Genomic DNA, 121,896 nt, shown 5'->3' with positions numbered 1-121,896 from the left:
TTGACTGACAACATTCCTTTACACACAGTGGGGCTGTCACTGTAGTCAGGATAGTTCTAAACTTCTGTTGGCTGAATTCTAAGTGACTTTGACCTCAAGCATTCTTCCACTGCACCTCAGATCCTCAGCCCCAGGGCTCTCAGAGCAGACCTCTGGGCGGGCTGTTCTCAAGAGAAAACCTTTTTGGTAAGCCCACTTACATCATAATCAAGCATAAACCCACTGTTTTGAAGAAGTCCTCAAGATTGGTAAATAATCAAAATGCAGATGTGCTTTGTTCAGACAATTTTTAAGTCTCAATAAAGAACTATTGGATGTATAATTGCTAGTATTTATTAAGCATTTGTTATTACTAAGAAATCTGCATCAGGTAAGAAGCACTTCCCAATTTACAGGTAAGGAAACTTTAAAGTTTTAGAGAAAAATCACTTGCTTAAAATCAGTATTGTAGGTTTTTGAGCCAGGATTCAACAGGCTGGGCTGGATGGGTGTGTTCTTAATAGCCCTACTACATTGTCTTGGCCGTGAACATACTTAGTTCTACAAGAAACAAGGGCCTAGTCAATCCTCAAAAAATATACTGACTAGTCAAGGCAGTTAGGCCACACAACTAAAATGCAAGATAGATATATCAGTAAATACAATCTGCAAGCAACTAAGTGTTATTACAGTCTAACTATTTAGAGATCAAGAGATTCCTTCCTTCCTTCTAGCTGGGGGCTTAAAAGCAAATATTTAAGATGTGGACTTTAAATTTGGTCTTAAAGTTTAAAGGATGGGTAAAATTTAAACAATTACTTTAAAAAGCATAAATAACATTCCTAATGATAAATCAAGGCATTATCACTAATAAAAACAGCGAAGCAGGAATGGATACAACTTGTTCACAAGACAGTGGCTTCATCTGACTAACTACCTTGAAAGAAAGTTAAGGGAGAAGAACAGCATCTGGACTATCTGTAGAATATTTGTGTGTGTGTGTGTGTGTGTGTGTGTGTACCTGCACATGCACAGGGTACTGGGGGTTTAACCCAGGATCTCTATAACTTGAGCTACACAGCAGCCCTTTTTCATTCTTAGAGACAGGGTCTTGCAAAGTTGCCAAGGCTGGACTCAAATATGTGATCCTCCTGCTTCAAGTCTCTGAGGCCATGGGATTATAGGCATGTACCACTCTATCTATTTTACAGGAAGTCTTATTTGATTTCTGAGCAATTTAGCAGTAGGGTAGAAGGACTAGCAGAGAAGAAAGAAACTATAAAGAACAGTATTGCATAGGAGACTTAAGCTAGTTCTGGTAAACGGTTACAATATCTTTACACAGGGAGAGAAAGACAGATATTACAGAAACAGAATGTACTCAAATTGGTCTTGGTAAAATTTATCACACCTAAACAACATAACTCTGAAAATGTATATCTCAGTTGCAAGTGAATTGGAAACATTTTAACCGAAATTTAGAAGCATAAGTCTATTGTCATATATGCACACATGCAAATGTATACCCATGAACACATTCTGTTGACATGGAATGAGAACATTTGAAATAAAGATCTAGAAAATAAAATCTGAGTTAAAATCAAGATACCTGAGACTTGACTATGGAAACAACAAAAAGGTAATTTATTGTTTAGTTTTGCTAAATGTTATCTGAATTTAGTTTAAAAGTTGCAGATATATGAATTTAAAATAGAACTTTTCTTCTCAAGTGCTGCATTTGAACAGTTTATCCCATTAACTAGTCTCAATTTAAAAAATATATTTTTCTGTGTTAACAAGTGGGTAGCTTCACCTTGATAGGATTTTTACAAAGTTTCCATTTCACCCAGTTAAGAAAAATATTGAAAGTACTCAATCTTCAGAGAACGTTTTAAAAGTAGATGATAGGAAGAGAAAGGAAGATGAACATTTATTAAATTTGCTTATGTGCATTAAAAAATTAGACAACAAATCAAAATCTTTTCTTTGCAATTTCTGAAGCAACAGTTTGAAGCAATAGGTTCTTTGTGTCCTAAAAGACTTCCTAGAATTCTACATGTTAGAACAGGAATCTTGAAAAAAAGCTTATCATATATCAAGGAAGCATGTTCATACATGGTAACTGAAGAGAAAAAATAATTTGAATCATGATTTAAGCCCTAGATCTGCTTGCTTAATCTGTGAAATGAGGAGACTGAACTAGACTGTGTAAGAGTTTCCCTCCAGCAATACAGTGCTATAATTAATTCTTAGTAGATAACCCAATATACATTCCTTGAATAACTATGCTACAAAGTCTTAAACCTAACTTGTACATGACTTGAAACACCCTGGAATCCTTTACTCAGGATTCAGGATGGAAACAAACCAGTTGTTGGACATACTCTCCTATTTTTATAGGCATTGTCTAAACTTATGCTGTCCAATATTGTTATAGCCATGTGATAGCTGATCACTAAATGGGGCCAGATTGGAGATATGATAAAAGTGTAAAGCACATAAGAGACACTGAAGTCACAAAAGACAATATAAAATATCTCAATGACATTTAATATGTTGCATTACAGGTAAAATAATATTTTGAAGCTGCTGGGTTAAATAATAAAATTAATTGTTCCTTTAAAAAAACTTTGTCTATAAAAAAGCAATTATATGCAATTTGTTTATCTAAATTCTAAGGACCACATTCACAGATTACTGTAACTTTCCTTCAGGACTCTGATCACAAAGGTAGGTTAATTAATAACTACATATCTTCTGTAATCTTTTCTTCATGCTGTTTCCATGTTCAGGCAATTATCTACCTTATCACTTAAAACCATATCATTCAGTATAAGGGTTAGGAATAATTTTATACTGAATAAAGGTATTAGTATTTTTAAAAAATATTGTGAAGATGGTCATACAGATAGCATATAGATTTCTTCACTAGAGAATATGATATGAAAGTGTCTCCAAAGTTCCTAAGCCAGTGATTAGATTTTCCTTTCGGAGTATTATTTCTCTCACCAGTGACCCTCTTCCTTTGAAATAGGGTGACCTTGCTTAACCTGTCTGTAGTTAATGTTACCAAGTATCTGCTATCTCCCCTATTAATCAATGATTGCTTGCACAGGCAACCAGGTCAAAAACAAAACAATTAAAAAACAAACAAACAAACAAACAAAAAAAAACCTTGAAGTCTCCATTTAGCTTACTCACATTCTATGTATTTAAATCAGAAATATAGAAGTTTTCATAATTCCTTTAGATATTAAGTTTAATAAGTCTTTAGAGGAATATAAATTTCCTGCTCATCTGACTTACTTCCTTTTAAGTAAGCTGATTAGAGACAGACTTATTATACATTTAAAAACCATTTATGAAACACTTCAAATAACCTGTGAAACTACAAGATCCAGAAATAAAGAAAAAAAAGTTTAGAAAAAAAGTTTAAGGAATAGCAACAATGAAACAGGTACTTTGATTAATATAAATATATATAAATTAAGCTGAACAGTTGAAAATAATTCACTAAAAATGAAATCAAGAAAACATACTCTTAAATGTTAGAAATTGTATTTTCACATACATTTTATTCTGATTTTACCTTATAGAAAGTGATCTTTGATTAGAATTTTTTTTCTAATAGAATATTTATATTTAAGTGTGGTATTTTACTTTCTTTTTGGTGTTGCTGAGGCCTGAACCCAGGGCTTCCTATATGCTAGGCAAGTACTCTGCCACTGAACCACCTCCCCAGGTTGAAGTTTGATTTTTTTTTGGGGGGGGTGGGTGGGGGGTGGGCAGTACTGGGGATGGAATCCAGGGCCTGTGCATGCTGGTACTCTACTGCTTATACCCCAGCCCCTGAAGTTTGATATTTTAAACAGAATATTTAGAAAGGCACTAGAAGGAACAAGAATTTAATGCAATTGTTTTATATAAATAAGAGGTTTAAATGATATGCCCAAAGACATATTATTAAGTGACAGAAGAAACAAAATACCTATTGACCCCAGGTTCAGTTTGTTATGATATGCTGGTATAGTCCTTCTTTAACTTTCCATCTGACAAAGGGGTACTTTACCATGAATTACATTCCAGCCTTTATTTTTTAAACTTTGAGATGGGGGTCTCAGTAAGATGCCCAGGTTGGCCTTGAACTTGCAATCCTTCAGCCTCAGTGTGCCAAACTGGGATTACATGCATACACCTCTTCATCTAACACCCCCAAAAGAACATTTCAAGCCTATATATTTATCTGGAATGAAAGCATTTTAGCAATATGAACAGGAGGCATGAAGACTGATGGGTGAAGTGCTAAAACAATTAAATCATGCTAAAATGTTGGTAGGTATCATTCAGAAGGTCACATAATTTACTTGAAATTTCTGACACACTCTTTTAGTTAATGTGGGTCAGAGGAATGAAGTCTGGATCTGTTACTTTCTTCAAACTCAGCTTTCACCAAGACTAAAACTATTTACTATTTTATTTGGCGATATTAAATATTCTAATTAATGTGCCACAGCTGAATGAAAGATTTTTGGCTTGAATAACTAAGTTATTTAACATGCATAAAATATATTGTTGGAAGTAACATAACCATGGATATAATACTAGAAATATAATTATATGGATACAATTCCAGTGAAACTGTTCCTCAAAAGTCTATTTTCTACTCAATATTAATGAGGCAATGAGATAGTATCTGATATATACTACTATGAATTACCCAAAGGTATTTGTTTCCAGTAGAAGCAACAATAGAAAACTATACTGTTTCTGCTTCCATTTATTAAAAGAGTAAACATTATTTTGCATCTTCTGGGATTTTTTTTTCATGTTAAATTCATCAAGCCTTTATTATTAACTATGTGTCAGGTATTCTCTTGGGTTCTAAGAATATAAATGTAAATAACTATAGCTTTCTAATATTTCAAATAAAACACACACTGAGGATACCATGATTCATTAATTATATCCAATAAACTACTTAAAGGAATTAAGTCCACATATTTTATTTCTGTGGAAGAGAGATGTGGTCAGTGAATTTAAAAAGGGGTGTTTTTAAAAATGATTTTCAAAAATGGAAATAACTGATCCTAGTCAGAACGTAAAATTTCCATCAGCATTAAGGATTGGAGAATAGTCATTTAAGTAGGATACAACAAGGACATGAAGCGTGCCAAAGACAAAGCAATATTTCGTTTTACTTCAAATTTCTTTATGGTATCCTTGGTTATTCATCATATCATTCTGTATTTAAACATGATACCATTCTTTGTCATTGTAACCAAAACCGAATTACTTTAAAATGCAAGAAAATGCAAAGAAAAAAAAAATCTTAAATTCTGAAGATAATAGAAGAGGAGCAAAATCCATGGGACTTGTATCAGAAGCTCATAAACACTTTTCCTAATTCTTAAATTGGGCACCTTAAGACAGGGATGGTTAAAATAAGCAAAGACAATTATTCTCTTTACCTAAAACAACTAAGAGATCATTGTTCTTTGATTTGTGATGATCTCATAAGAAAATTTATAAGCTTCATTTAATCATTTAATAATAAAAGAGTTCAGCTTTTTCTGTCAATTAAAATATTTAAGGTATCACAGCATCAACTATACATATTTAGAAGAAAATACTTGTTTCTATCCAAAAGATCCCTAATATATTTACAAACCCAAATAATTTGTTACTAATACTTCACAAGGAATATCATTTTATTACTGTAATCACAAAATCATAATTTCTGTACAAGAATGTATAAGTGAACAATAACCAATGCATTGATAATTCACTCCATAAAGAGGGTAAGGTACTACAGAACATATTATAAAGAAAAAAATATTGTAAAATCTTCTGGCCTTGCAGTGCACTTTTTAGTGCAAGTATTTAAGACACAATAGTGTTCAATTCAGCAAAATATTGCAGAATGTCATGCCACAGTCCACTTAATTCAAAGAGGGTCAGGACATGCAGCTTGTAATAAAATGTCAGAGTGTATTTATATATATATGTGTGTGTGTGTGTATGTCTGTATACACACACACATATATATACATATATGTGTATATATGTAAAAAAACCACATGTAATTCATAAAATATATAGTGGTTTATTTAGATGGTTTTAAATGATTTCACTGTGGAATTCAGCATGACTGGAACAAACATCCAATGTCTTCTTAACAGGAATAATCTTATTGCTAGGCAATGGCTTTGGCTTCAGGTAGGAATGCTTCCCAGTATTTGATCAGCTGTGGATGATAATACAAGATAATCTCATTATCTCATCATTTTTATGCATACATCCAGTATAGCATTTAAAAAAATCTACATAAGTAACTAATAACATTTACAATGTCTGCCCCCCACCCCCTTATTTTTTTTGTGGTGCTGGGGATTGAACGGACGCAGGGCCTTATGCATGCAAGGCAAGCATTCTACCAACTGAGCTATATTCCCAGTCCCAAGATGTTTTTTTTTTTAAGTTGTCGATGGACCTTTACTTTATTTATGTATATGTGATGCTGATAACAGAATCCAGTGCCTCACACATACTAGTCAAGCACTCTACCACTGAGCCACAACCCCAGCCCTGTCTGGTTCCTTTTTAAAAACTGACACATAATTGTACATATTTGGGCTGGAGAAGCAACTTCAGTGGCAGAGTGCTTCCCTAGCATGTGCAAGGTCTTGGGTTCAATCCCTAGTATCACAAAAAGAAGGTGGGGTGGGGGGGACTCGGAAAACAGAAAACCACGTTGTGGGGAATGTCTGGTTTCTTTAAAGGATTAATTTCTTTACCTAAAGTCCATTAAAATAATTCATATATAAATTATTTAAAACATTAATAACTCCTAATTTCAGTTTAAAATTATATAAACAATGTAACTTTAAAAAATGTAGTACCTTAGAGTTTGATTTATGCAAAATGTATATAAAAATATATATTGTATATAAAAACATTTATATTGTATATAAAAATATATTGGTACAATATACTTAAAAATACTACCCTTAAATAATAAAATTATAATGACCTTTTCCAACAGAAAAGCAGTAACATCTCCTAATTCACTGGATATTTACATTTTTATATTATTGTTAACTAAAAGAGATAGGATAAAAGGATGAAGAAAATATTGAGCAATAAAGATTTAAAAAAAAAGAGGACTAAAGTTATAAGTTTAAAACAAACCCTTTAAAAACAAGCTTGAGCTTACTTTCCTATTTTAAAAAATCTAAATGTAAGAACTTTTTAAAAACGTAAATATAATTTGAAGACATTTCACTGATTTAAAAAATATAATTATTATGTTTTATATAGATAAATTTCTAGATCCACATATTACTACTAGGGCTGGACATGGTAGTGCACACCTGTAATTCTAGTGACTTCGGATGTTGAGATAGAAGGATCACAAGTTCAAGGCCAGCCTCACCAATTTAGCAAGGCCTTTGGCAACTTAGTGAGACCCTGTCTCAAAAATAAAAAGGGCTAGGGATTTAGCTCAGTGGCAAAGCACTCTTGGGTAATTTCTGATAACAAAACAGAAAACAGAAAAACTACTGGAGAAAGAAATTCTTCTGTGTTTTTTTTTTATATATATATATTTTTAGTTGTAGGTGAGCACAATACCTTTATCTTATTTTTATGTGATGCTGAAGATTGAATCACGCATGCTAGGCAAGCGCTCCACCACTGAGCCACAACCCAGCCCTCAGAAATTCTTCTGTTTGACATTAACTTATGTTAAAATAAAATACACCAGACAATCTGCTATTTTACTTAATCCAACAACCCCAAACAAAATTAAAAAAACAAAACAATAAAAATTAAAACAAAAACCCTAAAAAATTAATTAGCTTTGGTTTCTATTATAGAAAAGAACAATTTACTATGAGCATTTACTCACAACAGGTCTGATCAATAAAGAAATCGAACTAGGAAGACAGAGAAAGGGAAAGTTGTCCCTGAAGTTTCTTATGGCCTAATATTGGGAAGTTTAGCTCTCTCTGTCTATTGTTTAGTAAAGGCAAACAGGACCTGAGATACTTACAATTACTTTAGCATTTTTTCCTTTTATTGTCACTGACTTTCTATTTCTTATAACTTTTTGAGCTTAAAAGCCTATTTCATTAATTGTCATCTTGAAAATGAAAAATATAATGAAAACAAATTATAGAAGTTATTTTTTAAAAAACGCTTACCTGTTGCTGTGTTTGCACTAAGGATTCTAAGTACTTGATGATAACAGTTTTAAAATCTTTCACTCGTTCTTTCTGTTAAATAAAGTACATTGCATGGAAAAAAAGTCCATTAGTAGAAAATTAAATTTAACCTTTCCATAAAACACAGCAAAATGTGACCATGTTCATAAACCATTATACATACCTCAAATCTTCCTACTTCTTTTCGAATTGTTTTAGAGATCTGTTCAAAATCTCTTTCCCCTTGTTGTACTTTTGCCTCCCACTAATAAAAACAAGCAAAGGAAAAAAAAATAAAAACAAAAGAATATTTCATTTTTTGCCTGGAAAAAAACTCACAGAATTAACTACAATTTTGATGATTATCATTCACTGGAACTTTTAAAAAACATAATGTCTAAAAATTACACCGAGAAAGCTCAATATTGGCAAAAATCAATTTAGCATCAAAGTTGTATCTCACTTTCTAGTGGCAGAAACACGTGTCAATTATTTTCATTAACATTTCCCTGCTAAATTTATTCAAGAGTAGAATATTGCAATACGTAATGAACTATAATGTCCACAGCTTAGTAAGATATGAATTCAGGAAAGATTTTGAGTATAAAATTCACTACCAAATAAATTAGCAATGTTACAGTGTAATTTTCTCATTTTTTCCATCAATTATTTCAGAATATACTGACAATATATATTTCAAGAATACATGTTCATCACAATTTATATGCCATGAAAATACTTTTAAAATAGGAAAATCATGTAACATTTAAAAAACACTTTGTAATGGTAAAATGACTGGATTAAAATAAAAAAGTGGAATTATGGTCTACTAAAGACCCATTAATAAACATTAAATTCAGATGAAAACAACAGAATGTTGTGATTTGTGACCAATGGAACACATAAAATAAAGTAACTAAAAATTTAAGCAATGAAATGATATTTTCCCCACTATGTAACCAAAACACTGGTACATACTCTTCAAAAGAGCAGGTTCATTTATTTTTAGTAATATAAAGATTGTCCTACCTCTTCAATTTCCTTATTGAAGCATGGCAAAAAAAGTGTATAAATTATAATAAACTTATACAAATTTATTAAAATACCATATATAATACATATATATGGGGGATAATGTTGCCTGTACAGCTAACTGTGGGATAGATCTATTTCTAAAGTCATTTTTGGACACAAAATAATCATCTGAAAGTTAATATTAACCATTTAAAAATATATATATAATTATTAATGCAAAGGTCAATTTCAAATTGTTTCTTTATATGCTTCTTTATTTCATAATCATGTGTAGGTAACAGAAGGGCTCTGGAGATTTTAATGATGATCACAATGTTAAAGTAATTCTAACACAGTTTATAAAAGTATGGAGAGATAGTTAAGTGCTGAATGGGTCAGAAAAAAATTTATGAAAAATTATGCATATATGAATGACATGAAAACTCTGAGTAAAGAAATAAGGCATTTAGCAATCACCTCTCGTATTTCATTTTTAGCTTGCTGTATTTTATCTGGTTTGTTAGCAACCATCATTTTTGCTTCAGTTTCACGTTTTTTGAGCAAAGTAATCTGAGCATCTTCCCATTTTTGCCAGCACTTCATTCGATGGTCAAATACACCCTATAAGCAAATGATACAATGGTATTAAGTAACACAGTAAAGTACTACCTTCATTACACTATAAGTACTATAATATTGAAAGCAATAAAGTCAAATATTTAGATACTATTCTAAAATACTTAGTGAAAATAAGCATGCTGATATCAAAGAATACTTTTCCTTATTCATTTGTTTTAAACAAAAAATTCACTGAATGAAAAATAAGGGCTCAGAATAAAAAAGCAAAACACAAAATCAATTTTACTAGCCTTCAAGGTTTTAAAGGTGATTTATAATAAAATTTCTTTTCTTATCTAACAGAATTTTATAAATTGAAAAAAAATGTCTTTAGTAGGAAAATGCTGGTGTTATATCTACACTTGTAGTTTTCCTACTAAATATTATAAAACATAAATTTAAGCTGGGCACGGTGCTATACACCTGTAATCCTAGCAGCTTGGCAGGCTGAGGCAGGAGGACTGCAAGTTCAAAGCCAGCCTCAGCAACTCAGTGAGGCCCTAAGCAACTCAGCAAGACCCTGTCTCTAAATAAAATACAAAAAAGGGCTGAGGATGTGGCTCAGTGGTTAAGTGCCCATGAGTTCAATCCCTGGTACCAAAAAACAAAACAAAACAAAACAAAACAGGTCAGAAATTTAAAAAATGAGAAAAACTCAGGAACAGGAAACTTAAGTAAAACAGGAAACTAAGTAAAAATATAGTAGAGGAGAATCCAGTAGCAACAAATACAAATGGATTAAAAGTAAGGTTTAGCCAGGTACATTAGCAAATGCCTGTAATCCCTTGAGAGGGTAAGGCAGTCCAAGTTTGAGGCTAGTCTGGGAAACTTAGTGAGATACCATGTTAAAAAAAAAAAAGAGTACAAAATAGGGTTGGGGGTATAGTTAGGTGGTTAAGTATCCCTGGGGTTCAAAATCTAGTATTGCAATGAATGAATGAACAACAGGGCTGGCAATGTAGCTCAGAGGCAAGCACCCTGATTCCAATTCCCAATACCTCAAAAGAAAAAAAAAAGTTTAACAAAATTAAGTGGGGTCAGTAATATGCAACATGAAAAAGCCAAAATCATACATTTGTCTATATATTTGGTCTGCAGAACTGAATGAAGTTGACAAAGAAACTCTTTAAGAGTCAACCAAATCTATTGACTTGTTTCAAGGTATCTGGGAGAGCAAGAACAAGTGAATGGAGGAAATGAAGGAATAAGAGTAGTTAGAAATCTTATGAAAAAACTGATGGTGGGGTTGGGGATATAGTTCGGTGGCAGAGCACTTGCCTAGCCTGTACAAGGCTTTGGGTTTGATCCCCATCATGGGGGGGGGGGGCAATCAATAGGATGGGATCTACTAAGAATTTATTTTCTAGCTTGATGTTGAAGGTATATTATTTTAGTATTTTCTAATTGAACAAATGAAATAAACATCAGTAAATTAGGTGAAACAAAAGTTACTTTGATTATTAACAGTGAAAGAAACCTTTTTGTATGAAGAAACAGTAAAGTACCTTATTTACAAGTACTTAAGACCATTAAGAATTAACTTCATGGGGCTGGAGCTGTAGATCGGTGGTAGAGTGCTTGCTTACCACCTGTGAGGCCCTGGGTTTGAGCCTCAGCACTACATAAAAATAAAAATAAAATAAAGGCATTGTGTCCATCTACAACAAAAATTATTTGAAAAAAAAAAATTTAACTTCGCTTTGGGCCAAACTTAATTTGAGAGAGCAAGAACAAGTGAATGGAGGAAACGAAGGAATAAGAGTAATATATCGAACATAAATAGTTTTTTAAAAGTTAATTTAAAAGAAATAATCCCTGCCTTTCATTTCTTACAGAGATACATACACAAACACATGAACAATAAAAAAGTAATACTAAGATTTTAGGCCCAACTCTTATCTAGGGGAACAGAAACATATAAGCTCTTCATTTTATCTATCTATCTATCTATCTATCTATCTATCTATCTATCTATCTAAGACATCTATCTAATTTACGTAGGTAGGTTGGTAGGTAGGTGCGTATGTACATACGTACAGGGGATTGAACTCAACCACTGAGCCACATCCCCAGCCCTATTCTGTATTTTATTAGAGACAGGCTCTCACTGAGTTGCTTAGCACCTTGCTTTTGCTGAGGCTGGCTTTGAACTTGTGATCCTCCTGCCTCAGCATCCCGAGTTGCTGGGACTACAGGCATGTACCACCACGCCCAGCCATAAACTCTCCATTTATAAACTTCTCTGTTCAGTAATAATTTGATTACTTAAAATATATACCAGTCTAGGCCAGGTGTGGCACAAATCCCAGTAACTCAGGAGACTGAGGCAGGAGGATCATAAGATTTAGACTAACCTCATAAACTTATCGAGACTCAGTCTCAAAATAAAAAATAAAAAGGGCTAGAAAATGTACCTCAGTGGTAAAGCATCCCTGGGTTCAATCCTTAGCACCAGAGGGAAAAAATATATACAACCCAATATAGAGAAAAAGATTATTTTTTTAAAAGTTCTTTAATTTTATCATTTGTTTTCAGGATATACATACTAGTTTCTTCACTGATACTAAATTTAAACTAATTTGGTCCCTGCCCAGTTTATTATCTCAAAATGCTTCAGAGCCATCAGATGTTTATTGTAGTACAAATGCATGCACTTAATACTAAAGTCAGGTTATTTCAGGAAGGAAATGAAAAAATAATCCTAATGATACAAAATAACTTTTTCTTCATTTTTCTACTCTTATTTTTAAAAGGACAGACAATAAAAAAGAATCAGAAAATAAAAAGGGATGAGGATGTAACTCAGTGGCAGAGCACTTGTCTAGCAGGTGCAACCCCTGGTTTCAATCCCCAGTTCTGCAAAAAGAAAATAAAAAAGAAGAAAAAAAAGTAAAAGGATCGTTGTATGTTAAAGATGCTTTACATTTACACTAACTAGAGAAATTACAACTTTTACCAAAAAAACCCTTCATCATTGGGTAGAAGAAAAAGGAACACATATGTTGATGGTAGTTTGAAATCAATAACATTTTTCTCTTTGGTTAGGCCTCAGTTTCTTATGTCCTTGGCAATATACTCTAACCCCCAAAGTACTCCTAGTTTCAAAATTATGAGAGTAAAATACTTTTTTTCTGTATCATGGATTGAACCCAGACACTAAGCCACATCCACAGCCCTTTTTAATTTTTTTTAATTTTGAGTTTTGAGACAGTGCCTTCCTAAAATTGCTGAGGCTGGCCTTGAACTTGAGATTCTCACAAGTTCTAGCAATGCTATCTTAAATCAATTAAATCATAACTTAATGTTTCCTTTTGTATGTAAGGATACTAACCCATCCAAAAAAAAAAAAAAGATATTAACCCACTCCAGTAGCAATAACCTTTTCCATAAAAGTGGTAAGATTTATATCATTCATTTTGGGCCTCCATCGTGTGCCAATTTATGGAATATTTTTGTTTGCAAGCTAGTCTAGGTCAATCAAGGTTGTAGCTGTGACACAGTATTCTGAACACACCAAGAAATTTGTTGCTGCGATTTTAATTATTATAATATTTCAATTCAGTGACTTTGAATGTATGCTATCCTGTTTCTTAGGGTTCTAAAAGGTTGCAGAGTATTTATAGTCAAACAATAAATCTTTTAAATTTCTTGGGAAACAATTAATAGCGTGTTTGTGTATTTATATACACTATTAAAAATATTTACATATTTTGTAACTTAGGATCTCCCATAAAAACTAAGACATGTTCTCATGCTAAAAGCATTGAAAACCATTGTCTGAGATCTCTGGCCATACTCTAATGGCTCTCAGAAGTCCAATACTGCTGGGAGCCATTAGCCAAGTAGGTATGACAATTTCCTTGCCAGCGTACCCCATGTTGCTTAGTGGAAGGACTCGTGGAAATGGGACATTTTGCAGTGACATTGCATGTAGGTGACCTTGCTCAAGGACCAGGGCGGATCCGGGTTTAGGGTGTTCTCAGTTTAGGATAATCCGGGTTTAAGGTTATTCCTGCTGGGAATAGGGCGTATCCTGCTGCCTGAGTTCCCCTTGAGTTCTCAAGGGATTCAGACAGTATTTTTTGGGAGACAGAAGCCCAGTGGGGGTGGATTTCCCCAGAACATGATTGTAGACGGCTGGTGTGAGTTCGGGAATAAAGAGTTGCTGTTTGAATCTACAAGCTGTGTGGTGGCTCGTGGTTGTGTGCCCAGCCAGACTGCGGCATTTGGCGTCCCGTGCGGGGAACTTCTGAAGCTTGGAGGTAAGTGAAATTGCTTGTCCCTGAGGAAGAGCAAAAGAATGGGTGACCATTTCAAAAAAAAAAACCAGTGCGTTCTTGTTTTGATTTATCTTGTTTTTGTTTCAAACTGCCTATCCCTAGAAATTTCTCAGGCAAACTGGAAAAAATGGTTGACTAAAGGTTTGAAGTTTGTCGGCCCTGAGGAAGAGAAAATTGATACAACGATTTTTTATTCCGTTTTTGTTTCATTCAGTTTCGGTTTTGTTTTGTGTTATCTTATTGGGTTGCGTTATCTTTATAGTAGATTAGAAATTAGTAAAAAACAAACCGAAAAGATGTTAAGTAAATTGTTAGAGGTTCAGACCATGGAGAAAGACATTTTAGATCAAGCAAAAGAGAAGGTCTCTTGAGCTAGTCAGACAGAGGAAGAAAATTTAAAGGAAAAGGGGTTGTTAGGAAAAAGGCCACAACAGGAGGATGTTACTAACTCCGTTTTATCACAAGAGGGCGTAATTCAACCAACAGCCCCACCAATGGAGACAGCTGAGTGGCCCTCAAACCCCGTAGTTGATAAATGGGATCCTGAGACAGGACCTCAAAGATTAGCATGCCCTGTACTTGAACATGTAGGAGGGCAGCAAATTCACCGCGCTTTAGATTTTAAAACAGTGAAGCAGTTAAAGGAGGCTGTAACAACCTATGGTCCCCAAGCTCCCTTCACGGTAAGCATGGTTGAGTCCATTACTAACTTGGACATGACGCCAGCAGATTGGGCTAGCATGTGTAAATCTGTACTAAATGGAGGACAATATTTGTTATGGAAGGTTGCCAATGAGGAATTTTGCGCAGAGACAGCTAGGCGAAATGCAGCAGCCGGTTACCCTCAAAGAAATCTAGATATGTTGTTAGGAAAAGGACCTTATGAGGGTCAACGGCAACAAATTGAATATGATCCTGCTATATATGCACAAATTGCTGCAGATGCAGTCAGGGCATAGAAGACTTTACGAGGACATGGAGATTTACAAGGTCAGCTATCTAAGGTAATACAGAGAGCTAATGAACCTTATGCTGACTTTGTAGATAGGCTAATTCAAACGGCTGCCAAAATTTTTGGGGATACAGAACAAGCAATGCCATTAATAAAACAACTGGCTTATGACCAAGCAAATTGTTGCTGCAGAGAGGTTATTAGACCATGGAGACATGAAGATTTAAACACATATATTAAATTATGTAGAGATATTAATGAACAAGGGCAAGTCTTGGCAGCTGCAGTACAACAGGCTTTAGATGCCAGGCCAAAAACATGCTATGATTGTGAACAAACAGGACATTTTAAAAGGAATTGCCCCATAGGAGGAGGGTTTAACAAAAGTAGGTATCAAAGGAATAGAATACCGGGTATTTGCCCACGATGCCGTAGAGGGAGACATTGGGCTAATGAATGCCGTTCTCAAACCACCATAGAGGGTACTCCCTTATCAAAAAACGGACAAAGACCAGGTATTTATCCACGATATCGTGGAGAAAGGCATCAGGCTCCATTACCAAAAAACGGACAGGGGGTCCCAATGCTCCGGGGCCCACAACCACAAATCTACCGGGCAGTGGAGGAACCCAGCAACACCATCAGGGTAGTGCCCAGGACACATTGTCCATTAAATCCCTCATCAGACAAACCTGAAGGAGCTCAGGGTTGGACATCTGCGCCTCTGCCAGAGCAGTATTAACTCCAGAGATGGGAGTTCAAATCATTCCCACAGGAGTAAAAGGACCTCTTCCCCAAGGAACAGTAGGCTTATTATTGGGATGTAGTTCATCTACATTAAAAGGACTTATGATAAGTCCTGGGGTAATTGATCCCGATTATGTAGGTGCAATAAAAATTATAGCTAGTTCTCCAAGAGGTATATCAGTAATTTCACCTGGAGATAGAATAGCACAGTTGTTAATAATACCCAGCCTACATAATAAATTTCCTAGTCGTAGTGTAGAAAGAGGTTCCAGGGGATTAGGCTCCACAGGTGTAGATTGGGCTATGTTGTCTTTAAATTTAGATTCTCCCCCAATGCTAAAACTAAATATTCAAGGTCATGAGTTTAATGGGCTACTGGACACAGGAGCTGACCTTAGCATCATATCTCGTCAAGAATGGCCAAAACATTGGCCATTACAACAAGCCACTCAAACGCTTCGAGGCCTAGGAGTGGCGACTAATCCCCATAGAAGTTCTATGATATTAGATTGGAAGGATCCTGAAGGATGTGAAGGAACTATACAGCCATATGTATTGGATCATCTTCCTATAAATTTATGGGGACGAGATGTCCTAGATCAATTAGGTTTGACGTTAACAAATAACATCAATCCTAATGCGCCCACTACTAGGGCTAGACAAGGCTTTAGGAAAGAAAAAAGATTAGGAAAACAAGGGCAAGGTATAGCAGCACCAATACAAATAGATCAAGGAACAGACAGACATGGGTTGGATTTTCAGAAAGGGCCACTGAGACAATCAAAATTACTTGGAAATCAGAAAGACCAGTGTGGGTTCCTCAGTGGCCCCTGACTAAAGAAAAGATACAAGTAGCCCATGATCTGGTCAAACAACAATTAGCGGAAGGACATATACAACCTTCCATATCTCCCCATAATACTCCCATTTTTGTCATCAAAAAGAAATCTGGTAAATGGAGATTATTGCAAGATTTAAGAGCCATTAATAATGAGATGGTTATTATGGGACCTGCTCAATCAGGGATCCCTCAATTGTCTGCTTTGCCAAAAACCTGGCATGTTTTAGCTATAGATATTAAAGATTGTTTTTTTTTTCAATTCCAATTCATCCCGAGGATAGTCCACGTTTTGCATTTACCATCCCTGCATTAAATCATGAAGGTCCTGATCAGAGATATGAATGGAAAGTACTCCCTCAAGGGATGGCTAACAGTCCAACTATGTGTCAAATATATGTTAACAAAGCAATCCAGCCACTCAGAAATCAAAATCCTGAACTACAAATATTTCACTATATGGATGATGTATTATTGGCACATAAAGATAAAAACATATTGCTGGAATGTTATGCCACACTTACAAACTTATTAAAAATTATAATCTAGAGATAGCAATAGATAAAGTACAATTAAATTTTCCAATTAATTATTTAGGAGTTCTATTATCCTCAACCATGGTCCGTCCACCAAAAATTCAAATACGAGAGATCAACTCAAATCACTTAACGACTTTCAAAAGTTATTGGGAGACATAAATTGGATAAGGCCTTATCTAGGTATACCAACAGGAGAGTTGGGACCTTTATTTGATATTCTAAAAGGTCCATCAGATCCAAATTCACCCCGCATGTTAACTCCTAAAGCAAGAAAGGCATTAAAAATTATTGAAACATATATGGAAAATATACATTTGGATAGAATTGATATAAGTTTGCCTTTATTATTTATTGTACTACCAACAAAAAATATTCCTACAGGAGTATTTTGGCAAGAAGGTCCATTATTGTGGATACATTTATCTTATTCTCCTAACACTATTCTTACTAGGTATCCTGAGGCTGTAGGACAATTAATACTCAAAGGAATAAAAGCAGCGAAGGGAGTGTTTGGAATTTCTCCCAATAAAATTATTACTCCATATACTATGGATCAAATTGATGAGTTAGCTAATGAGTTAAATACTTGGGCAATAACCATGTGTAAATCTAATGTTTCATTTGATAATCATTTACCATCTAATCCTTTGTTGTCTTTTTGGTCTAAGCATCCTGTAGTTTTTCCAAAAAATGACAAGAAAAACACCTATCATGAATGCTCCAAATATATTCACTGATGGGTCAAATAATGGTACAGCAGCAGTAGTTACCCCTGATCAAACTTTTACATTTTTAGTACCCAAACAATCAGCTCAAAAGGTAGAGCTTAATGCAGTTTTACAAGCTTTTTTGATGTTTAAAGATTCTGTATTTAATTTATTTTCTGATAGTCAGTATGTAGTTAATGCTATAGTATCTCTTGAAGATGCTGGTAGGATTTCCCCTTCTTCTACTGTTTTCTCTTTGTTTTCCACTATACAAAGTCTAATCTGGGACAGAAAAGATCCATTCTTCATAGGACATATTAGGGCACATACAGGATTGCCTGGAGCCCTTAGTTTAGGCAATGATTTAGCAGATAAAACTACACATGACATACATATTTTCTCTACATTTGAAGAAGCTACAAATTTTCATAAAAGGTTTCATGTTAATGCTAATACTTTACAAAAGCGTTTTAAAATAACTAAGGAACAAGCCAGACATATAATAAAACAATGTCAAAATTGTGTGACATTTTTACCACAAGTTAATCTTGGAGTCAATCCTAGAGGACTGATACCTAACCATATTTGGCAGATGGACGTCACACACTTGCCAGAATTTGGAAAATTAAAATATTTACATGTTACAGTCGATACTTCTTCCGGATTTTTGATGGGCTCCCTTCATGCCGGAGAAAAAACTAAAGATGTTATAGCTCATTGCTTACAAAATTTTGCCACTGTGGGCGTTCCTAAACAGTTAAAAACCGATAATGGTCCTGGCTATACCTCTACCTCTTTTAAACAATTTTGCTCATCATTTGGTATTACTCATATAACAGGAATCCCATACAATCCACAGGGACAAGGCATAGTTGAAAGAGCTCATCAAACTATTAAAACGTACTTATTAAAGCAAAAAGAGGGAATTGGAAGGGGGTATATATCCCCCAAAGATAAACTTAAAATAACGCTTTTTACTCTAAACTTTTTAAATTTGGATTCATCAGGACTTAGTGCTGCGGAAAGACATATGTATCCAAAAAATGTACATAAGCCTAAAGTACTTTGGACAGATATTCTAACAGGACAATGGAAAGGTCCTGACCCAGTGATTGTCTGGAGTCGGGGGTCTGTTTGTGTGTTTCCACAGGGAGAACAGCAGCCGATTTGGATTCCAGAGAGATTAACTAAAGCAATTTCTACAGTCCAAAAAGAAGATGATTTGACTCAAATCCATAACAGCTGATATCCAGAACTCCAGCTTGGCCATTCTTACATCTGCGACAGTGATTAACCAGGATGCTTTTTTCAATAGCTATTTTATTATTGCATTTTTCCACATCATAAGGTTCTATTTTTGTTTTTTGAGCTCATACAAACCTAGGTTAATGTTTTTCTGATCAGTTTTATTTTTTGAGGGTGGAGTTTTTAAACATTGCAATGGAGATTTCACCCAGGTAAAGCTACAAGGCCTTTACTATTTTCTTATGTGTTGTACGTTTGTGTGCACTCTTGTGTTTTGTGTTGTATGTATGTGCATATGTCCATATTTCTTATATGAGGAGCGCTCATGAAAAAATGGATCCGAATTATTATTATTTTTTTTTATTCACATGATTTAAATGGTTTAATTTAAATTAGGTAAATAGCTGTTAAGGATTGTTTTTAAAGGTGGTTAACAGATCTGTTTGTTTACTAATTTAAATTAGGTAAACAGCTGTTAAGGATTGTTTTTAAAGTAGGTTAACAGATCTGTTTGTTTACTTTCACCTTTCCTTTTCATTATATTTAATAATTCTTTTCAGGATAATGTCTCTTTAGCATCATTGCCAGAATTCCTATCTTCATCCCAGTGCCGGTGAAGACAAAGATAAAACCAAACTACAGCTTCTATGATAGCTATCACAGTAAACTGTATAAACTGATGCATCAATGAATATAACTCAACAAGTAATGCTCAATCAAGGAGTCAACTTACTTTGGGAGGAAACGGATTTTGGGAGGAAATGGACATACTGATAGATTCATCCGCTTTGAACTGCTTGCAGAACTTGCCTGGACTATGTAACTATCGTTTGGTGCAGCGAATTGTGGTAATGCTGGCATATCTTTGCTGATGGTGTCACCAGTGATGCAATTTTTCCCAAGGAGCCGTCAATTGGCTTGGTGTCGTGGCATTTCTGTATCCTCCTCCCTTCTGCTAGTGATGGTCTAAAATTTTGGGGCCAATGGCTGTATGCTGGACCGGTAGTCAGTGACGGGTATGATCCAATTGCAGTGGTATCAACCTAAGACAGGCGGCTGACGCCTAAAGGTCAGTTTTCCGATGACGGGTAAGAACCATATGTTGAACTGGACAACCTACCAGGCACGGTCCTTAAGCCACATTAACCTCACTCCCCCACTGGCACCAAGGCCAAATTTGGGGGCCAACAGAGGTGAGGCAAAGAACCTCACCCCCCCACTGGTGCATAGACCTATCCACAAGTATGGCTGTATGCTGGACCGGTAGTCAGTGACGGGTATGATCCAATTGCAGTGGTATCAACCTAAGACAGGAGGCTGACGCCTAAAGGTCAGTTTTCCAATGACGGGTAAGAACCATATGTTGAATTGGACAACCTACCAGGCACGGTCCTTAAGCCACATTGCTTGTTGTTTAATTAATCAGAAGGGGGGAGATGCTGGGAGCCATTAGCCAAGTAGGTATGACAATTTCCTTGCCAGCGTACCCCATGTTGCTTAGTGGAAGGACTCGTGGAAATGGGACATTTTGCAGTGACATTGCATGCAGGTGACCTTGCTCAAGGACCAGGGCGGATCCAGGTTTAGGGTGTTCCCGGTTTAGGATAATCCGGGTTTAAGGTTATTCCTGCTGGGAATAGGGCGTATCCTGCTGCCTGAGTTCTCCTTGAGTTCTTAAGGGATTCAGACAGTATTTTTTGGGAGACAGAAGCCCAGTGGGGGTGGATTTGGGCAGAGAACGTGGATTTCCCCAGAACGTGATTGTAGACGGCTGGTGTGAGTTCGGGAATAAAGAGTTGCTGTTTGAATCTACAAGCTATGTGGTGGCTCGTGATTGTGTGCCCAGCCAGACTGCAGCACAATACCCAACAAAGCTTGCAATAATAGTAACTAAAATATGTAATCCTAAATAGCAGAAGCCATGTACTTGCAAAAGAGGAGCTTTCTGAATTTTTTTTTTTGGGGGGGGGGGGGGGACTGGGGATTGAACTCAGCAGTACTTGACCACTGAGCCACATCCCCAGCCCTATTTTGTATTTTATTAGAGACAGGGTCTCACTGAGTTACTTAGCACCTTACCATTGCTAAGGCTGACTTTGAACTTGTGATCCTCCTGCCTCAGCCTCCCAAGCCACTGGGTTTACAAGCGTGCACCACCATGCCTGGATTTTTTTTTTTTTTTTTTAAAGGCAGTGTCTCACTAAGATGTTGAGGAGCTAACTAAGTTGTGAGGCTGGCCTCAAATCAGTGATCCTCCTACCTCAGCTTCCTGACTGAACGGGATCATGGGTATATATGACAACATCTGGCAGAAAAACACTTCTAGTTCATATTAATTTAAAAGCCTCTGGATCAAACAATTGAATAACTTATTTTCTTTTCCTTACTAGATAGTTCTGAACCTTTTATATATACTCTAAATCTCCTTAGCAGGGATGCTACTGTTTTCCAAACTTAGCTGACTGCAGTACTTCTTTTGGTGCCAGTGCTCTGTAAAATTTTGAAAACCACGAATATAATTAATTTTAAGAAATGTAACATACGACTTACATAGTATGCTGAAAGCTATTTGAGAAAACAAAACAGGCAGGCCATCCCTGCCAAGGGTCTTTTCCCAGATTACCTCTTATCAGGTATTCCTCACAGACTGCCCTTTTTTTTTTTTTGACCCATAGATTTTTTTGACCTACATACTCTTTTACAATCATTCTTCATGCTACTGGGAGGTGAGAGTTAGGGGTTCAGGAATGAGTGATCATCTGTAAACTGACTTGTATATCAAAAGTTGTCTACATATACAAGCAAAATTGCTAATTTATTCAAATCTAAGCAATCACCATTCTGATCTAAGAGCCTTCTAGTAGTAACTGTCAATGTTATCTTGAAAACAAAATCCTCAATGAGTTGGCAATGTATCAATATTCTTATTGTAGATAAATTATTATTTAATCACAGACTTTAGCTGAACAAAATTTGCATTAAAAAACAAAGAACAAGCTGGGTGCGGTGGCACACACCTATAATCCCAATGGCTCAGGAGGCTGAGGCAGGAGGATTGAGAATTCAAAGCCATCCTCAGCAAAAGTGAAGCACTAAGCAACTTAGTGAGACCCTGTCTCTAAATAAAATACAAAATAGGGCTGGGGATGTGGCTCAGTGGTTGAGTACCTTGAGTTCCATCTCCAGTTACCATCCTACCCCCCCCCCCAAAATAACAAAGAACAAGGTCTTTGTACTTTTTTAGAATGTTTGCATTCAAGGTAAAAGGTAAATACCTAGATCCCCCTGCCCCACACCCCAGCCCATGATACCATAACATTATTATGAAACATTATTTGCAATAAAATGAAAGACTGAATAATGTTCAATTTAAGTATCCAAATACTGAAGATATGTATACAATAGTACTTTGTTAAACTGGATTACTTTCCCAACTATTCATAAAGTTTATTATTCATATTTAAACATTATCATTAGGTAACATAATCTATGATCTAATGTAGACCCATCTCATCTATAGATACATGGTGACTACACATTTGAATAAACAGAAAGTCTGACTGCAATTTGAACCATGCTAAAAACCCCACGAAATATATTCACTTATTATATACTTTAATTTACTAATGATAATAGAGTCTAGTAGGTAGTTTTAGTTACTGCAGAATGATCAAGCAAATGCTAATAGTTAGTTGCAAACTTGTAAATATGAATATACAATAAATATATATAATTCTTTCTCTTATCTGACTTTCCTTAGATCTCTTAAAAATATTAACTCTGTTAAAAAAACTAAGTTACAAGAATACAAACAAAAATAAGTATTGGTGAGGATGTGGGGAAAAAGACACACTTATACATTGCTGGTGGGACTGCAAGTTGGTGCAACCAGTATGGAGATTCCTTGGAAAACTTGTAATGGAACCACCATCTGACCCAGCTATCCAACTCCTCGGTTTTTACACAAAGGACTTAAAAACAGCATACTACAGTGACGAAGCCACATCAGTGTTTAGAGCAGCACAATTCACAATACTAAATTGTGGGACCAACCTAGATGTCCTTTAGTAGATGAATGGATAAAGAAACTGTGGTACATATACACAATGGAATATTACTCAGCAATAAAAGACAATAAAATCATGGCATTTGCAGGTAAATGGATGGATTTGGAGAATATTAGGCTAAGTGAAGTAAGCCAATCCCAAAAAACCAGATGCCAAATGTTTTCTCTGATATGAGGATACTGATCCATAATGGGGGGGGGGGCACCGGGGCATTGGAGGAATGGAGGAACTTTAGATAGGGCAAAGGGGAGGGAGGGTAAGGGAGTGGGCATGGGGGTAAGAAACACAGTGGAATGAGATGGACATCATTACCCAAAGTACATATATGAAGACATGAATGGTGTGACTTTATTTTGTGTACAAGCAGAGACATGAAAAATTGTCCTCTATATGTATACTATGAATTGAAATGTATTTTGTCATGTATAACAAATTAGAATAAATAAAATAAATAAACTGAGTTACAAAACAGTTTAAAGTATTTTTCTATATAGTATTATTTAGAATTTACATACTTACATACATGCCTAATTGGAAACCACGTTCTTTTTAAAGCAAACTATACTGAAGCAAATGCAAGAAAGATTGCAAAACAGGGCTTACTTTCACTGCAGCAATAAGACGAATGTAGTCGCTAAGTAGTTCCGAAAACATGTAAAAGTCAGCAAAAGCTTGTTCTTGATGTAACTGGTCTATCTTCTCCTCAACCTCTGCAAGCTGAGAAAGAGCTCTAGATAAAGCAGTATGATCCTCAGAATTACCTAACATGGCAGCACTTTTAGCAAAGGCAGCTGTGTTGGCTGAAAGTTCTGAAATAAAAAAAGGGCTTACTTTAAGCATTTGTCAGTAAAATTATAAAATATTGTATTGATTTTCTACATTCTCTCCAAATTTTATGTATTGATGAACTGGCTGAATAATATTTTAAATTAATTAACAGAAATAGTTACTAAAATGCCTTAAGCAATAGTGTAAAATGCTCACAAAGCTACTGAAAATTAATAATCACTGCTGGCGCTGGGAATGTAGCTAAGTGTTAGAGTGCTTGCTTAATATGTACAAGGCCATGGATTTGATTCCCAGTACTGCAAAAAAGAAAAAGAAACAAAGAAAACAAAAGAAGAATTATTGCTTATGTTTTCAGGTTATATACTATATTTAAATAAATAAAACATAACAATCTTTCTTCCTTTTCTCCCCCAAACACTCATTCTTTGTCCATTCCTAAAAAACATAAGAAATGCATTTTTAATAAGTGAAGCATTAAGGTTATGATTGATTTATACTACATTCTTTGGCCTTTAAACATTTGTCACTGAAAATAATGTCTGCAATTTTTAATGAGAATATTATTTAGCTAACCAAAGAAAAATAAGGTAGAATTGTAGATACAATTCATGTCCACCTTAGTCTTTTTTTCTTTCTTGTGCAATAATTTTCCGTAAAATAGAATTTCTAAAAAAGATTTTTCGCATGACCATTTTTTGGATATTTCAATTAAAAAAATTTACAGGATGGATGCTACCAACAACTAGCAATTACATTGCCTGAAAATTGTTGTTACTCTACATTGTACAGAATCTAAAAGAACCTTCATAAGCCCATTCCCTAAAACATGTGTAATACAAATGACAAAGTTGTGACAAAATACTTTCAATAATAAATGTATTAGTAGGTTTCTGTTAATTATCTTAACAAAATGTATTACTAGTAATGTCACATACTAAATTACTTATTAAATATTTTGGAAAACTGATAAAGCCTCGATGTCTTTAAAATTAACATATCCCCATACCACCAAAAAAACCTACTTCATTGTGGATTAAAAACTTACAACTCAAAATTTATGGGAAGTTTTATGCCCCATGCCAGCCAAAGAAACAAAAACAAAAACAAAAACCTCATATTTTTAAATACTTTAGTTTGAAAACGAAGAAAATACTTCAAAATGTTTTCCAGAAAATAGAGGCAGAAAATAAATACTTTCATGAGAATTTTCAAATACCAATTTTGGAATCTCTCATGTTTTAAATATAATTAAAGTTACCAATGAGACAACTTCATCTGTTAAACTGTAAATACATCAACAAGGAATTAATAAAATGAATAATAGTTTTCATCCAAAATTCAAATACACTTTTATATAAGCTTCTATACCTAAACCAGAAGTTAGATAAAAATAAAACAAAATTTTTAGTAATGAAATTAAAACAGAAGGCACTCTTAAACTATTATTTCTCTCTTCCTTAATAACTTCAGAATATGCATTTTTAGTAAAATTTAAATAAAATATTTTCATTAGTTTTATGATGGTAAACATACAAGCAACAAAGTAAACAAACCTTTTCTATGACAGACCAAGGCTTCCACACTGGCATGAAGTTTCCTAAGTTGCTGGTCTAGATTCTCAAATTGCTGTTGCTTTTCTTCAAACCACTAAGAAAAAAAATGAAAAATGGGGTTAATTTAGGAAGAACAAACCACTGTAAATTAGGTTACCAATACCAAGCTACATTCCTTGTTTTAAAGCAACAAATTAACCATGTATAACCATGGTGGTCATCTGATGTGGCTGAGAACTAAACTCAATAAACAAATTAATATCCTATTTTCTACTTGTACAGCTTTAAAATGCAATTGTTGGGCTCATTAATTCATCTCATTATTCAAGTCGAAAAATCAGCTCTTACTGCATCCGATTCATTCATCTTGATTGTCATTTTGTTGACAGCGTCGGCAGCCTTGTTCACCATCCTCAATATTCCTGCTCCACTCAGAGCCTGAGTATTAACTGCTCTAGGCAGCTGGAATTGAATGACAAATAAGGGCAAACAAACCGGTTAAAAGCCTAGAGGTTTAACTGGGCACAAAAGGGATCCCTCCCTTCCTAAAATAAAAAAGAAAAGAAAAAAAAGAGGCTGTATTTTCTTCACTCTCATACATTTAAATAGTGAGATCTAATTTCTCAAATACACTACTTGTACATTCTCAAAGGAAAACTTAAAAAATAGACTTTCCATTTGCTTTTCTTCTGTACGTTTACATTTAGATGGAACAAACACCATTTGTCAAAATATATTAAGAAATTGCCAAGTATCCTAACACTGGCCACCTGTTTGCTAGCAGAAATAAACTGTTTATAAGAAAAGAAGAAAGTCTTGAGAAAAATCTCCTTATGTTCAGTTAGGATCATGTGGTTTTGAGTTTTTAAAAAATTCTGAGACAATTCCTTAAAAAAAAAACCTCAAGCACTAACAATTAGAATTCTTAACTGTTATTAAAAGCCCAAAATGTACCAAACATCTCAAAATATAAAGAGTAGCATGGTTATAGTTCAGGCTTTTTCAAACTACATATTTGCATTTTGAAACCTTAATAAAGATATTAGAATGCAGACACATATTCAACTTTGTCTAAAAATGAAGTCTGAATAAATTTATTTCAACAAGATACCTAACTAACAACTTAGGGCATTTGAAGTTAGTTTATAAATCATTTTGTTCAACTTGGTTTTAAATTTTCAAGAAAGGGACTGATCATCCTATAAATATCAACTTTAAAGAAACTATTTTGCTAGTAATTTAGTTAAGTAATTAATTCATTAGGTGAAAAAAACCCACTGCCTTATTTCATCTATTAATCCAATTATATACTGATTATTATTATATAAATTATAATGATAAATACAAATGAGAAACTTCATATACAAAAATTTAAAGTAGAAAAAAATACCTCTGAACTTTCCAAGAACTGCCTTAAATCAGGATCCTGTAGTAAAGTTGGATGTTTTACTGTTCTTTGAAGATACCTAGATTTAAGAATAAAATTTCTCCCTTTATTAGTATTTTAAATTGTATTTCAACAAAATAAAAATTTTTAAATGCAGTAAAAAGGTGTCCTCAGTCTGCCCCTTATTAGTCTACTCTCACTATAATTAATTAGAATTTTATAACATTCTACTAATTAAAAAGCTTTTTGTTAATCTTTTAAAAATTGATATAATACCTTTTTCATAATTAAGTAAGAAATGGCAGAGGGTAAGGATAAAAGTGGGAAGTGGTTAAATCATTTATCAAACTTCTTACTATAAAGTATTAGAATTTAAAGGGTTATATGAGTTTAATAATTTCATATTTAGATATAGTTAATATTGTTTCCAGTTACAATTTTAGAGTCCTAAGATACATATTTCTATATTTTACATATATGAGACACACACACATTTTTTTTAAAACTTAACAAGAGTAATTGCTATCATTACCAAAATTCAAAACATTCTACCAATGTTTTGCTTGTTAACAGATTTAAATTACACAATCAACTCTGGCACACAACTAAAGTTTCTTCAATAATTGTATTTTTAAGTTTTTGATACTTCTGTAAATATGATATATAAATTAGAAGTGAAAAAGCAATAGAGAAACATTATTATCAAAATCACTGTTAGCTCTGGGTGCAGTAACACATACCTATAATTCTTGTTTAGTCTCTTTCTCCACAGCCAAACTCTATACAATAATCGTAACTATTTTATCAATGTTTAAATGTTAATCTGTCTTTACACATTTATGTAAATCATATACTATATTAAGCTTCATTATAAATTAGTAGTTCACAGAAGAAGTTATTATGCTAGAAACAGATCATTTAGTAGATATGTGGTTTAAAAAGTTTTATTGCTTATATAATAGAGCCAAAAGAAAAATGCAGTGAGAACATTAACTTTAAAGTTTAAAATAAGTTGGTATAATCCCACTAGAATTTGATTTATAATTTTAATAATAAAATTCCCCCAACTCTATTAAAGAAATTATTGTAATTGTTTGTACTATGTATTACCTAAAGGCAGTTTGCATAAGTTGTTCAGTTTAGTGCTGGCAAATAACAGGCAATAACATATTTGTAAAATGAACAAGCAGAAAGGAAGACAAAACATCTGATAATTAATCTTTAAGAACACTTCAACATTTCACCCTAAATGAAAATATCTAATACTACCTATATTCTGAAACAGTTTTCCAAAGTGATTACTAGTCCCATGAAATACTCCATCAAAAAGATTAATTCTAAAAATGTTTGAAATATAATACATACATACACCTTTCTTTAAGATTCATATTGACTGGTATCAAGTTGGTGCTATAAGTCCAATAGGAAATAAACCTGGTATAACTGTTAAATCCTGTGTTAATAAAACTCTATTGACTATAGATCCCATTTTTCATCCTACCACTTATTAGCTTTCTGAGGAATCAGTTTTGGAAAATTATATTCTAGAAAATAACAGTAAATTTTTTCCTTCTTTTTTAAGGAAAGAGCAACTAACTAAAAATATATGTATAGCTTATATCATGTTATAATTGAGAACAGAAGTGTAAACTGGATTTTAAAACAATGAGCATTCATACATATACACCAATTCAGAAATAATATCAGAGAAAGCTATAAATATAAAAATATAAAAAAAGGATGAAGAGAAGCCTTGAGTTCAATCCCTAGCATTCCCCTCCCCAAAACCAAAACCAAAAAACAGAATGAAAAGAAAAGAAAAAAAAAAAAAAGAAGAAGAGAAGTGCTAATGATGAAAATAGAAAGGCAGAAAGAGTTTGGGTCTTGAATGACATTCATTTGTTCATTCGACAAATATTTACAGAGCACTTACTATATGTTAGGTATTGTTCTGGGTACCTGCAATACATCATTCAACAAGACACACTGAGATGTTTTCCCCAGTGGAGCTTAAGAGTTTAGAAAAAGACAAACTATAAATATAACAAACATAAATTATGTAGGATTTGAAAAGGTAGCAAGTGCTATAAAAAAGAAAGGGTAAAACAGGGTACACAGAACCAAAGGTGTAAGACATGGTGGTTGCAATTTAAATAGGTCAGAATGAAGCTGAAGATCAGAACAGACTTCAAGGAGACATTTACAACTGAAGAAGGGATGGGAGTCAGCATGCAGATGCCTAAAGAACAAAAGCATTCTAGGCAGAGTGAGTACAAAGACTTGAAGTAGGAAAATCCCTGGAGTGCAAAAAGATCAGTGTGGCCCAGAGCATAGTGAGTGATCAAGGAAAATATGAGCTCAAATAGATAACAGAGTGGGAAATACAGGTCAGGAAAACTTGGGAGTCTGTTATAAGGACTTTGACTTATATTGATTGAAATCAGATATTAATATGATCTGATTTATGTTGTTAAAGGATTATGCTAGCTGCTATATTTGAAAAAAAAAGAAAAGAAAAAAAAAGTAGAACTGCCAAAGATGAAAGTGACGAGACCAATTAGGAAACTACTGTATTTAATTAAGACCTTTGGACCAGCAGTCACTAGACTGATGAGAAATGGTTATGTTCCAGATATCAGATAGAAGAACTAGCATTCCCTGATGAATTAGATAATTCTGAACAGCTTCCTATCTCCAAATTTCTTAATATGAAAGAGTGGATTAATTAATCTATACTAACTTCTTAGACCTTGCCAATTGAGTTTTTAGGTTCTTGAGACAAACACAATTCTGATTCATTTACACTTTAAAGTTAAGAAAGGTTATATTTAAGTAACTTGCCCAAGATCACAGAGTGTAGGACAGTATAGACTTGAATTACAAAATGAATTATAAATCTTGTATGCTATTATTATGCTCCTCCAAATTTCTAAGCATATATTTGCCAAAGTGTATTCTTACCTAAAAATAAATTCACTATATGTTAAGATAAGGTACAAAGTACTCTTAAGAAAATCAAGCAAGCTATCTTAGGTATACTTTTAATAAAATAGTCTCTGCTTACTTTATTGAATATGGCATAGAGTGGTACTTGGCTATTTCACTCTTCCTAACTTGTAATACCAGATGTTTACTTTTTCATTAAAAATAGTCATCTGGATTCTCTAAATTAAATAAATAAAGTGAAACACAAAAAAATACTTCCCTGATTACTAGAGGCCTGCTCTAATGTTTAAAAAATTTTAAATGTCACATGAAAATCACTTTTATAAGTCAGATATATAAAAGGGTAAAAAAATGCAGTTTTAAAATCTTGTACACATTATAACGCTGTGTTCAAGAAGTGAATAAAACTGGTTATGACAGAAGAAATGGGATTAGGGTAAAGCTAAAGAAATGAATTCCTTTGCTTCTGTATGTTTATGCTTATATTTTCTGTAGTCATTTTTTTCTAGAGGAACAACTTTTCCTTATATGTTATACTAAGTGTTTTATACTACATGGAGTATATACATGGAATGTTTTATACTACATAGAGGTATGCTAAGTACTATATAATGCCATCAAGTTAGAAGAAAGTAGAATGTAGAAATAAATTATATGTCCTTGGTACAATAAATCTTCATTAAGTTTCTTATCAAGCATGCCATCTGAAATATTTCAAATTTACTCATAGAAAAATAAGACCTGAAAGGTTTCTCAAAGGGTCATGGTTACACTTTCAGGAAGGACTAAGTGAAATCAAGGCAGAACATTATGTACCTTTATTCTTAAAAATATTCTGTCTGTATCCCCTACCTACAATACAATCAATTCTAATGGCCAACCTAAACTTATGCAATTTCAATTTTCAGGGGAATTGCTGATTTCATAAATACAATTCTACTTTCTAGTATTCTCTAGCATAAGATTTTAAAATTGCATATTCTTTAGTTTTTCTTACTGCATGCTGTTTAAACCTGACTTTTCTGTGGCATTTTTTAAAAATGTGAACAATTTATTACTAAACACCAGAAATAAGTTGCCTTGAAAATAGTTTAAAAAAATAATTTGTACCCTGGGGTGGGGGGTGGGGGTTGTGGTGTATGTGTGTGTATCCTTAAAGCCTGTCCTACCTACCCCAATACTGATTTTAAGCTAAAAGGGAAGTAATTACCATGATAGGTTCTGAAAAGTCAAGGATAGTTTCAAATTTGTTTTCTCATTTTTAGCATAGCATGGAAGGAAAAAAATACACAAAAGTAAGGGGAACACATTGCAATTTTCATTGTTCTGAATAATGTTCATTCCATATATGGTATAACTTCCTAAGAATCTAAATACCAAAGTGGGATTATTTTTACCCAAACATTTTTTTTTTTTCCTGTAGTGTTGTGGATTTAAACCAGGGCCTCACCCATGCTAGGCAAGAACTCTATTACTGAGTTACATCCTCAGCCCTATCCAAACATTTTATCAACTCTTTATCCCCAATCACAACTACCATGTTTTCCTTTAAAAGTCTAGAAGTTTCTTAGTGCCTTGGTATCTACATCTATGATATAATTCTATCCTTTTTTTTTCTTATTAATACAGTATTTATTTGTCTTCCCTCTGTCAAACCCTGAGCCAACCACTTTCCCCATATTGCCTGAGGTAGTATAGGAAAAGGGACATACAGGGCAGACAAGACATGGGAGAAAGAATTCGAGGAGGAGACTGCTCCTTCACATGGCGAAGAGGATGAGAAAGGCCACCATCAGACAAAAGAGCCCCATGGCCTCTGAGAGGGCAAAGCCCAGAATGGCGTAGGAGAAGAGCTGTTGCTTCAGAGAAGGGTTCCTGGCATAACCAATGATAAGGCTTCCAAATACAGTCCCAATCCCAGCCCCAGAGCCAGCCACCCCAACTGTGGAAGCCCCAGCCCCAATGAACTTGGCTGCTGTGTCAATGTCCCTTGAAATGGTGCTGGTTTGGAAGCGGCGGTGAGGGATAAGTGAGGTCAGGGGACAAAGGACTGCCAAGCTGCTGAAGCTCTCATATGTCAGTGTATCTGGTTGGTTCAGAACCATTGCAGACAGTGGTCGGCTCAGCAGATGAGAGGTGCTCCTGACCAAGGAGTGGGTGGAGAGGAACCTGGAGCAGGCATACATTTTCAGGGGGTGAGGGGCCGTGGCAAGAAAGCTGCTCCCAGTGCAGAGAAGACAGAGAGGGGCTAATTCTATCCTCATTTAATTCATATATTTATATTCCTGCTTATAGCATATGAAGCAAAACAGATGTTATTTTGTTAGACTATTCATGAGGATTAATAGAATCACAACAAATATATTATTGTATCATAAGTAATAAATTAGACTTATGAGAGTAATAAAGTATTACTATCTAGAATTACCTTTCAAGAGCTGCTCTCCGTTTTTCTACGAACTCTGTAGATGATGAATCTTCTTTACCTACTTTAACCTTGGTCATACCTTTGAAGAAGTTGAGAGTTGAGATGATTTTATTGTGAAAAAGTCTTTTATGACCATTTATTCACAATTTAAAATATACTTTGAATTTGAACTTAACAAAAAAAGCTTCTAAGTTGGTAACTGCTATGTTACTTAAAAAGCAAAACATTTTGAAAAATTAAATCTCATGATATGCTAACATTTCTACTTGGTAAATAAATAATTAGGACACGAGAGAACAGATAAAACAGAAAATGAGCTATTTGTAGTTTCTTGACCCGTACTGATTATTTATACAAAAACTTACTTCAAAAAATTCTTTATCTGCAATATTTTACACTCCTGGTAAATTCGAAAGTTTTTACATTATAATGTGCATTATGGAATCTTTAAGGCAGTTAATTATGAGCAATAAATAAGGCTCTTACTTTCAGGATGACGTAAATAAAGATAAACATAACCCATGAATTTACTAAATTTTCTCCTGATTCAGATTCAAAGAGCATGTTCTTGTTTATTTATCAAAACTTTGTTTTTAGGCAGGGTCTCACTGATATTGCTCAGGCTGACCTTGGACTCCTAAAGCTCAAGTGATTCTCCTACCTTAGCCTCTCAAATAGCTGGGACTATAGGCATATGCCATCACAACCAGCACATAACAGGTTTCCTAACAGTTGAAAGAATAAGCACATTCACAGAGACATTTAGAACACATCAAATTTTGAAAATAAAAATCAGGTTAATTGGTCTTGGGGTGTAGCTAACTGGCAGAGCATGTACTTAGCATGTGGAGGCTGGGTTCAATTCCCAGCACCAAAAGAAAACAAAAAAACCAAAAATGTTAATTATTTCTATATTGTCAACTTTAATGTTAATATATTAGGCTGCAGATCCCCCACCATTCTTTTTCCTTTCAAACATGTTTTCTGAAGAAATGAAGTAATGATACAAGCTGTAACATGGAAGAATCATGAAAAAACAATAGTAAATAGATGAAGCCCATCACCAAGAACCATATATTGCATGATTCCCTTTATATAAAAAATCCTGAACAGGCAAATCCGCAGAGAAGGACAGTACATTAGCATCTTTAAAAACATTATAAAAAACTATGCAATTCTTATTCAGGTTGATATATTTGGTGAATAATTAACATATACCACCATTAATATTTTGTTTCTAAAAATCTCATTAAAATATAAAGGTTTGAAAAAGAAAACTCAGACAACTGAAATTATGGACCTTGTCTACTGCATATGGGATGTTAATTATTTCAGATATTTTATTTACTCATAAAAAAAATCCCACAACTATGTAATTCTTTGCTTCTTTTTTTCTTCATTTATCCACTCATCCCTAAAGGCAACCATTATGGCACATTGTGGGAAAATAAAACAACAATTTATCTTAATTGGTTCACTCTTAAAATTTTCAACTTGTTTTTCTAATAGTTTATATAGAATAGTATTTTTTAGTCAAATGAGGTCCTATTAAGTGGCAATGGTTATGTGCAATGACTTAGCAAAAAGTAACCACTCTTATTCCACTATTTAATACTTGAAAAACACTGTTTATGTAATTAAAACCGTCTTTTAATTTTTCTTAGACAATATATTCATTTTTATTTAAAAGTTAATAAATAACAAGACATTTATAAAATGACTATATACTGTGCTGGCTGGCTGCCAGAAAGTTCAAAGATTAATTTGTCACCTATCTTTAATGAACTGTTCAAGATTTTAGGAAAAAATTGTTTTACTTGGATTCATCCTACATTTCTTGACTATATTTTCCCTGCTAATTTCTTTATTGATATACATTTTCACTATTACATGTAGTTGCTTCAATCCTTTTCTTGAATGAAGTAGTATACAAATAATTTTTAAGCAATTTAAATCTACTTTAAATGTCTTTTAGACAATTCTACAATAATATAGCATTAAAAGTTATATAGCTCAGTTGATAGAGTGCTTGCTCAAGGTCCTGGGTTTAATCCCCAGCACCACGGGGGGGGAAAAAAAAAGTTATATTTAAAAAACAGAAAGATGGGGCTAGGAATATTGCTTAGTGGTAGAGTGCATGCCTAGCATGTACAAGGTCCTGGGTTCAATCTCTTGCCACAAACAAAATAATACATAAAAGTTTTCTTTTTTAGGTAAAGAACAAAAACAAAATTAAAAAATTAAAAAGCAAGAAATAACCAAATCATTATCCTATTGAAATAATCAAATTGAAAGTAGGAGGCAAAATAGAATTGTGGTTAAGAGTATAAGTTGAAAAATAAGAAGAAAATTCAGCTCTGCCATGTTATATGACTTTTGGCATGTAGGATAACCTTGATTAATCTTAGTTTCCTAAGTTCCTTAGTTCAGAATATCTGGAGGGTTTTAGAGACTACAAAGTCCCTACAATAATATTAAACTGCTTGTCTTTTGTTGTTCTTTAATGAGTGTCCAGAATGGAATTTTATAAAGGTTAGCTAATGTGTTATATCACAATAAATGAGTATAGAAGCACAGAAGAACAAAGCTATTTTTCTATTAAGGTAGAAATTAGAATTTACAAAAAGTTTTTAAATTTTTCGTCTTATTAAATGTTTTTGTCATAAAATTTCTTTCACGAATTTTGTGTAACATAAAGTAAGTTTATTACTTTTAAATAAATAAGATTAAATAATTTTTTCAAATACAGTAAGTGTCAACAGATGTAGCCCACATAAGCAAACACTCTCTTAAGACTCTTTAATAAATTTTAAGAATGTAGGGCCCTAGGAATGCAGCTCAGTAATAAAGTGCTTGCTTAATATACACAAGGCCCTGGGTTCAATCCCCAGCACTGAAGAGAGAAAGGAAGAGAAAAGAAGAGAAGAGAAAGGAAAGAAAGCAAGCAAACAAGCAAGAAAGAAAGAAAAAGGAAATAAAGGGTTCTTGAGACCAAAAAGTTGAAGAACTACTCAACTAGGTTTACGAATTTTAAGAGAGAGAAAATATATTACAAACTCATCAGGTTTCAAATGAATGATATCAATAAAACTGCTTTCAGGGCTGGGGCTGTGGCTCAGAGGCAGAGTGCTTGCCTCGCATGCATGAGGTCCCGGGTTCGGTCCCCAGCACCACATAAAAATAAACAAATAAAAATAAAGATGTGTCCATCTACAACTAAAAAATAGTAATAACCTTTTTTTAAAAAAACATGCTTTTCAAATCAAATGTTTAAAAAAGTAAAAACCAATAATTTAAAAATCAGTAAAATTCATTTCAAATATTTTTCAGAGTAATCATCTCAGGTATAAAGAAAAGTTGAAGTAAGAAAAAAAACAAGGACTGAAAAAAGACTGGATAATACTTAAAAAATATTCTTTTAATATTTTTTTAATTGTCAATGGACCTTTATTTTATTTATTTATATGCAGTGCTGAGAATCAAACCCAGAGTCTCACACATATTATACAAGCACTGCACCACTGAGCCACAACCCCAGTCCAATACTAAAAAATTTTAAGAAATGGAGGTTTTCCTCTTCTTTTTAAATTTTCTGCATTTTCTTAACTAAATATTACTGGTATAAGTAGAATAGTTTTTAAATATTAAATTGAGGTATAACATAAACTAAGATAAGTTTAAATAGTTTTTATATAAGCAAGGCTAACTCAAATGTTCTTTTTGGACAATATAAAGCTAAGATCCAAATACCTCCAACTCTTTGAAAATTGTTAATATATTAATAACATTAAGTATTCTGAGTGTGACTCAGTAAAATGGTATTCTACTTCCCCTAAAAGGTTATAGTTTGTAACTGCTTTCAACTTGGTAAATTTTAACCCAATATTCAAAACCTGAACCCGTAGGCGTTAGAAAATAAAACTACTAGCTATATATTCTTATATAATAAAAATAATTCTTATATAATAAGAATAATTCTTATATAATAATATTATATTCTTATATAATAAATGCACAATTATCATAATAGAACATTTAAATTACCATTATCTCTACAACTGAGATGGTGGTAATGAATGATTCTGGAATGCATAAATGTATACAGTTAAAAGGAATTTTTTTTTTTTTTTTTGCTTACTCATGCTTACCTACTATACTCTTCTCCGGGGCAGGTGGTACAATATAACCAACGTGTAAATACTTGCTTGCTAATTTGCTGTGCAAACCAAGAAAATCACTGAATCTTCTTTTAACTGAAAATTCACTCTTACTGAACATGGAAAGAGAAGTCTAAAAGTGAAGAAGAAGTATTTCAAATTTTGAACAGTACAGAATTATTCAGAATTTAACGCTATAAATAATTACGAACACACACACACACACACACTGCTCTCCTTTGCAAAAGAACACAGAGTATCTAATGTGGTACATAGACTTCTAACAATTCAAAAAACAAAATAACAACAACAACAACAACAAAACTCAAATGATTGTTTCCGTTAATGAATTTTAAATCTTTACCTCTGGCACAGATCTCCTTCTAAGTTTCAGTCCAAATATTTCCAAAATGCCTAAGGGACACCTCCACTTAAATCTCATTGACATCTCAAACTCACTATATTTTCCCCTACTCAAACACAAGTTCCATAAAAAAAGAGCATTTGACTGTACTGTTAACTAATACTAATATACTTCTTGCTTGTAACAGAGGCTGACACCATAGTAAAGTACTTAATAAACATTTGTTTACTGAATTAACAAATCTTATCTCACACTCACTTTGTTCCTCCCTACCTGTCTTTTTAGAGAGATCACTTTCACAATTACAAAGTTCCTCTACTTAGTAACTTAGGTATCCCTCTTCTTATTCCTTACATCTAGATCTAAGAAGCCATTTATTTTTCTCACTTCCAGAACCATTTCCTTAGTGTCAAGCATTATTTCTTATACCTGGGACTGCTGCAAAACACTCTGTTTTAAGATGTGATAATTTAATAATAGTAGTGGCCTCTTAACTGGCAATCCTGACCTCTACCTTGACCCTTCCAATTCATATTGAGGCCACAGAGATCTTTCTAAAACAAAAATCTAAGAGTGTTATACTCTTGCTTAAACCTCTATCATGGCTTTCCATTATACTTAAGATGAAACCCAAATTCCTATATGTGCTGCTCATAAAACATGAAAGCTCATGGCCAAACAATTCAATTATGAACCACTTCTTACAGATCCTAGAAAACACAATGCTTTCATTACTTAGATTTTTCACCAGCAAATTCCTATGCCTGCAACAAACATTCTACTACTTTCTTTTCATCTCCCACAAATCACTCCCCTCATATTTGTCTTGGTTTAGATATTAGTTTGCTCATAAGTTTTTCCTGACCCTTGGGTCTAGATTAATTCCCTTCCTGCATACTCAAACAGAACACTCAACCTATGAAATTACTTACAACTCACTGTAACAATTTCTTAGCAATTTTTATGTGAAGATAGCCTTTACAAAGACAGGGTTCATGTCAACCATAATCACGTCATATCCTCTACTATACATAGTAAGGGGTCAATATTTTATTAAAAGAGTCAAAGGCTTACCTTTGTTGTTACTCTATATGCCATGTAAGCATTCATGCCATCACCTATAAGTCAAATATTATTTTTAAAACCACGTGCTTAAAAACAGTACCATTTTAATACTGTAATGACATATTTAGTTGAAAAGGGGGGGGGGATAACAGTCAAACTAATAAAAAAGAGGTACAAAATATAATTAATATGACTCACCAACTTTTTCTGGATCCGACACACCGATTTCTATATCAAAAATATCTCCATTTGCTTCTTCTTCAATCTAGAAAAGAATAATTACTTTTTGTGTTGAAGAAGATTCCAATTTATATTATTGTCATAACACTAAGAACTATAATTTTTACCATATATGTTCTAGTAGGGTGTCATAAAATTATTTTAAGAAGTCACTGAAAAAAAACACAATAAAAGCTTTCACATTTCCTGATTATATGAAGAAACAGAATAAAATATACAAATAACAGGATAAGGATTATTTGGAGAAGTAATGGAAAAATCTCGTGTCTTCAAAATTCCTCAGATGTAGAAAAAATATTTTCACTTTCTGTACAAAAACTGTGGAATTTTTTTTGTCCAATATACTGAATCTTTGTATTCATACTTTTAAAATTATTAACTCCTTATTTTTAATACCATCATTTCTTCAAGTTAGAGCTGTTTCTAAATAATTAGGAGATAGTCATTACTTTCACCAGTAGAATCTTACATACTTGCAAAAAATTATTATACCTAAAAGCAACATTAGCACTATGATTTTTCTAAATACCAAGTGAAGACACATTCCTCTTGAAGCCAATAAAAGAACTATAAAGTTCAATTTTAAAAAGCAGTCAGTAGAATAAAATGATAACCCTATAAGACTGTAGAAAAGACCTTTTAAATGCTGTTATAAAGCAACTGGATAGCAGTTCTGCAAGAATGCTTTGTTATTATAAAAAAGCTCCGAGATTATTAACTTAGCAAAATTTTCAAGGCAATAGCAATCAATCTATCCATAAAAAGTTGAGTTTTTCTAACTGAAATCTTTTCTTCAATGATTGCCTTTTTGTACACTTTTTTAAAATATTTTTTTAGATGTAGATGGACATAATATCTTTATTTTATTTATTTATCTTTATGATGTGCTGAGGATCAAACTCAGTGCTTCATATTGGATAGGCAAGCTAGTTACTGAGCTGTAACCCCAGCCCTCTTGTATGATTTTTTAAGTAAAACTTTTTTGAATTATAACACATACAGAAAAGTATATAAATTGGTACAGCTCAATATACTTTCATAAAGTGTATACATCTTTCTAAACTCAACCGAGGTCAGAAAAAAACACTATTAATCAGTCCAGAAGGCCCTTTTACATTCTCCTACATTCATAATCTTTCCTTCGCCTTACCAATATAACCACTATCCTGACTTCTAACTCTGTTCACTAGCTTTTTTTTTTTAAAGTTCATTTCATGGAATCATGTATAAGTACTCATTTCTGTCTTATTTCCCTTAATACTATACTTGTTAGATCATTCACATTTTTGCTTGTGGGTATGTGGTTGTTACTTAATTGTGGTCATTTAAATGATCTATTTCTTTAAGAATGACTTTTTTTGGCTTTGTTTTTGGTGGGGATAGAATCAGGGGACACTCTATCATTGAGCTATATCCCCCGTCCTTTTTATTTTTGTATTTTTAAGATAGGATCTTGATAGGTTGACAAGCGAGGCTGGTCTCAAAGTTGTGATCCTCCTTCTTCAGTCTCTAGAGTAGCTGTGATTATAGGAGTGTGCCACCGTATCTGACCTATATGGATGACTTTTAAATATGTAATTTTGCCACTTAAATAACCTCCACTCCATGATTTTTTTCCTTTTCCAAATACATCTTAACAAAAATTATTGCCAAAACATGAGATTGTTTCTTCAATTGATTTATAGTCCTTCCTTTTAAAAATAAATGGTACATAACAACTTTTAAGTACCAACTTTATTTATTACATTCTTTTACAAATAAAATTCTCAAAATACCACTTTACTGTGATTAACAGTTTTCAAAGTACTTTCATATATTACCTGACCAACATAGGAGTCCTCAGAGGCACACATTATCATCATTAAGATCAGAAATGCCAGGACTGGAGTTGTAGCTCAGTGGTAGAAAATTTGCCTACCATATATATGGCACTGGGTTTGATCCTCAGCACCACATAGAAATACATAAAATAATAAACGTAATTGAGTCCATCTATAACTAAAAATATTTTTTAAAAAATCACAAATGACAACCTACTTAAGAAGGTTAAATAATATGCCCAAGTTACTGGGTTAAAAAGTGGTAGCGATAAAATCAGAATCAAGATCTTCCAACTTATTTAATCCATATTCTTTTTCTAATAGGTTTAAAAGGCTTTGATTAGGAATGACTAATAGTACAGTGATGTGATGTTAAGTGAGGAGCAAAAAAAAAAGGTACAATTTACATATTAATTTAGAATATGAACACTTTTCTATACCTCCTCCCTGGATCTATCGAAGATCACAGGAGCAGACATACTCTTTGATTCAATTCTAGGAGCAATGAGTGCAGTAGGGGTGACAGGTGTGACTGCAGGAGAAGGTTCCGAGGAGAGTATTGGTTCCCTTTCTGGGCTGTCCAAAGAAACTTCTTCTGTGGCTTCTAAACACAAATTAAACAAGTTTAAGGAAACTGCAACAAACTTCCAAAACTATACGGCAGTTAATGAATCATGAATAATATTATATACTACCCACAAATATCCAAATAACATAATTTTAAAATTGTCATGATGAAAGAATTTTCTGAATTTAGTTGTTTATCATATCTTTAAAAACAAACAGGAATTTTGTTGGTTTCAGGAAGAATTGTTTTAAGTCAGCTTAAATGACTATACTATTGGAAATTATCTGTACTACTAGATGTGGAAAGCAAAGATGTGGGCAATTCCACATTCATTTGTGTTTGATTTTATAATATATCTTATGCTTACAGTAACTTACCTCTCAAACATTTTATTTAGACTAATATTATGATTATTTTATAAAAAGGAACACAAATTTTAGGGCACAAGGCTGCCCAGAACTATACCAACTGGGATTAAAAATTTGTTATGGAAAAGTCACAAAATTAGTAACCTAAAGCAATTAATTGCCAAAGATTACGGGGTATTAAATGAACACACATATATGACGCAAAGCAAACAGGTATTTAGGTTTTAATTTAAAATGCTCATTCACTTGAAACAAAAATCTAAAATATATTTAAAATCAAACCATATCAATAAGCTGATGTCTATAGGCTATGTAATATTGTGCTAAATGCAATGGAGAAACACAAAGAAATGGAAAATATCATACCTGCCCTCAGGGAGTTTATAATCTAGTTGGGAAAACAAGACATGTGGAATGTTAAATAATAATAAGAGACTTACGAGAACAATAAGAATATTACAGGACATTTATTGCTATACCAACTATAGAACAAACACTACAATTTGAGTACAGACAGAAGACAATACTTCAGGCTGAGGAAATCTGGAAATAATTTGTAAAACTGATCTGAGGAAATTGAGATAGGCACAGAAAAAAATGAGAGAAAATTCCAAGAAAATGGAATAATAGCATAAGCAAAAAGCAGAGTAAGGAAAGTAAAAATTACAGTGACCATAATGTAAACCACAGTTGCACTGGTCTGCAGAACTGATACCAGGAAAAGGAAAGCAAGATTATAAGGGAAACTCATGACCATACCAGTGATTTCTTTTTTTAACCTTTATTTTATTTATTTATTTTTATGTGGTGCTGAGGATAGAACCCAGGGCCTCTCACATGCTAGGCAAGTGCTCTACCACTGAGCAACAAACCCAGCCCCCAGACCAGTGATTTCTAACCTTAGATTCTTATATCCTACAGGTTTAGAAAGGTAGTAATTGTAGTCAATGTGCCATTTTAATTTTAATACCTCAAATGCCTGAAAAAAGGTTGTACAGGTGGACAATGTTATCAAGTTATTCTTATTGGCTACCTAATGTTGATATAATCATTGTTATGGATCCCTTTATATTTTTATATTAAAAGAAAAAATAATAACTAAAATTTTTAAAACTGTGGTAATAAGAGGAAGAATGGACTACACATGATATAGACTATAGAAGATTCAATAAAACAGAAAGCTTTTATATAATTTCAGGCTATGAATATTGCTGGCATTTATTATTATTTTTTTAAGAAATGAAAATAATGAGCAATATGAGAAAGTAAAAAACAAAATCAGTACATTGAAGCTAGAAGGTGTTAAGATATTTAATCTACAAACAATGAGCAAAACAACAAACACCAAAACAAACTGCAAACAAAACAAAAAACTCCAAAAGTATCTGAAGAGGCATGGTTACTGCAACAGACTCATATATAAACAAAACAAAGACCCCATCCCACCCCCCGCAAAAAAAAAAAACCCTCTATGAAATAGTAACTTTATTAGACATCAGTACAGATAAAGTCATTTCAATTTTTTAATTACATTTTATTTCATTGACACTGGGTTTGGTATTCTTTGCACTAACAGGCTATTTCATAAATGCTAGCAGATTACAAAATAAATAAAGCTAAATATTGATTTATGTAGATAATATGGAAAGTGAAACCAAAAAAAAAGTAAACAGATTTAGATTTAGCAAAGTAATATAAAGTCTGTTTTAAATCGCTTTCATGACTTCTTTTAGATTTGACATTAATATACCAGAAATTCACAAGGCTTAATTTAAACCAGACCTAAAGGTTCAAGGCGATGTCCTGTGGGCATTAACTACAAAGATTGACTTTTCGTTAGAGACATACTTTGAGAACAAATATAAATTGACTATGTCAATGTCAGCTAATTAATACTTCACTCATATAGATTCCAGAGAATATTTTTTAAAAAGGAATATTCGTTATCCTTATAAATTGGCATGACCTGTTGAACAGCACAAGTGAAATAAGCTTGATCGTGTGGCAGAAACAAGTTCTAAAAGTCTAGGGCAATTTCAGTATTGGCAAGTTGTTCACCCTCATTTATTCCCCTAGGGCAGTTTCCTAAAGGATGTTCAATTAAGCACTGGTGTAGGATGTAACAAATGAAGGAAAAGCATTTGGTGAACATTGTCTACGAACACTAAAGACTTTAACACCCATTATTTGAAATGCTACCTAAAACTTAGCACACGTAACAGTATGATCTAATTTCTTTAAGGCTTTAAATCAAAATGGCTAGGTTGCTAGAGCAAGATCTATAATCTACTCACTGATATAGGAAAAACAAGCATATGTTCTCATTACTGGAAAAGTTTTCACCATCCTGATAACACATGCTACTCTCTATTCTGGTTTTCTAGAACCATTTATCCATGGAAGAAGTGATATACCTGCTTAAACTGCATTATAATAAGAATAGTATAATATTAAATCATTTATACAAAAATATTTAGTTTAGGCCTTTGATCACCTAATGTTATTATGCAACATAGGTGAGTTTAAAATAAAAGATGAAGCATAGAAAGTATATTTGAAGGTTAACAAAAAACACAGATTACTACATTTATTGTTCTTTAGTTGTTTCTCCTTTTTATTTTAAAACAAATATTGACAATTACTATATTTGAATCAGAGTATTTAGTATAGTCTTCAAGGTAAAGTAAAAGAGTGTAAACATTTCCAAATTGAGCTATGTAGGCAAATATCATTGTATTGTTCTCGAACCTAGAAAACTGATCAGTTATGCATGCTATTTAAAAAACAACAACTTTTCCTTGCACAGGTATACATACACAAAGTTGTTGTTGTTATAAAGTTTCAGTAATCTCATTTATTCTGAGACTGGTTAAAAAGTTTAATATAATGAATAATACAAAAAAACTCTATGCATTAACCTACACTGTCAAGAGGAATAAATTAAATTCTAGATTCAGAACTGCTTAGTAGAGAAAGGATTTTTGTCATCTCAGCTTAAAATGCAAATGCCATGAAAGTGCTTTTGATAATTGTCTGAAAAAGATTCTACTAAATGGAATAAAAAAGAACACTGAAATACTATAATTCTCAGTAACTATGATTAGATTCTAAGTTGTTAGAAGACTTTGGGGTAAAAAAATAAGATACGTGGTATCAAAATTTTCTTTTTTAAAATTTGTTCTGATTAATAAATGACAGTAGAATGCATTTTGACACACTGCACACAAATGGAGCACAGCCTCTCATTCCTCTGACTGTACATGGTGCAGAGTCACACCAGTAATGTAATCATACATGTATATAGGCATGTATATAGGGTAATAATGTCTGTCTCTACTGTGGTATCATAATTTTCTAACATAGCAACCTACAGGAATTCATCTGTGGTAAAACTTTTCATTGAACTAATCAAGCTGGAAATTATATAGACCTTAGTGATGAAGAACTGTGACTTCAAACATATTTGTACAAAAAATAACAGTGGTTTGAATATGGGACCACTTTAAAAGTTGAACACATATTATTAAAGTTTAAAGGAAAGCCAGTTCAACTAATTGTTAATATTTTAATCTGTGGGGCTGGGGATGTGGCTCAAGCGGTAGCACGCTCGCCTGGCATATGTGTGGCCCGGGTTCGATCCTCGGCACCACATACAAACAAAGATGTTGTGTCTGCCGAAAACTTAAAAAATAAATAAATATTAAAAATTTTCTCTCTCTCTCAAAAAAAATATATATTTTAATTTGTTTCAATAACCTTAAGATTTTGCTTTTTTAATATTAAAACATTAATTTGTAACTAAATTTTAGCCAAGGCATAGTTGTTTTTGAAGAGTCCAATGCTTTTTTTTTCCCCAGTTAGGATAAGTACACCAAATTTTGCCTCTATATGTACAATAAATTCCTCCAATATCAATTATTCACCTAAAAGTAAGCCAAAATAAAATAGGAAGTATAGCAACTTATTAAAATAAAAGATTCCAAATATAAATAAAATATAAGGTGACTTTGCAATCCATAGTTTAATTCTGCTTTGTGACAACTTGTTAATAAAAAAAAAATAGAATCGATGCTACTTTTTGAAATTTGAATACCACAATCATTAGTCTTTTGAGTTTAAGGACTGACTAAAACAATAAATTATAGCATGAAATTAATTTCCAAATTCTTAAAACTAAGAAAGGATATCAGTTTTGCTTCTCTAATCAGTCCATATATTTCACAGAATAATCTAATAGGAAATTCCCCTTAAGTTGTTATAAGAAGAGCTAAAACTAATACACAGAGTTTATGTTTTGCTTTAGAGAATATTTTATCATAGAATATCTAACTACTGTTAAACAAATAAAAAGATATGATAATTACCTGCAAAAAGATCTTCTCTGTCATCATCTAGTACAACTTCTGCAGGTTTTGGGCCATTAGAGTTTGCACTGATATCTTCTGCAGGAAGACTAGCTGGTTCTGGAGAAGATGGGCTCGACTATTAAAAAGAAAAATAATTGATAAGAGATTGGGTGTTTATAACTGTTGTAATTATGTCCTATACACTAGAGAAACAGAATGTCCTCTCATTAAGAACGACTATTTTCTCCTGTCAAGAATAAACCCAAAACATACTTTTAATTAACTCTACTCCTTTCTTAACCAAAATTCACTTCAGATTTTAAAAAGAAACCCTTTGCAGCCATTCCCTTAGAGGCACTAATTTATCACATTGAGTTATGATTAACAAAAACCAAATTTAACGCTTCCATCATCATAGACAACAGAATCAAAATCAGGCAAGTCCCTTGATTTTTTAAAAAAAAAATTTATTATTTTATTTTCTTACACAAATGGAGCACAACTTTTCATTTCTCCAGTTATACATGATGTAGAGTCACACCATTTGTGCAATCACACCCATACACAGGGGTAATAATGTCCATTTCATTCCACCATCTCCCCGCCACACAACCCCCCACACCTCTGCCCAATCCAAAGTTCCTCCATTCTTTGCTTGTCACCCACCCCCATTATGGATCAGAATCCACTATCAGAGAAAACATTTGTCCCTTGATTTTTAAGAATCCATGCTTTTGAGCCAAGTGGGGTGGCACACACATGTAATTCTAGCAGCTAGGGAGGCTGAGGCAGGAGGAACATGAGTTCAAGCCAGCCTAGCAATTTAGTGAGGTCCTAAGCAACTCACCAAGACCCTGCATCTGAATAACATATAAAAAAGGGCTGGGAATGTGGCTCAGTGATTAAGTGGCCCTGGATTTAATTCTTCTGTACCACTCCCCAATCCCCCCCCCAACAACAAAAGAATATATACTTTTGTTTCTGCTATGATCATGTTTGTTTCTCTGGTGGTGGAAAATATACCCAAACATCAAAATTCCATGCAACTCAACAGATGTAAAAAACATTACATGTGCAGGAAGTTCAAAGCACTACTTATTCTAAGAGGAAGGCGTAATACTAGTTAAGTTTATTATTTTTTTAACCTATTTATTTATTTACTTTTGCATTACAATTCTTAATACACCTTTATACTACAATGTATCATATCTCTGATTATATATAGTATGTTGGCACCAAATTCACATCTTCATACATGTATTTTGTATAATGATAAGGGTCTCCTTTCACCATCCATGCTATTGCCCTTCTCCCTCCCTTTCCCTCCCACCCCTATTCCCTATCAAGAGGTAATCTTCCTCCCTTGCTCACCCTCCCTACTAGTTGAATTTAAATGCCAATTTTCTAAGGTTTCTAGAGTTTCAAACTAAAAAATAGGCCCTCAGTCAAAACCCAAAACATTTACATTTCACTTAAGCTAAACACTACTTTTGTACTTCTTGGTTTTTTTGTTTTATTTTGTTTTTGGTACTGGGAATTGATCCTGGAGGCACTTAACCACTGAACCACGTCCCCAGCCCCTTTTTTGTATTTTATTTGAGTTGCTTAGGGCCTCACTAAGTCACTGAGTCTGGCTTTGAATTTGCAATCCTCCTGCCTCAGCCTCCAGAGCCACTGGGATTATAGGCAAGAGCGACTGAGCCCAGCCTGTACTTCTTGATCTTAAGTATATTGACCAACACAATTACTACAGCACAACTTTTAATTTTATCAGTTTTCCTTGTAATAGTTAAAACCAACAGTCTTAAAAAATTAAAGCTTTCTAAAACAATTTTATAAAAGTATGACACAAAAGAGAAATTTTTATATATCAAAAGTGTTGAGCTAGAGATTTTCAAAACCTCAAAACAAGAATTCAGATCAAGAAAGAACACTACCATCAAGCCCAGAGACTCCACTCATCCTCCTTTTCCAATATTTACCATGGAGGCTTCTACCAGTATGGATTAGTTTTTCATGTTTTTGCTCTTCATATAATGGAACCATATAAAATGTACTATTATTTGGTTTTGTTCTTAACGTTATTTCCTATATGAAATTTTTCTATATCATTCTGTATAGTAGTAGAGCAGTGATTCTCATTGTTGTGTAAAATCCCTTTATGTAACTGTAATCAACACACTCTATTACTAATGGAAAATTGGGTGGTTATCAGGTGTGTGTGTGTATTTTAGTGAACATACGAACAAATTTATCTGGCACATACCTAGAAGGGAACAATTGGACCATAGTGTAGACATTAGGTAGATGAATGGTCAGCTTAAGAAGCTATTACTAAACAATCTTTTAAGGTGGTAGTATAAATTTGTAGTCCCACGAGAGAAATATAAAAAGTTGTTGTTCCACATTCTTGTCAACACTTCGATATATTCTACCTTTATCAGTTTAGCTACTCTGGTGGGTACAGAGTATATACCAGTGTGGTTTGAATTTGTATTTCCCTGATGATAATGATGCTGAACAAATTTTATGTGTCTAATAACCATTTGGATAACTTTGTTTTGAAGGATTTCTCCAAGTATTTTGCCAATTTTTCTATAGTTCTTGTTGGTTTGTAGTTCTTTATATATTCTGGTTACAAGTTCTTTGTCAGATGTTATCACAAGTATTTTCACCAGTCTGTAGCTTACCTTTTTACTCCCCCGCAACCCCAGTACCAGGGACTGTGCCCAGGAACATTCTACATCTGAGCTACATCTCCAGCCCCATCACTTAAGTTTTAAAACTTTTTTGAGACATGGTCTTGCTAAGTTCCCCCAACAGGACTCAAACTGGTAATCCTCCTGCCTCGTGTCCCAAGTACTGGGATTACAAGACTCTGCTGCCATGCCTAGATACTTTCCTATATGCTTTTTCCCTTGTCCCCCTATTTTTTTAATGATAGACTTTAAAATATAAGTTCTTAATTTAGTAAGAGTACATCATTAATAAAAAATATAATTAGTAAACTTTTGTAGGATCAATAAACATTTTTCTTCTTTATTTTCAGTGCCAGAGACTGAACCCAGCACTTAATGCATGCTAGGCAAATGCTCTACCACTAAGCTACAACCACGAGTCTCCCAATTAACAAATGTCTTCAACAACTTTTTAAGTAAATAATGGAAGTGAAATATGCTAGTCCGAAAAAAACAAAGGCCAAATGTTCTCTCTGATATGTGATGGTAACATACAATGTGACATACAATTAGACAGAAGGGAATGAAGGGGAGGGAGGGGGTATGGTACGAGAATAGGAAAGACAGAATGAATCAGACAGTACTTTCTTATGTTTATATATGAATACATAGCCAGTGAAACTCTACATCATGTGCAACCACAAGAATGAAATCCTAGGGCTGGGATTGTGTGGCTCAACGGTAGAGTATTCACCTTGCATGTGCGAGACCCTGGGTTTGATCTTCAGCACCTCATAAAAATAAATAAATAAAATAAAGGTATTGTGTCCAACTACAACTAAAAAATGAAATATTTAGGTTTAACTCTAACAAAATATAAACAAGATCTTTAAAAGGACAACTAAAAACATCTGAAGAAAAAAAACAGAGCACTAAATATATGGAGAGAGATTCCATGTGCAAAGAGAAAAACTCAATATTGTCAAGATGTCAGTTCTTCCTAACTTGATCTAAAGTTCAATGTCATGACAAACAACATTCTGGCAAGTTATTTGTGGCTATTAACAACTGTTCAAAAGTTTGTATGAAAAGGCAAAATCCCAGCATGGCTAACTTAGTATTAAAGAAAAACAAAGCTGGAGGGTTGACACTACCTGACTTAATATAAAGTTACAGTAATTGAGACAGCGTTATTAATAAAAGAAGAGAAACAGAATAGAGAGCCCAAAAAGAGCCCCGTTAAGTACAGCCAAGAGATCTTTAACACATGAGCAAAGGTAATACAAAGGAGAAAAAAATAGTCTTTTCAACAAATAGTCTGGAGTAACTGCACATTCACATATAAATATGAATCTAGAAACAGACCTTATACCTTTCACAAAAGTTAACTCAAAATGGATCACATATCTAAATATAAAACAAAAATTATAAAGGCACAGTCCACAAAAGAAGGAACTGATAAGATGGACTTTATTACAACTAAAAATGTTGCTATGTGAAAGATACTGTCAAGACAATAAAAAGACAAACCACAGACTAGGAGAAAATACATACAAAAGACACGTGATAATGAATACTTATCCAACACTCTTAAAACTACACAATAACATTTAACAGCTCAATGAAAAAATGGGCTAAAGATCTGAATATATACCTCACCAAGGAAGATACAGAAATGGCATTAAGCATATGAAAAAATAGCACTAAACTCCTAGAATAATGGCCAAAATCCAGAACACTGCAACTATTAATACTCATGAAAATGTGGAGCAACAGAATCCTCATTCAATGTTGGTGGGGATGCAAAATGGTACAGCCAATTTAGAAGACAATTTGGCAGCTTTTTTTTTTTTAATTTTTAATTTTTTAGTTGTAGACAGACACACAATATCTTTATTTATTTTTATGTGGTGCTGAGGATCAAACCCAGTGCTTCTTCACACATATGAGGCAAGCATTTTACCACTGAGCTACAACCCTAGCCCTTGGCAGCTTAAAAAGCTAAACATACTCTAATCATGAAATTCTACTCCTTAGTAACTACCCTAAGGAGTTGAAAATACGTCCATATAACCACCTATACACGATGTTTACAGCAGTTTGACCTATAACGGCCCAAACACTTGAAAGGTGAATGGATTAAAAAAAAAAAAGCTATAGTACATCAAGACAACGGAATATTATTTAGTGCTAATAAGAAATGTGCTGTCCAGTTATGAAAAGACATGATCAGATAATAAAAAAAAATCAAAATTTGTGATCTTGTGTGTGTTTAGACAGATGCAAGTATGTATATATACATTAAACATTTTAATTGTATGTAAGGATATTTATTGAGTATGCTAAAAATACCTATCTATTTAATGATAGAAAGGTTTAAAAATTAAATTCTATAAATTTATGAAATGTTTTTGGGACATTTTAAAATTCAGTGTTACAAGCACTAATTCACAACATACAAAAATGCTTATATTTTAAGGTTAAATAAGGAAAAGTAGATTATTATATATATCAAAATCATTCCCAATTTTGCATAAAAATGTATGCGATGAAAAATGTTAGAAGATGACAGTGTCTGTGTGTATTTTTTTTCTTTAATAGCACTGGAAACTGAACCCAAGGGTGCTTTATCCCCACTGAGCTATATCCCTGGACATTTTTGTTTTTATTTTGAGACAAGGTCTCAAAATAAAATACTGAGTTAAATTGTTGATTGAGCCTGGCCTTGAACTTGCAATCCTCCTGCCTAAACCTTCTGAGCTGATGGGATTACAGGCATGCCTAGCTGGAAAAGTGTTAACAGTAAGCACCTGAAATTGTTTGATGGGGTAATATTCTTTTTTTTTTCTTTGTATCTTTATTTTCTAAGAATTGAAATAAAGAATTATGAGAGTTTAGATGGTGAAAGGTCTTGTAAAGCATGCTAAAAATTTTGAACTTTACTGTGAAAGCAACGAGGAAACAAAAAAGGCTTTATAGGATTTTAGGAAATAATATCTGACTTTAAAAAGTGCTGAGATTAGAATGAAAGCTAGCAAATGTGTGAGAATAAGAGCATATTAACAAGCTATAAATCTAGTTAAAAGTGTGTAGGAATAGTAGTGGGGATAGATTTGAGAAATGCACTTTGTCCATGAGGCTGAACAAACCAGCAAGTTTTACTTAAATCCCCCAAAATCAAGTTTAGTTTTTTACTTATTGAGGAAAATGAAAAAAAAAAAAAAAAATCCCCGAAGTTCAACTCTCATCTTTACATTGTATAAAACAGCCTGATGTGAAGTATCCACTTCCTTCTGGTTACCACATCAAAAGAGGAGCACAAAGAATATGGATATTATAGATATTAGCTCATGATGCTTCTACAAAAAGTGTGTACTATATTTAATCAGCATTAATATTTATATATCACTGTGTCAAGTCTATTAGATATAGTGACTCTTTAATTGTTCATTTAGAAGCTTTTCTAAGAATGAGATTGATGCTTTTTATCCATCTCTAATTGTATAAACATAATTCCTGGAGTGTAACTTCCTACTGCATGTACCCTAGTATTCTGACAACAAAAGTATCTGTTTAAATAGTCAAGTTGTTTGGTATTCCCCAAAACATTTTTCTCTTGTGCCATATTCTACTCACATCAAACAAGATACTATGAAAATTTTTTAATTTGCATTTCTACAGATACCAACTCTCAGTTAAACAGATCTTGACAAACAGGATTACAGAGTATCAACAACTTCTTTTGCTATTCTTGTGACTTAAAATTCACTACATAAAGGTTGTGATCTTGGCAAATGTAATGATTATCTCCCTTCTTTGGCTTCCTGATCTTGAATCCCACTGATTCTGTAACTACATCTATTTTCCATCTCTATGGCCACTGTTTGAGCTTTACTATACTATGCCTGAACTACTTTGAAGAGTTCTCTGTGGAATTTTGTTCACACACCAGTCCATCCTTTAAACTTGGTTTATTAAAAAAGAAAAAATTCAGTTGAAATCACTATATCAGTGTTTTCTATTATTACTGTCCCACTTCATTCCACCTTATCTCAATTAAGAAATGTGTAGTAAATATTTGCCATTTTGGTCACTAGCATCCAAACAACTTTCCTATTTTGGAGGCTCTCAATATCGGTAATAGGTAAGACAGCAGAGCTGGATCAGTGAGAGACTATTCATGGTGGCTTCCAAAAGTAAAGAGCTCACTGCAACATGTCCAGGTCTAGCAGAATTCTTAAGTAGAGAATCAAGTGTCACTGTCCTATAATGACAGTACAAGAAGTGGCAAGCAGAGCAGATTACTCATATGGAAGGATCTTGGCTACTTCTCTTGATTTCTACACCTTATTTTCCAGATTTCTTATTTATTCTACTAATTCCATGAGATTTTTCTAACACATCCCTCTTTCTCTTTAATAAACTATCTATCAAGAGTCAGGCACAGTGGTGCATGCCTGTAATCCTAGCAAATTGGGAGGTGAAGGCAGGAGGATCACAACAAAGTTCAAGCTCTGAAATACTAATTACAGCAATGCATAATATTTTCAATGAAATAATATCAGAAAAATTTTCAGACCTCAAGAATGAAATGGAGGGCTGGGGTTGTGGCTCAGTGGTAGAGTACTTGCCTAGCACGTATAGGGCCCTGGGTACGATCCTCAGCACTACATAAAAATAAATAAATAAAATAAAGGTATTGTGTCCAACTACAACTAAAAAAAATGAAATGGCAATTCAAATACAGGAGACATACAGGACTCCATATATACAAAATTATAACAAATCCATGCCAAGACACATTGTTATGAAAATGCCTAGCATACAAAATACATATAGAATCAATAAAGTTGCTAGAGAAATACAACGGGTCACATTTAGAGGTAAACCAAAAATGGATCTCAACTGATTTTTCAACCCAGACCCTAAAAGCTAGGATGTCTTAGAATAATAAATACCAAGGCTTGAAAGAAAATGGATGTCAACCAAGAATACTATACCAAGAAAAATTAAGCTTCAGAATTAAAGATGAAATAAAAATCTTCCCGGATAAACAAAAGCTAAAATAATTCACAACTAGAAAGTCTGCACTATAAAATATACTCAACAAAATATTTCAAGAAGAAATGAAAAATAAAAACGAAAACCAACACAAGGAGGAACTACACTAGAAGAATAGTCAACCAAGAGAATTGAATTCAACTTAAAAATCAGAAATAAATCAAAATAAAAGTAAATAAAAACCATGTCTCAGTAATAACATTCAATGTAAATGGTCTAAAGAAATAAATCAAAAAAACACAAGCTAGCAGACTGTATTAAAAAACAAGACTCAGGCTGGGGTTATGGCTCAGTGGTAGAGCACTTGCCTAGCATGTATGAGGCGCTGGATTTGACCATTAGCACCACATAGACATAAATAAAATAAAGGTCCATCAACAACTAAAATATATATATAATTAAAAAAAAAAAAGACCCAACATTATGTGGTCTCCAAGGCAAAGATAAGACCATCAAATTAGAGAACTTAGGAGAAATGAATAAATCCTATAAATACAAACTTACCAAGTCAAAATCACAATAAAACTAAAGACACACACACACACACACACATACACACAAACATGAAAAGTGATAGAAACAGTAATCAAAATCCTTCCAAAAAAGTAAAGCCCAGGAACACGAGGTATTCTACCACATGCTGGAAAAACAAAAAAGCAAACAACAACAAAACCAATAATGATACCAAGCCTTCTCAAATCCTTCAAAAAATTGATGGAGAAACACATTTTATAAGACCAGAACTACTCTTATAAAAAGCTAGAGAACACTGAAAGAAAATAAAATTAGAAGCCAACATCCCTGATGAACATGTAATCAAATTCCTCAACAATATTCCTCAACAAGTAATCTAAATTCATGAATATATTCAATAATTATATACCATGATAAAATCGAATTTATCCCTAGGGTCCAGGATTGTTCAACATATAATCAAGCCAATATTATGATACACCACACTAATAGAATGATGAACAATAATCATATGATCATCTTAATAAATGCTGAAAAGTGCATTTGACATAATTCATCATCCTTTTAGGATAAAAACTCACAACAAATTTGGTTTATAAGGAATACATCTCAACATAATAAAAGTCATCTGTCACAGATAAGCCCACAGCTAAATTATATTCAAAAATGAAAAGCTGAAAACTTTCCTAAAGACAAGGATACCCACCACTCTCACTACTTGTATTCAACATAGTATCTGAAGGTCTTTGAGAATTTAGGCACGAAAAAGAAACAAAAGACAGACAAATTGGAAAGAAAAGAAAGAAGTTAAAATGTCTAAGATGGCATTATCTCATATACACAAAATCCTGAAGACTATTAGAAAATGTTAGATTAAATGAATTTAGTAAAGTTTCAGGGCACAAAATCAACAGACAAAAATAAGCAGCAGATATATGTTGGAAAATGGCAGACTGGAGTCACTGAGCACTTGTTCAACTTCTCCACAAGACAGAACCAAAACAACAGGAGTGTAGCTAGATGCTTGTTGAACTGGATGGACTTAGGAGAGCATTAGAAGAGAACAGTTGAGAGAGACCTGGAGAAATATATAGATTTGGGATAAGGAAAGAGTGCAAGGAAGAGTGCAAGAAAAAGTGCCCCACCACTGAACACAAGGTATCAAGGTAGGGGAAGGGGGACTAACTCTCAGTGAAAGAGAGAGGATCCCAGAGAACTCCACTAGCACAGAATTTGGCACCTTGCGGACACAGAGTCTAAACAAGTAAGAGACTTGGGAACTGCAGAGCAAACTGGCTCTGGAGAAGTTCTTTAAACTTATCAGAATAGTCTCATGAAGCTAAACTCAGGAGATAACTTGAGAAGGGTCTTATTGTCTGAATTTACTGGTGTGGGGATTGGAGACCCCTGACTTTTCTTTCTCTGGGACTCTGGACTTTACAAAAATTTCACTGCACTGACGGAGTAGGTGGCTGCCTTGTAAGACAGTATGATCCAAAGGAGAGACTTCAACACAAAGCCATTGAAAATTCTATGCCACAGGAAAAGAGACTGCAACATGGAGGGGAGCAGAAGTTGCTTCCCTTTGAAACTGGAAGTTCAGGGAACCAGCTAGCAATCTCGGGGAATGAAGAGTTCTATGTGAATTTTTTTGAGAATCAAGTATGAGAGTACTAATAATGTGGTAGGGACTATATGTATGCAATCTGACACCCTGCCTCTCAGCACAGATCTCTTTGTCTCCAGACCCTCTCACCACTTATAGGTGTGTCTAGGGATGTGCTGCCATTTCCCCCATCCTTAGAACATGTAGATCAAAAGTTTCTAGGCAGAAGTTTTACTTAGCATTCTGAGATGGCTCATTAATGTGTTGCAATCCAATATTTGCCCTGCACTATAGAGAGAATCTTTGCCTACTGATCTCTGCATTCCATGTTAGCACATTCTACTGTACAGCAGATGAGAGGAATTCCAGCTAGCTTTAGTCTCAATTCAGCCCTGTTAAGCAGGACAACAGAAAGAACTGTCTGTGTGTGTGTGTGTGTGTGTGTGTATGACCACAAGACTTTACTATCCACAGGGTACAAAGCTTAAGAAACCCAAAGAGAAGATTTGATCAGCATAGGTTGTAATTATTCACTCTTCCCACCTCACTGAGGTACCATGATGGAGATAACAATTTACAATTTTACACTTTTATGTAAAAATGCTTTTTTTCCTTCTCTTCTTAACTTTTATTAGAGTTTTTTCCCCCCTTTCTTTCTTGTTTTCCCCCTTTTACTTTTCTCCTCTTTTCCTGTTTTTGCGGCAGCCAGGAAACACTTGTCCTGAGGATTTCAGATCCTTTTCCTGGCAAAGGAGGCACATCTGCCTAAGACACTGGCAACATAGTAATCTCCAGCCTGACCACTTTTCCCCAAGCTGACATTCCCACCCAGCATTTCTTCAGGCCACGCAAGTAGGCCAAAAACAGAAACAAAAACATCCTAGCAAACAAGATAGACAGGAAAGAACACATATGGGCTACACAAGTGTGGTGACAGGAATTGAATCCACATAGGCATCTTCTGAAGGCAACAGCTCCAATACATGGTCAGAAAGCAGTAGGTTCCAAGGGAACAGCAGAGATTTTAGCATTCTTTGTGCTGACCTAACATTGTGCCTTGTATCCTACACACTGTACTATAATGTAAATCATGTTTCAGTTAAGAACATAAAAGAAAACAATGCTGAAAGGTCGGGAGATAAGGCACACAGATGCTCAGGCACTCTCATCTCAAGTCAGGAGGGTGGGGTGGATACTAGGGTTCCTTTACATCCTATGCACAGTGCCAAGGTCTCATTCACTGTGTACACTGAGGCCTGCTTCTGTTCAGGGTCTGTGAAGATGGTTATCACTTCTGGGTTGCTGGATTACTGTGCATAAACTCCTGTGTATTTTGAAATTGCACTGACACAACTATTCACACTCCCGCCACTGCACTTGTAACTAGCAGGTAAAAAGAGGCCACAGGAAGTTGTGGACCACAGGAGACCTCAGGGAGAACAGGCATTTGGAGCAAACAGTGGAAAAGGCAGTGTTGGCTGTAGGAATGGAGGCTACGGTTTGGGGGCTTCTTGATGGAAGGGCCTCAGCACAAAGGGGCTTAGCCATCACACCTAAATAATTAAGTAAAAGAGCCCTTCTTTCTTACCCAGAGAGGAAACATTACCTTGCACACTAGGGGGAAGATCAGCTTCTGTTTCTAAGAGCAACAGAGAAAACATCTGATAAGTCCCTGCTCTACCCAGGGGCAGGTATAGAGGAAAAAAGCCTATGAAATCCCGTTTTTCCACTCCTCAGACAAAGCCACACAAAATGCATAGAGGAATTCCTCTGCTATGCAGCTTTCCTTCCCTCCTCCAGGATTTCTGAACATCTGCTGTGGGTATCACCCCTCAAACCTGGAGTTGTCCAGCTGGCCCTGAGCTTCCTCCTTGGACCATGACTCTCATTATACCTCCCCCAAATCTTCTGCATATTATAAGCTTTCAGGAAGCAAACAGACAATCTAGACAGTGGTGTGGTGTGTTCCTACCTCATGCTGGGAAGTGGCTTTACCTCAGGGGGATTTACCACCCATGTCTTTTTGTTTTGAAAAATATTTAAAGACTTTTTTCTTTTTAAAAAACTTCTAAGCTTCTGAGAATTTCTCAATTGGGGCCCTCTCTAAAAATGGCAAACTATCTACATGACAAATGGGACACATTTCTTTTTTAAAAGTTATCACTTTCTAACCAAAAGATAATTATAATAGCAGAAAGAAGCTGCCAGAGCAGCTCTGGGAGTCTCAGCCCTGTGGAGATGCCAGAGCTGGAAGATGCCCAAAGCCTCCCATCCTGACTGACCTGATAGTTCCTTACTCTCTATTTGTGTGCACTTCACTTTACAAAATTTAGTGTCAATAGAGCTCAAAGATCAGAGCAATTCCACATGGGTACACTTGGTTTTTATGTAAGTAACATCCATAACATTACCTTGCACACTAGGAAGAATTTTGACATTTCCATCCCCAAATCCCATGTGTTCTCTCTCTCTCATGACTTTAGCAGCCACCAGGAAGAGATTTGGGGTAGGAAGGCTGCATGGCATGTGGTGAAGCACCCAGCCACTGCTACAGGCAAGCCCTCTCCTGCCCACTGGCCCACCTCTCACTTCCCTGTGCATGGGATTATGGAGATGATGCCACAGAACACTCTGCAGTTTCCAATGCCTTGTCAGATGTGTATTGTCCAATAGCTGTCACCCACCTTGTCCATACACCTCAGGGAGGGGCCTGAAGATTGGGAAAGGGATTCTTTCTTACCAAAGCAATCAGTTCAAACAGAATAAAATATACAGTGGCTCAAGGGGAGAATCAACATCTATACTAGGTCAAGGGGAGCTAGTCTCCATCTACATTGGCTCAAGGCAAGTGAATCCCCATCTACACTGGCTTAAGATAAGTGAGTCCCAATCTACATTATATCAGTTGAATGAGTCTCTGTCTACCCTGAGCAGAGAAGGAGGCAAAGTGATCCAGGCCTCAGATAGGATTGCTGCTGGGTGTCCTCCCCTTGCCCTGAGGCCTCCCTTTTTTTCTGTTTTTTTTTTTTTTTTCCCTCCTCCTCCTTTTTTTAACCTGTCCTTCAAAAAAATCTTTGGAACATCAATATTATTATACAGTTTGTGAGAAATAAATTTATTAAAAACTATCTCTGCTATCCCAGAAGGACAGACAAGAGCAGGGAAAGAGGAAGTGTCCCAGGGAAAGAGTCTGATGTCTCTGGCAGGTGGAGGCAGAGGAGAGTCCTGGTGAATCCAGATGCACTCCTGGCTGGAATCTGCAAGGAGAAGCCTGAGCCACTTGGCACACCTCACTCCTGACCAAAGGCTGGCACCACGATGTCAGGATCCTCAGAACTTGGGATCTTCTGGCTGTTCATTAGTTTGTATGTCTCATCTCTGCATCCTCACTGGAGCCACTGTTTCAGAACCTAGGATATCTCTGGCCTTCTTCAACAGGAGCCACTTTTCCTCTGAAAACCAGCCGGCAGAAGCACAGCATGCAACAACATGTTGAAGGCAAGTGGCAATTCTCTGACTGATAGCTTCTTTCACCACCACCTCTGGTCCAGTGAAGAGATGGCGGGCTATTATCACCTGGCCAAAGCTCTCCTGCCCAGTGTCCCTCAGGACCTGATAATGGTCCATAAGAACCATCTCATAGCACAAGCTGGGCCACTGCAGCACTATAGTTCTCGGAGTACTCTAAAAACACATCCTAAGCTGGAACACCAACTAAAGATGAGAGAGAGAGAGGGGGGGGGGGAGGGAGAAGAGGAGGAGGGGGGAGGGGAGGGGGAAGGGGGGAGAGAGGAAGGGAGGGGGAGGGGGAGAGGAGGAAGGGAGGGGGGAGGGGGAGGGGTGGGGGAGGGGAAGGGGAGGGGGGAAGGAAGGAAGGAAGACCAAAATCACTAATAAAAAAACAAAAGACAAAACAAAAAACACAAATCAAAAAAACATTAGCAAGGGCTGGGATTGTGGTTCAGCGGTAGAGTGCTTGCCTCGCACGGGCAGGACCCTCAGCACATAAAAATAAAGGCATTGTGTTAAAAAGAATAATAGATTAAAAACAAAATTAGCAAGCTAGGTATGGTGGCTCATGCCTGTAATCCTAGCAGCTCAGGAGGCTGAGACAGGAGGATCGAGAGTTCAAACCCAGCCTCAGCAATGGCAAGGTGCTGAGCAACTCAGTGAGACCCTGTCTCTACATAAAATACAAAATAGGGCTGGAGATGTGGCTCAGTGGTTGAGTGGCCCCAAGTTCAATCAGGGTACCAAAAAAAAAAAAATTAGAAAAACACCATAATCACCTACCACAAAACACTATTTGGGAGTCCAATAGGTCACCACCAAGAGTTTACTGTATTTATGGACAAAAACCCAGCTGCAGCCACCGTCTTATATATCCAGGATTTGAAGCAACCTTACAGTGTGCCTCCTTATGAGATCAGAGCAAGTAATGACCCACTTACACATGGGCATAACTCCCGGTGATCACCTCACTTTGGAGCCTCCAGGACCTTTTCAACTTTCATAATAAGAATAAGAAAGAACCCCGGAAATTTTTTTGCTTCAGTGGGTTATGGAGACTGATATTTCCATGTTTAGAGATTAAAACCTGTAGGGTTTCAATGGTCTTTTCCAGTCTGAAAAATCTATAACTTCTGGCTTTTGAAGACCTCATCATATAACACTCATGGTATTCCATTCCTATTTCTTTCAACTCAGAATGATTAGGTTGTGGAGAGTGGTGATTTGAATCATGGTTTTTGATTGTCTCACAACAGGAGATGTACCTGTGCTGGGAACTTCCTGTGCAAAGGTACAGGTCAAGATTGCCCAGCTGTTATGGTGAGACCCTGCTAACAGAGGTTTTGTGCAAGGCACAGGACTATCAGTCTTGACCCTGAGTTCAGACAGCAGCTGTCAGGTGTAGAGAATTATGAGCACAAAAAAGCTAATTATAATTGGACTTCATCCTTTAGCCTGCCTCCTTTGAAGAAACTTTCTCACAGAAAACCCTTTTGATGATAAAACCTATATAATAAACATGCTGAGCTAGCTCTGGGTCACTGCTCCTCTATCAGAGGATGGTGTCCCACCTGGTTCCAGTTTTCTCTCCCTGTGCCTGTCTTTTCTAATCCCCCATCACCCCTTACCACAGTCGGTTTCTGAATAAACAGCCATGCAGGTCATGGCAATTGGTGTCAAAGAGATGGTAGTACTTCACTTATAATCTTGATACTGTAACAAAATGCTCTGGTGCTAAGACACTCTAGAGCTTGGCATTAACACCTATGGAGTTGAGAAGGAGAGCACATTTGTCATCATTTCCCCATAAAGTTTCCATCAGATTTCTCATTAGAAACCCTGGATTGCAAATGGCAGTGGGTTGATATATTCAAAGCAATAAAGGATAAAATATGGAAGCTGAGAATACCAGAACCAGTGAAAGTATTCTTCCCATCAGGGGAGGAAATGGTAGCACTCATAGATATTTAGGTCCCTTCCTGCTGCTATTAAAAAAAAAACAACAAAAAAACAACTTAAACTGGTATTTATTAATAATAATAAATATTAATTTATTAACAATAGAAATCGACTTCCCATAGCTCTGGAGAGTGGCAAATCCAAGGTCAAAGCACCTTGAAGCTATATCCTCCTCACACGATGAAAGGGGTAGAAGGATTGAACTCATTCCCTCAAGCTGCCCTCCCCGCCCCCCAACTTTTTTTTTTCCTTCCTCTTTTGACATACTGGTAATTGAACCTACATCCTCAGGCAAGTACTCTACCAATGAGGTACATCCCCAGTCCTTTTTATTTTGAGACAGTTCACTAAGTTGCTCAGGCTGGGCTTGAACACGTGCTTTAGTTTTCAGAGTTGAGAGGATTACAGCTTGTTATGGTTTGGATATAAGGTGTCCTCCCAAAATCCCATGTGTTAATACAGGAATATTCAGAGGTAAAGTGAATGGACTGTGAGAACTTTAAACTAATCAGTCCATACTAGGTTGAATGGACTGATTGGCTGGCAATGGTTGGCAAATGAGGCATGGCTGAAGGAGATGAGTCACTGATGTCGTGTCTTTGAAGGCTACTTTGTCCCTCTCTTCTCTGTCTCTCTTTTGCTGCCCTGAAGTGAGCAGCTTTCCTCCACTGGGTCCTTCTCTCATGACAAACTACCTCATCTTGGGCCCAGAGAACTAGAACCAGACATTTATGCACTGAGACCTCAGAAACTGCATCCCCCAGATAAATTTTTTCCTCCTATAAGTTGTTTCTGTCAGGTATCTTGGCCACAGTGGTGAAAAAGCTGATTAAAACATGGCCATACGCCATTACACCCAGCCTGACAGATGTACTTTTGTACGTGTTCTGGTCTTGTGCATGCCATCCATGGGATTGGAGCCTTGAGACCTAACCACCTATTGAAGGCCCACCTCTTAACACTGTTACATTAAGGCTAAAATGTCAACAGGAATTTTGGGAATAAATACACATTCAAACCACAGTACTGATAAACAAGAGCTCAGGGTGCTGGTTTTCACTAGATGCACCCTGTGTGAGGGGAATCCTTCAGACTGAATGAACATTAGATAGGAATGAGATCTTGATAAGGACATAAAGACATCTGGTAAAGCAAATTTCATAAAAACTATAAAAACTAGTGCTATTTGTTTTCTAAAAGATGGAGGAGAATAATGTAACAGAAAAACCCAATTTTATTCCATGGTATTGAACACATAATGCCTACACATGTAACACTATGACATCAGTAACTGAGATGTGGGGTCAGAGAAATAAGGCAGTAGGATTCAATATAATACTGAAGTTATGCTGCTCTAGATTCACATCAGAGCAGTATCTTCTTCTCATATTAAATATAATTCCCAAATGGGAATCACAAAGAAATACCTACAGAACACACTCACTCACTCAAAGCTTGCCCTGCTCTCTCTATAAGGATGCAACCACACGGAACCATGAGCTCATCCTATTCCCTTATAATCTCAGCTTAGGCAATAACATCATAATTATGCCATTTCTGGACCCCCCCCCCTCAAAAAAAAAAGGCCTTCTTCCTTCCTGTGAAGTCAGAAGCTACACATATCTTTTGGAGGAAATAATTTAATCCATATACTCTCTAGTTCTATTTTTCTGAGTTTTTATCAATGTGTGTTGAATTATGTCATATGATTTCTCTACATCAATCCATATATTCATATGACTTCCTTTGCTTGTTAATAACGAACTTTAGAACTTGAAGAGTGTCTTTAGGCCTTGAAGAGAAGGCGTGTGAACTTGAATACTAAGTATGTAATAAAGGTAAAAAATAAAAGATCATGATCAGAATATACAGGGTCTCTGAGAAAGCATCAAGAGAACAAACCTGAGAGTTAATTGCATAGAAGAGGATGTGGAGATAGAGGCTAAAGGCATTAGGAACATTTTTAATGAAATAGTAACAAAACTTTTCCCATATCTGAAATGATACACATCCACATACAGGAGATATATGGGACCCCACACAGACAAGATCATAACAAAACCTCATAAAAAAACAAGATACATCATAAAGCAAAATGCCAAACATTGAAAATAATGTATGAATACTCAAAGCAGCCAGGGAAAAACATCAGGTCACATGTAGAGGCAAGCTACCAAGCCAGCACAACAAAGAATACTCAATGTAACAATGCACAGTTACCCAAAAATAAACCCCAATGCTCCCAAATCAAAGAAGATCACTAGAAGAGCATCCACTTAAATGAAAATTAAGACAGAATATAATTATCAAACAAACCAAATTGGCAGGCAACTACAACATACATCCATAATAACACTGAATATAAATGGCCTCAACTTCCCAATTAATTAAAAGATACAGATAGCAGAATGGATTGAAAAATAAGACCCAATTGTATGCTGTTTGCAACAGACTCATCTTGTTGGCAAAGACACCCACAGGCTGACAGTTTAAAAAAATGGAACAAATAAAATATTCCATGTAAATGTCATCTCAAAACAAGCTAAGTTGCTAGTCTATTTATCTGACAAAGTAAACTTTTAGCAAAAATTAATATGAAGAAGAAGAGACGAAGAAGGCCACTATATTCTGGTAAAGGGAACACTCTAATAAGAAGATATAATGGTAATAAATATATATGCCCCAAATGTCAGTATACCTGATTATATTAAAAATTATTCTTGACATTAAATCCCAGATAGACCCCAATATGATAGCACCGGATGATTTCAACACACTCTTACCACTAATGGACAGATTATCAAAGCATGTAATCAATAAGTATATGGCAAACCTAAGTAATACTATAAATCAAACAGATCTCATAGACATCTACAGAATATCTTACCCCACAACAGCTGAATTTACCTTCTCACCAGCTCATGGAACCTTTTCTATACCACAACACATTCTAGGTCAGAATGTCAGTCTTATCAAATCCTCAAAAACTGATTATGATTAAATAGGATGCATGGGATTATAATGTAAGGAAACTAGAAGTCAACAGAAAAAAATAATAGAACCCACATAAACATATGGAGATTGAACAATATTCTTTTTAAGGAGAAATGAGAGATGAAATAAAAAAACTCTTAGAAACAAATGAAAACAGGAATGCAACGTATCAAAATCTCTGGGACACTGTGAGAACAATTCTAAGGAATTGCTCTAAGGAAAATTTATAGCACTGAGTGCCTACATTAACAAACATAGATTCCCCCCAAATGAACTTATGATTTACCTCAAGACCTTAGAAAGGAAGAACTAATTCTAAAAACCATATGAGGGGCTGGAGTTATGGTTCAGTGGTAGAATGCTTGCCTAGCATGTGTGAGGCACTCGATTCGATCCTCAGCACCACATAAAAATAATAAGAGATATTGTGTTCATCCACAACTAAAAAAAATATATTAAAAAAAAGGTAGGAGTAAGAAGGGCTAAAAAGGTGTAGTTGTTAAAGACCTACTGCCACTAAAGAAATGCTAAAGACTTTGCCCAGAGACAATAAGAAACATGGCGTGAAGGTATCTCAGGAGCTGGCAAGACCAGACCCATCTAAAGCTCAAGGGAGTAAAAGTGACAATTAAGAGACCAGTGGGTTCTTTTTCTTGCACAAGAAGGCCCCGAAAGTTTTTACAATGTGCTCAGACACCCAGATGCTCAGAGGCTGCTGCAACAAGGATCCATGGATGGTTGGCTACTACTTGTGATGGCAGCAGACCTTGGTGTGACACGTGGTGCTGTTTCTGCAGGAAAGCGGGATGCTGGAGTTAGGGGTTCATGGAGGATTCCATCAAGATTTCAAAGGGAGGGGAGGCAAGGCAAAGCACAGCAGGGTCCCTGCGTGCACCCCCTGAGAAGTCACTGCTGCCCCATCACTGAACACAGCTGCTTCCATCTTGGGACACCTCTGCTGCCACCATAGAGAAACACAAGCCAGGGGCTGGAAGACCACCCTAAGGTACCTGCAGCTTTGGTTATACCTGAAGTATTCCTGCTAGTTGTGCTAACAGCCACCATCTTGCTGCAGAAGCTAGAGAGAAATGGGCTCTCCCTAGATCTTTGAGTCTTAAAGTGCACAGGGACAGACAGGACTAGCTCCTGCAGGTAGGGAGGCTGGAAGAGGGTGTGAGGGCATCTTGCGCTTGGCCAACTAGTCTGGAACCCACTGGGTTCCCAGGACCCACTTAGGCTGGCACTCACTGGGACCCAACACCAGCCTGGTCCCTGACTCCAGCCTGGTCCTCAACTCCAACTCTCTCCCTAGTCCAGAATGATCCCCCAATCCCACCAGTTTGGAAACCAAAAGAGCTCTTCAGCTCTCCAATCCTCAGTTTCCCAATCCCTCCCTAGATACCAACCCAGCCCAGCGCTTGCAGTTATGTGTCGAGCCCCCAGCTCTGGGAATCTGGTCCTGATCCACTTGACACACAACAGCTCTCCACAACAGGCATACAGATCCCAGAAATTGATTTCCATGCATTTATGAACCCTACTACTATGTATAACTATAAAACTCTAATTTAAAAAATTAAAATGGCTGGGGATGTAGCTCAATGATTGAGTGTCCCCTGTGTTTGAACCCCAGCACTCCCCCACAAAAGAATTAAATATTACTAAAATTTAATATTTGTGATTTGATATTTTTAAGTGTTTAAGGAAATCCATTCAATTAAGCACTGTCAAATCCCAAATTCTAATAGGGGAATAATGATGAATAGAAAAAACAGTCTACCTTAAATAAATTAAAATACTCTTTAGCCACTATAGTATTATTTGTTATATTATTTCAACTAACCTTTTCTCATCACAGCTAAAAAAAAAAAAAAAAAAGAGGAGTTAATATTTGTTTACCATTATTCAAGTTAGCCAAATAACCTTTTTTGACAATTTCTTTGAGATTACAAAATATAAACAATGAAACCCTAATTATGTTGTACATACACACATGCATGTGCGCATGCACACCTGTTAATATTTGGTGTGTAGATGTCTTTACTTTCAAGAGACTTTAATATTTAATAGTTCAGTGAGAAAACACACGCATATAAGGTTTAGAACAGAACTGTTCAAATAAGCCCCATATAAGGTACTTTTGAATGCCAGGGAAGAGGTCCTAAGTCCCCCTGAATAAATCAGAGTTTAACTTCTGAAAAGAGATGGAGTTTTCTAGGTTGACAAATTGTGGGGTAGCAAGATGAAAAATGAGGGCTATCCGGTCTTTGTGACAGCTACTCCTCTCCCCTAGCCATAAACAAATGTAAGCAAATGGATGTGACTGTGTTCCAATAAGATTTTATTTACAAAAATGAGTATCCAAACAGATTAGCCTCTAGGCTAAAGTTTGACAATCCCCTGCCTTATAGCACCATTTTCCCCTCATCACCCAATCTGGGAACTTACACATTATCTCAGAGTCCTATATCTCCCTTATCACTTACATCTTCCATTATCTAGCCAATCACCCATTCCCATTTTTTTTTACCCCCACTGTCTCTCAGAAATGATAGTAGGTCACTTCTTCCATGTTGCAATGGTCCTGTGCTTGCCCTTGCCCTATAGCCCTCTCTACTCAGTCTAAGAGAAAGCAGTTGCCAGATGCTTAGTAGGTATCTACAGAGACCCATGTGGCAAGGATCTGATGGTTCCTCTCACAGCCATGTAAATAAGCTTAGAATTCGATCCTCCTCAGGCTTCAGATGGCTGCAACCCTGACTGAAATCTACCTCAAACCAGAATACTTCGGTAAACTGCTCCTGGATTCCTAACCCCTTAGATGCGGAATCTAAAATAAGTTGCTAAGTCACAGAAAGTTGTTACAGTGCAATACGTAACTAATATATGTGGTAAGCCCACTGTAGCCCCATTACCTCTGCTTACAACTAAAGTCTAGGGGCAAAAAACAAAAACTACAGGAGGAATCTAAGAAGTAAACATATTCAGACACTGTGAAAGAAAGTGAGTGTACTTTCATCTTTTCTCTAATAGTTTTGTCCTGAAAATAGCCTACTCACAGATCTGTGCAATGGTAAAATTCTAACAGAATCTCACCTTTATGGCTAGACATGAAGAATATGTAAGCATGAACAAATCTCTGGATTTTTTTTTTCTTTTCTCTTGAGGATTTGCCAAAAGCAGGCCCCATGCATGGAGCTGCACTAGAGGAGCAACAGCACAGGTAGATACAACTCCAAAGAAACCTCATCTTTCTCACCAAAGAACTGAGAAAAAGGAACTGTATATATAACCTGAACAATGTGGGAGAAGAACCCAGAGAAAAAACTGGAGAAGAGGATCCTATGATTCTGTGAATGAGTGTGCAGAAATCTCAGGATCAACCCTGATGAGGTACATATAAAGGAAGAAATACAAATAGCACAGCACTTTCCAAAGACTTTTGAGAATCAAACTGATATTTAGAACATTGTCAAAGTCCCAGATAAAGCTGTAAGTAGTGCATGCGTGGGACAGACACAAAGAAACAAAATCTTTGAAAATTGAACTGAAATGAGAACCAATACCCCCAGAAGGCAAAACAGAACTTTAACCTAAAGAAGCTCATCGTCTGACAAAATAACAAACAAACACCTCCAACATTCTCCAGAAAATTGTAACAGGATGCGGAATCTAACTATTGATATGGTTTAGATATGAGGTATCGCCCTAAAAGCTCCTGTGTTAATGCAGGAATATTCAGAGGTGAAATAATTAGACTATGAGGTATGAGCTAATCAGCCCATTATAGATTGAACAGACTGAATGGTAACTGTAGGCAGGTGGGTATAACTGGAGGAGGTGGGTCACTGGGGACCTGCCTTGGAAAACCTCATCTTCCCTGGGATCCCTTCTCCTTCCCATCTCTCTGCTTCCTGACCTTGCCATGAGGTAAGCATCGTTCCTGTGCCACAGCCTTCTGTCATGGTGTTCTGCCTCACCTTTGTCCCAGAGAAATGGAGTTGGCCTACCATAGACTAAATCTCTGAGCCAAACAAACTTTCCTTCCTCTAAGTTGTCCTTGTCAGGTATTTTGGTCATAATGAAGCAAAGCTAACACAATATGACACTTGGAACATCTACAACACAGTCCAAAATCATTTGTCATAAAAAAGAACCCAGAAAATGTGACCAAATCTTAAGGGAAAAGACAATCACCAGATGCTAAACCCAAAATAACAACAAACATTTAACATGTCAGTTTAAAACAAACAAAAAATAATAACTATGCCCTATGAGGTAAAGATAAATACATTTAAAATGAAATGACAACTCTCGGTAAAGGAATATAGAAGCTACAAAAATAACCAAAATAAAAATTTTAGACTGAAAAAACTTATCTGAAAAAAAAAAAATCACAGGATGGACAATATAACAGAGTGAACACAACAGAGGAAAGATGTCAGTGAACTTTAAATTCATAGAAAATATTCAATCTGAGTAACAAAGACAACTTCTGAGAAAAGAAATTGAAAAAGAAATGAACAAGCCACCTTAGGGATTTGTGGAATAATATAAAGAATCTAAAATTCATGCCACTTCAGTCCTAGATGGAAGGATGAAAAGACTGCTACAGGGGTTGGGGTTGTAACTTAGTGGTATAGTGCTTGCACTATACCAAGTAAGGCACTGGGTTTGATTCTCAGCACCACATAAGAATAAATAAAATAAAGGTATAAAAAATTTTTAAAAGACGGTTGCAGAAGTATTTAATTAAACAGTGGCTAAAACATCTTGAATTTGGAAAAGACAAATTTATAGATAATAATAAGTTCAGCGAGCCTTAATGAGGATAAAATCAAATAATATGATGCCTACACACATCATCAAACTGCTACAAATGACAGACATAGGTTAAAAAATTGAAAGGATCTAGAGTAAAAGACACATTTTTACATGGGAACACCAATTTGAATTTCTGTGGCTTTCTCTTCAGAAATCATGAAAGCTGGAAAATAGTGGAAGAATACTTTTAAAGTGCTTAAAGAATGCTATTGATCCAGAAACCTTTAAACTGTGAAAATATCCTTCAGGAATAAAAGTGAAAGTTTTCAGATGAAGTAGAAATAAGAGAATTCATCTCCAACTGGTCATCTCTAAGAGAAATGCTAAAGGAAATTCTTTTTTTTTTTTTTAATTCTTATTTATACATGGACACAATATCTTTTGTTTTTATTTTTATTTGGTGCTGGGGATCAAACCCAGTGCCTCGCATGTGCGAGGCAAGCACTCTGCCAACCCCAGCCCCTAAAGGAAATTCTTTATGCTGAAGAGGAATGAAATAAGCAAACTATAAATGGCAAAAATCTTAATAACTGAGTGAACATTTTCTTCTTTAGTTGTTTAAAATAGATATAACATAAAGCAACCCTTTTGTCTCATAGTGTAGAACCTAAGAGTGAAGTGTGGGATAGGAATGGTGTGGGTGGTGGGCAACTGTAGTAAAGGCTATGGAAAGGCCTACTTTCCCTTTGGTGTCTGTCCATTGTTAACAGTGCAGAAGGCTGTTTTCTACTGCTCAGGACACAGCCATGGTCAGTGACTCAGTAAAAGCTTTGAAGACTTACTTATTTCTGTCCCTGCTTCCCCATGCCTTTTCTAGGTTCCTAGTGAGTACAAGAAGAGCTATTCTCCAGTAGGTGGATAAAACTGTGGGAGGAAAAAGCAATGGTGAAAGGGAACACTGATGGCTTCTTTGTCTGGAGCTGAGGTTCTGTTCCATCAAAACTACAGTTGTCCAAGATACATAATTGAGTAGTCAGCAGTATTCTTAGTGAATGTGTATATTTTCTTCCCTTACAGCGTCACCTCGTAGTGTACAGAAAAGTTTTAATACAAAATTTTAAGGTTTTTGCTAATATCTCTTAAACTAAAAAGTGATGCTGTGGATTCCAATCAAGACCAAAGAAACTCATTATAGTCTTTCTCTCCCTTACAGATTAACAGTAAGAACTCTGAATAGAATACAAAAACCAATAATATAAAAATAAATAATAGCAGTCAGACTCAGGAATGAGCTAAAACGTGAAAAATTATTCTTAAAAGGGTCAGTTTTTCAATTTTTTTCTTGATTTCTGTTTTGGATTTTCCTGAGGATACTGCCAATTGGAAAACTTTATATAGATATGAGCAGTAATGACTCCAAGAAAAACTCTTTGTATTTCTGGCCATAACATGAGGGCCCCTATAACCTATAGAATATGAATGGGAAACTCTTTTATTTCTTCGCCCCCATTTTCTTTCCTGGCACTGACCTAAGGCAGATATAGTGTCAGCCTCATGACATTAGCAGTGACAATAATGCTAACATAGAAAAACCTAAGAGAAAATCTAATTCTTCAGCCAAGTGAATTAGGAAAAAAACCCAATACTGAGAAGTGGCAGAAATCCTCATTGGTATTCTTTTTCCTTTCTTTGATCTGCTTTCCTGCAAGGCTAACCCAAGCTCAACAAGTATGTGACAGTGCAGGTAGCTAAAACTCTGACAGAAGTTTTGTTTCTGGCCAGAAGAACTAAGAAGAGAGATCTCTAAGAAGTAAAGAGTGAGGTGGCAGTGGGTGGAAGGGATATCCTGGAGAAGATCCCCCTAATTCTATGAATGAACCTACATAAATCATGGGTTTACCTCCAAGCTGCATATTTGTAGAATAGTAGAATAGACTCAAAGCAGTCTGCCAGAATTTCCAGGGTGTCTCAAGTTTCTGTACATATTGCAAACAAAGGAATTTGTTCTCTTGTTTTGGACTATGTTTTCTTGAAAGATTGTATAGTAAACAACCTTGGAAGAGAGAGGTAAGAGTCTCTTCAAAGCAAAGACCAGGTTTGTTTACTGGGTAGTATTAATAAAGATGATGTATTCACCAGCACTAAGAACAGGCAGGATTATGGCCTATTACAAATAATTTAGCATAAGGGTTCCTCAGCTTATGGCTAACAAACAAAGGTACAGAATCCACCTGGGCCAATCTACCTCACCTTATTGGAATATGAGGGGCAGGGAAACTGTCACAAACATATGCTTATGTTTCTTGCTATGCTTTGAGTAATAAAATCCTTTATCGTGTTTTCTCCCAGCCACCATAAAACAGATTAAATTGTCAGCTTACAAGGAGGGTAAAATTCTTAGGCTTTTTACAGGTGTTGAGATAAAAAAAGTCAGTGAACAGAGAATATCCAATCTAAATTGAAAAAAAAAAAGAACAGAATAGCAGAACCTTTGAAATATTTTTTTTTTTTTTTTTTTTTTTAGGGCTAGGGTAAATGTTAGTGTTATGGGTTTGTTTTGTGTTAACTTTAGGGCTAGAATTATGGCTAGGGCAAATGTCAGGTCTAGGATTTGGGCTAGTGATAGTTTTAGGGTTAGGTTTATGGCTAGGTCTAGTATAAAGATTAGGTTTAGTGGTAGGTTCAGGGTTAGAGCTGGGTATATTATCATGGGAAGGGGCAGAGTTAGGGTTTGGGTTGGGTTAAGGTTTAGATTTAAGGCTTGAATTAGCATTAGGGTTAGAGTTAGGGTAATGTTAGTTTTAGGTTTAGGGTTCAGTTTAGGTTTAGGTTAATGAAATATGTTAGGGTTAGGGATAAGTTTAGGGTTAGGCCTAGGGTTACAATTAGAGTTATGGTTATGATTAGGGTAATGGGTACTGTTAGAGATAGTGATAGGGCTACGGTTATGGTTAGAATTCTGGCTATTGTTAGGGTAAAGTTTAGAACTATGTTCTAGGTTAGGGTTAGGTTTAGGGTTACATTTAAAGCTAGGGTTAAGGCTCAGATTAGGGCTTGATTTTGGGTTTGGTTAGGGCTAGGATTGGACTATGGTAATGTATGAACTAGTGTTGCAATTACTGCTAGTTTTAGGGTTAGGGTGATGTTTAGAGTAAGGGTTATTGTTAGGGTCAGTGTCAGATTCAGGGTTAGTTTTCGGGTTAGGGTTAGAACTCGAATTATGGCTAAATTTAGTTAGTAGTTGTATGGTTAGGGTTTTGTTTTGGTTAAAGTTTAGGGATATACACTGGTTTTGTTTTAGGGCTAGGGTACGGTTACGGCTAGATTATAGATTATTATCAGGGTTAGGGCTAGTGTTAGGTTGCAGTTTAGGCTTAGGGTGAGGGTTACTTTTATTTTTTTATTTTTTTTTAAATTTTTTATTGTTGGCTGTTCAAAACATTACATAGTTCTTGATATATCATATTTCACAATTTGATTCAAGTGGGTTATGAGCTCCCATTTTTACCCCATATACAGATTGCAGAATCACATCAGTTACACATCCATTGATTTACATATTGCCATACTAGTGTCTGTTGTATTCTGCTGCCTTTCCTATCCTCTACTATCCCCCCTCCCCTCCCCTCCCCTCCCCTCCCCTCTTCTCTCTCTGCCCCCTCTACTGACATTCGTTTGTCCCCCTTGTATTATTTTTCCCCTTCCCCTCACTTCCTCTTGTATGTACTTTTGTATAACTCTGAGGGTCTCCTTCCATTTCCATGCATTTTCCCTTCTCTCTCCCTTTCCCTCCCACCTCTCATCCCTGTTTAATGTTAATCTTCTTCTCATGCTCTTCGACCCTACTCTGTTCTTAGTTACTCTCCTTATGTCAAAGAAGACACTTGGCATTTGTTTTTTAGGGATTGGCTAGCTTCACTTAGCATAATCTGCTCTGATGCCATCCATTTCCCTGTAAATTCTATGATTTTGTCATTTTTTAATGCAGAGTAATACTCCATTGTGTATAAATGCCACATTTTTTTTATCCATTCATCCATTGAAGGGCATCTAGGTTGGTTCCACAGTCTTGCTATTGTGAATTGTGCTGCTATGAACATTGATGTAGCAGTGTCCCTGTAGCATGCTCTTTTTAGGTCTTTAGGGAATAGACCGAGAAGGGGAATAGCTGGGTCAAATGGTGGCTCCATTCCCAGCTTTCCAAGAAATCTCCATACTGCTTTCCAAATTGGCTGCACCAATTTGCAGTCCCACCAGCAATGTACAAGTGTACCCTTTTCCCCACATCCTCGCCAGCACTTGTTGTTGTTTGACTTCATAATGGCTGCCAATCTTACTGGAGTGAGATGGTATCTTAGGGTGGTTTTGATTTGCATTTCTCTGACTGCTAGAGATGGTGAGCATTTTTTCATGTACTTGTTGATTGATTGTATGTCCTCCTCTGAGAAGTGTCTGTTCAGGTCCTTGGCCCATTTGTTGATTGGGTTGTTTGTTCTCTTATTGTCTAATTTTTTGAGTTCTTTGTATACTCTGGATATTAGGGCTCTATCTGAAGTGTGAGGAGTAAAGATTTGTTCCCAGGATGTAGGCTCTCTATTTACCTCTCTTATTGTATCTTTTGCTGAGAAAAAACTTTTTAGTTTGAGTAAGTCCCATTTGTTGATTCTAGTTATTAACTTTTGTGCTATGGGTGTCCTATTGAGAAATTTGGAGCCCGACCCCACCGTATGTAGATCGCAGCCAACTTTTTCTTCTATCAGACGCCGTGTCTCTGATTTGATATCAAGCTCCTTGATCCATTTTGAATTAACTTTTGTGCATGGCGAGAGAAAGGGATTCAGTTTCATTTTGTTGCATATGGATTTCCAGTTTTCCCAGCACCATTTGTTGAAGATGCTATCCTTCCTCCATTGCATGCTTTTAGCCCCTTTATCAAATATAAGGTAGTTGTAGTTTTGTGGATTGGTTTCTGTGTCCTCTATTCTGTACCATTGGTCCACCCACCTGTTTTGGTACCAGTACCATGCTGTTTTTGTTACTATTGCTCTGTAGTATAGTTTCAAGTCTGGTATCGCTATACCGCCTGATTCACACTTCCTGCTTAGCATTGTTTTTGCTATTCTGGGTCTTTTATTTTTCCATATGAATTTCATGATTGCTTTCTCTATTTCTACAAGAAATGCCGTTGGGATTTTGATTGGCATTGCATTAAACCTATAGAGAACTTTTGGTAATATCGCCATTTTGATGATGTTAGTTCTGCCTATCCATGAACAGGGTATATTTTTCCATCTTCTAAGATCTTCTTCTATTTCTCTCTTTAGGGTTCTGTAGTTTTCATTGTATAAGTCTTTCACCTCTTTTGTTAGGTTGATTCCCAAGTATTTTATTTTTTTTTGAGGATATTGTGAATGGAGTGGTTGTCCTCATTTCCATTTCAGAGGATTTGTCGCTGATATACAGGAATGCCTTTGATTTATGCGTGTTGATTTTATATCCTGCCACTTTGCTGAATTCATTTATTAGCTCTAATAGTTTCTTTGTAGACCCTTTTGGGTCTGCTAGGTATAGAATCATGTCACCTGCAAATAGTGATAATTTAAGTTCTTCTTTTCCTATTTTTATGCCTTTAATTTCTTTCGTCTGTCTAATTGCTCTGGCCAGTGTTTCGAGAACTATGTTGAACAGAAGTGGTGAGAGAGGGCATCCCTGTCTTGTTCCAGATTTTAGAGGGAATGCCTTCAATTTTTCTCCATTCAGAATGATGCTAGCCTGAGGCTTAGCATAGATTGCTTTTACATGAAATATTAAAAATTTATATCATCCAAGTCCTAGAAAGAGAGACAAAGAAAAGCTGTGTAGGAAAAATATTTCAAGAAATGACGGGCAAAAATTTCCCAAATTTGATGAAAGACATAAATTTACAGATTAAAGAATAAGCAAACTCCGAACAGGACAAATGAGAGAAAAAAATTACAAGTTACATCATAAAAAGTTACATCATAAAAAGTGGCTGATAAGATAAAAAAGTTAAACTTGAGGTAATTAAAATCACAAAAAACTACATTTAGAAAAATTATTAGAATGACTACATATTTCACATTAGAAATCATAGATCAGATCAGAAAGCAGTGACATGAAATCTTTAAAGTGCCAAACAAAAAGACTTGTCAACTAAGAATTTTATATCCACTAAAAATGTGAGGAGATCAAGAATGTGGGAAGGCTGGGCAAAAGGAACACAAGTTTGAGCCTAGTCTGTGCAACTCAGGGAGACCTCATCTCAAATAAAAAGAACTGAGGATATTGCCCAGTACAGTATTTGCACAGCATGTGTTTCAGTGCTTAGCCTTGAAACAAAAACTAAAAAACCCAAAAGCATTTCAGCCCCAGCACCACAAACAACACAATGAAACTGAAATAAAGATATTTTCAAATGAAAGAATACTGTAGGAATTTGTTGTCACTAGGGCAACTCTAAAACGCTACTTACAAGTTCTTTAGGCTGAAAACATACAATAGAAGAAAGTAACAAATACTTGGACCTTCAGAATTAAATAAATAATCTCAAAAATAGTAACTAACTGGAGAAACAGGATAAACTAGTTATTTTAAATGGGTATGACTAGGCTGGGGTTGTAGCTCAGTGGTAGAGTACTTGTCTACCACATGTGAGGCACTGGGTTTGATCCTCAGCACCACATAAAAAAATAAATAAATAAAGATATTAAGTCCATCTACAACTTAAATACATAAAGATATGTCCATCTACAACTTAAAAAACTCGTTTTAAAAAATGGGTATGACTAATGGAAATAGTAACTTTACCTGATAAGGTTTTCAGTACATGAATATTTAGTACATATGAAAACTATAACATGAAAGGGGGCAGTACACTAATAGAACATCAAAAGTTAGGTTTGTCTATTGCAATTCTTAGAGTAGCCACTAAAATATATATTTGTAAAGAGATAATGCAAAAAAAAAATCCAGTAGATAAATTAAAATGCCAATAAACACTAAAGTAATGCAAAAGGAAGGAGAAAAGAAGAAACAGAAGAAGAAAAACAGCAAGCATATAAAATGGTATAGATCTAATCCAACCATGGCAGTAATTACATTAAACACACCAATTAGAAGAGATGGATACAAAATTAACAAATTAACTACACAACAATATGCTGCCCACACACACACACCAAAAAAAACCCTAATTTAAAAGTCACAGGTTAAAAATAAAACAATGCCAAAAATGTCATATAAAAAAAAGAAAGGTGGAATGTTTATAAACATCAAAGTGAACTTCAGAATAAGGAATATTACCTAGGAATAAAGAAGGGCATGATAAAAGGATCAATTCAACAAAAGACACAAACAATCCCAAATGCCGGTGGCTAACAAAGCTTCAAAATACTGCTAAATAAAACTGATTTAATTAAAAGAAGAATTAATAAATAGAATTATACTTGGAGACATTACATTTTTGTCAATAACTGATAGAACAATTCAACAGTTAATAGGGAAAGGCAGCGAACACTTGAAAAACCTTTTTAACCAATTTGATTTCACGTGTCTAAACACTCCATCCAACCACAGACTATATAGCATCAGCACAAACAAGAAATTAGTAACAGAAAGTTGTCTGGAAAGTTCTCGTATTTTGTAAATTAAACCATACATACTAATTAACACAGGTCAAAAAAGTCACATAGGAAACTATATACCTAAATACTAATACTAGGAAAAGAGTTTCAAGTAAATGATCCAACCTTCTATTTTAAGAAACTTAGAGCAAAGTAAACATAAAGCTAAAAGGAAAATAAGAAACAGAAATCAATGGAATTCAAAACAAATAGAAAAAAATGAAAACAAAAGCTAAATAAAAGCTGGAAAGATTAGAAGAAATTACAAACTTCAAGAAAGACTAAAATAAACACATAAACAAAAAAACCCTGAATATGTAAATTACCATTATCAATAATGAAAGGGGAGAGGCATCACCCATGGAATCCACAGACACAATAATACAATGATAAAGAGTATTATGAAAAACTTAATGCTCATAAATTGCACAATTGAGAGTAAGTGGCCAAATTCCTTAAAATACACATACTGCCAAAGTTCACCAAGAAAAAATAGTCTATTTAAAACACTAAATTTGTAGTCAAAGGTCTTCTTTTGCACAAAACTACAGCAGATTTCACTAGAGAGTTCTTTCAACATTTAAGGAAGACTTAAGACTAATTCCACAGAGCCTCTTCAAGAATATGAAATAAGAAAAAATCCCCAATTAATTTAAGGAAGCCAGCATTTCTGATACAAAACCAGACAGACATTACAAGAAACAGAAAACTACAAACCATTACCTTCCATGAATATAGACACAACAACCTAAACAAAATATTAGCAGAATAATCCAGCCATATATAAAAAGAATAAAAATATTATGTCTGTGGGTTGTCCCAGGAATGAAAAGGCTTATTCAACATTTGAAAAATGAATCACTATAATCTTCCTTATAAATAAACTAAAGGAGAAAATTATATGATAATCACAATAGATTAAAAAAAAGCTTTTGTCAAAATCAACATCCATTTATGAGATGATGTTGATTTCTCTCAAAAAGGGAATAGAAAGAAAAGTATTTTACCCACATGAAGTTTATCTACACACAGACACTTTACAAATAATATATATATGTATGTATGTGATATATATATATATATATATATATATATATATATATATATGAATGAAAAAGAATATTTTTCTCCTATAACTACAAAAAAAGAAAGGACACCCTCTAATACCATGTCCTGTCAACATTATATGGTGGTCCCAATCAGTGCAATAAGGCATCCAGAGGAAAAGAGGAACAAAGACTGGAACAAAAAGAAATAAAACTCTAGCTACAGACAACATAATTATCTACACAGAAAATCCCAATGACTACATAAAAACCTATTAGATCTAATGAGGTTTTAGCATAGTTACAGCATCCAGGGTCAATATGCAACTAATGAAGAAAATGTAAAAATGAAAGAAAAGCAGCAAAACTGAAATCAAACACCATGAAATACTTAGGTAGGAACTCTCAAAAGATGTGCTGGATCCATATGCTGAAAACTATAAACACTGATAAAGAAATCAATTAAGGTCTAGAAAATGGAGAGACTGCATTTGTTAACATGTTCATTTTCCCCAAGTTAATCTATGGATTCAAAAAATGCATCCCAATTAAAATTTCAGCAGCGTGTTTGATAGAAATCAGTAAATTGATTCTAAAATCATGTGGAAAGACAAAAGAACAAGGATAGCCAAAATAATTTTAATATCAAAATCAGAAGACTCGTACCACTTATTATCAAGACTCAGCTATAGTAATGAAGACAATGTAGACTGGCAAAAGGATAGTTAATAAATCAATGAAGCAGAGTCCAGAAATAGGCCAGACATACAAAATTGCTATGGTATGCAAATGAGTTGTGTCTCCCAAAGGTCCATGTTAAAGGCTGTGTCTCCAGAATGGCATTATTGTTAAGTGTTGTGACTCTTTAGAGTGTGGGAGGCCTTATATCACTGGGAATATGGCCTCAAAAGGACTATGGAACACCACCCCCCCCCACCACCAGCTATTTTCTCTGTTCCTAGCTTGAGATGTGACCATGCTGTTTCTAACACATGCTCTGGTGTGCTGTCCTCACAAAAAAGCCCAAGCCATTAAGGCCACTCACTCTTAAGACTTTAACCACCAAAATCATAAACCAAAATAATCCTCTTTACTTCATAGGCAGATTGTGTCAGGTTGTTTCATTATAATGACAGAAAGCTGACTAATACAATGATCAATTGATTTTGACAAATATACAAATACAACTCAATAAAGAAAGGCTAGTGTAGCCCATACCTCATATGAAAACCAACTCAAAATGAATTCTAGGCCTAAATGAAACACCTACCAACTATAAATCTTGTAAAAGAAAATAAAAGCAACCTTGTGACCTTGGGTTAAAGTTAGCAAAGGATTTATATTCTATATGACATTTAAAGTGAATGCTAATTCACAATAAGGTGGGTATTTTGGACCAAAAAGAGGAGAGTGAAGGGAAGGCAGGAGACATGGGAGTAGGAATGATAGTAGAATGAAAAAGGCATTATTACTCTATGTGTATATATGATTACATGACCTGTGTAACTCTACATCATGTACAACCAGACCAATGAGAAGTTATATTCCATTATGTATGATGTGTCAAAATGTACTTTACTGTCATGTGTAACTAATTCGAACAAATAAATTTAAAAAAATAAAGTTCTATAAATGAAAACAGAAAGGATAATGTTCTTTTATCAAAATGATAAACTTTTGCATTGTGAAAGAAAAGGTTAATAACAAAAGACAAGCAACAGGCTTGGAAAAAATTCCTAGAAAACACATATCTGACAAAGGATTCACATTCAGACTACATGAAGTATTCTAAAAATTTAACATGGAAACTCAAGTTTTAAAATGGATAACAGACGTGAAAGGATGTTTCAAAAAAGACAGAAGTCAGTTGGTGAAGATAAACTCAGAATCACTAATCATTAGGGAGGGTATATTAAAATCACAAGGTAGGGTTGAGGGTGTAACTCAATGGTATAGGGCTTGCCTAGTATGTGCAAAACCCTGGGTTTGATCCCCACCACTACCAAAAAACACCAATAATAATACTACACAACTGATGGGAGGCTAAAAGTCAGCTGTGTGCAGACCTATGGTAAAGATTTTTGGCTTTTTCAGTGGCAAGCTGGTTATCTCTCACTAAATGTAGAACTGGGAAGACTTATACTTTTCACCAAACAGATGAAAAAAACACACAGGTAACCTTGATAGCAGATAATAACCACTGACCTATACTGCTAGTGTAAGTTTTTATCAATTTAATTTTTAATAATGGCTGAGTTTCCTAAACTAATTCACAAAATTCCTTAAAATTTAACAATCAATTCTTGCTAGCCAGGACAAACCTGATCAAGCTTACCACTGCCTAAAATAAAAATTAACAAGAAGTCCTGAAAAGAATGTGGAACAACTAACATTCTCATTCATGGACGATGGCAATACAAAATGATACAGCCACTGGGGAAAATAGTTTCGCATTTTTTTTTATAAAGTTGTTTGCATTTATCACACAACCCAGCAATCCTTCTTCAAAGCATTTACACAAAAGAGATAAAATGTCAACCAGAGAAATGAGAAGTTTTGCTCTATTTGTGTACTATATGTCATAATAAATTCTACTGAAAAATATTTTTTTTTAAAAAAAAGAGATAAAACATGTGCTCATGTAAAAGCCTGTAAGAAAAGTTTATACTAGTTTTATTCATAATTGTCAAGAACTGGAAACAATCCAAAATGTCCTTCAGGGGATGAACAGATAAACAGTGGTACATATATACACCAAGAATACTAAATTCAGCAATAAAAAGAAATGAACTACAGATAAATACTATACTATACTATAAATGCTATACTATAAATAAACACTATAGATATATTTATACTATAAATACTATACGATAAAAACTATAGATAAAAATACATGTGATAAATACAAACAACATGAAATACCATTGATGACTCTTAAGTGCTTTATGCTAAATAAAGAAATTAGACTCAAAAAACTTCATATTGTATGATTTCATTTGCATGACATACTGAAAAAGACAAAAGTGTAGGCAGAAAACAGATCAGTAGTTGCCAAATGCTGGGGAATGGGAGGAGTTAATTACAAAGAGCAACATGACAGAATTTACTGGGGTGATTGAACTGTTCTATATCTTGATTAAAGTTACAGTAAACTTTACAAAATTGGAATGAACTTCATATCAACTAAAAACTATCATCAGAGGAATAAAACAGAACTGTTCAATTGTGTATGAACTATTCAACTCTTCATAGTAAAGTGAGCATCTGCAAAACTAACATTGAAGGCAAGTCTTATTTTTTTCAGGAAAAAAAATCTTCAAAAATATTTGAGCATTCCTGTTTCAGGTAACTTCACAGAATTACTTTTTTTATTTTTTATTTTTAAACAGGCTCTAAAAGGGAAAGTAGTAAACTAGAGTTATGCTTCTTCATAAATTCCTTTCTAGTAATTTTTCATGCTTATTGCCTTTAACCATGTTACTGTTTTTTCCCCTCTAAATCATAGATAATTTATAATGATTTTTTGGAAATTTGGTACTTTTAAAGGTGGAGCTTTATCACTGAACAAATTTATGACAGACTCTCAAATCTACATCTCTAGCCCATCTAGTATTTCTAGCTACCTGTTATCATTTTTATTTACTGTAGTGCTGGGAATTGAACCCAGAGCCTTGTACATGCTAGGCAAGCATGCTTAACACTGAGCTACACCACCAGCCTGATAATTATCTTTATTGGTCTAACATATATCCAACCAAATAAATTTATAATTATTTGCTCTAAAAATGATCTAAAAGGAGGGAGCCATACAAATGTTACCTTTTCATCTGTTACTGCATCAAATCCCTTGTTTTATTATTTGTACTTTGCTCTATAAAAAAGCTTCCAATTTATCAACCCAACAATGGTACCTCCCATTCAAATTTATCCCTCAGGTGGTCATATTAATCTTCCTAGGTAAAATGTTACAACCATGCAAATCTTCCATTCCTTTCACTTGCCTACATAACAAATGTGAGAACTCTTCACAATCTTACTACATAGTAAGCCTATAACACATTCTACATTCAGTTACTCAAAATTATTTATGGTTCCTTAGAATTGAACACAGAGAATCTGAACCTCAGAGAGACCCTTGTCAATTCCCCACTTCAAAATTTCATTCCACTCTTCAAGAACTCTCTTAAATACTACCTCGTCAATTAGCTTTTCCTAGTCAAAAGATACATTCATTGTTCATTCACTATGTGTTAAAGAATGTGATAGGAATTAGTTTCTCATTTCACTGGCATTTTATGTTTTCAGATCATATAATCTCTCTGTATCAAAATTTTCTGTACATCTTTTCCTTCTCTACTGGAGATTTTCCATCTTCAAAGACTTATAGTGTTTTGCTGATCTTTGTACTCTTATTTTAATATAAATATTATAGTAGAGATTGTAATCCCAGAGGCTTGAGAGGCTGAGGTGGGAGAATCACAAGTTCAAAGCCAGCCTCAGCAACTTGGTAAGGTCCTAAGCAACTCAGTGAGACCCTATCTCAAAATAAAAATTTAAAAAAGGACGGGGGATGTGGCTCAGTGGTTAAGCGTCCCTGGATTCAATCCCTGGTACAAAACAAAACACTACAGCAGAGAATAAATAAGTGTTTACTGAAGCCAACCAAATATGTTATCTTCTGGGCACTTATAGCCTGGAGTTACATGTTAGGACAGAAATTCTAAGGCCTGTGAATACCTCATCTGAAAATTCTAGTTAAAATTCTCTATAAACATTTTGATGTGATAACATTAGGAAAATACTGTGGTATTCACCTTAAATTTAGCTGACTCACATTTGAGGTTAATAAAGAACCAAGTGTAAACACCTATTTGGTCAACTGACTTGTTGACAAGTGTCCCAAGATCATCAATCAATGGGAGAAACATATGATGTTTTTAACATCATATGTTTTAACATCTTTTTAACATATGATGCAGGAACAACTGTATTGTCATATGCAAAATAACAAAGTTGGACTCTTACCTAATGCCATCTACAAAAATTAACTCAAAATGGATCAGGCTTGTTATAGTTTGGCTCTGAAGTGTTCCCCCAAAACTTACACTTGGCTCCCAACACAACAACTTTCAGAGGAGAGGCTTTTGGGAAGTGATCAAATCATGAGGGTTCTGATCTCATCAGTGGATTAATTCTTTAATAATTGGATGAATTATTGGGAAGTGGCAGAGGACAGGGCTAGTGGGACCTAGTTGGAGGAATAAGGTCACTACGGGCAACCCTGGAAGAGTATTTCTTGCACTAAACCCTTTTTTTCTCCAGTGATCAATGTCCCCTGCCCCCTTCCTGGCTACCAGGAGCTGAACAGCTTTCCCACCATGTCCTTCTGACAAGACGCTCTATCTCACTTCAGGCCCAAAGCAATGGAGCCAGCCAATCATGGACTGATATTTCTGAAGGCCTAAGTCAAAATAAATCTCTCCTCCTATAAGTTGTTTTTTTCAGGTATTTGTCAAAGCGATGAAAAAGCTGACTAACAGACCTCAATATAAGAGCTAAAACTATAAAACTCTTAGAGGAAAACGCAGGTGTAAATCTTCATGACCTTGGATTTGGGACAGAGGATTCTTGTTAAGACACTGAAAGCATAAACACTAAAAGAAAAAATAGATGAATTTGACTTCATTAAATGTAAAAGATTTGTTTTAGAGGACCCCATTAATATCATGAAAAAAGCTGGGTGCAGTGGTGGGCACCTGTAATCAAAACACTCAGGGATGCTGAGACAAGAGGATCAGTAGAGCCCAGGAGCTGAAGACCAGCCAAGGCAACATAGCAAGATGCCATCTTAAAAGGAGGAAAAAAACTTGAGATTGAGGGGGTATGTATCTCAGTGGAAGAGGACTTGCTTAGCATGTGTGAGGCCCTGGGTTCAATTCCCCAATACCAAAAAGCAAAAACAAACCAAACAAAATTTTTTTAAAAAACCTGAATGATGGATGGATATATACTACAGTACTACAAACCTTGAAACCATCATGCTAAGTGAAAAAAAGTCAGTCACAGGAAAACAAAACAAAACAATATAATCCCATTCCTACAAAATCCAGAACTGGATAATATAAAGAGACAAATTATTGGCTATTTAGGATTCAAAACAGGTGGGTTAGAGAAAGGGAAGAGAGATGACATCTAAACATCTTAAAGGGTACAGGGTTCTTTTTGAAGTGATAAAAATACTTTTCAGGTATCAAAAAAAATAAAATAAAATTTTGCCAAATTCTTTCTCTTCTCAATCCTTTCTCTGCCCTAAACCTAGCCTCTCGCCACTTTCTTGTCTTATAGTCACAATGGAAACATAAAGCAGACATTTGAAACATCTTTTATTTACTTAATACAATTTTATGTGACTTTCTAATTTTGAAAGAAAATGAGTTTTTTCCTTCTTAAAGGAATGAGTTTAAAATTGGGTTAAAAATATATACATAGGCATATAGATAAACTAATGTGTAGGCATTATAAACTGAACAATTATGGCATTGAAGCTGTGTATGATTTTCACTTACGTGGGTTTCAACTGATCCCCCACTCCAGATCAAATACTCTCAAATGAAAAAGTTGTCTATCTGAATGACATAATTTTAAAAACTCTGATTTTCTTTTCCCTTTTAAATTAAAAGACATGGGCTAGGATTGTGGCTCAGCGGTAGAACGCTCCCCTAGCACAGGCGGGACCTGGGTTCGATCCTCAGCACCACATAAAAATAGAGGCATTGTGTTGCATCCATCTACATCTAAAAAAATAAAATATTTTTAAAAAAAATAAAATAAAATAAATTAAAAGACATTTGTTTTTAAGTATTACTTTTAATTTACAGCTTAGGCAATACACATTTTCTTAGGTAATAAGTATCAAAAGCAGATGATCTCCCTTGATATTACTTAGGGCCTTGCAATTTAGTGTTCTCTATGGCTCAGAAGCACCACAAGGACAGCTTGATAAAAATGTAGAATAATGGGCCCTATTGCAGCTTTACAGAATCATAATTTGCACTTCAACAATATCCCAAGGTAACTTACTTTAAAAAGTCTGAAAAGCTCTGATCTAGAACACTTATTAAGCATGGATATTCAAGTGAGGTGCAGGCATCTGCATTTTTAACATAAATACTGTGGCTTTTCCAATACAAAAAAGTTTGAGAAGCACTATTTAATAGAACGTGAAGTACTGAAAGAGGATTCCTTTAAAACAGTTTGGTAAACTAAGAAATACTACTATATATCCTTCCCCAAACTTTTTTTTTTTTTTTTTTTGTACTAGGGATTGAACCCAGGGGGCCTTAACCACGAAATCACATCCCCTGCCCTTTTTATTTTATATTTTGAGACAGGGTCTCACTAAGTTGCTGAGGCTGGCCTCAAAGTTGAAATCCTCTCACCTCAGCCTCCCAAGCCTCTGGGATTATAGGTGTGTACCACCATACCCAGTTCCCCAAACATTTTGAGAGAAAAAATATCTGAATTTACAAATCTCACAGCCATACTACTTTCTAAAAATTAATAACCTGAATGAATTTTTGAAATATGGAGTTTAAGATGAATAACTAACGTCAACTTTATGTACAATTTTCATGTGCATTAACCACGATAAATTTAAGTTTTCCTAATCAAACTTTGTAGACTATCACTGAAAAATGATCAAACATACTTTTTAAAAATTCTCATCCACGGGCTGGGGTTGTGGCTCAGTAGTAGAATGCTCGCCTAGCACATGCGAGGCCCTGGGTTCAATCCTCAGCACCATATAAAAATAAATAAATAAAATAAAGGTATGTGTCCAACTATAACTAAAAAATAAATATTAAAAAAAAGAAATTCCAATCCACATGGCAAATATGATTCCTTTTACTTCACTCCAAACAAAGTTCCAAACAGGTCAACCAAGTTTGTTTGGATTCTTATGTAAAACCTTTCTATTCTCCAATGAGAATACAGGTCTTTGAACATGCCAATGTAGCTGTATAACATGCATAAAGAGCAAAAAAAAAAAAGATACTAAGCCTCCCAAATATATCCAGAAAAAAAAAATTTCACTAATTCTTAGGGGATGCTAATTTGACAATCCAGTAAAAATCTAATAAATGCAAATATTCAAGGTTTTGTGAGGAACACAAAGATGATCAAGGTACTATCCCTAGTCCCAGGGAACCTAAAATCTGAGGGGAGGTAGGGTTTAGCTGGAACTTTGCACCAATTAGCAGAATGTGGTCAGTGCTGAAAATGGTTCCCGGAAGTTCCCAGTTTCAGGTAGCTAAAAATTCTGAAAGTAGATATTTTACAGTAATTTCCAACTTATTTGTTGTAGAGGTGAACAGATCAAGAAAGCACTTTAGCAGTAAGGATAGTCTGTGGTAAACAACCTTCCAGGAAATTTGCTTACATTTTAATAAACACAATTAAAATTAGGATTTTAGGTGTGTATGTTTTTAGTAAATGTAACGTAATTAAAACATGAACTAGACATAGGCGGTCCAATACACATAAGTTCATAGAGGGTGTTTCCTTTGACAAAAACAGGAACATTCCGCTTCAGAGATCGCTGATCATGCGAGAAAAGAGGAAAAAGGAGTGGAGAACTGTGTCTATTTTTCCCCTGTTAGCTTAAAAGAAAAAAAAAAAAAGCCGTTTCCTGAACTACTCCCTCCTTTCAACTTTAAAATTTTCTAAACACTAAGGTCTCTAAAGGGTCTTGGAACTAAAGACAAACAAAAATAGGCAAATGCATTTACCTACTCAATAGCCCAAACAGAAGCTTTTACCTCGAGGGGAACCAGCAGTCCACTAAGGACCACGACCTAAGAAAGTGCACCCAAATGCTCCTGGCTGACCCTCGGCCACTCTGAGCTCACTTCATTGCTCTTCCCTTTCAGGGCACACCCTCCCGTGGGAAGAGAGAAACCAAGCACTTCTTCAAAGGGGCTAGGGAAGCCCCAGGGGAGTGCCGAGCGGCATGCTGGCACCCGGGACAAGACCATCTCTGGCCTGAAAGAAGAGGTGCAACTGACACCAAGAAGGGCCGGTAGAATGGGGAAAGGGCGCTGCGATGCACGGTCCGGACGCTGCCAGCCCCTTAGAGAATTAGGTCGGTCCCCAAGGCCCGCAAGCTGCTCTCCTGAGGAGGCCTTACCGCCCAGGCCATTACCCAACCTACTGACAGGTACCTGAGGTGGGGTCCGTCACAGGTGTCACCCACCTGGTCTTGCTAGCCCTGGGGGTGGGAAGGGACAAGCTGGGTTAGGGTAACGGCATCTAAAAGGAGAGACGCGGGGAGCAGCGCAGCACGGAACCCACGGAGATGCAGTCTGACCTCTAGCGTGGAGACAGTGCTGGTGAACAAGTCTTCTCCGTCCTCCAGTTCCTCAAAGTCGGTGGGTTTCCCGTCCCCCAGCGGAGGAGGCTCCCTCTCGGCCGCCATCTTCGCTCGCTCGGACGACTGCGCGAGCTGGGCCTCGCGGAACTGTCACGTGAGCACGCACAGCCAGGCTGGCGCGCCGACCCGCAGGCTCCCCGCCTCCCCGGCCCGCCTCCCACGGCCCCGCCCAGCGCGAGGCCCCGCCCCCGGCCTCGTGACGGTGACCTCCCCGAGCGCTCGGAGCTCAGCTCCGCCCCTTCGCGGCTTCAGCCCCCGCCTCCGTGTCTGGGTCATTGCCTGCTTCTCGCCGTTTACTTGGTGACTTGAGGAAGAATTCTGGACTCTTATTACCGCAGCACCTTCTTAGCAGGGCTAGGCCAAATGATTTCTGTGAACCATTTTTGTGGCTTTCCTTTAGGAAGTAGAAAAGGTCGAGGAACCACTCTTTAGGCTTGGAGTTTGTACAGACTGAGGAAGCAAGGCACATACTCTCAATTTTGTTTGGACCGGTCCAAAAGAACATTCTGAAGTGATGGAAATGCTCTACATCTGGCTGTCCAAGACGGTAGCCACTGGCCCACGTGTGACCACAAAACACTTGAAATGTGCTGTGTGAAAAACTTGAGTTTTAATTTTATCTCATTTTAATTAATTTAAATAACCCCATATGACTAGTGGCTATTAGTGCAGCTCTTGGTTACAAAAAGCCATTGAATAATTTGTCATCTGTAGTTTATTGCAATTTCATCATGAACCTTACAATATTGTTTCCGCTACAGGGTTAGAAAGTATGAAGGGTAGAGTGGTAGCTTAGTGGTAAAGCATTTGCCTGGCATGATCCCTAGCACCACCACCAAAAAAAAAAAAAGTGGGAAAATCAGACGATTGGTAAGAAACTCATATTCACACTTCCTGGCTTGTTCTCCACCAGTTGCGGACAGTCTGGAGTATGTCACAGTTTAGAAACTAATTTCCTAATAAGTTCAAAGCCTGATTTGAGATGGCTCCTCTTGGCATCCTTCATTTTTACTTGTACCTTTATGTATTATTTTCTACTTTCTGTCTTATGCTATAGTCATTTGTATTCCAGCATGTCTTTCTTAGTGGTATCTAAACTACTTGAAATATTAGTTCTACTGCTTATAAAAGAGACCCACATTAAACTTGACTTGAAAAAGGTACATGTTTACTTATTCCTTCTGAGAACTGGGGTTGGTATGAAAGCTCCAAGGATATAAGCTTTTAATGCTCTGCCCTCCATAAGAAGCATCTCTTCCTAATTGTTCAAGTTGTCTTACCACCACAATTTCACCACATTCTAACTGGCAAAAATGTGAAAGGAAAACAGAATGACATTGCTTTCCCTTTAAGAGCACTGAACAGAAATTTTACACACCTCTCTGTCTATATCTAATTGACTAATTTGTTAGTTACACGATCATCCCTAGCTACAAGAGAGACTAGGTATGTTAGCTTTGCACACTATAACCAAAATACCCAATAAGAACAATTTAGAGGAGGAAAAGTTTATTTAGGGCTCATGATTTCAGGGTTTTCAGTTCATGGTTTGGCCAACTCTGATGATGCTCTGGGCCTGAAGTAAGGTGGAACTTTGTGGTGTGTGAAGGAAATCTGCTCAGCTCATGGCAGCAGGGAACCAGAAAGAGAGTGTGTGAAGATCCAGGGACATGATATAATCCCCAAGGGCATGCCCCTAGTGACCTGCTCTCTCCAGCTGCACTCAACTTGACTACAGTGACCACCTAATAGTCCATTAAAATTATAAACCCAACAAATGGATTAATCTACTGATAAGGTTGCAGCTCTCATAATTATGTACTCATTTTACCTCAAAACATTCATTTACTGCCTAACACATGGGCTTTTTTGTGGATACATCATATCTAAACCATAAATCTAGGATGTGTAATTATTATTTTCCTCCTTAAAAAAAAAACAGGGGTTCACTTAGCCTGAGAGAATGATGAACTATGTAGAGAAACAAAAATCCCTGCTATAGTAGCCTTTCACTATTTTCATTGTAGTATACCTGTATTGCCTTCTAGGTAATTACCTTTCTCCCACCCTTAGCTGTAAGTCTCCAACTCAAGGTTGTAATACATGAATTGGGCTTAAATCAAGTCACAGCTGCTCCCTGAGCGCTCATGATTGGTAGAAGAATCAGTTACATTTTCCACAAATTTTCTGCAGTTCGGTAGTGGTTCTTTCCCCACTCAGCCTAAATTCTATTCTAGTCCCTATTCTTTCAGAATTATAAGAATTGTCTTGCTATTTTTCTCAACTCATCTTCTTTCTTTGTCCCTTGCTTTTCTGTTTCATCTTCTCTGAAATCCCAAATTTAGCCATCAGCTTCTCTAATCCTATATTCCAATTGCTAGAACCTTTGGCAAAGTAAACCCAACCTAAGATTGACGATCCTGTAGGTCAATGATCTTCAACCCCAACTCCACACTGCATACATATCATTATGTTTTCTCTATAATGGCTTCAACTGTTCTTTCCAGCAGAAGTTCTAAAAATTCATTTTCTCTTCGAGTAACCTACCATCTTTTTCTCCTCATTTTCATCAAATATCTTAGCCTCCTCACTTAATAACAAAATAAAATCTAATGAATGGGTTCTTCAACTTTAATTATGAAGCAAATTGTCTTTTCTCTGTTTTCCCATTGGTTGCTTTTCATTGTATGTTTTTCTAACACCTATCACATCATACTGTGATCAGAGATGCTCTTCTATCACCTCTAATAGAATGGAGGATCATTGATCTCAGAGACCATTTCTTAGTTGGCATTGGATCCTTAGTAGCCCTGTATTAGTTCCCCTAATAAATAAATTGTCCAAAACCTTAGCAGCTTAAGCCATAAGTATTTATTTTATCTTGATATCTGTTGGTTAGGATTCTAGTTGCAACTTAGCTGGTACCTTTGATTCAGGGTTTTTCATAAGACTGTGATCAAGTTATTAACTAGGACTATGGTCATTTCAACACTTGGAGAGAAGTTGATCCCAAGATCCCTCACATGGCTGGTGGCAGTCCTCAAGTCCTTGCTGGCTGTTTGCTGGAAACCTGAGTTTCTTGCCACACCAGACTTTCCATGAAAATTCTCATATAACATGTCAACTTGCTTCCCTTAGAATGAAGAATCTAAGACAGATGAATACTATAAGATAGGTATAAAAAGAAAGTAAGAGAGTGTGAGCAAGATAAAAGTCAGTCTTTTGTAACCTAATCTTAAAAGTGACATCAAAATCTGGGGCTGGGGTTATGGCTCAGCGCTCACCTAGCATAAGCGAGGCCCTGGGTTTGATCCTCAGCACCACATAAAAATAAATTAATTAATTAACGATATTGTTTCCAACTACAACTAAAAAATAAATATTAAAAATTTTTTTTTTAAAAAAGTGACATCAAAATCACTGTACTCCATTAATTTGAAGTACACACTTAGAGGGTGAAATAAGGTTGTCAATGACAGGAGGCAGGAATATAGGGGGCCATTTTAGAGGGCACCATAATGTTTAGCACTCAACAAAATAGATACTTTATTAATATCTCTAATGAATCAAAGAAAGAATGAAGCTTCAAGAGAGGGCTGACAGGAAGTTACAGATTTAGTGGTAAAAGGCACTGGTACATTAGAAGGCTCAGGTAGTCTAGGAAGCACAGTCCTAAAGTTCATTTAAGAAGCAAGCAAAGGAAGAGTTACCATAAAGAAAACTGAAAAGGAGCAGAGATGTAAGAAACAATCTAAGAGACAGGGCTACAAAGAAAGTAAAAAGACAAAGAAGAGACCATTTGTAGTATCAAATACCTTAAATAAATAAGATAATAACTGAAGAGGGTGAATGGTTAATGGATTTTTTAAAAATGATGAGGTTGTTAATTTTATGTGTCACTTTGCCTGAGCTATGGTGCCTAGATATTTGATCAGATATTATTCTAAATGTTTTTGAAGGGCTTTTTTTTTTTGGGGGGGGGAAGGTGAGATTAACATTTAAATTGGTTTTTGAGTAACGCAGTTTACTCTCCAAAATGTGGGTAAACCTCATCTAATTAGTTGAAGGTCATAATGGAACAAAGATTAACCTTCCTTGAACAAGAAGGAAATCTGCCAGCAGATTGACTTTGGACTCCAACTTTAACTCTTCTCTGTTTCACTGCCTACCTACCAACCTACCTGTGTTAGTTAGCTTTCCATTGCTATGATAAAATACCTGAGAAAAACAACATAAAAAGCACTTTTAAAGCCTTTTACATGGCTATACCTGGGATCAGAATAGGAAGTGAAGCCATTAATTGGGGTTATTGATGCAATTAGTTTACCAGAAAGTGCATCTATACATAAACTTGTTTATATGTATAAGTACAGGAAATGGAAAAAGTCCACATCAGAGAGCAATATTGTTTTCCCTACAAAGGAAGAAAGGTTAATTGCTAAAAAAAAAAAAAAAGTAGAGGTCAGTGTCAGCATACACAACATGAGGAATTTAAAGAATATTTTCAGCTGGGCATGGTGGTACACACCTGTAAACACAGCTACTCAGAAGCTGAGGCAGGAGGATCATGACTTAGAGGGTAGCCTGTACAATTTAGGAAGACCCTATCTCAAATAAAAAAAAATTAAAAGAGAGTTATGGACATAGCTCAGTGGTAGAATGCTTTCCTAGCATATATAAAGCTCTGGGTTTAATTTTCAATACTAAAAAGAAAAAAATGTTTCTATGGGACATAGGATTTTGGAAGGCAGAATAAAGAGTAAAAAATAAAAGTTAGCTATGGATAGAATGGTATATAGGCTGTTAGAGGAACAGGACAGGGAGGGAGACCTGGAAGAGGTCTTTTGTTTTAACATAGCACCACAGGTCATGTTAACAAACAAGACAATTCTTTGTGATCTTTGCAATTATAATGGGGGAAATAATCATTTGGTTAACTAAATAAGTATGAGTGATTATCATTAAGTGAAAATAGTTCCATTTCTAATTGGAAGGTAATGAAGGTCTTCACATTTGTTGAAAAGAAGAAAGGATGTGAGGAAGGGAGGGAGGAAGAAAGTCAAGCATAGTGTTCTTTTACTCATCAACCATGAATGCAAATAAATAAATTATTATTACTATAAAAGTGTCAATCAACCTCTAATCAGCCACATTATAATCATTTCATGGCTGTGAAATGATTATACAGTATGACTATATCTCTAGTCCCTGCATGGCTGCAGAGTCCTATAGACTAAAGCATCTTTTTGTAATAGCTATTTCTTCACTAAAATTTATGGAACACCATAAAGGTGGGGGGGCATGCAGATCACTTCAACATCTGAAAAAACAAATAAGCATAAAACCTGTATACATTCTCTTCCTGCCCTTGTGCCTATCTCACCCCCAAAATACTCCTGAAATAAAAATCTCATTCTAGCCGGGCATGGTGGCACACGCCTGTAATCCCAGCGGCTCCGGAGGCAGAGGCAGGCAGATTATGAGTTCAAAGCCAGCCTCAGCAATGTAGCAAGGCACTAAGCAACTCATTGAGACCCTGTCTGTAATAAAATACAAAATAGGGCTAAGGATGTGGCTCAGTGGTCCAGTGCCCCAGAGTTCAATCCCTGGTAACAAAAAAAAAAAAAAAAAAAAAAATCCCATTCTATCTCTGAATCATGTTTTCCTACTGGCCACCTACTCCCTACTCCCCTGGCCACAGGTGTCCAGATGTCTACTATTGCAGTCACAGCTGACTTCATGGGCATAAAACCTGTGCAGTCACACAGGGCTTGCATGCAGGAGCACTCTTTGCTGGTTTTAAGGCTCTGCTGTCACCATTTTGAAACTCTTTAATAAGTTTAAACAAGGGGTCCCACATTTTCATTTTTCATTGCACCCTGCAAATTTTATAGTCATTCTGACTCTGTTCTACCTGTTATGACAGTGCTAGAGGACAGCTAGAAGGTCGGTTGACTCATTATCCCTAGGGCAGGGGAAAACTTGCTGTGGTTTACTTTCACTATTTTTCCTAAGAGAATTGACTGGGTAACTCTGGTCTTCTTTATCCACAGCTTTCAACTCTCTACTTCTGGGAAATACAGGGATGAATGTTGTAGACACTTATGTATCAAAAATTTTTGTCCCAGACCATATCCTTTTGAAGATAATGACTAAAGTTCAGACACAATTTATGACAAATGTGTATATTGTTAATTTTATAAGGATTGGTGCATGAAAAAAAAACCTTAAAATAAATTTTCAGTAGAATAGAATATTAGCAATAAAATGAGAAAGAAAATAGTTGATATTTCCAAGAGATTATATGAATACAGAAATCTAGGGATAGTGTTAATTATTTAAAGAAGTTCAAATGGTAATAGAAACTGTTAAATATTGAGAAAAGACCTAAGAAAATAAGAATTTTGTGGGCTAGGTAAAGAAAGTGGACCCGAAACTGAACAAAATAAACGAAACTAAAAAATAGTTACTGCAACCAAAAATTTTCCATTTTAGTCATGACCCTGTCTACTACATCAGAGACATTCTTGTTCCAATGAAAGATTATATCTTTCTGTCCTCACTGCCCTTGACATGGTACCTTATATAATGTAGTCCTCAATCAATACTGGTTGTTTGATTGAAAATAATAAATCTAACAATAAAACAGGGCCAATTCTTTAAGATCAAAGAAAGCAAATTGTCGGCCTGTGGACTTGACACAGATGGGTTTTATTGGACCCATAGTAGTTTTTAATATTTTAATCAACTGCGATATTCAAGAATCAGGAAATCTCACATAAAAACCCAGATTTCTGACTCCTCTTTTAGGAATTAAAAGATCTGGCTATATATGTCCCAGATCTCTGTAGACGTATGTTTTCCAGTTCTCCATAGTCCCCAGTCCACCTTGTTGTCAATCCAACATGAATGCATTTTTCTCTCCTGTGACAGAGACTGGAAGTTGGTTCTCCAAATCCATCCCTACCCCATTCTTCTGTTCCTGAAGTTAGGGGACAGCTGTGGTCCCAGGGGATCCAACCCATTATATTTGGAGTCTTGTGAGAATCAATTAGTTTTTCAATACATAGGGCCACTATTTCACCTAATTGAATTTGTTCTGCAGTTAGCCATCCAATTCCAACATATACCCCAGAGCCCAACCAGGAGTGGCATTAGCTTGTTCTCACACTAAAGCAAACATATGTTGTTTTGTTAGAAATATTTATTGTAGGGTCTTCTTGATTAGAGGAAGGGAGGAGGTAATCTCCAAATTGGTGGAAAAAAAATGTATTCACCAGAATTTCTAGCCTATTTGGAGAATTTTTGCCATGCACAATGTTTTGATTTGAATTTGAAATGTCTCCCACAGAGGCCTGTGCTGAAGGCTTGGTCCCCAGTGCAGTAATGTTCAGAAATGGGTTTTGGGGGAAGTGATTGAATTCTGTGGGTTCTGACTTCATCAATGAATTAACCCATTCATGTTTTCATAGCTGATGGCATTACTGGAAATTGATGGAAACTTCACAAAGTGGGGCCAAGTTGGAGGAAATAGGACATTGGAGGTGTGCCCTGGGAAGGTATATGTTGTCCCTGGTCTCTTTCTCTCTCTGCTTTCTGGCCTTCATGAGGTAAGCAGCTTTCTTCCATCAAGCCCTTCTTCTGTGATGTTCTGTTTTATCTCAGGCCCAAAGCAATGAAACTGGCCAGAAATGGTCTGAAAACTCTGAAATCATGAGACAAAATCAAATTTCCCTCCTTTTCAGATCTTTTTTCCTCAGGTATTTTGTCACAGCAATGAAAAGTTGACTAACACACGCAGATAGATTGGCTGCCAGAATTTTCCAAAGCAGTTCATTAGTGGCAGAGAAAGGGAGTTCTCCACACATCAAATATGGACTAATTGTAGTCTTCAGAAATAGTAAGAACCTAATTCGCAAATGAGTTAGAATGAATCTTATTTGGATAAAGACAAAGAAAGCAAAGAGTGACAGTAAAACAATTCATGATTATCTAGTATGTCTCACTTAAATTTTGCCTTTAAAGAGATATTTGAGGACTTTCAGCAGGGTAATCATTCAGTGGAAAGACCGTTGACCACAAAGAGGGTCTGGAGGGTCATTTTCTGGTGGTTCCCTTTGTACGTGAGTGTGGTGAATTCACAGCTTGACTCTACAAGTTTTAAAGAAGTATGAGTAGTTAGTTGTATGTAATGAGAACCTATTTATTTTTCCATTATCTGGTCTTCTGGTGCCTGATTTTTACATTTCTTTAATAAGGCTTGATCTCCTGGTTCAAAAGGGTATAGAGAGTCCTAAGGGTAGGATCTTGTCCTAGAAGAAACAAACTGATGCATAGAGGTTAGAATCTGATTAAATGGATATACTTAATGCTTAATTTTATTTTTATATTCTAAGTGTGGGAAAAATATCCCCTTTATGGAACCTTGAAAGGGTCTTAACATATAATTTCATAAGGGCTCAACTGTAGCCTACTTTCAGGAGCCACTCTAATGTGGATAGATGCAATAGGCAATACTCTTTCCCATGTTTTATTGTACTGGTCTCCTCTTATATATATTTTTAGATGTGATAAATTTTTTTCATCTTACCTTGATTATTGTGGTCTCTGGCAGTATGTAGTCTCCAAGGGATTCCTAATGTTTTACTTACCTGGAGACAAAGGCAAGGAGACTTACAGAGACAAAGACAAGGCCATTGTAATTGTGTATGGAGTCAGACATGCTATACTTGGGGGTTATGGCCTTTAGTAGAACCGGAACCACTTCTGAGGCTTTTTTTTTTTTTTTAACCCACTGGAATAGGCTTCAACCAACTGGGAAACATTGTCAACAAAACTGGTACATATTCGAAGTTTCTAGCAACCATAAGCATCTGGGTGAAATCCACAAGGCCAATCTTCAAAGGGGTATGGCCCACAATATTGGGCTCTCCAAGATCGGTGCAGCTTTTCCATTATGGGGGTTGTTTTTGGCACAAAGTTGGCATCTCCAGGTTCCCTCTTTTATTGCCTTATGTAACCCTGGCCCTCTGAAGTATGGTCTAACAAGACTTGATCTCCTGGTTCAAAGGGGTGTAGAGAAAGAAAGAGAAAGAGAAAGAAGGCCAATTAATGTATCTTGAATGAAATGAGAGCTTTGATTAATATAGTCATTTATAGCAAACACAAGCTGTTTAGGAAACAAGATGACTGAGAATTCACTTTTCTGTGAGAGAAAGAGTACCTCTCTTTGAAATCCCATTCTGGTGCTCTTCTTTCATCTGTCTCCAAATACTCCAGAGAGAAACAAGTCAAGTGAAATTCAGGTCCTAGAGGGGTCAAAAGCATGGTTTTGTGCATAGCTAATTTAGAGGTCTGATTGGTTAGGTGATTTTCTTAGGTTATTATGGAGTTTCCTTTTTAATGACTGAGGCAGTGTGTGACAACCACCTCTTTTGGAATGAGGACAACTGCCAAGAGTTTGAGTATCTCCTGAGGATATTTTATGTTCTTATTAGAGGCACGATGCCCATTCTCTTTCTACTTGATCCCATAGGTGTGGATGATGAAGACGATATATTTTGAATCTATCTAAATGTTAGCCTTTTCCATTTTGAAAGCTCAAGAACCTGGATGAGGGCTATTAGTTCAGCCTTTTGAGTGGTCTTAACTGCCAGGAAGGAATTTGACTCAATGACCTCTTATAAAGTCACTATTGCATATTTAGCATGGCATTTTCCATAGTCTATGAAGTCGCTTTCATCTGTGAAAAGTTTCTAGTCTGAATGGTCAAATGACTGGTCCATTAGGTTTGGTCAGCTGGAAGAGATAATATCAGGAACTTCTACACAGTTATGATGGGGTTAGAGGCTCAGGAACTAAAAGGAGCAGAGTGGATGGATTTAAAGTTGATATTGTTTTAAGAGTTTTGTTTGGGTCATCTAATAAGGTAGCCTGATATTTAACTAACCTTCCAGCAGTCAACAGATGTCCACCTGCTTGTTCCAACAAGGTTAAGAGAATTGATGTGGCACATATGCAATAATTAATTAAGTTTAAATTTCTCAATTTCCTTTAGCATGTCACATGTGGCTGCTACTCCTCAGAGAAAGAAGGCCATTTCTTGGGCATGTGATGTAATTGCTCTGAGAAATAAGCTACGGTCAGAAAAATTCTCTCTGTACATCAACAAGAACTCCTAGTCCAATTCCTTGCTGCTTATGTACATATAGATTGAGTGACTTTACTAAGTTGGGCAGTCCCAAAACGGGGGTGTACATGAATTGGTGGACATCCATGATAATTTTAAAGGCACTTTAATATGCCATTGTCTAAATTAAGGCCCTAATTAAATCCTCATATAGGAGTTTTGCCACAAGGCTGAAATTAGGTATCCATATTCTGCAATATCTTTCTATCTACAGAAATCTTAGTAGCTCTTTGCAGAATTTGGGTGTTGGATGCTGGAAGTGGCTTTTTCTGGTCAGCCACTAGGCTTCATTGTCCTTTCTGTAACTGGAGATCTATGTGGATAACTTGTTCCTCGCAAATTTGAGCCTTAGAGAAGACTTATAGATGCATTTGGCCAGGTGATTAAGAATCCAAATGGTGTTTTCTAGGCAGTGTATAATTTGGACAACATTTAGATTTAGATCAACAAGTCATCTACATATTGTAGCAATGTTCTGTGGCTAATTGCAACATTCTCAGGTATCTAGTTAATATTTCCCCCAGAGACTGTGGGCAAGTTTTTAAATTTTTGTGGAAATACTGCCTACCAGTATTGTAGAGCTATTTTAAACAGGGGCTTTGTCCATCCAAATGCAAAAATAATTGTGATTCACTTTCAAGTGCAATATAAAACAAGCCTCTTTTAGATCAAGGAAAGTAAACCATCAACATCTACATTTTGCCAGCAAGGCATCTAGAGGAGTATAACAATTATCACTGTGAGGTAAATGTCTTGGGCAATTTCATTATTAGCCCATAAATCTTGAACAAAATAATACTCTTCAGATCTGGGCTTCTTTGCTGGCAGAATAGGAGTATTATAAGGTGACTAGCAGGGCTGGATCAGGTTGTACTTTAAATATTTTTGAAGTGTGGGTTGGATTCCCTTGAGTGCTTTCCACTGGAAAAAGTATTGCTTTAACTGTGGAGCTACTGCAACTTCTTTTAAAAGAACATTAACAAGCAAGGTGCTTTAGCTTTTCCTGGAGTCCCCTTAGCCCGCACTGCTTGGTTCACAAGTCAACAGGTTACAGGGAGTATTAACTAACTCATTCTCTGTTGGTGTCTCCTAGATCAACATCAGCTGGACATGAAGTGCTTATTCTGGTGGCACTTTTTTCTGATTTATATCTTCTCTGAGAAGCAGATTACTTGAGCATTAACTTTGCATAGCAAGTATCTCCCTAACAATGAAACTGGAAATTCTGAAGTACATAAAAATGTGACTTAGGTGCAGATCCTGGAGGCTATATTCTAGGGGTTATAGGAAAGTTCACTCTTGGGGCTTTCTTGATACTCCCATAATAGGAGAAGTCCATTCTGATTAGAACTTCTTGTCAAAGGGGTCATTAAAACTGAAAATGTTTGTCCCATGTCAACCAGGAAGATTGTGTGTTTGTTCCTCACTATCAGTTGAACCTATTTTCCTTTGAAGAAATAACAATAGGAGCCAAAAGGAACATGGGAACCTCTGGACCTCATCAGCCATGGCAAAATCATTGACTTCAGCAATATGATGCTTTTGTTCTTTGTTGAGTTCGTTCTTTTCATTAAAGAGTTTGGAGTAGTTTTTCTCCTAATACTCGTTCCAGTATGTACATTGATCCTTCCATTTTCCCTTTTGGGGAAGGACCTCCATTCAGGGCTTGCAATCCTGGGTGCTTTGGATGAAGATGGTTGCTTTGGCTTTTTAAATTTTTTTAGTCATTGTAGACCTTGTAGGCTGTTTCCACCAACTGAGATGGGGTCATTCCCATAGCCCCCTCAATTTTCTGTAATTTTTGCATAATGTTTAGGTATCCTGCTTGCTGAAAATCATAGAGACCATTCATATGTTTTCAGGGACTTCTGGGTTTCAGATAGTATATTGACTATAAACATAATATATTATTTCTAACCAATGTATGAAGTATTCTGTTGTCCCCTATTTTAATAACTGTATTGTATTTAAGGTTGTGAATTGTGTATCCACTGTTGGAGCCCAACCAGAAAACTTACAGTAGTGGTCCAGTTGAAGCCTATTGCTATTGTCATTTGGGTTCCAATTCAGTTCTATCAGCAGTATTGCTACTATTGGATTGGGCTGTTTGGGGATTGGCCTGGAGAAGGATCTGAGACTCCTCATTCGTTTTATGTAATATTCAGTGATTCATCTACGGTCAACATTATATTGAAGAAAGCTTGTACATTGGGCCAGGTGGGGCAATGGGTGGCAAAAATGCTGGTAAAGAGTTCTACCATCTTTTGTGAATCATCACAATAATGGAGGTAAAGAATCTTTACAATCTAACAAGTCAGAAGTAAAATATAGGGTATAAGATCCAAGTGGTCTGTTGGCTAGCCTTGGTCATTTAGCCATCCTATACGTTATTGTCTCAATGGGAATTGCCCTGACATACTTAGGTAAACATTCTAACCAAATTGGGTGCCCAGATGGGTCTTATGGAGAGAGACCATTGTAGACTCACTGGCATGTCAAGAGGCTGGTATCTCTCCCAGTACTCCAGAGGCTCCATCACCTGTGTAAGTAATTAGTTGAGGCATTAGTTAAAGGAATTGGAGGCCCTGCTGGGAGCAGGGGAATTGCAAGGTTGAATACATCCTTTCTTTCCCTTCAGCATCCTTGTCATCATCTGCCAAGGGTTTTTAGCTTTGGTGTCTAGACCTTTGTACCATAAATTTGGTAACTTTCTTAGAATAATCTTGATTGTGTAAAATTATAAAAGGTTGGTGTTTCAGTCATCTTTTTTGGCGCTGTGACCAAAAGACCTGACAAAAGCAATGGAAGAGAAAAAGGTTATTTTAGGGATCATGGTTTCAGAGATCTTAAGTCTATAAGTGACCAACTCCATCCTTTGAGGCCTGAGGTGAGGCAGATTATCATGGTGGAAGAGTGTGGCAGAGGAAAGCATAGGGAACATGGCACCTGGAAAGGGAGAGTAGGAGGGAGAGGGAGAGAGAGAGGGAAAGGGAGAAGGAGAGGGAGAGGGAGGGAGGGAGGGAGAGAGAGAGAGAGAGAGAGAGAGAGAGAAGAAAGATGGTGGGGGGCTCCCCTCACCACAGATAAAATATATACCCCAAAGGCACACGTCCAATGACCTACCTCCTCCAACTACAACCTACCTACCTACCTACAGTTACCACCCATTTAATCCTTATCAGAAGATTAATTCACTGATTAGATTAAGGCTCTCATAACCCAATCATTTCACCTTTAAACTCTCATATTATCTCACAGATGAGATTTGGGGGGGGAACACCTAATATTTAAACCTTAACAGTTGAACATATGTTATCTCATCACATTATCATGATCTTGGCCAAAACAGTTCTGACTGAAAGATAGTATATTAATTTAGTGAGTCATTAGGGGGCCAACTCTCCTTTAAGTCTAGTATATACACAGGCCATATGGTGTTACAATAATGAATTATACTTTTATTAGTTATAGATTCATAGCTATAAGTAAACCATTCATCTAAAATTCTTTTAAGGGACTTCCTGATAATTTGGACTCAGTATTTCCCATTGTTACACAAATTATAATAGAGATCTCCCAAGCACCCTGGTTCCTCTTGTTATGCTCAAATTCAGGACTCCCAAAAGACCACCAGAGACCAAGATCGATGTAAGCAGCAAAGAGGTGTTTATTGCGAGCTAGCTCGGTCTTCCGTGTGCACACAGCAACTGGTGAAGCAGAGAGGCCCCGAGCCCAGGGTTTGCAGCAGTTTTATACACTCTTTGGGGAAGGCAGGGACTTCACATACATCATAGCATCTTTTGGAAATCATCACACACCGTGGGAAAATCATAAAAAAAACTCTAAAACATGATTAGCACATTCACTGGTGGGAACAAGTTGGGTAGGGGTGATTGGTTACTACAAGAGGGGATTCGTTTGAACTGATTGGTTTAAGCCAAGAGGGGTGTTCGTGCTGAACTACATGGTTTCCCAACACGTTATCAACCACCATAAACTATTGGGAGGGTCATCTGGCATTCCAGGTATTTATTTCCCTGTCTCATGCTGATTGGTGACTGCTAGGGGGTTGCTATGGGTCCCCACCTAGCCTGACTGAGTCAGGTTCACCTGGCGCAGCAGATCTCTCCTGTTATTTGTAAATAAACAACTCAGCTGGGTGGGTATGTGCCTAGGACTGCTCTGTGGGTCTTTCCAAGGACAAAGGTCATGCCCCCTTCCTTGGACAGGCTTTGCTCTGAGGTAGAGGCTGGTTTTTTCACTCTGTGTACCTTTTATCTCCTCTCACTATTTGGTACCCCAGTTCCTGCAGAATTTCAATTTTTTTTCAAAACAAATGGCCTATGTGCATAATAAAAGAATTCAAATCAATAAACAAGAAAAGAGCAAACTCTGACATGCACTACAGGAGAGAACTCATCAGGAATCTCAATCTAAAAGCCTGCAAATCTCAAGGCTTATTTCTCTGCATTAACAAATTGTGAAAAACACAGACAATGCTGGCCTGAACTAGAAATAAAAGTCCCCAAAGTCATAGCAATTTTGGCAGTTTTTGTGGGACTGTGCAATCCTTCCTTCTCTTTTGGGTTTGGCTAATTGCAAGTGGCTATTGCCCAAGAGCATGGGTGTGGCATCCTGGCTGGCTTGACAAAGTTTGTTATTGGAGTTGGGATGAGAACCCTGGCTCTGGTGGGTTCCAATGGACCAGGCTCAGTCAACATCCTAGAAAGCCAAACAAATAGGTGGGTTGTGGTAAAGGCAGGAAAAGAGCTTTATTCTCATCGTGGCTGCCTTAGAAAGAACAGATGTCTAGAGAGCTAAGGTCTATCTGAGTAATGGACAAGAGCTTTGAGGTTTTTTAGAAAAGGGAATCAAAGATAGGAATGGGTAATTTGTAGAATTTCTGGCAAAGAAAGCAATCTTGGTCAGGCCATGGTCTGGTTAATCATCCTTCTAGGGTACTATCTCAGGATTGGCCATGTGGAGCTTTGTTGGCACCAAGAAGATTGCTATTGCTTGAGGGGTAGTTTAATTTCTTTGTCATCGTATGTATTAATTAGTCATGTTGTTCCTGGATTCAGGAACACTCAGAAGAAACAAACAAACAAACAAAATAAGTAAAAAGCAAGATGGAATCAGATAAACAAAATGGAGTGAGTTAGATCAGTGACTGGGCCCTCCTTCACTTCCTTAATAATAATTACCCAGGATTTAGCAGACATCACAGTTATTCAGAATGAAGAGAACTTTTCTTCCTCCCTCATAGCCAGGAATGCCATGTGACTAAGTTCTGGCCAGCTTTTTTTTTTTTAATTGGAACTAGAGTTGTGTTAAGTAAAAAATGACAGATGGGTATGGTAATCCCAGCAATTTGGGAGGCTGAGGTAGGAGGATTGTAAATTAGAAGCCAGCCGCAGCAATTTAATGAGACCCTGTCTCAAAAAAAAAAAAAAAAGGACGCCCTGAGTTCTATCCCTAGCACTGCTAAATAAATAAATAAATGCACTCACATTGAAGTTTCACCATGCTGAAACTAAATAGTTTAATCTGACCTTCAAAGATATAAGGATTAGGGAGGTATCAGCCAAGTTTCCCCAAAAGACTGTTTCAATTGACAAAATTGACATGATAATGAAGTTTTCTCTGCCATAATCTTTGCACTAAAAAGGTAATATGAAATAACCTGATGTTAAACAACCAATTATTTTTCTATTGTTCTGTCTCAGACCAACTTTGAAAGGATCAATTTGCTCTTTGGGTTTTGTTTCTTTTTTATGCAGCTGTTTTCTGTCATAAAACCAACTTCCTCTGTTCAGCTCACTGGAATACTTATTGTATTTTATGGAATGAAGTGTTTGTTGTCTGACTCTAAAATTGAAAATGAAGCCAATTAAGATTTTTAAATTGCTGTAATTTTGTTCTTAGTTGAGGAATAACATTACTAAAATTTGCATTTTCTTAGTCTTTCTCCTATCTATCTTCTATCTTTCTATCTATCTTTTTTTTCCTTTCTTTCTTTCTCTTTCTGGTATGAGGAACTGAACCCAGGAGTGCTCTACCACTGAACTACATCCTCGACTTTTTAAATTTTTATTTTGAGACAGGGTCTTGCTAAATTGCTCAGGTTAGCCTTGAACGTGTCAGTCTCCTTCAGCTTCCTGAATGGCTAGGATTACAGGAATATGCCATCATGCCTGACTCTCTATTTTATTTTATTTATTATTTTTCTGTTTGAGCTTAGGGCCTAGTACATGCCAAGCAAGCACTCTACCACTGAGCTCTACCTCCAGCCTCTTATCTATCTATTTTATATAGTATTCTATTCATTTTATTGTGTACACTTAATTTTTTTTAAATTTAGAAATATATTGTGAACATTTTCTCATCAATAGCTTTCTAAAAATCAATACTGTTTCACTTGTGTAGTTTTTGTTTTTTCTTTCTTTCTTTCTTTTCTTTTTTTTAAATAAATATCTCATATTGTTTAAATCTCAGCAGTTTAAAGAGGATGGTGGAACCCACCACACATGTAGGAACTTACTTTAGGTAGGAGAAACATGCCTTTCAATTTCCACTGTAACACTAAGAAAGGGAATATGTTTGAAGGTAGATTGGAAAGGAATATATGCACATGTATTTGTTTTGTTTTTTATTCTTTTGCTTTGATCACAGAGTAAAAAGAAGCATGGGGATAACAAAATTGTTCTTATAGATGTGAAGGGAGAAAGTGGTCTAATCTCTTTCCACAGGCAAGCTCAAAAGAAAAAATATGACAGCAGCTTAAATGGAATTTTGTATATAAACTTTATGACTTTTGTTACCAAAAGGCAAGTTGGAAAAAGAGAAAACAAGGAGCCAGGTATGATATTGAGTCCCTGTAGTCACAGTCCAGGAGGATTGATTTTGCCTAGGAGTTCAGTTTCAGGCCAGCCGGAGCAACATAGTGAGATCACCCCCTCAAAAAAAAAAAAAAAAAAGAGATTTGAAGCCCTTATGTTGTGCTTCCTAATACTTCTGTGGAGATGACAGAATTGCTAAAATTCCTTATGTCCAGGACTCTAGGATGGCCTGTGTTCTCCTTCACCTTTCCCTAAAGGGGAAAATCACTTTGAATCTCAAATCCTACTAAACCAGCCTTCCTGTAGCCATATTTCAAGGACTGGGCCCTGATTCACCTCTTCCACAGCTTATTTTTGCATGACTTGGCTTTAAATGATCTTCCACCATCCACCCCTGCAAAGCCCTGAAGCTGGGTCTCTTATCTGATCCAAGATCAGACCCTCCTGCTTCTTATTCTTCATTAGCTAGCTTCCCATTACCTCCCTGCCTTGATGTCTCTCCAACCACTCCCAAATTATTCTAGGACATTTGGCTAAATGGATCAGGAATCTGTGCCTAAATTGCAGACCAAATACCTATTAAAATATAATGCCTGGAGGATAAACTTAGAAATTCAAACTTACAAAAAACAAAAACACAAGACATATCAGAATAGTGAAGAGTCATACAACAAACTACTACAATCTGGGAATCTACACAAATATGTTGAGAACAGAGGAGTGACCATGAAACACAAATTTCCTGAATTGCATCAGAGATGAAGGCTAAAATGTTTATATTTATGCAAAATTCAGGCTGTTCAAGTTAATGTTGACATGACAAAGGAAAATTTTCAGCGTGATGAAGAAAGCCTATAATAATAATGTACTCACCCTCTGCTTGGCTAACATCCTGTATCCCAGGTGGAGTCTTCCTGTAGATAATATCTATGTTATTTGCTTATTTGACTTTATAGTAATTTGTTTTTAAGTGTAAACATATGGGATAAGCAGTCACATGCTTACAAGACCTGAACAATGTAATTATTTAAAGATATTAGATTTGTCATATAAAACAATAAAAAATCAAAATCAACCCAATAAACATTAATGCAAAAAGGGAAAACTAGTTTTTATGTTTTAAGAGATCAGTCCTTCAATAAATGAACTTATTTATTCTCTAACAAAAGATTTACTTTTAACAGAGGTGGGGAAAGAAATATAAATCAATATATTTACATATTATTAATTTAAAATGATATGATGTAAAAATAGATTAAAAAGGCTACTATGTATAGTAAAAGGTATGGTTCTTGTCCTCTAGTAATTTACATTATGAAATTTACAATATAAAGAATTGCAGCATGAAAATGTTGAAAGTGCTCCAGCTTCATGAGTCAGCTTCATGAGATAACAGCTTTCCAGAAAGATTTTGGGAGAACAAATGTTGGAGGATGGGAGGTGGAATAGTCAGCAAAGGCCTTAGGGTGACAGAGGAAAATGATGAGTGTAAACTCATGTTAGTAGTAAAAGATACTAGATAAACAGACTAAAGGAAGTTCATAAGAATTCATCTAAGTCACACAGCCCAGAGGTTTGTGTCTAGGCTAGAACAGGAATTTTGACAGAGCTCAAAGGGCAAGTTTCAAGGCCACAGAGAGGGGACAGCTTCTCTGTGGCATTTCCCTGTATTCAGAAAAAGATGGTACATTTCTTTTCCTGTTTTCATTGATACTGGGGATTGAACCTAGGGCTACATCACCAGCACTCCTCTACCCTCAACCCACCTTTAATTTTATATTTTAAGACAGAGTCTCACTAAGTTGCTGAGCTTGATCCTCTTGAGTAGTGGACCATCATACCTGGCTAAAATGGTTCATTTTCTGAAATGTCACTGCCTCATTAAGTTGGGTAACCAATTAAATATCAGAAATACAACTATGATTGATAAGGTTATTTGGTCAGTATTTTATAATGATTATGTTTTTGATATAATTTTGAGGTTAAAAAAGGAAGTACAAATTTTACTTAGTAGTCATTTTCTTACAGCATCTCAGGTGGGGAAAACAAATGAACATAAGGCAAATGGACACCTTAGCCATCAATATACATGCTTCTAAATGAACCTGTTATGGGAAATGAATGCAGAGAAGGTAGCGAATACTTACTAAATGTTACCTGCAAGGGGGTAACTGTTACCTCCCATTCATTGCTTACTGTGTGCTCTTCATAGAGCTGTGAATTTGATTTCACTCAGGGCTACGGTTTGAATATGGTTTGTTCCCACCAAAAATCATGTTGAAATTTAATTACCATGATGAGATATTAAACGGGGAGACCAGATGGAACTGTTAGAGATGATTAGAGCTCTGCCCTCATAAATGAATTAACCCATCAGCTCATTAATGGGTTAATGCGTTGGCTAGGAATATAAAAAAGTGGATCTACAATAAAAGCCAGTTTGGCTCTATCTCCCTTTTTCTCCCTGTCTTTCATTAGTGATTTTCTGTGCTGCCTGGAGACTAAGCCATCAGGAAGGCCATTACCAGATGTGGCCCTTTGGTCTTAGGCCAAAGCAGTGAGTCAAAATAATTTTTTTTCTTTATAACTTACTCAGTTTCTGGTATTACATTATTAGCAAGAGAAAACAGACAAAGATACTCAAGTTTCTTTTTCTTTATTCCTCATGAATGAAGAGTGAATGTTGATTCTCTAATACAAGACAACTTTCTCCTTTTATCATTTTCTCTTTTTGGTCAAGGCCAGGGAGAAGTAACCCCAAGGTGAAAAGCTTGTAAATTTCTCATCATTCTGTTATTACCTTTGCTGAGTTAAATCTGACCTCTTAAAGTGGTAAGGTCAGTATGTACCTTCAAGGTTGTTCTAGAGAAGGTTGGCAGTAAGGGAAGGGTACCTCAGTTATTTGCCAATTTTCACATTGTGGTGATATACTTCATTTCCATTGGTCCCATTTCATTGGCCAGAATTACTCATATGGCCCCAAATACATGCAAGGAGTCTTATAAATGAAGTTCCTGACTTCTTCTCAGACTTGGGGTGTCCAGTGTTACTTTGCCTTAAATGCCTTTAGGCTGTGGGCTGAATTGGGCATCAAACAAATTTTAAGTGGCAATGTGGTTTTGGCCAGGACAATATTTAAAATGCATTTCAATTAATTGCTGCTAATACTTAACAACCAGTTGAGGTGTCATACAGCTATAATACCAGTTACTTTGGAGGCTGAGGCATGAGGATTGCAAGTTTGAGACAAGCCTGGGCAATTTAGTGAAAGTCTGTCCCAAACAAACAGAGCCGTTTATGTAGTTCAGTGGCAGAATGCTTGACTAGCATGTAGAGGGCCTTGGAGTTAATCCTCAGTTCCATAATGAATAAATAAAAAATATATATTTTTAAAGTATTAGTTGTTAATATTTAAAAATGGAGAGATTTTAACAATTAAGATCAGACTCTCTGTTAACATGAGACCTATTTCTTCATGGTAGATGGCTACAGTTGGATACTAATTATTTTCCCTCCAATACTTACTAGCAGCTAGTTTATACAGCTAACTTCACTCTATTTGGTTACTTGCTTGGGGATTGAAGTATTTAAACTTGTCATTTTAGAGCAACAACTCAAATTATGGCCTGTTTCCTGGGGCTGGACATGAAGCAAAGCTTATTTTTCTCCTATATATGTTAGCTTGCTAGCACTGCTATAGTAAAAGAACTACAAACTGGGTACCTTAAATATCAAAAATTTTATGATTTCACAGTTTTGCAGGTTTGAAATCTCAAATCAAGATTACTGATGGGGTTGGTTTCTTCTGAGGGCTCTGAAGGAAGGATCTATTTCAGGCCTTTCTCCTTGGCTTATTGATGCTCATCTTCATGCTAACAAGGCATCCTCTCTGTATACGTATCTCCATGTCCAATTTTTCCATTTTTAACAAGGACACCAGTCATGTTGAATTTGGGCCCATCTTAATGAGTTCACTTTATTAAGATTGAAAAGACCCTATAGTTTTCCAAAGAATCAGAGTTAAAATGTTAACATATAAATTTTTGGGGACATAATTCAACTAGTAACATCATACATGCATATATGTATATGTGTGGGTATATACAGAAACACATATATACATATGTATAAAAAGGTATATTTTACATGAAAATTGAGATGCAATTTCAAAATGAATCTCCTTTCTGTGCAAGGAATGGCATATCCTTATTTTTTACTACGCAGCAGACATGGCCTACACAGAGGCCCAGAACCTTCTACTCTGTAGGGAAAGGCTTTCACATGAGGAGGGCCATGCAGAGGAGGCCTTTTTCTTTGGCCAAAGAATGAAGCCCACTTGTCATACTACTTCTGCTCAATCTTTCATGAGCTTTCCTTCTCTCCCAGGCAGAAATCCACATAGTTGTCCATTCATGCTCTCAATCCCCAGAGCAGTTGTGAAGCTACACATCACTCAGGGGACTGTCAAGTCTGTCAGTAGCAGGAATGGCCCCATAGAGCATAAAATGCTGACAGAGCTATAAAATGTCACCAAAATTTAAGTTGTGTTAAATGTAACTGTTTACTGAGGTTACGTGGAACAGTTATCAGGTCTACTCACTTTTTTCATCTTCTCTCACTAAGCTTTCACTGACTTTTCTGTGGGACACTAGATGCTTTTCTGGGTGGGGACATTAACTGGGGATGTCCATAACAGGTACTGGTGGTTGGAATGAAGGAGTTCCCAACAGCAACCTGGATACAATGGCATGGAGTGTGACATGCTTTCCTGGTTTGCATTCCTTTACTAATAAAACAGGTAGGTAGGCAGAGAGGAAAATAAAAATTAGTACCACTGTTTCTCAAAAATCTGTTTGTGTAACTTGTGGCCTCAAAATGCAAAACTCAAATAGCTTAATTTAGATACAAAGGGCTAATGAATTAATTATTAAAAGTAGTAAATAAACCCAATTTTTTAGTCTTCTTGATGGCAAATAGTGGGTTTATTTCCTTTAAAATTTTTTTTTAAGTTAGTGATTTAACTGAATTTACGAAAACTCAGATGTTTGGGACCACATGAGGATAGCCCCACTTAAAATATTATTTTAAAATCTTTAAATACAGTTAAATCAGAGGGTAATTAAGATAAATAGATAACCCTGATGAAAACTTAGCAAAACATTCTGCTTACTTAGAAAGACCAAAATGCAATTCTTGAAGCTATCAAGATACTTCATTGATGTGGTTGTGTAACTGTAGTATGATGATTTAAAGTCCTTTGGGTATAAGCTGAGGAGTGGGATAACAGGTCAAATGATGATTCCATTCCAAGTTTTCTAAGGAATCTCCATACTGCTTTCCTGATAGCCATGCTATGAAACCAAACTTCAAAGGATAATGGATAAAGAAAATGTGCTATATACACACAATTGAATATTACTCAACCATAAAGAAGAATGAAATTATGGCATTTATCAGTAAATAGATGAAACTGGTGAATACCATGCTAAGTGAAATAAGTTAGTCCTAAAAAAACAAAGGCCAAATGTCCTCTCTTATATGTGGATGCTAACCCATAACAAGGGAGGGTAGGGAGATGAAGTTCATTGGATTAGACAAAGGAAAATGAAGGGAACGGAGAGGGGATGGGAAGAGGAAAGACAGTGGAATGAATCAGACATAGCTTTCCTATGCTCATATGTGAATATATAACCTGTGTAACTCCACATCATGTACAACCACAAGAATGGGATCTTAATTGGAATGGGTTGCACTCCATGTATGTATAATTAATATATCAAAATATCCCCTACTGTCATGTATATCTAAAAACAAAAAACAAAACAAAACAAAAAGAATGTGAAGAAAAGGTAATCTTTATAGTCTGTTGGTAAGAATGTAAATTAATATAGCCATCGTGGAAAACAAAATGGAAAGGTTTCAAAAAATTAAAAATAGAACTATCATATGACCCAGAAATCCCATCACTGGATCTAAAGGAATTGAAATCAAGTATACATCAGCACACCCATAGTTATTATAGTACTATTCACAATAACTAAGTAATGAAAACAACTGCAGTGTCTATAAACTGACAAATGTATAAAAAATGTTGTACATATACCCTTAATATATTAATAAAATACTCTTTAGTCACGTAATAAGATGAAACCCCATCATTACAACAACATAAACAGAAATAAAGGATACTATGCACAGTGAATTAAGCCAGGTACAGAAAGACAAATACTACATTATTTCACTCATGTGTGGAAGCTGAAATAGTTGATCTCATAGAAACTGAGAATAGAATTATGGTTATCAAAGGCTGGGAACAGTAGTGAGAACAGAGGGAAGGAGAAAAGTTGAGCAATGGCTATGCAATTATATTTAGGAGCAAAAAGTTATGTTGTGCTATTGCATAGTAGGGTGACAATTATTTATTGTATATCTTAAAATACTGGAAGAAGGGCTGGGGTTGTGGCTCAGTGGTAGAGAACTCACCTATCACATGCGAGGCCGTGGTTTAGATCCTCAGCATCACATAAAAATAAATAAATAAAGGTATTGTGTCCAACTATAACTAAAAAATAAATATAAAAAATGCTGGACGAAAGCATTTTCAATGAGGAAGTGATAAATATTTAAATAGGTAGTTGTTTAATCCAGTTTAAATATTACACAATGTATACATGTATCAAAACATCACATGGGGGCTGGGATTATAGGCACTGGTTTTGATCCTTAGCACCACATAAAAATAAATAAATGAAATAAACAATATTTTAAAAAATCACATGGAACTACATTAATAGGTATACATTTTATGTTTCATAATATCAGTTAAAATTAATTTAAATCAATACATAACATTTAAAAAAAAAGACGTTTCAGTAGAATTTGGTGCTAGAGCAGCCAGATGATTCACTTCCTCCCTTATGATAAAAGAAGCCGAAACTTCATATCATCAGTATTTGTTGAAAAAGAGGATCTAGAAATCCTGTGGTCGTTGGTTGTTGAGGTGCTGAATAGCTGACTGTAATTGTGTGGAATTCTATAACTCAGCATAAATCGGATACTCTATGACTTGATCTTCTTAGAAACAGTGATAGAAAGGAAGCCAGTGTTGCTTCTCCCGAGTAGTGTTTTCCCTTAAATATGGCAGCATCCTTCATAACTTGATGTGGCAGCATCCTCTACCTGGGGGTTCCTAAGCCCTATCTTTCTGGAGTCACCTTTTCCCTGAATATCCAAATAACATGGCCCAAGATGCCACCCTGCTCCCTGGTCAGAGCCCTGTCTGATAAGCCCTCTCTGGACACTGTGGGGGAGGACAGGTCCTGGCTGCTTCTGCAGCAGCGAGCACTTGAGCCTTGTTCTTTACCTCCTTTCTGGCTAACCCAGTTGTCCTAATTTTATGTTTCAAGCACAAACATGTCGTAGTCCTGCTACAGGCTGAGAGGCCTTGACACAGGGTAACTGTAGCATAGAATATCAGACATTTCTGTTCTAAAAATCCTCAGGTTCTTTCACCACATAAAATTTCGTCCTATACAACTTTCTCTTCAGATCCTCCTATATCTATATTACTTGGGCTTCTCTTCTAGTTTTCACCAAACTCTCCTCCTATAGCTGCCACTTAGGCACCAATGGCGAATTCTCTTCAGAAAGATTATATAAAATTGTGAGCTTAGGGCCAGGGGTACAGCTCAGTGGTAGAGTGTTTGCTCAGTATATGGCAGGGTTAGGTCCCCAGCACCACAGAGTGGATATTAAACAAACAAACAAAATAAAAAACTGGGTTTAGCTTGTCTCTCATGATTAGGAGTTATTTTGGGGTATCTCTAGTTCTGTATCTCAAAACCTGGCCCAAATTGCTTGTTGATGTGCAACTTCATCTAACTGAAAAATATTTCTCCATGCTAGCTCCACAAAGAAAATCCCAAATTATGTCGTTGTAATGTATGTTTTTATTTAGTGGGAAGAAGCATTTTTAGCTCTTAGAAGATTTGGAATTCAATATAGAAATGATTAAGTAAGTTAATTCGTATTATTTTGTTAAGGAATAATCTGTGTTTAGATGTTTTAGAAAATTTGGTTTATTAGAAGGGCCCCAAAGTTTCTTTTTTGTTGTTGTTGTTGGTACTGGAGATTGAACCCAAGGGTACTCTGTTACTGACCGTATCTGTCCTTTTTATTTTTTATTTTGAGACATACTTTTTCTAAGGTGCACAGGCTGAACTTAAATTCGCAATTTCCCTGTTTCAGCCTCCCAAGTATTGCTGGGAGATTACAGGTGTGTGCCACACACCTGGTTATGATTCCAATTTAAAATTAGTAGTTTAATAATTATTTTATCTTTATGATTTTAAATCAAAACTTTACTAAGATGAGGAGTATTAGAACAATTAAGACAATTTGTTTTTTATTATTATTTATTATATCTGTAAATTTAATTTGTTTGATTTGTAGGAACTACCTGATTAAAGAGAGGGGCTTCTTTGTGATATGATGAAAATGTTCTACAATTGATTGCAATGGTGGTGGCATATCTTTTTAAGGATATTTACGTCATCAAATTAAATACTTTAAATTGTACACTTTAATTTTTTACTTTGAATAGGTGAATTATATGGCATGTGAATCATATCTCAATAAAGCTGATAAAATAAAAGAGTTTCCTGGGTTTTAAGTTTGTGAGTCAATTCTAATACTAAAAAAATAAAATATAGTACACTTATAAGTTCAGTTTTAAAATATTTAATAGATAAATTGAATAATAATAAAAAATGAATGTCTTTTGCATGCTTAGAACTATCTTATGGAATAAGAGAATGAGATTTGTACAGTATAGTTAATCATTACAATATCAATCAGTAGTACTGGAATTACTATATAATGGATTAACTAAAATTCTAGCAAAATTTGGGTGGAAAATCTAGAAGTTTTGAAATTAAAGCCAATACATTTAACCAGAGCCAGCTCTGGACAGTTATATTTTACAGGATGGAAGCTGTCAAAATACCAACTTTATCTATCTTCTTCACTGTAAAATAGTGAAATAAAAGTACATACCTCCTGGGATGTTGTGAGGATTAAATAAGATAGACCATATAAATTGCTCAGTTATTGGCACAGAGAAGATGTTAAATGAATGTTACCTATTATTATTAACTGGTCAATGACAGAAAACTTATTGTGTAAATGAATAAAGGGGACATTTGATGTTCTTGTTGTTGTTGTTTTTGGCTATTATCATATATTCTCTCTGCCCAAACATTGATTTCCTTAAGTTACCTATTTCCTGGTGTGCAGTCCTTTGTACATCAAGATATTTGTCCCATGGATAGAAAAGCAATTTGAGTTAGATTGACCAAATCTCTACCCCATATTGCTGGGGAATTTGATTCTTGAGTAAGGTAGTACAAGAAGAGAAAATGCATTTCTCATCCAAGATACAGGCTATGCATTGCATGGTTGTTTGGGGGTCACACTTGGTCAGCAGCGCCAGTAGTTCAGCAGATAAGCCAGAAGCAGCATAAAAGGACACACTGGGATCTCTGCAGCTGTCTGTAACTGTATCTGACAACCTCCCAAGAGTCATGATTGCTGCTTGTTCTGCCTTACAAATTTCAAACAAGTTCTTCTTTGCCCAACTCTAGCTTGGAACAATACAAGAGAAGGTGATTGTGAGAAATAGAGCTACCAAATAACTCAAGGTGACAACTGCACATTCCAGTACAGATTTTAAGAAAATAAATGGAGATGATATGATCACATGGTCACATCAGCACAGGGCCTGTCCTATAGTTTGTGTTTGCTAAAAGCTCATTTATTTATCACAGCATTTGTAAAATGACCTGTGTTGATAGTATTTAGACTTGAAGTCATTGTTTATGACCATGGTAAATATGTGAATTGCTGACACACATTTTGTTAGTGTGAATAGTTTTGTTGACCCACTGTCTCTCTTCTTATGAATGTGTTTGGAAACTATTCATAAAGTTAATTGTTAATTTAGTTAAATACTAAACACCATAAATAGAAGTTATACATTTCTTGTATTTAAATTCCTTTTCATTAGCCTTGTAATTATATCTTTAGGTTTAAAAATAAGAACAGTATTTTTTTCTCTGGTTTTCTTTTTTTGTTCTTTTCAGTTATACATGACAGCAGAATGTGTTTTGACATATCATACATACATCGAGTATAATTTCCCATTCTTGTGGTTGTACATGATGTGGAAATAGACCGGTCATGTATTCATAGATGAACATAGGAAAGTTATGTCAGATTCATTCTACTGTCTTTCCTATTCCCATTCCTACTCCCTTCTCCCATACTCCCCTGTCCAATCTGGTGAACATCCACTCCTCCCTCTCCCCTTCCTATTCTGAGTCAGCATCCACATATCAGAGAGAATATTCAGCCTGTGGTTTTGTGGGATTGGCATATTCACTTAGCATGATAGCCTCCAGTTCCATCCATTTACTGGCAAATGCCATAATTTTTTTTATTAAACGTTTGGCTTGTATTGTGAGGTGTTTTTTGTTTTTTTTTTTATTTTTTTTGGTGCTGGGGAGCTAAGTCAGGGCTTCACATATACTAGGCAACCATTCTACCACTGAACCATGTCCCCAGTCCAAGATCTTTTTCTTGTTATATATTTTCTTCGACCTATTTTTTTTAACTTTCTAGCATAGACTCCATTACTTATCAAATTATGCCAATTTACTGTGTTATTCTTGCCTGTATTTTTCTTACAAAAGAGGTAGCTTATTAGCTCTTGTATGAATCTCTATAAATGTAATTGTGTCAAAAGGGTTCTGGCAGAAAATAGAAGGCATGCACAGCTGGGGAAGAATTTAATGGAGAAGCTATTTACAGAGGTGTAGGCTAGGCTATAGGAACCAATAAGGAATGTTGAGGCACTCAGGGACTATCAAGAATTGAAAGCTATTACTGCCTCTAGCCCCATAGGGACCAAAGGAGGAAATGTCCTGGTAGGTACAGGAGTTAAGCAAAAGCAGTTGTTCAGCATGAGCTGTTCTTGTAAAGGGACAGAGTCCCCACTAGAGCTTTCTGCTGAAGCCGAGCAACAGGGAAGTAAGACCTGGTTCACCTTTTTCTCTGGCCCACTGATCTCCTGCCAATGCCTCTCACTGTGTGAATACAGTTAGAAGCCAGAGAACATGAGGCATGTGTGACAGCTTCTAGAGGGCAGTTGCTCTACAGAGCAGAGGAGTCACATGTGTGTAGGTGTGTATGTGCAAGCCTAAGTGGGTTCTGTGGGTGTCCCCTAAGATTGTCAGAGGAGCCAAAGCGTATGGAGCAAGAGGCACTTAAGTCAGGCTGAGCACAAAGTTGGTGGAACTTGTTACTGGTCACCAAAGCTGTGGTATAATTAAGAGGTGAGGTCAAGTGGCTAAGAAGGTGGTGCACAGGAGGTGTCTGAAATATTTTGCAACTGCTATACTGATCCCATGCTATGGTCTTTCTTCCCTGTTGGACTTGCTATTGATTGTGTGAGTAGTGAGCCCATGTATGTTTTGTTTACTAGTGTATATCTGTCTTTCTATGATTTCTTGAATTGAATGAAATCTGCAAAAATTTAAAAAAATACTGTATTCTGTTAGAATAATTTTAACTTTCACCCTATAAAATCATAATTATTAGCAGTCAATAGGAAACACAAATTTATTTCAATTCTTTACGAGTTATTAAAGAGTAAACCTCACCAGCAGAAAGGAGATAGGGGAAGTAGCAAAGGAGGATAGAAATTCTTCACAACTAAAGTTGAAAGTTATATTTTTATAATTTTTAGTCAGATTAGTTGTGTTTTATGTATTTATTTATTAATCCAACAAATGTTTATGGAATAGTTTTAGATTTTCTTTAAATCACCTTATTTTATTTTGGATTAGCTTTTAGGTCAATTTACTTTTTTTTTTTTTTTTTTTTAGGCAGGGGTCTCACTATGTTGAGCAGATTGGTCCAGAGTGCCTCTACTCAAGTGATCCTTCCATCTCAGTCTCTTAGGAAGTTGGTACAAACAGGCGTGTGTCATGGTGCCTGGTTTCAACTTGCCTTTTTGATACAGTTGTGTTTATACATTTATATTTTCCCCTAAGTTATGTGACCTAATTCCTTAATTTCCCGTCATATTCAACCTTCTTTTAAATGTCTATATGTGTAGGTGGACTGGTATCAGAGGTTGGAAGACCAGAATGAGTCAGCCTACTTTGGATTAAATTCAGGGTGAACCACTTCCTTGTTTTGGGCAAGATTTTTAACCTGATAAATGGTTACATGTGCTTTCTATAGCCTAAGGAGAAAATAGAGAGCTTAGCATGCCAAACCAATAGGCTTGTTGAAAGGACTGAGTGAGATAACAAATGGAAAGTGCTTAGTGTGTTGACTGGCACACAGGAAACACTTGATAAATGGTTGAGACTGTTATGGTGAAACTATAAAATCAATATTGACGACTTTCATTTCCACCCTTTTTATTTATCAAATTAAAACATGTTTTGAAAGGAAAACCTGGAAAGCAGAGGGGAAGAAAGTTCAGTCCAAATTGTACTACCCCAAGAAAATCATTTTTATTCATATGAAACAAAAGGTCATTATAGAACCTTGTCTGAAAGAGAAAGCCTAACTGAACAAAGATTTGAAGGAGGTTAGGAAGCACACTATGCAGATAGAGAGCTGGAATAAGAGACCCACTTATTTTATTTTATTTTATTTATTATTATTATTTTTTTAATCATGGGATGGAACCCAGCGCCTTGTGCACCCTAGGCAAGTGCTTTATCACTGAGCGACCTTTATATCTGAAGCTCCACATTTTCTCTGGTGTTATATCATGAACATTTTTACAAATAAGTAAATTTTATTTTTAATATTTTAAATATTATTTTACATTTTAACATTTTAAATTATGTTTAATAACTGTACAATGCTTTAAATACTAATTAAACAACATAATTATTTTTAATGATTACTTATATAGACAACTATTCTCTCCTACCTGTTCTCTGAATTTCGACATCTAGGCTATAAACAATTGTCCTCTCTTATAGACTTGAAAACAACCACCTAGTGAGCACCAATGTTTGCCTATTGTTTTTCAGGATATGTTTCAAGTAAGTGGTTATTCTTTCAGATTCAAAAATTAAATTATATTTTTAAAAAATTATTAAATCTTATTAAAATGCCTTTCATATGAGGCATATAAAGATGTATGAGGTGTATCTTTCTAGTAATAACATGCAAGCTCCATGAGGTCAGAAATTTTGGTCTGTCTTATTCACATGTGTATCCAAAGCACTTAGAATTATGTGAATTAAAAAAATGATTTTCAGTGAAGGAAAAAAATATTTTGAGTCCTTATAAGTATAAACTAAGATCAATACAATTATGATATAATGGGCATTAGCCTCAGTTTTGGAAATTCACAGCTAAGAAAAACAACACTTTTCCTCTGGGAGAAAAACATAATTGTTTCATAATAATTTGTATATATTTATTTTGCAGTGCTGAGGATCAAACCCTGGACTTTGCACATGCTAGGCAAATACTCTACCACTGAGCCACCCCCAGTCCAATATTTTTTATCTTTATCATATGTATTCAGGAATGAAAAATAGATGTTCATTTAATACTTGCTTATGCTGTTTCTTTTCTTTTGAGATCTTTGAAGGGTCATAAAAATGTCATGGCATTTTAAAATTCCAGAAAGAGAACTAAGCACACTTGAAAGAACCAAGGACAAATCCTTATTTACGGAAATTGCGATATGTTTATTCTTCCCTGTAGTTCTATACTGGAATGCTACTCTTGATGAAAACCAAGTGAAATATATTGTTTTGAATTCATAGTTCATCCCACTAGAAAGGTAAACTTGTATATTAATGTCCTAATAAATTTTTAACACATATTTTATAAGAAATGTGAAATATTACAATATTTTTGACAGCTAATCAATAAGGGAGGCATTTAGTTTTACTACTTTCTGGGTTATTAGGCTGTTGAGTGAAAGTAATATAGCTAAAGGAGGTATCCATTTAATAAAAGGCATGTAGAATGCTAATTGGTCTTTAAGATATATGCCATGTTCCTAGTTGCCTTATCTGATTTCCTTAGCTTGACATTTAAAAAATTAAGTTCCAAAGTTTTCAGGCATCTTTTCCCTTCATTTATTGATCTTCCTTTAAATCTGTCACTGACCAACATTTAAACAGAATGCAAAAATCATACATATAAAGTTTTAAGGCTAAAAGATTGTGTAATAAGTAGTAAGGTAAACCTGGGAGGTCCTGGTTAAAGTCCTCTTTATTTGAGGGAGTTGTTTGCCAGGTGACCAGTGCTACACTATCAGGCCCATCCCAGTCCAGGAATTCATACCCCCAAGCATTTTACCACAAGGCATATTCCTGTAGGAATTGAGGGTTTTATTGTTCTCTGAGTTCAATGTACCATTGCCTTGCCTCCCTCCAAGCCTCCCACTTATTGGACTATATTGGCACTTTCTAGCTACCACGGACCAAAGAATTATTTCAAAGGTCTTTCAGGGTTTTACGTTTCCATTCTGATAAATATTGTGTCATTTATGATACAGTGGAACATTCTTGCCTTCCAGGCTGGTTCCTCCACTTTAGACACAGAACCCAGTGCTGTCATTACAGTAAAATTATGGTTGCTTCCACAGAGGTGACAGATCTGCTCAGGTTCTGCCCAACTGTTATGAGTTAGAGTAGTAGACCTGGGGGGTGTTCTCTGTATATATATAACGTACACATCATACAACTTATAAAAAAGGTACTCAGGGGGTAAAAAAGAAGTAGGAGGAGACTTATTTCCTACTTTCAGTGGGGATGGTAAATGCTTTCCAAAAGTCATTACAGGTTCACTGTACATTCTTCTCCAGCCGGCTATCTGTTCTAGGAATGAGTTCTTGTGAATTCTGGCTTCTGATTAGGGTCAGTCGATGGGTTGTTCTGGAAAGAAACTAGAGGGAGAGAGAATGCAGTCAGAGTATTTATGACCCCACATGACCTCCCTGGGAGAGCACCTTAAGCTGGCTGTTACAGAAGGTCACAGCATGTATGGAGTGTTTGAGCCTATGTTCTGCTGAGTTACTCCAAGATGTATAGAACAGTAGTTTTCAGGCTGTGCCTAAACCTGAGTTATTCCATTTTGTAAAGCAGTAGTTTGCCATGAGTTACTCTGTTTTGAGTACAAGTGCCAAAGTAGAATGATTCCACACTTTGTACAAGCAAACAACAACCACCATTTTCCTGGTACCACCATAAAGCACAACTCGATAAATAACTTGTACATACCAACTTATCAAACTAAGTCAGGGAGTACCTACCTGCACATGAGCCACCTCCCCAAGACTGAACATGTGGCATCCTGTCACCTGATCACTCATCGTAAGCTTTGCCCAGGAAAATTGGTACAGTGATGAACCTCCAATATCCTATCCCCATTGGGCTACAGCAGAGCACAGTCCCTCCTGCCCATGATGACTATGTGTGGCCCACTATAAACTGACATCTCAAGCTAAAACTCCAAGCTGACACCTTAAGCTGACACTCTGAAACTAAAACTGCTATCCGTCTGGACCCTTTGCTTTGACAACTCTTGGAACTGGTTTGTTAAAATCCTTATCCGACTACCGGTAGTGACTCTTTGGTTCTCTGCTTCCATAGCTCTCTCTGACTATGCTCTTGGCTCTGCCTCCTGTAACCCTGCAGCCATCTTAACCCTTTCATCATCTTTCTATATATCATTGTGTGAAGTATGATGTGTGACATGAGTGTGTAACAGATATTAGAAATGAAGATCAGAATAAAAGAACTTGTGTTTGCCCAGCTTATGACTATAAGATGACCCACCTGTATTCAGTGAAGTGCCACTGGTTAAAGTGGTGTATCCTGTAAGTAAATTCTGAAATTGCAGGATTCCAACCAGAGTGGGGAGAGGGGATGGGTGTGACAACTCTAGATTGTGTGGGTCCTTGTTTGCAAGCCATCAAATGCATTGACTTTTACTATGAATGAGATGGGAATCTACTAGAGAATTTTGGAGAAGAGAAGTGAATGATTTGTCTGATATTTTAGCAGGATGGTTCTGGCAGTTATGTGGAGAATGAACTGTAGGGGAGAATGTGCAGAAGTGAGAAGAACTGTTAAGAGGCTATTGCAGGATTTGGGCAAGAGAGAATGGTGAGGACCACTACACTGGTGGTAATGAGAAGTGTTGGGTTTTGGAAATTATTAAAATGTGGAGTCAACAGAATTTGTTGGTGAATTTTATGAGGCATATAAGGTAAAGAGAAGGATTACGGATGAATCTATGGTTTTTAGCCTGAGTAGCTAAGTGAATGACAAGATGGAGAAATGGTCATTAGGAAGGTTGTGGAAGAAAACTGAGGATTCAGTTTTAGATAAAATTTTGAAACATATTTTATATTTAAACGAGTGGTCTGGAGTTCAGATGAGGAAAGATCTAGGTTGGAGAGCACATTTATTTGCAGATGTTGTAATGAGGGCATACCCAGATTACTAGGGAGTTGGTGACCCTGACAGGAACTGCCTCAATGGAGTCATGAAGATCAAAACCTTTCTGGCATGTATTCAAGAGAAGACTGGAGAAGAGAGCAAACCTAGATAATGCTCTTGAGTTTTCCTGCCATCAATATTATTTTGTAACTATGGTCAAAATATACTTGAACTACCACTGATCATTTCTATCTTATAGATATTTTCATTAAAGAATCAATCATGAGATTTTATTTAATTTTTGTTTACATGTATGTCATTCCCCTCAGCCTTCTAGCTCCTGGAGAGAAGAATCTGTGTTTTTTCATCTTTTCATTCTTTCCAAACACAATTCATGAAATAGATGTTTATTGAGTAACTTCTATTAAATGATTCTCTGAGTTAAATGCTTTGTCTCACTGTATAAAGTTCTTGGAAATATTTAAGCATTTAATGACGCATAATTTTCACATGATTACATCAAAGAAGACATTTGTCTCTAAGGGTTGGGTGCAAAGCTCATCCATTTTTTTTTTTTATAAATATTGCTAGGATAGGAAATAGGCAATGATGCTTTTAAAAAGAATTATATGCTTTTGCATCAGAATAAGGGAGAGGAAGAATAGTTAGGGATGAATTCAAAAAAGTAAAGAGGGATGCTACTTGTCATAATCTTTTGTAAGCTTAGTTATTCACATTTTAATTTTTTTAGTTATAGATAAATACAATATATTTATTTATTTATTTATTTTTATGTGGTGCTGAGGATCAAATCCAGTGCCTCACACGTGGGAGGCAAGCGTTCTACCATTGAGCTACAACCCCAGCCCAAGTTATTCATTTTCTAATTAAATATTTAACCTATTTCTATTCAGAAGCAATGTAAGAAAATGCTTACAAGTATCATTTGCATTTCTGACAGCTTATTTACTTAATCAAAAGTTGAAAGCATAAAAACACAAGAAAAAAACATAAGCAGAAAAAAAGCATAAGAAGCATAAAAACAACTGAACTGTGTTCCCATTGCTCTGAGGAATGCAGAAAAAAAATGTTAATAATTATTAAAGAAGAGATCCAAGTGAGACTGTGTGTTGGATAAGGAGAGAACACTAAGGAAGCACAAAAATTGCAACAGGGGGAACATCAGGACATTAAAGGACTGAAGAAATAATAGCATTGCTATAAACTAGATGTGGATAATAGAATTATCTGTTTACAATTAAAGAATGCTGCAGTGGTATCTTTTGGGTGTGCTATGGACTGACCTGTGTCTCCCCTAATGTATGTGTTGAAGCCTTGACCCCCAAGATGACTATATTTAGATATAGAGCCTTTAGGAGGTAATTAAGGATAAGTAAGATCATGAGGGATGAGCTCTATTCCCCTTGGTTTGGTGTGTTTATAAAAGGAGGTGGAGATAGCAGAGTGCTTGCTCTTATGCAATGTGAGGAGAAAACGAAGAAAAGCTGACTGCAAACCATCAGAAACCCAGCTTGTCTAGAATCTTGATCTTGGACTTCTCAGACTCCAGAACTGTGAGAAAATACATTTCTGTTTAGGCCATACAGTTCATGGTATCTTGTTATGGCAGTCTTATGTAGACTAAAACAGAGAACAATTAAAAGTTGGAAAATATTTTATCAACATTTAAAAAAAATTATTAGTTATTGATGGACCTTTATTTATTTGTTTATATGTGATGCTGAGAATTGAACCCAGTGCCTCACACATGCTAGGCAAGAGCTCTACCACTGAGCTACAACTCTAGCCCCAACATTTTATTTTATCAATACATGAAAACACCTCAGAGACCTTGCAGTGGAATGTGTACATGATGCCCGTCCACTTAGTTTCGTTGAATCTTCTGAAGAATTCCCTGAGGTAGCATTATAATTCCAATTTTAGTGAGGTTCAGAGAAACTGAGTAATTTATTCAAGGTCACACAGCCAGTGAGT

General features: G+C 35.7%; 2 protein-coding genes across 2 annotated transcripts; both read right to left on the bottom strand.

Annotated features, from left to right (window-relative positions):
• Positions 1-5,669: 5,669 nt before the first annotated feature.
• On the bottom strand, positions 5,670-86,483 carry Snx2 (sorting nexin 2). Its single transcript, XM_046459991.2, has 15 exons — positions 86,324-86,483; positions 45,237-45,354; positions 40,377-40,540; positions 38,075-38,141; positions 37,886-37,929; positions 36,439-36,580; positions 32,291-32,369; positions 26,920-26,995; positions 25,878-25,991; positions 25,530-25,623; positions 23,791-23,996; positions 9,672-9,815; positions 8,365-8,445; positions 8,181-8,252; positions 5,670-6,223 (listed from the first exon to the last, which is right to left on the bottom strand). The coding sequence occupies exons 1-15, from the start codon at positions 86,429-86,431 to the stop codon at positions 6,173-6,175; spliced, it is 1,560 nt and encodes a 519-aa protein (XP_046315947.1). The 5' UTR covers positions 86,432-86,483; the 3' UTR covers positions 5,670-6,172.
• LOC124103409 (ATP synthase F(0) complex subunit C2, mitochondrial) lies at positions 27,002-32,212 on the bottom strand. The gene has a single exon (XM_058584199.1). The coding sequence runs from the start codon at positions 32,124-32,126 to the stop codon at positions 31,623-31,625; it is 504 nt and encodes a 167-aa protein (XP_058440182.1). The 5' UTR covers positions 32,127-32,212; the 3' UTR covers positions 27,002-31,622.
• Positions 86,484-121,896: the final 35,413 nt, after the last annotated feature.

The sequence above is a fragment of the Marmota monax genome, unplaced genomic scaffold, assembly GCF_021218885.2.
Source record: "Marmota monax isolate L192 unplaced genomic scaffold, Marmota_monax_Labrador192_F-V1.1 WCK01_AAM20220418_F8-fsc00006, whole genome shotgun sequence".
Lineage (NCBI taxonomy): Eukaryota > Metazoa > Chordata > Mammalia > Rodentia > Sciuridae > Marmota > Marmota monax.
This window is presented reverse-complemented; position numbering and strand designations above follow the sequence as displayed.

What these genes read in the sequence shown, in the direction of transcription:
- Snx2 (XM_046459991.2), bottom strand. Translation starts at nt 86,431, where the DNA reads ATGGCGGCCGAGAGGGAGCCTCCTCCGCTGGGGGACGGGAAACCCACC. An exon ending in CGGAGAGCAGCTCTTGAAAG is followed by an intron (nt 26,996 to 32,290) that starts GTAATTCTAGAT and finishes TCTTAAATCTAG; the next exon opens with GTATCTTCAAAGAACAGTAA. An exon ending in AGATGAATGAATCGGATGCA is followed by an intron (nt 25,624 to 25,877) that starts GTAAGAGCTGAT and finishes TTTTTTTCTTAG; the next exon opens with TGGTTTGAAGAAAAGCAACA.
- LOC124103409 (XM_058584199.1), bottom strand. Translation starts at nt 32,126, where the DNA reads ATGAGGATAGAATTAGCCCCTCTCTGTCTTCTCTGCACTGGGAGCAGC.